Source organism: Anolis sagrei, chromosome 5, assembly GCF_037176765.1.
Source record: "Anolis sagrei isolate rAnoSag1 chromosome 5, rAnoSag1.mat, whole genome shotgun sequence".
In the NCBI taxonomy this organism is placed as follows: domain Eukaryota; kingdom Metazoa; phylum Chordata; class Lepidosauria; order Squamata; family Dactyloidae; genus Anolis; species Anolis sagrei.
Genome location: NC_090025.1, coordinates 100066232 through 100210410, shown reverse-complemented (window position 1 = coordinate 100210410; position 144179 = coordinate 100066232). Strand labels below are relative to the sequence as shown.

General features: G+C 40.9%; 2 protein-coding genes across 2 annotated transcripts; one reads left to right on the top strand and one right to left on the bottom strand.

Moving 5' to 3' along the window:
• Positions 1-7309: 7309 nt before the first annotated feature.
• On the bottom strand, positions 7310-26604 carry LOC132775422 (uroplakin-3a). The gene is made up of 6 exons (XM_060776163.2): positions 26320-26604; positions 21262-21417; positions 16680-16959; positions 11128-11210; positions 10840-10975; positions 7310-7592 (listed from the first exon to the last, which is right to left on the bottom strand). Exons 1-6 carry the CDS (start codon positions 26375-26377, stop codon positions 7496-7498), a joined length of 810 nt encoding a protein of 269 aa, XP_060632146.2. The 5' UTR covers positions 26378-26604; the 3' UTR covers positions 7310-7495.
• A 35094-nt stretch (positions 26605-61698) lies between these two features.
• Positions 61699-130323, top strand: KIAA0930 (KIAA0930 ortholog). The gene is made up of 10 exons (XM_060778137.2): positions 61699-62074; positions 103537-103685; positions 118007-118114; positions 118742-118819; positions 119308-119409; positions 123777-123917; positions 124045-124239; positions 125486-125648; positions 127740-127895; positions 129683-130323. The coding sequence occupies exons 1-10, from the start codon at positions 61918-61920 to the stop codon at positions 129721-129723; spliced, it is 1290 nt and encodes a 429-aa protein (XP_060634120.1). The 5' UTR covers positions 61699-61917; the 3' UTR covers positions 129724-130323.
• The last annotated feature ends 13856 nt before the right edge of the window (positions 130324-144179 follow it).

The window sequence follows — 144179 nt, the reverse complement described above, 5'->3', positions numbered from 1 at the left end:
GTCAGCTCCCAACCCAACACTTAGCATGCTTGACCTTCTCAAAGCCCAGATAAAGGATACATGACTACCATCTAATAGTTTTATTATTCCTCTCACATAGGCAGAGGCCTTCAAGCAAGTATCTTAAAGGTCAGGCGATTTCTTGTCCAGTTAATGTCAATAGTTGGACTGAAAAATGTGGAATGCAAGTATTGTTTCTGGAATGACTCTCATTTTATGCCATATTCAATCCATACATTATGTAAGCATGACACAGCCTTCTGTGCGCCATGCTCGAAATCTTCTGTCTTAGTGCTCCACTTCAAATGGCTTTGAGAACATAATATGAGTCCCTTAGAGGGAAGATTAGGATATGAAACTGAAGTGGAATAAAAAGTTGTATATAGTTCAGTTCATGAACCATCAAGATTATTAAGATTGTCTGGAGAGGCCCTGCTCTCGGTCCCACCGGCCTCGCGAGTGCGTCTGGTGGGGACGAGGGACAGGGCCTTCTCGGTGGTGGCACCTCGACTCTGGAACTCTCTCCCACTGGAGATCAGAACCGCCCCGTCTATCCTGACATTTAGGAAACAGGTGAAGTCTTGGTTATGGAGACAGGCATTCAATGAGTGAGCCAACACCCTGAGATATGGATGGAGGATGATGAGCAACGATTTTAGTGTGACGACTGACTATTATAGTTATTGATTGTAATTGCTGTTTTAATGTTTTACTGTAATATGTATTATGTTTTATTGATTGTATGTGATATTATGGTTGGAAATCGGTCTGAGTCCCTCAAGAGAGGTGAGAAGGCCGGTATACAAAACTTTTAAATAAATAAAATAAATAAATGTTGCTTTCTAAAACGGGTAAATTAGTGCAAGCATAAAGCACACAGGGTGTCTTGGCCTAAATATCTTCTTCTTTGAAGCCTTTTTAATATATGTGTACTTATACAAGTACACATATATTCGTATTGCTTGACCTGGCAAATCTATATAAATAAAAATGTAATGTTCGTTTGTGGGATTAACATAACTCAAAAACCACTGGGTGAACTAACACCAAATTTGGACACAATACACCTATCAGGCCAACAAGTGACCATCACTCATAAAAATATTGAAAAACACAGAGAAAGAAACATAAAAAGCCAAAAAAAATTAAATATACATTAGAACACATGTGCAAAACCACATATATACACATATACACAAATATATATACACACAAAACACATATACACAGACTGGGACACAGCAACCCGTGGCAAGGGATGGCTAGTCTATCTATATAAATAAAAACGTAATGTTACTTTGTGGGATTAACATAACTCAAAACCCACTGGACAAATTGCCGCCAAATTTGGCCACAAGATACCTACTGATCTAAGGAATGACCATCACTAAAAAATTTGACTTTGTCATTTGAGAGTTGTAGCTGCTGGGATTTATAGTTAACCTACAAGCAAAGGGCATTCTGAACTCCACCAGTGATGGAATTGAACCAAATGTGGCACACAGGACTCCCATGACCAACAGAAAGCACTAGAAGAGTTTGGTGGGCACTGACCTTGAGTTTGGGAGTTGTAGTTCACCCACATCCAGAGAGCACTGTGGACCAAACTTGGCACGGATATTCCATATGCCCAAATATGAACACGGAGTTTGGGGAAAATTGACATTTGGGACATTTGGGAGTTGGAGTTACTGAGATTTATAGTTCACCCACAATCAAAGAGCATTCTGAACCCCACCAATGACAGAATTGGGGCAAACTTACCACACAGAACGCCCATGACTAAAAGAAAATACTTAAGGCCATCCAGTCCAACTCTCTTTACCAGGGCAAGAAAATGTAATCAAAGCCCTCCTGACAAAGAGCCATCCAACCATAGATATAGATCAGGGGTCCTCAAACTAAGGCCCGGGGTCTGGATGTGGCCCTCCAAGGTCAATTACCTGGCCCTCGCTCAGGGTCAACCTAAGTCTAAAACGACTTGAAAGCACACAACAACAATAACAATCCTATCTCATTAGCCAAAAGCAGGCCCACAATTCCCATTGAAATACTAATAATTTTGTATTTGTTAGAATTGTTCTTCATTTTAATTATTATATTGTTTTAAAGTGTTTTTTGCACTACCAATAAGATATGTGCAGTGTGCATAGGAATTAATTATTATTTTTTTCAAATTATAATCCGGCCCTCCAACAGTTTGAGAGACTGTGACCTGGCCCTCTGTTTGAAAAGTTTGAGGACCCCTGATATAGATAGATATATATGACTCACACACAGAGAGATATAGTATTATAGATTTGAATGGGACCCCTAAAGAAGGACAATTATATGTTGCATGTTCCAGAGTAGGCAAACCAGACAATCTCTACAAAGCAAAGAAACAGCAAAAAATACTATTTACCCACAAGCATAAATTACATATATTAGAAATCAACACTTTCTCATTACTTTATTTTCCAGATCACCAGATTGGGCCACAGCATGGCTAGTCTAGTATAAAAGGAACCAGGAACCTTTTAACTCTGTTATCCAATCAAAGTTTTTTCCAGGTGCGGGTGAAGCTTGCACAGTCCCGTCACTCCACCACTGACCCCATCATTCATGCCATTTTCAGAACTGATAAGCACCAAATACAAGTTAGGCTGCATGCTTTGATGACAAATCGCCCTTAAGTACATCATACTGGGTGTTTCCTGTTCTGATCCTTGACCATATTTCATCACATTCTCATGTGAACCAGATGAGGACGATGTTGTGGACTGATAAGAAAGCAGGTGGAATTTAGCTGGAATTCACCCATTTTCTAACACAAGAGACTCTTGAACATATGAAATAGTATTCACATTTGTTGGAAGTTTAGGTTAGTAACATGTCTTGCATTCTTTGGGGCAGGTTTTTTTTATGTGTGGTCCATTTCTTACTCAGTTCGGTTTAGTTTGTTGAAGGCATGCTCACTCAAAAGTATTTACAAGAATACAATGTAAGGACACAAGTGATTCCAGTTAAGATAAGCCTTCCAAGTCCTATTCTAGCATCAGATGAAACTCATCTATTGAAATAAGCAAGCGCGTTTACATTGAGATTCACTCCATAGAAACCCCAGGGTTTGGGACATAGCTTGTATCAAGTCAAGTACACTTTTCATCCAGTGTTTCTCAACCTGGGGGTCGGGACCCCTGGAGGGGTCGTGACAGGGTGTCAGAGAGGTCACCAAAAAACACCAGAAAACACAGTATTTTCTGTTGGTCATGGAGGTTCTGTGTGGGAAGTTTGGCCCATTTCAATCGTTGATAGGGTTCAGAATGCTCTTTGATTGTAGGTGAACTATAAATCGCAGCAACTACAACTCCCAAATGTCAAGGTCTATTTTCTGCAAACTCCACTAGTGTTTGCATTTGGGCATATTAAGAATTCGTGCCAAGTTGGACCAGATCCATCATTGTTTTGAGTCCACAGTGCTCTCTGAACTACAACTCCCAAAACTATAGGTCAATGCCCACCAAACCTTTCCAGTATTTTCTGTTGGTCATGGGAGTTCTGTGAGCCAAGTTTGATTCAATTCCATCGTTGGTGGAGTTTGGAATGCTCTTTTATTGTAGGTGAACTATAAATCCCAGCAACTACAACTCGCAAATGTCAAGGTCAATTTTCCCCAAACTCCACTAGAGTTTACATTTGGGCATATTGAGAATTCGTGCCAGGTTTGGTCCAGATCCACCATTGTTTGAGTCCAAAGTGATCTCTGGATGGAGGTGAACTACAACTCCAAAACTCAAGATCAATGCTCACCAAACCCTTCCAGTATTTTCTGTTGCTCATGGGAGTTTTGAGTGCCAAATTTGGTTCAATTCCATCATTGGTGGAGTTCAGGATGCTCTTTGATTGTAGCTGAACTATAAATCCAAGCAACTACAACTCCCAAATGACAAAATCAATCCCCCCCAATCCCACCAGTATTCAAATTTGGGTGTATTGGGTATTTGTGCCAAATTTGGTCCAGTGTATGAAAATACATCCTGCATATCAGATATATACATTACTATTCATAACATCAGCAAAATGACAGTTATGAAGTAGCAATAGAACTAATTTTATGGTTGGGGGTCAACATAACATGAGGAAGCTTATTAAGGAGTTGTGGCTTTAGGAAGGTTGAGAACCACTGTTCTAAACAGAAACCAGGTAATTCCATGGTACGAGAGCCATAAAGCAGGAGTGAAGGTACAATCTTATTGAAAAGATTCTCTACTAATCTTATGAAATGGAACATAAAAAAAGATAAAGGAATGTATGACTAAATAGGCACAAAATGTCAGACACACAATAGATCAATGGGGAAATGTGGACTATCGGCTTAAAGAAAATATTGTGTTATGACCTCAGAGAACATTTTTACTAGATGAGTAACAGGTAGTGTCTAACCATAGCAAATGTTGCTAAAATATATAAGGGAAGCAACAGTAAGTGTTGGAAATGTAAGGAACAAGTAGGAACTTCCTACCTTACATGGTAGTCATGTAAAAAAGCAGAGAAATTCTGAGTTAAGGTACAAAAACCATTGCAAGGAATTTTCAGATCAAAGATGCAATTAGAACCTGCTTCTCCTTTATCTCACCTGAGTTTTTAATTAGTTTTTAATTAGTTTTTAATTAGTTTTTAATTAGTTTTTCTTTTAATCGTTACATGTAACCCGCCCATTGTCACTGTGATTGTGTTTATTGTAATTTTATATTGTTATGCATTCACATGCTTTGTGTAATTATGATGTTGTTGTTTAATGTCTGCATTTTCGGTTTGCATTTTCCATTTTATTCTGCTGTAATTTGTTGTTTGGGTTTGGCCTCATGTAACCCGCTCCGAGTCCCCATTGGGGAGGTGGTGGCGGGTATAAATAAAGTTTATTATTATTTATTAGAACCTGAACTATTTTTATTGAGAATGCCAAACAAATAAAATCAATAAACTCCAAAAAGTATTTTATTACATAATTATTGGAGCATATATAAATGCACAAGAATAAATGTGCAACATTGGAAGAAGTTGGACCTTCAAAACAGAACCGAAAGAACACAATCGTGGGCTAGCTGTTGTTGTTTCTGGTTTTATTATAGCCAGAGGCGGCCCTAGGTAATTTTCAACGGTAAGCAAACAGTATTTTGGCGCCCCCCCCCCAAAAAAAACAACCAATCAACGATATATATTTTCTGTTCGTCATCGGAGTTCTGTGTGCCATATTTGATTCAATTCCATCATTGGCGGAGTTCAGAATGCTCTTTGATTGTAGGTGAACTATACATCCCAGTAACTACAATTCGCATATGTCAAGGTCTATTTTCCCCCAAGAGCGCCCCTGGGCAAAATCAACTATACCACGAATGCTTACTTTGCGTAATGGGTTGAGCCGCCCCTGATTATAGCGCTGTTTAAGCTAGATGTTAATATCTTGTACAAGTTCTTTTTTTCCTGCGCTCAACTAACAAAATGAATCTCAGTAAGGAGAAATGTAAGATACTATATTCAGCTCTAGTTAGACCTCACCTGGAATACTGTTTCCAATTTTGGGCACCAAAATTCAAGAGGGATATTGTCAATCTAGAATGTGTCCAGAGGAGGGCGTCTAAAATGATCAAAAGTCTGGAAACTTTTGACTTAAAGAACTGGGTATGTTTAGCCTGCAGATGAAAAGCTCGAGAAGAGACATAATCACCATGTTTAAATTTTTGAAAGGCTGTCATAAGGAGGAGGAAGCAGGCTTGTTTTTTGCTGCCCTGGAGATTAGGACTCGGAGTAATGGGTTCAAATTACAGGAAAGGAGATTCCACCTGAACACTAGAAAGAAATTCCTGACTAAAAGAGGCGTTAAAAGTGGAACTCACTGCCTCGGAGTTTGGTAGAGACTCCTGCTCTGGAGGTTTTTAAGAAGAGGCTGGATGGCCATCTATTAGGGGTGTTTTTCCTTATGGCAGGGGGGTTGTACTGAATGATCCTTGTGCTCTCTTGCAACTCTGTGATAGATCGTAAAAGCTCTGTTGGTTTTCCAAAATGTGTACATGCAGATATATGGTGGGATATACAGTCTTAGAACTGGAAAGTGGAGACTTTGGCTGGAAGAGATTATCTATATATATATAAATGCTCTGTGCGTAATGAGTACCTTAAAAACAAAAGAACCAATGAACGAAATCACACCAAATTTGGCAACAAAATGTCTCACAACTAAAGGAGTGACTGTCACTCAAAAATTATGATTTTGTCCCATGACCAACAGAAAATACTGGAAGGGTTTGGTGAGCACTGACCTTGAGTTTTGGGAGTTGTAGTTCAGAGAGCACTGTGGACTCAAACAATGATGGATCTGGACCAACTTGGCATGAATTCTCAATATGCCCAAATGTAAACACTAGTGGAGTTTGGGGGAAATAGACCTTGACATTTGGGAGTTGTAGTTGCTGGGATTTATAGTTCACCTACAATCCAAGAGCATTCTGAACCCTACCAATGATTGAAATGGACCAAACTTCCCACACAGAACCTCCATGACCAACAGAAAATACTGTGTTTTCTGGTGGTCTTTGGTGACCCCTCTGACACCCCCTCGTGACCCCTCCAGGGGTCCCGACCCCCAGGTTGAGAAACACTGATTTAAAAGGAGTAAACCATAAATAAGGAAGAAATAGAGGGGAAGCAGATATATTGTGAAACACATAAAACTCTGGAAAAATAAAAAAAAGACTTTAAAGACCACCAAAGACTAGATGGAAGTCAACAACATTTTTATTTTTATTTTTCTCTTTTTTTTCTCTTTTTAATTTTTTCCCTCTATCCCCCCACCCTCCATATTGGGTTCTTACTACTATTATTTTTCCTCCTTTTCTATCCAAATTCAATATGTTCTCCCACTTTCGATGCTATGCTTTTTAATCTTCCTAATAAAATATTTTTTTAAAAACCCTGAAAATACAATATATCCCCACAGAACCTAGAAGCATTTTAACCAACTAAACACATTAACTTCGTGTTTAAGTAGCTTATTCTGGCACCATCTTCAGAAAGCCAAAGTCTGGCTCCTTCTCATTAAACACAACTATTTCTTTGAAATCTTTTGGGAAAATAAATTGTGGGGATCATGGTTTTGTGTTGCATTTCAAATGGACCATAAACAGAAGTGAATGAAGATAATGTATTGTCGAAGGCTTTCATGGCTGGAATCACTAGGTTCTTGTAGGTTTTTTCGGGCTATAGGGCCATGTTCTAGAACATGGCTCTATAGCCCGAAAAAACCTACAAGAACCTACTGAATGAAGATAGTTTTGTTCCATTATTCGAAATATGATACAAGACAGTGAAAGACAGCTAGGCAAGTTGCAATGGAAGTACTTCATAATGTGTTTTGTTCACTCTTCAGCTACCAACTTCATGGTAGTATGCACATACGCCAGCATTCTGCAATAAAATGTAATCTTTCAGACACGAGGACTGGCAAAGGATGCAGTTAGGTTTCTGGCTCAATAGTTTCTTGTGGTCTTGGGATAGACTGATGAGTTGTTTGGGACACATATCTGGTCTCAGTGGCCGTTTCGTCTGAGATCCTGGGCATGGAGAAGAAGCAGCAGAAAGAAAGGTTAAGGGATGTGTTATGCATGCACACCATTGATTATTTTGCTCAAAGCTGGAATAATCAACCAGCTTCACTGAAAACCACTGCTTGAAGAATATTTGAAGCAGTCTTCTTCCCAATGTTGAACAAGAACTCTAGTGCACATATTCCTAAAGCCATCTTGTATCCCAATTGGCAAATATGCCATTGTCTTAGGTCACACATAATGCCTTCTTTAAGAGGCATAGAGAATGAATAAATATGTGGCTACTAGAAGAAAAAGATAAATACTAGGGCTGGGCGGTTTCATTTCGTAATTTCGTAATTCATTAAAAATTCATTATTTTTTTTTTGATAACGAAGCGATATTGAACCATTCAGGAGCATCTAAAAAACGAAACAAATTTTTCAATTCGTTTCGTAATTGCTTCGTATTCGTTTCGTATTCGTTTCGAAATCGTTTCGTTATTATTTCCGCATGTCTGGGGCAAGTTTTATAGCTGTTGTTTGTTTAATCAGTGAAAAAAAAATATAAATATCACACCAACAGTCAACAACAGAGGGAGAGGGAAGCTTCAGAAGTTCCCCCTGTCCCATATGGAGGTTTTTTAGTGTATTGCGCGGTCGCGTCCGCCATTAACGAATCGATTCGTATTCGTTTCGTATTCGTTTCGTAATTTTACGAAATTTCGTAAATATCGAACTTTTTTAAAGAAAAAATTTGGAATTCTTTTAAATATCGAAACGCAAAAAACCCCAAAAAACGAATCGAGTTTAGAAACAATTTTTTCCGTGGTTGCCCAGCCCTAATAAATACATGTTCCAGAGCCTCACATTTCAGAGTGAATGTGACGGCGCGAGTGGCGCCACCTATGTGTAGAACTGTTAGCTGCAAGATTTAAACTGTTGTATCATGCTTAATCCTGCCTTTTTACCCTGCTTATGTATATTTGGATTGATTGGTTATTTATAGCTGTCCATCAGTGTTGTTTGCACCAGTTGAATTGCTTTTTGAGCTCAATTGTTTGGCTCCACCTCTTCCTGGAGGAAGGGAGTGCTTCCCTTTTTCATTCTGCCATCAGAGTTTCTATCAGATGGATGTGAGTAAGAGACTTGGCTCTAAAAGCCCCTGATTAAATTACCTCTCAACCACAATTCTGAGGTTCTTACCCCTGAGACTTATGCTTCATGTTCAGATCAACCTGAACGATGTTGGGAAGTCTCAGGCCCCTTCAAACCAGTTTCTTTGGCACCAGAGGAAGGCCTTGTCCGTTCAGATATAGGCCATTTGGCCTGGGGTTGTGGATTGCTCCAGCATTCACAGCCATTGAGGAAAGAGGAAACTTGGAAAGTTTTCTCAGCTGCAAACTCCTTGGACTCAAGACAACCAGAGACTGTAATGTACATTTTCCTTCACCCCTTTGAAACTTCCACCTTATTGCCTTAAAGGGATAACTCTTTGTGAACAATAAAACTTATTTTGATTTATGTACAGTGTTTTGGGTCTTTGAGAGTTCCAGTTTCCTAAAGGAGTGCAAGAAGCAATCCCCTGGGGAAAGATGTCACGTCAATACCTCTTTCACCAAGAGCTATAGCCCCCAGGCGCGATGGCACAGTGGATCAATTGTGTAAGACATTATTGTTGCAGATTGGCTCTTTTCCATGGGAAGGGGAACCTGATAAGCCTCTGTTTGCATCATAAAGGTGAAAGTTTCCCCTTGACATTAAGTCTAGTTGAGTCCAACTCTGGGTGGTGGTGCTCTTCTCCATTTCTAAGCTGAAGAACCAGCGTTGTCCATAGACGTATCCTAGGACGTGTGGATAGCATGACTTCATGGAGCACCATTACCTTCCCATCAAAGCAGTACCTATTGATCTACTCACTTTTGCATATTTTTGAACTGCTAGGTTGGCAGAAGCTGTAGCTAACAACGAGAGCTCACCCTGTCCCGCAGATTTGAACCGCCAATCTTCTGATCAGCAAGTTCTGCAGCTTAGCGATTTAACCTGCTGCACCACTGTAGCCTTATAGTTACTATCAAATTAAAAGTTTGATAAAGAAAACAAACAGCTCATTCTTCCTCAGCAGCTTTGGCAATTTAAAAAAATATTTGCTTCCTCTAAATCAGAAGTTCTTAAAGCATACTGAGGTACTCCGTGCATTCCTCTCCTTTCCCCAAGCTTACCAATTTCAATGGTAGAGTCAGTAGAAATCAGAAGGGATGTCTCAGGCATCCAGGAGCTACTACACACTATTTTCAGTCAAAAAAAGATTGCATTTTGTCTTTTTTTAAAAAACAAAAACAAAAAAACAAAAACAAAACATTAGGCTTAGGGAAAGCTGGGATCCCCACGGGCCAGCCATGTCCCACCAGCTACATAGTTCACAACTCTGCTTTGGAGTTTAGGACATTGATGCAATGGGTTGAACCCTTGTGCTGCTGAACTGCTGTCCTGAAGGTTGGCAGTTCTAATCCTGTGGGACGGGGTGAGCTCCCACTATTAGCCCTAGCTACTGGCAACCTAACAGTTCAAAAACATGCAAATGTGAGTAGATTAATAGGTACCGCCTCGACAGGAAAAGGCAAAAGGATGCTTCGTACCATTATGCTGGCCACACAACCAGGAGGTGTCTATGGACAAACAGTCTCCTCAGCTTGGAAATGGAAATGAACACCTCTTCTAGAGCCAGAGATGAGTACCATCTCCAGAGCTGGAAATGAAAGGAAAGCTGGGATCATCAGAGGGAGTGACACCTAAATGACTTTCCTACCTAGAGAAGGCATAATCACTGGCCTTTGCCTATGTTATTTGTGTCACTGTAACAAGGAATTGCCAGAATATATTGCACTCAGTGAGTTTGTATTCCAGCTATGTTCTTTTTTCTCAGCCATATTGATTTGATGTTGTTTATAATTGTGAGTGTTTTCATTTTATCTGATGTTTTTAATCTGCTGTGTTTTACTTGTAATTTTGGGCTTGTCCCGTGTAAGCCACCCTGAGTCCCTTTGAGGAGATGGTTGGCGAGGTATAAAAATAGAGTTATTATTATTATTATTATTATTATTATTATTATTATTGCATATTTACCTGTGTCTGTTTATATGCTGTAATCTACTCTGAGTCTCCTCAGGGAGAAGGGCAGAATATAGAGTATTATTATTATTATTATTATTATTATTGCAAAGTGTTTATTGATACTTAATACCGAAGAGACAACGATGACAGAAACAACTCACATGACAGCAGCCAGAATCACAGCAACAAGAAATCCAGCCACTACAATAAACATTAGGACACTCAGGATGGAGGTGATAACTATCATTCCACCACTCCTCCGACCTGGCCAGGTATCAATGGTAGAGGGATGCATCACTAGGGAAAAGGAAAGGAAATTGGGTTTTATGTGCATTCCAGTTATTTCAATGGCACAATGAAGTATCATAGAACTGCAAGTGGATTCCTTTCTGAAGTGGAGCTACAAATGGACTGGCAAAAAGCTACAAAAGCTACTCTTAGGTACTTACATTTCCTGGTTTTGATTGGGTGAGACCAAAGAGTTTGATCTTTTACAACACCTGTTGCTTGGTCAACAAGGACGTATTTAAATCTGGAAGAAAAAGGTAGAGTTAACATGTCAAGAGTATGCCAGGATTAAGATTTCCACGCCTAAACTTAAGGAAAGGCACTTAAGGAAAGTCTGGGTGATGATACGGCGGCAGATCCTGTCATGTCATTAAACATGATAGGTCAAACATCAATCACAATTACTCAAAGAGTGTCAATCAAAAACCAAGTTTCACAAATGAGAAAATAGTTCTCATTTTTCCAAGTTCTGCACTGCATTTTCCAGGTCTGTTTAATACACTTGCAAATATTGCTTTCAGCAACACATGAGAAATGGGATCTAAACAAAGAAAAAATTCAATTGAGTTCTTATGTGGTTTCCAGGCTATATGGCCGTGTTCTAGCAGTATTTTCTCTTGATGTTTCACCTGCATCTATGGTTGCTAGAACACGGCCATACAGCCCAGAAACCACACAACTCTCCATTGATTCTGGTTGTAAAAGCCTTTGAAAAAATTTACAATTTTTTTTCATTGCCGTTAATGAGGAGCTGCCAAGACTGAACACTTTCTCCATTGGCTGCCATTCATTTTCTGGTCCCAATTCAAGGTGCAGGTTATCACCTATAAAGCCCTGAACGGTTTGGGATCCACCTACCCCGTGACCATATCTCCTGCATGGTCTCTTCAATCTTCTGGGGAAGCCCTCTTTTGCCTCTTCCTCTATCACAGGTACAACTTATGGGAACGAGGGAGAGAGCCTTCTCCGCTGTGGCCCCTCAGCTTTGGAACTCACCACCTGGTGAGGTTAGGCAAGCCCTCACCCTGGCAGCTTTTAAGAAAGATCTAAAGACTTGGTTCTTCCAACGTGCCTTTGGAGACTGATCATATATTCCATTTCTGTCTGTTGGATCTATAGTATTGTCCTCATGATGCACTTTCCCCCCATCCTTAATTGAAGGCCTAACCCCACTGTCCATCCCTTATGAGCTCCTCCCTCAAAAAGTACACTTTTTCTCTATTATCTCATCTAGGGTTTTATCATTTTTATCATGTATTGTATTTGGTCTGCCTATTGCATTTAATCTTTTCATTATGTTACTTTGAAACTGTTTATTTTATTTTGTTATTTCATGCATTTTATTTTGATGTAAATTTTGTTGCTTTGTATTTTATTTGCTGTATTGTTTTTTGGGCTTGGCCTCATGTTAGCCACCCCGAGCCCCTTTGGGGAGATGGTGATGGGGTATAAATAAAGATTATTATAATTGTTGTTGTTGTTGTTGTTATTATTATTATTATTATTATTATTTTCCCTCACTACTAAAATGACTAATATAAACAACAATACTACCAGTAATAATTACATTGATGATAATGGACCATCAAGGCAAAGGAGACTAACGAAACAATTCTATCTGTGAATGTTGATGCAGAAGCAAGCCTTACTGAGTATAATGACACATACAATTTTAAAAGGCTAACAAATCCCAGCCATCATCAGGATTCTTTGGAAAGGAGAAAAAAATCAGAGAGAAAGAAGTGGAGTAGAAGGACTAGAAGATGGTAGCTGTAGCTAGGAATCAATGTAGAAAAATCAGGAAAGCAAGAAAGAAAAATAGGAGAGATATAACTAGGAGAACATGAATGAGAGTAAAGGGACCAGGGAAGGAAGAATATGAGCACAAGTCGTGAGTGGTGAGAAGGGTCAGCAGCATATAGTTTATTTATATTTTCAAGACAGTGCTCTCTCCATAAGATTCCGCCCTTCATCCTCCTGCTTATAGGAGAAAATACAAAATGTGAGACCCACACCTAGGCCTTGGGCTGATAACTCTGCTAACATCGACTATGCTAGCTCAAGCTGCTTGAAGTTGCAGTTCCACAACATGTGGAGGAAGACTCGATTCTTGTCCCTATGCTATGATATTCTGTTTAAATCTTAACTATTGCTCCTGTTATTATTTTGCTTTTGTGCCATACTTTGAATATAAGTTAAAAGCACTGTGCATATAGTTTTATGCACAGCAAAGCCTAGAGGAGACAATTATGCTGGGGAAAGTGGAAGGTAAAAGGAAGAGGGGCCGACCAAGGGCAAGATGGATGGATGGCATCCTTGAAGTGACTGGACTGACCTTGAAGGAGCGGGGGGGGGGGGGGGTGACATCTGACAGGGAGCTCTGGCGTGGGCTGGTCCATGAGGTCATGAAGAGTCGGAGACAACTGAACGAATGAACAACAACATATAGTTTTATTAAGATTTTAACTGCAGTGCTGTCTAGATGTGGCTGTAGCAGGTTCAAAGAAAATCTAACTAGCTCTAGGCATGGATGCCTAGCCCCTTATGCTACTTCTACTCCAGTTCAAGAGTTTTTCCTGCCTGTTCTGAAACCTGAAAATGGTCTCTTAGCAATCCAATCAATTTATTTTGAAATTTTCTTGTAGAGTAGCAAACTTTATATTTGAACAGTAACTCCAAAATGACGTGGCTAAGAATGTTTCTTGCTACATAGAGTAGAGAAACTCTATTTTAGTGTTTTGCTTTGTATTATTTTTTGTGAAGAGTCAGGACGGCTCCTTTACAAATGCAGATAAAATAGACATGGTAAAATGGGCAAAAGATATCGGCCGCCCTATCAGCTTCAAGGAATGGGAGGGGATCTGGAAAAAAAATTGAAGTATACATATTCCAACGACTACAGGGAGAACTGGTACAAATTATTTTTTAGATGGTACCTGACCCCAAAACAACTGGCCAGATTCAGTAAAGGGAAACTGGAACAAAAATGTTGGAAATGTAAAAAAAATACTGGATCCTTCATACACATGTGGTGGGGGTGTAAAAAGGTGAGAGCATACTGGAGAACAATACATAGAGAGATAGAGAAAATTCTGAAAAAGAAATTCCCCCTAAAGCCCAAATACTATCTTTTGGGCATAACGGACTGTGAGTTTGACATAAATAGTAACGAAAGTAAGACGTTTTTCCACTTCTCGACAGCGGCCAGAATCCAATTGGCACGACTCTGGAAATCCGGAGAGGTCCCAACAACAGAACAATGGACCTTAAAAGTTTACGATGTGATGAATATGGACCTCCTTACTCAAAGACTAAGAATCAACAGTGATAAAAAGAAGAATACAGATTGGAGCGACTTTCTGGAATATCTTGAAAAGAGGAAATAAAAATCCATGAAGATGTAGTGAGACCGAGACCAATAGAGTAAGAAGGCTGTTGTATTACTAGTCAGTAGTACTGTATAAAAGAAACAATTTTCTGTCTATTCAACCTGGAAGTCACGATGTTTTTACTCCCTTCCCTACATGTATCCTTCCTTCCCTTCTCCCATATCCATCCCCACTTTACCCCAATTGTGCACCATACCCAGTTTCCCGACCCCCAACCCATACCCAGTTACCAATCCCACCTCATCACTACCCTCCCCCACCTCACCGATTGCTGTTTTAATGTATGTATCTGGAAAATTTTGCAATAAAGATAATTAAAAAAAATAGACATGGAAGGAGATCAAGCAGAAGAAAAGAAGGAGAATGCTTAAGCAATATCTCAAATCAACTCTTCTTCCCTGCAACCATGCTTATCCAGTAAGGATTCTAGACTTCTTTGGACAGAAGAAGTAGTCAATAGGTTGCAGGGGAAAAGAATGAGGCAGCCTTTAGATCTTAATTTTTGGCATGGAAATTCCAAGAAGCTCTAAATGTTGAGAAATTGTTAGAGCTGTACTTCAACAATGTTTGGAAAGCCAAATGTAACAAAATAGCTAATTATACTATATATTGTAAATGTGTTTATTGATGTTGTGATATGATAGGCGCAGGCCAACATTTGCTGTGGTTGCCATAGTGACGTAGGCCTCCAGGCAGAAGCAAAAGGAGCGGAGTTAACTGTCACTGAGGGTGAGAGAGTCAGTCTTGGGTCAGAAAACCAAAGAGGAAAGGTGGTTCTGATGTGTTGAAAAACCAAACCAAGGGATTTAAGTTTTCAGCCTGTGTGTTTAGAGAGTAAATTGGACCTGTTTAAATTAGCAATTAGCTCGTGAGCTAAGGGAAAAAGAAACCCCAGTAGTAATCCATAACTTAAGTGGGGATAGCTGAAGGGAGAAAAAGGCAAGCTAGTGCCTTGAATTCTCAGTTAAGGAAGTTACTTTGCAGTAACTACTACTGCTGTGGCCCATTCTGGTGATCTGGAAAATAAAGTGACGAGGAAGTGTTGGTTTCTAATATATGTAATTTCTTTATGCTTGTGGGTAAACAGTATTTCTTGCTGTTTCTTTGTAAGTGTTGATGTGGAGAGTGTCTGGTTTGCCCACCCTGGAACATGCAAGATATCATTGTCCTTCCTTAAGGGTCCCTTTCAAATATATGATACTATATCTCTGTGTGTGAATCATATCTATCTATCTATCTATCTATCTATCTATCTATCTATCTATATCTATGGATGTATGGCTCTTTGTCAGGAGGGCTATGACTACATTTTCTTGCCCTTGTGATGGGAGTTGGACTCAATGGCCTTAAGTATTTTCTGTTGGTCATGGGGGTTCTGTGTGGGAAGTTTGCCCCAATTCTGTCGTTCGTGGGGTTCGGAACACTCTTTGATTGTAGGTGAACTGTGAATCCCAGTGGCTACAACTACCAATTGTCAAGGTCGATTTCCCTCAAACTCCATCTGTGTTCATATTTGGGCGTATTGAGTACTTGTGCCAAGTTTGGTCCAGATCCATCATTGTTCGAGTCCACAGTGCTCTCAGGATGTAGGTGAACTACAACTCCCAAACTCAAGGTCAATGCCCACCAAACCCTTCTAGTGTTTTCTGTTGGTCATGTGAGTTCTGTGTGCCAAGTTTGGTTCAATTCCATCGTTGATGGAGTTCAGAATGCTCTTTGATTGTAGGTGAAATATAAATCCCAGCAGCTACAACTCCCAAATGACAAAATCATAATTTTTTGAGTGATGGTCACTCCTTGTGTTGTGAGACATTTTGTTGCCAAATTTGGTGGGATTTTGTTCATTGATTCTTTTGTTTTTTAGATACTCATTATGCACAGAGCACTTATTTATATAGATATAGATAGATAGGTAGATAGAGTAATTTGTTCATTTTCTTTTACACCAAATGATACTAAATCTCAACAAAATATAGATTTACAAAGTCACGGACATAAGGTAACTGTAAAAAAAAATCCTCTTAATTGCCTTGGAAAATAAAGTAAACATATTTTATCATGCTTCTGGAAATACAAGTCTGTGGCCCTTCTTTACTTATCAAAATATGAATTTAACATCTTGCACCACCACCAACAAGATTCCACTGACATTACTAACCTATGGATAATAACCTTCGACATAGATCTAATTTTAAACAACTTTATTCTCATGTCACTACTACATTGGAGGATGCCCTGTCTTTTACATATGCATATATGAGTTTGTACACATGTATAGCTGCATTTGAAATACTATCGTGAAAGGTGTTCAAAGAATTTCAAACCTGTAGGCTGTGTCTTCAGAAAGAGGAGGATTGCAAGCTTCTAGGCGATTTGGGTCATACAGGCAATATGTATCATCTCCAACTCTGATCAAGTACTGGGCTAGGACAGCAGGCACCTTGCTTGCATCCGTAGCATCGGATAATATGGGAAGAGATGCACAGTTTGGAACACTAATTGCAATAGCTTTGTAAGACCCATTTTGTCCTCCATTGGTTTCTTGGAAAGTAGCATTAAGAGCTTTACTACTATTGTCTGTTATATAAAGTCTTGAAGGTCTTGCTGCAACAGAAACATAACATGTTCATATGAGTGTACAGCTTGAGCCAGTATGAAATTGCTAGACAAGGAGTGTTTACCAAGTTTGTAGAGAGCCACACACCCATTGCATTGTTTGGGTGATCCCTGGGTTACTAATGGTGCAACCAGAACAGATGATCCAGGTACACCGGGGTGGTGGTGGTGTTCCTGGAGTCACAGAGAGAGAGAGAGAGTTGGTGTATTGTGAGACCGTCAAGGAGAAATGCTTTTGGAGAGAAGAGGACCGAAAATCTCTCTCTCCTTCCGCCCTCATAAAAGTTTTGTAGTATGTACCAGCTACCCTGAAACCATTTTTCGGTTCAGGGCAAAGTAAAACCACAGATTGTGCTTCTGAGACCCCACTTTTTAGTTACACCGGCTGGGCACAAAGCATTCCTGTTTTATGGAACTAGTTGAGTGCTCCAATTTCCTTAATCCACTTTTGTCATCTAGAAAAAGGGCTTGTTTCAGTGGGAAATGAATCAGTTGTTTCTTTCTGAGGCAGATTATGCGTCATAAGGGAAAAATCATAGAATCATAGGATTGAAATAGAGAGACCATGGTATGGTCCAACTCCCTGCCATGCAGGAAAAGCACAAACAAAGTACTCCTGACAGATGACCATCCAGCTTTTGTTTTAAAGCCTTCAAATAAGGAGCCGCCTGCCACTACACTCCAAGGCAGAGAGTTGCACTGCTAAACAGTTATTACGGTCAGGAATTTCTTCTAATGTTCAGAGGGAATCTCCTTTTCTGTTATTTGAACCCATGGCTCTATTGAGGCCTAGTCTCCAGGGCAGCAGAAAATAAGCCTGCTCTCTACTGACAGCTTTTCAAATATTTAAACATGGCTAACACTGTTGCCCAGCTGGCTGGGAGTCAGCTGCATTAAGATCACTCTGACCAAAAGGTTGTGAGTTCGAAGCCAGCCCGGGTTGGAGTGGGTTTCCAACCAATTGTGTAGCCTGTTGTCAACCTTTGCAACCCGAAAGACAGTTGCATCTGTCAAGTAGGAAAATTGGGTACCACTTTAAAGTGTGGGGAGGCTAAATTAACTAATTTATTAGGCCATAAAAAAGACTCCAGCAAAAGCATGCGGGGAATGCGGAAGTACTTCATCAGTGTCGCAGATGGACGATGAAAACGACAGCTCCCCTGGCGGCCAGAAAAGTTAAATAGCCTCTGTGTATGTCTGTATACGTTGTATGTCAAAATTGGCATTGAATGTTTGCCATATATGTGTACACTGTAATCCACCGTGAGTCCCCTGCGGGGTGAGAAGGGCGGAATATAAATGCTGTAAATAAATAAATAAATTTCCCTTCCCTCTCTTCCCTTCCTCCTTTTCTTTCCTTCCTTTTTCTCCTTCCCTCGCCAGCTTCATCCTCCTTTATTAAATCTACAGTGTAGATGCAGTTCGAAGCCAGCCTGGGTCGGAGTGAGCTCCCAACCAAAATTGTGTAGCTTGTTGTCGACCTTTGCAACCCGAAAGACAGTTGAAATTTAGGTGCCACTTATGTGGGGAGGCTAATTTAACAGATTTACGGGGCCATAAAAATCTCCAGGAAGTATGCAAAGAATGAGGAAAGTACTTCATCAGTGTCACAAATGGATAGTGAAGTGACAGCTCCCCTGGTGGCCAGAAGCTGGAAAGTTAAATAGCCTCTGAGTGTCTGTCTATATATGTTGTGTGTCTATGGCATTGAATGTTTGCCATGTATATGTACATTGTAATCTGCCCTGAGTCCCCTGTAGGATGAGAAGGTTATGGAAGGTTATGGAAACATTCTTCCAAAAGGTTATGATCTAAAAAGTCATGCCTGTGATGTCACACCCAGATCCTATAAAAATAAAACTATGATGTGCTTCTCTCTTTGTCTGGGGATCTTTCTTTAAAACAATAACTCAATACTTTTAGCAACTGATGCCAGTCAAGGTATGAAAATCAACAAAATATTTATTTCCAAAGTCCTTGCAGACTTGGCACAGCTTGTCAAAGTTACAAACAAAACAGTCAATTGGTGAAACCATAGAGATGATCTTTCTTTCTTTTTTCTTCAGTTACTGAGGTTACTCTTCCCCCAAAAGGTAGAAAATATCCTGGGATCCTTTCACCCTAACCCTGAGCTGCTATGGTTGGAAAAACAGGTTTTTCCCTATCTATAGCTCAAGGTTAGCTTTGGAGATGAAGTACTGCTCAATAATATTCAATAAAGTTTCTATATCTCAATTGGTATCTATAACTCAATTGCTATCTATAACTCAATTGCTATCTATTTCAATTAGCTTCTTTATCTATATGATTCAATCACTCAATCAACTCAATCGTACTTACAATGATTTTTTCAGAGCTACCTAGCTGATCAACAGCACATCTGAAGCTTTCTTTCTCTACACTGAAGGAGGCAGGGAAGACACAAAATTTGCACAAACAGTGCACCTTCTGGAAAAAGTACGTGTGGAAGCAACAAGAACCATCAAAACCCAAAATGTATCACTAACACCTCATGCTTCTTGAGACTAATAAAAAAGAGCTCATAGTGTCTTTAATAGCTCTCCTTCTATCCTATATTTGGAAGCCTTGTGTGAATGTGGACCATCGCTTTCTAAACCTAGTTTCCTGGCTGCTATGAGGAAGAGCATGGGTGTTTATCATTCAAATGACTAATGCTTCCACACATCATAGCAGGACAAAAATGGAACTGGCAGTGGGTGGAAACAAGAGATAATCATCATGACCACAAGCCTGTTTACCAGCAATATCTCAAAGTAGTCAGTGTATCTTTTTTAAAAAATCATCTGGATGACAATTACTCTGGGAGAGGGGTTCTGACTTCTTTGAGAAATCTTTTACACTGCAGGGTATTAAGCAACACATTTCACAAAAGTATTTATGAGGAATTGCAGGTATTCCACAATACTCCAAATCTAGCACGTTTACACGAGGTAGACCGTGCAAAAAGAATCTGCGAACCCCACCTCCTCCAAGATGAACTGAACCACCTCAACTGGGCTCTCCAGGCCAATGGATCCTCCACCTCAGACATCAGAAGAGCTGCAAGACCAAGAACAAGCCACGAGAGTAAAGATGAAGATCCACCCAGAGGAAAAGTGTTCCTGCCATACATCAAGGGAACCACTGACCGCATAGGGAAGCTGATGAGGAAACACAACATACAAACAATCTACAAACCCACCAAGAAAATCCAACAAATGCTACGTTCAGCAAAGGACAAGAGGGATCCTCTCACCTCTGCAGGAGTCTACCGTATACCATGCAGCTGTGGACAAGTCTACATAGGGACCACCAAACGCAGCATTGCCCAAACACGAATCAAGGAACATGAAAGGCACTGCAGACTACTTCAACCAGAGAAGTCAGCCATAGCAGAGCACCTGATGAACCAGCCTGGACACAGCATATTATTTGAGAACACAGAAATGCTGGACCACTCCAACAACCACCATGTCAGACTACACAGAGAAGCCATTGAAATCCACAAGCATGTGGACAATTTCAACAGAAAGGAGGAGACCATGAAAATGAACAAGCTACCAGTATTAAAAAACTCTAAAATTACTACAGCAAAACAGCAGAGAGGAAACAACCAGGCACATCTTAACACCTCTCAACAGAACATTTTCCCAGGCTCAGCCAGGCCTTCAAATGCTAATGAAGGTGGTCAGCTGAAACATTCACACATAGCTTCAGCAGCGAGCTCTTTGCCCCACCCCAGTCATTCCACAGATATATAAACCCTTTTTCCAACAGACCTCACTACCTCTGAGGATGCTTGCCATAGATGCAGGAGAAACGTCAGGAGAAATGCCTCTAGAACATGGCCCTATAGCCCGAAAAAACCTACAAGAACCTAGTGATTCCAGCCATGAAAGCCTTCGACAATACATGGAGGTAGAAGGTTGTTTTTGAGAAACTGTCAGCTTTACAAAAATGAAACCCACGTAAGTGCAATGGATTTGTCAGTTAAGAAAAAAAATTGTATGGCATTTGGTTGTAATTTGGGGACACTGTTGACAACTCTTCCTGTGACATTGATACGAAATGCCCACTTTCTGAAATAAAATGTGTAAACATGCCCTATCTGCCAGACTGAATCTTAAATAAGCAAATGTAGCACGTTCTTAGGACTCAATTCAAGGAGAGCTTGGAAAAGCATGTTTGTGTCATCAACTTACACATCTCAGAAATATATGGCTATATACCATATGGATCATTACATAGTGAAGAAAGATATATTAAGTAATGGGAAGAGCAGCTACTCACCAGAGTCAACTGTCACATAGAGGTAGATTTCATACGATGCTCCTTTGGACATCAAGTCATCAAAAACACAGAAAGGTTTCTCTAAAGCAATTGTTGTCAGGGTGGGGTTGTTTGTGGCAAATTTTGGGTTTGCAATTTTTGGTCTGTAAGTTTGGGCTACTGGAGAAAAAGCAGAGATCAATCACCATCATCTTTATTTAGGGACTCAGGGCAGCTTGCAACAAGCAATAATACATAAATATAAGCAATAAATGGTAAACAATAATAAAAATGATTATGATTTAGTACAATTTAAAATACCATAAGTATTAATATATAACAATTTAAAAGCTATTCGTTTTGTAAAAACAATCTAAGTATATATCACCATATATATGTGTGTGTGTGTGTATAAGTATATATCACCATATATATAGTATATATCACCATATTATTTATTTATTTATTTATTTATTTATATACCGCTTTTCTCAGCCCTCAGGCGACTCAAAGCAGTGAACAACATAGATACAAAACATCACGAGAGAAGTATAGGGCAATTAAAAACAATTGTAATATAAATCATTAAACATCCGTATAACAATCATTAGCGCCTCAACAGTAAAATCAGAATCCAGTCTCATCATCCATTATTCCGTATTCCTATGTTCAATTACACTGTTTAATCAAATGCTTGTTCGAACAGCCAGGTCTTCACTTTCCTCTGAAACGCCAGCAGGGAGGGGGCCAATCTGATATCTGCAGGCAGGGCGTTCCACAGCCGAGGGGCCACCACTGAGAAGGCCCTGTCTCTCGTCCCCGCCAAGCGTGCCTGTGATGCAGGCGGGACAGAGAGCAGGGCCTCCCCAGATGATCTTAGTGTCCTAGCCGGTTCATATATATATATATGTATATATATATATAGAGAGAGAGAGAGAGAGAGTGAGTATATATAAGTATATATTACTGTAATTTGCTCATAATTTTACAACCATCAAACAATAGAGACTCATCCAGCTAAGTGACATGAAGGCATACTCATAATTTACGGAGACAACTGATGTCAAGCCATGATCCCCCTTCCTGTGGAAAATTATGAACTGACAGAAGACTGGGAAAAGACCTGTAGCAGAGTCAGCTCCAGGGGATACATTGTTTTGCAATCCTTTTCTCCCTCAAATTGTGAAACTATCCCCCAATAGAAAGCATCATTTTAACCTATGCTTTCCTCTCTGTTTCCTTCTTCACATGCTTTTTCCTTTCTCTTCGCCACCATGGCTGGCTTCTGCCTTTACAGACCTCATCATCTCTGAACTAGGGCATCCTGACCCCATCATCCCTGGCTGAGGCTTCCTACCTAAACAAGCCTCTTGCATGCATCCCCAACCTCTGGGTCAACTCCAAACCCCGAAGTCACAGGCAATTGCTGCCCCCAGTATCCGCTGATCACAGATACCAGGACCCTTATGTGTGTGTTTAATATTTTTGTGTTTTATAATTTTATACAAAGAACTCTTTGGAGTATGAAGCCACCTTGGTAGTCTTTCACCAACACACCATGATCCAGATTTCCTCTTCTCTCCTCTGGGTCATCACTTCCAACAACGGAATCAACAACCAGCATCTCTAGGATCAATAGAACTGGCTGGGCAAGGGATTACCAGACCCTGAATTGGGCCAACCCTCATTTGTGTGAGCCACATGGACAACGGATTTACACAAAGGCATCTTTCCCGGAATTTGGGGAAGCTCTGCTACTGCAACAATTCGATGCCTCCAATGTACACATAATAAAATCTATATATATATAAATGCTCTGTGCATAATGAGTACCTTAAAAACAAAAGAACCAATGAACGAAATCACACCAAATTTGGCAACAAAACGTCTCACAACACAAGGAGTGACCATCACTCAAAAAATTATGATTTTGTCATTTGGGAGTTGTAGTTGCTGGGATTTATAGTTCACCTATAATCAAAGAGCATTCTGAACTCCACCAATGATGGAATTGAACCAAAGGTGACACACAGAACTCCCATGACCAACAGAAAATACTGGAAGTGTTTGGTGGGCATGGACCTTGAGTTTGAGAGTTGTAGTTCACCTACATCCAGAGAGCACTATGGACTCAAACAATGATGGATCTGGACCAAACTTGGCACAAGCACTCAATACTCCCAAATATGAATACAGATGGCATTTGGGGGAAATAGACCTTGACATTTGGGAGTTGTAGTCACTGGGATTCACAGTTCACCTACGATCAAAGTGCATTCTGAACCCCACAAACGACAGAATCAGGGCAAACTTCCCACACAGAAGCCCCATGACCAACAGAAAATACTTATCCAACTCCCTTCATCAGGGCAAGAAAACATAATCAAAGTCCTCCTGACAAAGAGCCACCCAGCCATAGATATAGACAGATAGATATGATTCACACACAGAGAGAGATAGTATTATATATTTGAAAGGGACCCTTAAAGAAGGACAATGATATGTTGCATGTTCCAGGGTGGACAAACCAGACACTCTCCACATCAACACTGACTGTTTACCCACAAGCATCAAGACATTACATATATTAGAAACCAACACTTTCTCATTACTTTATTTTCCAGATCACTAGGTTAGGCCACAGCAACGCGTGGCATGGGACAGCTAGTACATAATAAAATCCAATAATTACATCCATTTGAAACATTAAATCACATTAATTAATTAATATTAATAACAAAAAATCCTATTATACTTCTTTAGACAAATGAAACAATCCAATTTTCAATTCTCCTTCCTCTTCTGTATTGGACATACACAAAAAACAACTCTCCTCCTGAACTATATCCATTCCTTAGTCGTCTATGCTACTGAGCACTATCGATTATCCCTTATCCAAAAGGGTTGAGTATCTGTATTTTGATTTTTTTTAAAAAAAGGATTTTGGAATACTTGCATGCATAATGAGGTATCTTAGGCGACCCAAACCCAAAATTTATGTACATTTTGTTTAACTGTTTTAATTATTTTTAATGCTTTTAATGGTATTGTTGAATGTTCATAATTATGACAGCACCAAATGGTGCTTGCTCTGAAGCTGCCCTGAGTCCCCCTCGGGGGTGAGAAGGGTGGGTTACAAATACGGAAAATAAATAAACAAAATAAATAAATAAAATCTGTTTCTGTTTCAATAACAGCCTGGTGGCCTTATCTGAGCCAAATTCTGTAGTTAGAGACTCCATAATTGAATAGCCCTGTTTGATCTTGGATGCTAAGCAGGGTTAGTTATGGTTAGTCCTTCAATGGGAGACAGCCAATTAGTCCCTGGTGCTGTAGGCCATTTCTCATTATTAATTGCTCCCTATGTTAATATTTATTACAATATAATTAGAGCGGCCACATCCATATTGATTTTTCCAATGCCTGTGTATAAGACAGTTTGGTAATCAGAACATTTTCTCAATAGGAAAATGTGCAAATACAATTATTGAAGTAGAATCATAGAATTGGAGAAGTATATTCTCTTGAATGAAATACATTAAAAGCAATGAAAAAAAAATCCACAAAGCAACCAGATATGAATGAAATGCTAGACACCCAGCTATACAATGAAATATTAAGGTTAACACCAACCTAGAGTGCAATCGCATTATAGAATTAATGCAACAAAACCACTTTCATTGTTATGGCTCAGTGCGATGGAATCATGAGAGTTGTAGTTTTACAAGGTCTTTAGTTTTCTCTGTCAAAGAATGCTGGAACCTCACCAAACTCCCAGAATTTCATAGCATTGAGATATAGCAGAGGTGTCAAACTGTTAATTATTCATTGTAGATGCACCCCAAGTCTATGTTCTTGTAACATATAGTGAATATTGCTACAGGAGGTGGAAAGAATGTACTCGTTAGTTCTGTGGCATATTTATATCTATATAAATTAAAATGTCGTGTTCGTTTGTGGAATTAACATAACTCAAAAACCACTGGACAAATTGCCGCCAATTTTGGCCACAAGAAGCCTACTAACCCAAGGAGTGACCATCACTCAAAAATTGATTTTGTCATTTGGGAGTTGTAGTTGCTGGGATTTATACTTCACCTACAATCAAAGAGCATTCTGAACTCGACCAATGATGGAATTGAACCAAACGTGGCACACAGGATTCCCATGACCAACATGGGCATTGATGGGCATTGACCTTGAGTTTGGGAGTTGTAATTCACCTACCTCTAAGGAGCACTGGGGACTCAAACAATGATGGGTCTGGGCCAAACTTGGCACGAATACTCCATATGTCCAAATATGAACACAGATGGAGTTTGGGGAAAAATAGACCTTGACATTTTGGAGTTGTAGTTCCTTGGATTTATAGTTCAACTACAATCAATGAGCATTCTGAATCCCACCAACGGCGGAATTGGGGCAAACTTCCCACACAGAAGCCCCATGACCAACAGAAAATACTTAAGGCCATCCAGTCCAACTCCCTTCACTGGGACAAGGAAACGTAATCAAAGCCTTCCTGACAAAGAGCCATCCAGCCATAGATATAGATAGATGGATAGATAGATAGATAGATATGATTCACACACATAGATATAGTATCCTAGATTAGAAAGGGACCCTAAAGAAGGACAATTACATGTTGCATGTTCCAGAGTAGGCAAACCAGACAATCTCCACATCAACACTGACAAAGAAACAGCAAGAAATACTGTTTACCCTAAAGCATAAAGAAATTACATATATTAGAAACCAATACTTTCTAATTACTTCATTTTCCAGATTCCCAAACTGGGCCACAGCAATGCTTGGCAGGGGACAGCTAGTGAAACTATATTGCGTTAAAGTTTTAAAACATATACATTTAGCTTTGCACCAAAGATATGCCATTTGTGAAATTATGCACCAAAGATATGCCATTTGTGAAATTATGCACCAAAGATATGCCATTTGTGAAATTATGCACCAAAGATATGCCATTTGTGAACAGCTTTCAAGACTGTTCTTTTCAGAAGACTGTTAAAACAATTGTGTAGTGTAAGTGGTAGTAAGAAATGACAAACAAAACCAGCTTACCCACACATAGCTGGTAGAAACAGCAAAAACTTAGCACAATCCAAGGACCTTCCATCATCAGGCAAAATGGGAAGCCCCTCCTGAAGCTCTCATAAAGTCCAACATGCTAGGTTTGCAGCTATCACCTTTTATTTCCACCTATTCCTAGCTAATACAGTATTTGCTCCATTCCCTTAACTACTGCTATTCTACTCCCTTTTCAAATCTCCTTGCACAGGACCTTTCTTCTCCCTTATCATCTGTATCTAATTTGTTGAGTGGAGGCAATCACTGTCCCTGCCCAACCCAAGCAGATACTCCCAAAGGCTACTGAGAAGCATTTACTCATATGTAGGGCTGTTGATTTTCCCATAGGGAAAGGCAATTTAAAGTTTTTAAAGAATGAAAGCATGCATAATAAATCAGAAAGGATGACAACTCCGTGAATTCCTTGGAGGTGGGGGTGGGATTTATAAAGGAAATCTAATCAAACACACAGTGGTTTTTTTTTTAACATGACCCCAAGTATATAAAATAGGTATAAAAATCGGATATTTTTCTGAAAATATGTCAGCATTTGCAAGGTCTGCTAAATAATCTGATTTTCCTTTTTGTCGAGTACAGCTGGAGCATTTTTTTTTTGCAGAGTCCACAGTAAACATTGCTCCTTGTTGCTAACAGATTTGTTAAAACAGGTGGCATTGAGAAACTTTTATTGGAAATGCAAATCTCATGAAGGGTCATTATTACCAGATGTGGTGGTCTTGTGACAAAAGAGCTGAATATTGGAGAATGATACACGCAGAATGTAAAAAATAAAAAAAAATGATTTCCCAAGTCAGGAATCCCAAGTCTATAACACTTTTCCCTATATAAACATGTGGGGTGTGTCTTCGAATTGCAGGGATATCTTATGTATTTTTATTGGTAGTGGTGGTACTAAAATTAAGGTGCATCTTACAATTGATCTTACAATCTTAAAGTTGAAGATCTATGGGAATTATCTTTTATAGGTAGGTTAAGCAAGCACTAACTGAATTCATGTAAATCATGTAATTATGCTCAAGTTCTTAATGTGATAAAAGGTTAAAGGTTGTCCCCTGACATTAAGTCCAGTCATGTCTGTCTCTGGGATGTGGTGCTCATCTCCATTTCTAAGCCGAAAAGCCGGAGTTGTCCATAGACACCTCCAAGGTCATGTGGCCGGCATGACTGCATGGAGCACCGTTACCTTCCTGCCAGAGTGGTACCTATTGATCTACTCACATTTGCATGTTTTCGAACTGCTAGGTTAGCAGAAGTTGGGGCTGACAGCGGAAGCTCCCCTCGCTCCCCGGAATCGAACCTGCAACCTTTCGGTGAACAAGCTCAGCAGCTCAGCGCTTTAACCCACTGCGCCACGGGGGGCTCCTTCTTAATGTGATAGTGTTTGCTAATTTCATAATGAATCTTATTAAACATCATGGCATACATGTTACTGTAGTCAAATGTAGTAGGCTCCTTTGCAATAGCTGTATTAGATTGGCTACTCGACCCTGTTTATGGGATAGAAAGTTATTTTTCCCATTCCTATATTTGATGACATTTGTCTTGGCCCAATGAATTTTATGAAGCTCTCTTGTAGAATACAGAATATAATTGCTTTGGTATAGACACCCACCAAACATTTATACACTAAGTAACAGACTTTTAATCTACAAAAGTTATCAGAGTGTGTCCTCATTTCTCCATGGCTGCCTTTTTAAAAAGAGTCTCCAAAGAAGATGCATATCTTCACCGAGGGCCATAGCAAGACATGTCTAAATAATTAATGAAAGTCAAGAAAAGCCGAAACTCAATTTAAGAGAAGGCTAAAGAAAAGGCAGGGATGATGTAATACCAAAAACGGAGAAGAGTTATTTGCTATTTCTTCAAATTATTTCCTTGGGAATTAGAATTCTTGTCTTCTCCTGGGAATATATATACATTCTGGCACACAATGACAGTAAGCATGTTCTTGACTTCTGAAATAGTAGAAGTTGTGCAAGACAAAATTTCTACACATTTTGGAAGCAGCAGAATGTGTTCCTGTCTCCCAGATTGCTCCTGGAAGCTTTCAGGAATGGGAAGTGACCTTATATATATGTTTCAGACCCCCGACTCTGCACTGGTTCACATTAAATCTTGCATATTCTTTTTGCAAAAACTACATTTATATTTAAATGTTTTTGACATTAATGTCCATCCAAGCAACTCTAAGAAAATTCTAGGGGGCAGAAATTGAGCCCTTCCTTGTCTGTACTCTCCCCCCCCCCCCATCCAATCATCATCATCATCTTTATTATCTTTATTTATACCCTGCCACTATCTCCCCAGTGTGGACTCAGAGCGGCTTACATGAGGCCAAGCCCAAATAACAATTACAATAAAGAAAAACCAAAATACAAACCAAAAACACAAACAATAAACAATAACATAATAGTTACATAAAAACATATACATCACAATATAAAAATTACAATATGCACAGGCACAGATCCAAGGGTGCATCTACACTGTAGATTTAGTGAAGTTTGACAACACTTTAACTACAATGGCTACATGCTATGGAAACACGGGAGCTGTAGTTTAGAAAGGCCCCAGCACTCTTTGGCAGAGCAGGTTAACACTAAATAGTCCGAAGTCTGAATAGCTGACAAAGGTGAATAAAATGTTCTGTATTTTTCTATGAAGTTATGCTTGTACATTTTGAGGGTCAGCTTGGTACTAACATCCCTTTTGGCCAAACTTTAATAAACCTCTATAGTTTCCCTTAAACCCAAAGTGATTATTCTTTGTCTTGACTGATCTGGTTTAGCAAAAGCTCACCAGGCAAGGACCTTCTTATCAGCAGTCCTAGCTAAAAATCACTACAGGATGACTTGAGGGGCACTAGTGTGCGCACGAATCTTCTGAGGCCCCTTCCACATAGCTGAATAAAATCCCACGTTTTCTGCTTTGAATTGGATTATATGGCAGTGTGGACTCAGATAACCCACTTCAAAGCAGATATTGTGGGATTTTCTGCCTTGATATTCTGGGTTATATATATGGCTTTGATTGTCACCATTCATCCCAGTTCACTTGTTATCTTCACTTGTTCACTTGTCATCACTCGACTAACTGCTGCCATCTTGTGATTCAAGTTGGTATCTTGGACCTTTTCTGAAAAACTTTGGTTCACCTGGTTGTCTTTCACCAAATACCAAACTAGTGCTGTTTTCTATCTTACTGCACCATGCTAGTTTAATCCCTACATGCCCCACTGAAACATATGATAGAGGCCCTGTCTCAGTTTAACTATTCCATCATTGGTGGTTTCTATACTGCATTAGCTCCACCTTTGTTGTACCTTTCCTTCAAAGAGTACAAGGCAGCATATGGGGTGTTGTGCCAGTTTGTAATCACAGCAGTTTTATAAGGTAGATAGGAAAATGTATCCTTCCATAAGGAAGGCTAAATGTTTTTAAACTGTGGTGCTGGAGGAAAATTCTGAGAGTGCTTTGGACCGCAAGAAGATCCAACCAGTCCATACTTCAGGAAATGAAGCCCGACTGCTCACTGGAGGGAAGGATATTAGGCAAAGATGAAGTACTTTGGTCACATCATGAGAAGAAAGGAAAGCTTAGAAAAGACAATGATGCTGGGGAAAATGGAAGGAAAAAGGAAGAGGGGCCGACCAAGGGCAAGATGGATGGATGGTATCCTTGGAGTGGCTGGCTTTTAAAAATAATAATAATAATTTTTATTAATAATTGCACAGAAAATTATAAAATGACACATGAAAAAAAGGGGAAAAAGGATTAACTACAACAATAAAGACAAACTACAATGTAAAACATGACTTCCGTTCTTTTTACTTAACCTTTTCTCTAATTTTACATGTTCCCCTTTCCCTCTCCACAAACAAATGTTAGGAGAGGGGATTCGGGAAATATTAGCAAATATTTTTCCCTCCAACTTTCTAGCTCTCTAATCCAGCTTATGTTTTCCAGCGTTTTTCTTCCATATATTCTTCTAGAATTTTCCAGTCTGTCCGTTCCATTCCTCATCCATTATTTTGCCTAAGCCAATAAGTCAGTTCATCCACACCCTTAATATTCATTATTTTCTCTATCCAATCCATCTTTGAGGGGGTCGTATCTTGTTTCCAAGGTTTAGCAAAGACCATTCTGGTTGCCGTCACAAAAAAAGTAAATAATTTTTCAGTATTATTGTCCCTAAATGTCTCTGACTCAAACATTCCTAATAGCTCTGGTTGCATGGGAAATTCAATATTTATATTTAAAAAATTACATTCGGCATGTATGCTTTAATGTTTATTGGTTTGCTTTTTTGAGTTTTATTGTTGTATTTGTTATGCTGTTGCTTTATTGAGGGCCTTGGCCTTTGTAAGCCGCACTGAGTCCTTCGGGAGATGTTAGTGGGGTACAAATAAAGTTAATAATAATATCATTCTCCAATATTCATTTGATTTCTCACAAGTCTGACATCGAGCCCCCCCCCCCCCATGGGGCCTCGGGGAGAAGCCAGAGCAGGAACCCCAGCCCTGGGAAAGGAGTTATAGTTCCCCAAGGACCAAACTGTGGATTTGTAGCAGATCAACTCGGAGCCCATCTGTTGACTTTCACAGGACCAAGGAACTTTCTATTGTCCGTCCTGGGCTCCAGGACAGCTCTGTTTCTCATGGATTTTCTCAAGATACCTCGAACTCAGAGTCTTCAAATAATAAAAAATATCAATTCTTTTATTAAATATATTTGGGATGTGGGATGGGGATGGGATCTTTTTGTAAGGTTTATGTATTGATTGTATATGTATGAAATATCATTTGCCCTTCTGCCTTTCCCCTTGCTCTTTGCCCCAGAAAATATGCGACCAGGGACTGCTTAGCGCCTGAGGGAGGGCCATAGCCCCCCCTCGAAACCAACCTGATCATCCAACATTTTGCATGGACAATAACAAGTTGAAAAATCCTTTGTTTGTTTTCTGAGTTTGTCTGACAGACAAGGAAGTTTCTTTGGACATTTTGATTAAATTACAGGGGTCTCCTCGCCCCGGCTCTGTTTACTTCTTTCACAAGACCCATCAAAAGACACACCTTATCAGATCCAGGACAGGAAAACCTTTCTTAATGAAAGCTTTGCCGGCCAAAACAATGCCTCAAAGTTCCAGCTGGCCGGCAAAGGGATAATCCCATCTCCTTCCCATTGTCCGCGCTTGTCCCGCCTCCTCTCTCCTGATTCGTCCATCCTTGGAAGTGAGAGGGCAGGGCGGGGAAGGGCGGGCGGGGAATTTGAAATGTTTTTCTGTATTTTGCCTATAAAAATGCCTGTAAACTCTGTGTTGGTATGCTTGTGGTGGAAAAATTCCCACAACTGCATCCGATCTCAGCTGAATCGCTAATAAAGTGCCTCGGTCGCCATCTTCTTCCGCTTTGGTGGAATTAATGTTATTTTTAATATTTTTATCGCTGGAATTCGACTTCCCTGTTCTCACCAAGGTTTAGGGACCCTCTTTGGTGCGGTCCTCGGGGTCTCTCTTACTGGGGAGACCCTTTCAAAATCAACCTCGTTTACAAGTCCACCACATGTGGTAGAAGGACCTTTCATGAATTTTACATTTCCAACATTACGACGACAATTGTCCATATTTTTATACATTATGCCCAATTTTTGTGGTGTCATATACCAACGATGTGAAGTGACTGGCTTGACTTTGAAGGAGCTGGGGATGGACACAGCCAACAGGGAGCTCTGGGGTGGGCTGGCTCATGAGGTCACAAAGAGTCAGAAGCAACTGAACAAATAAATAAAGGAAAATATAAGTTAAAATAGAAAAATGATAAATATTATGAAAAGCATCCCCAGTCAAATGAACAGCTAACTGCATTTGACTAGTAATATCTTTTCAGTAATACACAAGCGTCTCCACATAGCTTGCTGACTGAAAAGATAGAAACCAAGAAGTCTACTGACATATTGGTTCCTGCTGGACACATTTTGGGAATTGGTTTAGCAGTGTTGGAGACCCAGGCTATTGTGAACATGTATTTTGAGAGTCATGCATTTGAAACCATTACTTCTTCTGTCTTTAACATTTTCAAAGGGCTTAATAAATCTTCTTTTAAGTATTAACCAATTTCAGTACTGTCTAATCTAATGGGCACCTCTGTAATGGAACATCTCAGGTCTTTCACTTCTCATTAGGCTAGTAATATATCCTTGCTGTGGTGGTATGATAGAGCCGTTGTTTAAACCTTCATTCTAAGAAGAATCTCATCAGCTGATTTGCAGTTACGGTTATAATAGAGCCTAACTATCTATTTACAGTAAAGTTTTGATCTGCCCTCCCTTCATATACACAGTAATGTATAGCAGGATGACGGGAATATAAAGGTTTTATGTTCTGCTCAGACCATTTCCCCACGTGAAGACGAATTGAGTAGCGTTTTCATAATAAGGTCACATTACCATGATGTTGCTTTGTATTGTTGTGAGGCAGGATGGTCTGAATGAGTAGCTTGGGGCCATTAATGTTTCTTGATGGCTGTGAATGGTTTTCTGAATGAACAATTCACCTGCAGGGTGGGAAAGAGAGTGCACAAGAGAAACAGCCTGTCTGGGCATTTTAAAAATTAACTTAAGGCTGACACAACTAAGAATTTGTAGCTATCATAGGCTATGGATTTCACTATATATTTATTGTACACGGGAATCACAAAATCTAGCAGGGATGGAAATGCCTGGCTCTTTAGATTTGTGTATTACTAGCTGTACCCAAGGAGCCCCCGGTGGCACCGTGGGTTAAAGCACTGAGCTGCTGAGCTTGTTGATCGAAAGGTCGCAGGTTTGATTCCGGGGAGCGGCGTGAGCTTCCGCTGTCAGCCCTAGCTTCTGCCAACCAGCAGTTCGAAAACATGCAAATGTGAGTAGATCTATAGGTATCGCTCCGGCGGGAAGGTAACGGCGCTACATGCAGTCATGCCGGCCACATGACCTTGGAGGTGTCTACGGACAACGCTGGCTCTTCGGCTTAGAAATGGAGATAAGCACCACACCCCAGAGTCAGACATGACCGGACTTAATGTCAGGGGACTACCTTTACCTTTACCTTTAGCTGTACCCACCACACATTGCTGTGAACAACCTTCCCTTCCTCTTTCTCTCCTTCTTTCTCTCCTTCTTTCCTTCCTTCGCTCCCTCCTCCCTCCCTCCCTTCCCCTTTCTTCTTTCCTTCTCTCCTCCCTTCCTTCTCTACCTCTTTCCTTCCTTCTTTTTCTTTCCCTTCCTCTTTCTCTCCTTTCTTCCTTCTCTACCTCTTTCCTTCCTTCCTTCACTTTTGGCTTCCATCCTTCCTTCTCTTTCCTTCTTTCCTTCCCTCCCGCTTTCTCTCCTTCCTTCGCTCCCTCTTTCCTTCCTTTCCTTTTTTTGTTTCCTTCTCTCCTTCCTTCTCTACCTCTTCCTTTCCTTCCCCTTTTTTCTTTCCTTCCCCTTTCTCTCCTTTCTTCCTACTCTATATCTATCTATACCTATGGCTGGAAGGCTCTTTGTCAGGAGGGCTATGATTTTCTTGCCCTGGTGAAGGGAGTTGGACTCGATGGTCTTAAGTATTTTCTGTTGGTCATGGAGGTTCTGTGTAGGAAGTTTACCCCAATTCTCTCGTTCGTGGGGTTCAGAATGCTCTTTGATTGTAGGTGAACTATAAATCCCAGTAACTACAACTCCCAAATGTCAAGGTCTGTTTCCCCCAAACTCCATCTGTGTTCATATTTGGGCATATGGAGTATTTGGGCCAAGTTTGATCGAGATCCATCATTGTTTGAGTCCACAGTGCTCTCTGGATGTAGGGGAACTACAACTCCCAAACTCAAGGTCAATGCCCACCAAACCCTTCCAGTATTCTCGGTTTGTCAAGGGGGGTTCTGTGTGCCAAGATTGATTCAATTCCATCATTGGTGGAGTTCAGAATGCTCTTTGATTGTAGGTTAACTATAAATCCCAGCAACTACAACTCCCAAATGACAAAATTAATTTTTTTTAGTGATGGTCGCTCGTTGGGTTAGTATGTATCTTGTTTCCAAATTTGGCAGCCATCCATCCAGTGGTTTTTGTTAATCCCACAAACGAACGTCTATATATATATAAATGCTCTGTGCATAATGAGTACCTAAAAAACAAAAGAACCAATGAATGAAATCACACCAAATTTGGCAACAAAATGTCTCACAACACAAGGAGTGACCATCACTCAAAAAATTATGATTTTGTCATTTGGGAGTTGGAGCTGCTGGGATTTATAGTTCACCTACAATCAAAGAGCATTCTTAACTCCATCATTGATGGAATTGAACCAAACTTGGCACACAGAACTCACATGATCAACAGAAAACACTAGAAGGGTTTGGTGGGCATTAACCTTGAGTTTGGGAGTTGTAGTTCACCTACATCCAGAGAGCACTGTGGAGTCAAACAATGATGGATCTGGACCAAACTTGGCACAAGTACTCAATACACCCAAATATGAACACAGATGGAGTTTGAGGGAAATAGACCTTGACATTTGGGAGTTGTAGTCACTGGGATTCACAGGTCACCTACAATCAAAGAGCGTTCCGAACCCCACAAACGACAGAACCCACCTACTGTGAGTGAGTCCATCAAGGAATGATAATGGCATCTGGAAAAGCCAAATCCTATCAACCGAAGCTTCAATCTCCTGCAGGAATCTGGAGATGAGATGCTGCCAGATACCAACAGCATACAGATAAAATCTGTATGCTTTTCATTGAACTAATCACATCTACATAATAGCCCCATGGTGTTTTTGAGGCTCACCCTTTGTATAAACTTGACTTGGTCAATAATCCCATCATGAACTCTTTTACATAGTGACTCAACAACACATGTTTGCCTGTCTGCCCCCTTTCCAAGTAGGCCTTTCGAAATGACTCAAAGTTGTCCAATGACAGCTATTTATTTTTCCTGTCACGGAGGAGATTTATTCCTCTCAATTCAGTACAATGTTCCATTTATTTAGGTTTCAAAAATGAATTTGCTTTCTTTTTTTACTGCTTTGCCAGCACAAAAGTGGGACATAAAATAAGTAAGTAAATAAAATCAATAGATGTGTGTTGTTGAGTCTGCTATCCTGGAGCAAAGTATTGATAGGCATCTTTCAGACCTCTGTAGTCCCTTCTCTTTGAACAGGACAACTTCAAGTAACAGACTGTCTTCCTTAAAGGGGGACATAGGGTCATCCTATCCAGCAGTGCGGGTGAAGGTTGCACAAAAAGGCATCAGAAGGAGGAAAGTACGAGGAATCATAGCAGCACCTTATATTGTTTCTCTTCAAACTTTGGCAAATGTTTAAGACTATAATTCACATTTTTTTGGTCGTGTCAGGAGCGACACGAGAAACTGCAAGTCGCTTCTGGTGTGAGAGAATTTGCCATCTGCAAGGACGTTGCCCAGGGGATGTCCGTATGATTTTTTAAAATATTTTTTATTGAGAAAATTTTTTAATAACTTACAGTACAAAAACACTAGGGGGGGGGGGGAAGGGAGTGGGTATATACAAATTACTTAAAAGAAAGGGGATTTGGGGTTGGGAAGGGGAGGGGAGGTAGAGAGGGGTAGGGGACAGGGAGGTTTTTAATAAGGGGGGGTGGTACAGGAGGGGGGTGGTGGGGGGGTGGACTTCCTCGTCCGCCTTCTCCGCGTACGATGTTGTGTTTGTTTTATGTATTTTCCTGTTTTGTAGTCTGTCTCTTTGTGTTCTTGGTTGTTTCTTATTTAGATAGTCCTCTCTTCTCATTGGTTTCTTTATCTGGGCCTCCTTCTAATATGGGAGGAGGTCATTTAGAAGGTTCCAATCTGTCCTCTTCAGAGGACGACCATTCGATTCCTTCAATGCGTATGTCAGTCTATCCATTTCCCTAATATCCGTTATCTTATCTATCCAATCTTGTTCAGATGGAATTTCTTTGGATTTCCATTTTCTGGCGTAAACTAATCTAGCCGCCGTAGTTAAATAGGTAAGTAATTTGTCTTCGTTTGTGCCCAGTTCCCATTCTTCTTTGAAGATACCCAATAGGTAGCATTCTGCTCTATCTTTGATCTTAATTTTGAAGATCTTTTCACAGATTTTGTTAATCCTTCTCCAGTATTTTTGCGCCAGGGGGCACGACCACCATTGGTGGAAGAAGGTGCCCACCTGGTTTGCACATTTCCAACATTTGTTGTTGGCTGTTTTGTACATTTGGCCTATTCTTTGGGGCGTCATATACCAACGGTGGAACATTTTGTACCAGTTCTCCTTTAGTACAATAGCGTAGGTATATTTGGTCTTTTTCTTCCATATTTGTTCCCACTCTTCTAATCTTATTGGCTTCTGGATGTTTCTCGCCCATTTTATCATACATTCTTTCACCTGTTCTTGTTCTGTTTCTCTTTCCAGTAGAATGTTATATATCGATGTTATATTTTTTTTCTCTTTCCTCAGAACTTTTTCCCAGAAACAATCTTTTTCCATGAAGCCATCTTTTTGATCTTTATTAAAATGTTCCCTTAGCTGAAAGTAATGGAGCCACGAGAACGGTGGAAACTCTTTAGCCAACTCTTCTTTGGATTTTAGTTGGAGGGAGCCTCTTTCTTCTTTGTTGAATTTTTATAAGTAGGCCAGATTCTCCAGCCCAACAGCCTTCTTTGCTCCCCTTCTAGTGGCGAGAGCCACATTGGTGTTTGTCTTGGGTATAATTTTCTTTTGTATTTGTTCCACGTTCTCATTAGAGGTCTTCTTAGTGCGTGATTGTTAAAAAAAAATTCCTTCCGGCTTTGATCTTGCCAAAGGTAGGCATGCCAGCCTTTCCGTAGGTTGAACCCTTCTAGCGTTAGTATTTTATTCTTCTCTAGGAGGATCCAATCCTTGATCCAGGTCAAGGCACAGGCATCATGGTAGAGGGCCAAGTCCGGTAGACCCAGGCCTCCTCTCCTCGTTGCATCCACCATATGTATGTGCTTGATCCTGGGTTTCTTCCCACTCCAGATAAATGTTCTTATTATTTTGTTCCAGTTCTTAAATGGAGTTTTATTTTGTACAATCGGAAGATTTTGGAAGAGAAAGAGAGCTCGAGGTAGGATATTCATTTTAATTATTGCTATTTTTCCCAGAAGAGATGTTTTTAATTTGGACCAGTTATTCAGATCTTCTTTGATCTTTTTCCAGACAGGCTCGTAATTATTCTTGAAGAGCTGGGAGTTGTTGGCCAAGATGTTTATACCTAGATATCTTAATTTTGAGGTTATGGGCATGCCCGTCAGAAGTCGGAGTTTTTCCTGGTTTTCTTTTGTTATATTTTTTGGTAAGATTTTGGACTTCTCCTTGTTGATCTTAAAGCCTGCTAGGGAACCATACGCCTCTAATTTTGAGAGCCATTTATGAGCCTGTTTTCTTGGATCTTCTATGACGCATATCAAGTCGTCTGCAAAGGCTCGGAATTTCAGTGCATCTTTACTGACGCTTAATGGTGGAATGGATTTATCGGATCTGAGGTCTCTTAATAAAATTTCTAGCGATAAGATGAAAATGAGAGGGGAAAGTGGGCAGCCCTGTCTGGTGCCTTTCTTTATGTTTATTCTTTTAGATGGGCAGCCGTTTATCCATAGGGTGGCATGTTGTTCCTTGTAGATTGCTTTCATGGCGTTGATGAAATTATGCCCAAAATCCATTTCTTCTAAGATCGATAAGAAGAATTCCCATCTCGTGTTGTCGAACGCCTTCTCGGCGTCAACCGCTACAAATGCTACCTCGCTCTGATGATGGTAATCATAATATTCAATTAGATCCAAGATGTTTCTTATATTTTCATTCATTAATCTCCCTGGGAGGAAACCTGTTTGTTCTTCGCCTATCCATTTAGATAGATAGGACTTCAATCTCTCACTTAATATTGATGTAAATATTTTGTAATCTTGGTTAAGTAGGGAGATTGGTCTGTAGTTTTTCACTCCCGCTGCGTCAGTATTTTCTTTATGTATGACCGTTATCATGGCTTCTTTCCAAGAATCTGGGATCTACTTTCCTGATAGAGCTTCATTCATGGTTCTCTTCAAGTAGGGGATGATTATCTCACCGAAGGTTTTATAATAGGTGGCCGTATATCCGTCTGGGCCTGGAGCTTTTGATGGCTTTTGTTTTTTGATCGCTTTTCTTATCTCTACCTCCATGATCTCCTTGTTTAGGTGGTCTCTATCTTGGTCTGAAATCTTCCCAAGTTTCTGGTTCCCGAGGTAGGTCATGATCTCCTCTTTCTTATTTTGCTTCTCGGCATATAGTTCTTCATAATAGTTGCTGAATTCTTGTAAGATGTCGTTATCGGTAGTTACGTCTTTCTTGCTGGAGGATATTTTCACGATGTGGCTACCTTGTTTTTTCTTCCTTATCTTTCGTGCCAGCCATCTTCCAGGCTTGTTGGCCTGTTGGAATTCTTTCTGTCTTATATATTTTAGTTGTTTCTCCATCTCTTCGGTTTCTAGGGTGTTTCTCTGTTTCCGTAGTATATATAGTTCCTTTTTTATCTTCTTATTTTCGACATTTCTTTTGAATTTTAGTTCTGTTGTTTCAAGTGCTTTCTTCAGGACCTCAAGCTTTTGTTTTTTCAGTTTGTTCTTTTTAGCTTTTTGTTTTATGAAGTGGCCCCTCATGACTGCTTTGCCTGCAGGGGATGTCCGTATGATTTGATGTTTTTATCATCCTTGTGGGAGGCTTCTCTCATGTCCCCACATGAGGAGCTGGAGTTGACAGAGGGAGCTCATCCACCTCTCCCTGGATTCGAACCTGTGACCTGTCGGTCTTCAGTACTGCCGGCACAGAGGTTTAACCCACTGCACCACTGGGGGCTCCTATAATTCATATAATCCCTTAGTATTGGCCATGTTAGCATAAATTTCTACATAACTGGAGGGTCAATGTTCCTTAAAGAGAACTGGCAATGATCAATACCTCTAATGCAGCGTTTCTCAACCTGGAGGTCAGAACCCCGGGAGGGGGGGGGGGTCGCGAGGGAGTGTCGGAGCAGTCGCCAAAAACCATCATAACACAGAGTATTTTCTGTTGGTCATGGGGGGTTCTGTGTGGGAAGTTTGCCCCATTTCCGTTGTTGGTGGGGTTCAGCATGCTCTTTGATTGTAGGTGAAATATAAATCCCAGTAACGACAACTCCCAGATGTCAAGGTCTATTTTCCCCAAACTCCATCTGTGCTCATATTTGGGCATATGGAATATTTGTGCCAAATTTAGTCCAGATCCATCATTGTTTGAGTCCATAGTGCTCTCTGAATGTGGGTGAACAACAACTCCCAAACTCAAGGTCAATGCCAATGTCCAGATCCATCATTGCTTGAGTCCATAGTGCTCTCTGAATGTAGGTGAACAACAACTCCCAAACTCAAGGTCAATGCCAATGTCCAGATCCATCATTGTTTGAGTCCATAGTGCTCTCTGAATGTAGGTGAACAACAACTCCCAAACTCAAGGTCAATGCCAATGTCCAGATCCATCATTGTTTGAGTCCATAGTGCTCTCTGAATGTAGGTGAACTACAACTCCCAAACTCAAGGTCAATGCCAATGTCCAGATCCATCATTGTTTGAGTCCACAGTGCTCTCTGAACATAGGTGAACAACAACTCCCAAACTCAAGGTCATTGCCAATGTCCAGATCCATCATTGTTTGAGTCCATAGTGCTCTCTGAATGTAGGTGAACTACATCTCCTAAACGCAAGGTCAATTCCAGTATTTTCTGTTGATCATGGAAGTTCTGTGTGTCAAGTTTGGTTCAATTCCATCGTTGGTTGAGTTCAGAATGCTCTTTGATTGTAGCTGAACTATAAATTCCAGCAACTACAACTCCCAAATGACGAAAGCAATCCTCTCCCCAAATCCCACCAGTATTCATATTTGGGCATATTGGGTATTTGTGCCAAATTTGATCCCGTGAGTGAAAATACATCCTATTGCTATTGTTTATTGCTTATTGTGTATTTTTTGTTTTTGAGTTTTATTTCAACTGTTTGTATTGATTATTTGTTATCGCTTTTGTTTATTGATGTGTTGTGGGCTTAGCCTCATGTAAGCCACACCGAGTCCCTTGGGGAGATGGTAGCGGGGTACAAATAAAGTTTTATTATTATTTATTATCTTGCATATCAGAGATATACATTACGATTCAGAACAGTACAAAATTACAGTTATGAAGCAGCAACGGAAATAATGTTATGTTTGGGGGTCACCACAACATGAGGAACTGTATTAAGAAGTCACGGCATTAGGAAGGTTGAGAAACACTGCTCTAATGCATCAGTGAAAAACGATCAAGCAATATTGCCAGTTATCAGGTGTTGTGAAATAGTAGATCTATATAAATAAAAATGTAATGTTCGTTTATGGGATTAACAGAACTCAAAAACTCCAAATTTGTCCAATTTGTCCAAGACACCTAACAACTCAATGTATGTCCTTCACTAAAAAAATTGATTTTGTCATTTTGGAGTTGTAGTTGCTGGGATTTATAGTTTAACCTACAATCACAGAGCATTCTGAACCCCACCAACGATGGAATTGAACCAAAATTGGCACACAGTTCTCCCATGACCAACAGAAAATACTGGAAGGGTTTGGTGGGCAGTGTCCTTTGGTTTTGGAGTTGTAGTTCACCTGCATCCAGAGATCACTGTGGACTCAAGCAATGATGGATCTGGATCAAACTATACACGGATACTCAATATGCCCAAATATGAACACTGGTGGAGTTTGGGGAAGATAGAATCTTGACATTTGGGAGTTGTAGTTGCTGGGATTTATAGTTCACCTACAATCATAGAGCATTCTGAACCCCACCAACGATAGAATTGGGCCAAACCTCCCACACAGAACACCCATGACCACCTGAGTGGGCCACAGAAACGCGTGGCAGGGGACGGCTATTATTAAAAAAGAATATTATGTGGCAAGTTTAAAATGCATTTTTAAAATTCAAAATGTGTAATACATGACCCTCCAGTCATGTTGTAGGACTTTGGCTCCCATTACTCTTCACTAATGACTGTCCTTGTCAGGACCGATAAGAGCTGAAGCCCAGCAACATCTGGAAGACCACCAGCCAGCCACCTGTCTTCAAAAATGATGTTATACTTAAGACATGTACAATCAGTTAAGCAATAATTCTCACAGTTTCTAGTTGTTTAGTTTGGAGCCATCATTTAATGTTATGGATTGAAATGTGTCTTTAAGGAAAAGAATGACACATTACTGAGCAAGAGTGATGAGATCACTATGTGTCTGTGGCCGATTCAAGGTCACCTTCAAAAGTGACACAGCACAACTGAATGATATTATTATCTTGCTGCAGGATGGTGATAAAGCACTTTGTGGGGTTTCCACAGCAGTAGTTGGCTGCTTTTCCAGGTGACCATGCTGGAATATGAATCAGCGTCTTGGGATGAAGACGGCAGTCACTGTGAAATTGAGCAGAGCAGGAGCCGGTGCGATCTGATCCATGGAGCACCATCTATGAGGAAATTATTCCAGGCATAGCAAGCTAAGGACCCTTCTACACTGCCCCAAAAACCCACGATGAACTGGGTTATTTTAACCCAGTTTCTCCAGGGTTTCTGTCTCCACCCCCAACCCAACCCCAGAGTTTTCCTCATGGCGAGGGGGGCTAGATGCCACCCTAAGTTAACCAAAGATCCATACCCCCTCCAGCCCCTCCTCCATTTCCCCCTCAAAAACATACCCAGAGGCTCACCAAGCGGAACCACTTGGCACATATGCCCAACCTTTTGTTGTGTTTCTGGTTCCTTACAGTCTGGGAAGATTAGGTGGGTGACTAGGATCAAGGACTGATTAAAATAGCAAATCCATGTCTTGGCTTTACCATTGCTGATGGAGCCCCCGGTGGCGCAGTAGGTTAAACCCCTGTGCCGGCAGGACTGAATTCAAAGTGCTGGTGTTAACCTATAAAGCCCTAAACGACTCTGGCCCGGTTTACCTCTCCGAACGTATTCTCCCCTACAAACCATCAAGATTACTAAGATCGTCTGGAGGGGCCCTGCTCTCGGTGCCGCCGGCCTCACAAGCACGGCTGGTGGGGACGAGGGACAGGGCCTTCTCAGCAGTGGCCCCGCGACTCTGGAACTCTCTCCCGCCAGAGGTTAGAACTGCCCCAACAATACTGACATTCAGGAAACAGGTGAAGTTGTGGTTATGGAGACAGGCTTTCGAAGAATGAGACAATGATCTGGGTGGAAGACGGTGTATATTCGATTTTAGTATGATGACTGACTACTGTAGTTTTAAATATATGTGCTTTTTTAATGTTTTATTGTAATGTGTATTTTGATATTTTACCAATTGTATGTGTTTTTATGGTTGGAAACCAGGCTGAGTCCCTCTTATGAAGTGAGAAGCTCGGTATATAAAACTTTGAAATAAATAAATAAAGGTCGCAGGTTCAAATCCGGGGAGAGGCGGATGAGCTCCCTCTAGCAGCTCCAGCTCCCCATGTGGGGACATGAGAGAAGCCTCCCACAAGGATGATAAAACATCAAAATCATCCGGGCGTCCCCTGGGCAGCATCTTTGCAGATGGCCAAATCTCTCACACCAGAAGCGACTTGCAGTTTCTCAGGTTGCTCCTGACACGACAAAAAAAACAAAACCCATTGCTGATTTCAATGACAGCTTATGATTAAATTCTACTCCAGTAAAAAAAAAAGTCCTAGTTTTCTACATGCAAGGGTTTGGCCAGTGTATGTCCTCACATATATTGCAGGAGTACAGCTTTCTTCATCCCCCATTCATATTTGCTGACTGTGGGTAGTCAGAACGGAAGTCCAGTAACAGCTGGAGTTCCTGACATTACTCCCTGATGTGGTAATTGTTTTGGGTCCAGGTTATCTAAAAGATTGCATTCTCATGTACAATCTCCACCAAACACTTAGGTCCTCTAGGGAGCAGTTACTCTAACCAGCCAGAACCTGACTGGCAACCACCACCCAGAGGACCTTTTCATCAGCCGCCCCAAGACTGTGGAATGACTCGCCAGAAGATCTCCTATGGTTAAATGAGCTATCGAAATTGAAGAACCATCTAAAGACCTATCTCTTCCGGGAGGCCTACCCAGCCAGTTTTAAGCATGTTCTGTCTTCCAGGAACTTGGTTTGTATTGCCCTTTAGTTGCTTGAGATAGCACCCCTTTGCATTTTCTCCCAGGGTTGCTACAGTCCTAGCAGCACCCTGAAAGTTAATTACACTGTTCTACAAATTTTCAGTTTTTCTCAGTTACGGAAACGAAATGTGCCGTTTCTTAATAAATTTAACATCCTGAATTCAAATATAATAATTAAATGTGTTAATTGACTCTGGTTTTTATGCAACAACTATTTCAATTTTCTCCACAATAGGTAATTCGTTAATATTATGATAATGCGCCTAACCTTACTGCATGTATATAAACCGTGAATATTTACTAAATTTCAGTCAAATTATATTGCCAATAGTTTATACATGAGAAATATTTATTTAATTAGTCTATTGTTTACGTTTGTGCAGCAAGAAAATATATTAGTAGGCCTAATGCAGTTGAAAAGTCTGAAAGTTTAAATGTCGCTTTAATTGTGACTTTAGTTTATATCCTGTTTGCTTCTCTTGACTTTTCTTTTGTATTCAAGGAAGGGATTGTCTCTTACAATGCTCCAGCAGGAGTCTGACAGCATTGACGGAGTCCATTTACCTTGATATCTTTTTTCCATAGTGCTTTATTTACACACGTGCGAGGCATAACTACAGTAAAAAGAACAATGTAAAACGATGTTTAACGATACTGTCTCAGTCTTCAACTGACTGACCCTCACCGATCAAAAGTCTGGCCTTATATAGGGCTTTCTGGCTTTTGCACACGGCACTAATACTGCGTCATCAAACTTTCTAGAGTATTCTAGAATCTTCCATAGTGTAAGTCGCAACATGCATTTTTTCAACCATACGTGATCACGTGATTGCTTATATCATAAAAACTAGAGCCAATATACATTTTTAAATGTCATTTTCGTTTTCAGCACCCCAAAATCATAAAAGAACAGCTATTTTCAGGCCCGCAACTTTCTAGAATCTTCCATAGTGTAAGTCGCAACATGCATTTTTTCAACCATACATGATCACGTGATTGCTTATATCATAAAAACTAGAGCCAATATACATTTTTAAATGTCATTTTCGTTTTCAGCACCCCAAAATCATAAAAGAACAGCTATTTTCAGGCCCAAAACTTTTTCTCCATTGAACAGTGTTATTAACAGAGGCTGGAAGCCAGTCTGCAAGCCTTTTGCAGCTATTGGTTTAAATAGTATCTCTTTAGGTCTAGAGACGGCCCTTTTTCCTGGGGATGAGATCTCCATTTTGGAAAGTCTCTCCTGCTTTCTATAGTTCACTTACAATCAAAGAGTATTCTGAACTCCACCAACGATAGAATTGGGGCAAACTTGGCACACAGAATCCCCATGAACAACAGAAAACACTGTGTTTTCTGATCGTCTTTGGTGACCCCTCTGACGCCCCCTCGTAACCCCCCCAGGGGTCCCGACCTCCAGGTTGAGAAACGCTGCACTAGATTGAAGAAGCCTGTTCTTGTGACTTCTGAAAATAACTTGCATGCTCTTGAAAGCCAAATCCAAACATAAGTTAAGTTATACCAGTACTTTATTTCTAGAAAAAGATGGCTTATCAGGAACTCAGTGATGAAGAATCAGTTCCGGAGTATCTTCCACTGTCACACACATGTCTTTCCCAGCAAATAATATTCAGACAGCCTAAGGTTTGATGTATAATCTTGAGAAAAATGGTAATCTTCATTCGCTATCATAACAACAAAAGAGAGAGCTTTGGGGCATTGATAGTTTGCTTTGTGGCTAGTAGATTTGACAGAAAGTTTCTTAGGCTAAATATTCCTCGTGTGAAGAAGGGTTCCCTTCAGTTGGGGAAGAGACACATGCTTTCCACTCAAGACAATAAAATGGTGCTGCACAGGACAGAAAAAAAAATCTCATGGTCTTTCCACACTAATATGAGTGTATAATTGTATACATTTCTGTCAAATATTGCCTTGATTGCAAAGGTGTCCTAGTCTTTACATAATCCCCCCCTTTTATTTTACTGCTAATGGATAAACTAGTCCATCCTGCCTATAAACCTCAGGGAATGGGATACTGTAGGTAATTTCATACTGGACAAACAGGTTACTCCTGTAACTACCCAAAAACTTTCGAAGGGAAAGAGCACCAGTGCTTCTTTCTATCATCTTTCCATTGTTTGATAAACACATTTCTTATCAGCATCTTCTAAAGCAGCTCAGGTATTTCCTAATCTACAATTCTACTCATTGCTGCTTCTCTTGTCTTCTACTTGCTACAATGCTTTCTTTGTTCTTATCAGTTCAAACACCGAAAATGGCTGATATGGATTTAGGACATTTCCAAAGAACGGGTATATTGCCTAACCTTTGTACTACTGGGTTTGGTCCCATGTAAGCCACCCCGAGTCCCCTCGGGGAGATGGAGGCAGGGTAGAAAAATAAAGTTCTTCTTCTACTGCCAATATATTCTTAATACCACCTCCTGTTTAAAATATGCTATTACTTCTACAAATTAAGAAAGTTCATTAATAAATGGATAAAGGCTTTAGCTCATCAATCTATTAAACAAACTTGTGCAACAGTTGCGCCCATACCTTGGGAAGTCTGACTTGGCCACGGTAGTCCATGCCCTGGTTACATCTCGTATAGACTACTGCAACGCTCTCTATGTGGGGTTGCCTCCAGAAGCTTCAAATAGTCCAACGTTTGGCAGCCAGGTTACTAACGGGCAGCGCTCAGGGAGCATACCACTCCTCTGCTGTGCCAGCTCCACTGGCTGTCAATTTGCTACCGGGCACAATTCAAAGTGCTGGCTTTAGCCTATAAAGCCCTAAACAGTTCTGGCCCAACTTACCTGTCCGAACGCATCTCCTCCTATGAACCAGCTAGAATGTTAAGATCTTCTGGGAAGGCCCTGCTCTCGGTCCCGCCTGCATCAGAAGTACGTCTGGCGGGGACGAGAAACAGGGCCTTCTCAGTGGTGGCCTCTCGGTTGTGGAACACCTTCCTACAGAAATTAGATTGGCCCCCTCCCTGTTAGCATTTCAGAGGAAAGTGAAGACCTGGTTGTTCGAGTGGGCATTTGAATAGGCAGTGTAACAAATATAGGAATATGGAACAATTGGATGATAAGACTGGATCTTGATTTTAACTATGAGACGATAATGAGATGTTATGATGTTTAATGGATTGTTATAATGTTATTGTTTTAATTGTTTTTAACTGTTTTATGATGTTTTAAGCATTGAATTTTGCTATTGTGAACCGCTCTGAGTCGCCTGAGGGCTGAGAAGAGCGGTATACAAATACAGTAAATAAATAAATAAATAAATAAGTATTCACCTGATTTTATTGACAACTATTTTAGGTAACCAGGGATGCCTAGATAAGGTAATTTGTAATGCTATATTAGACAAAGTAATTCTAATAAAGGTGCATGTTCTGACCTACAAAGCTCTGAACGGTTTGGGACCTGACTACCTTTGTGACAGCATCTCCTATTACAAACCTACACAACCTCTTCGATCTTCCGGAGAGGCCTTCTCTTGCTCCCGCCCCCATCGCAAGTGCAACTTGTGGGGAAGAGAGATAGGGCCTTCTCCGTGGTGGCCCCATGGCTCTGGAACTCGCTCCTCAGAGAAATTAGGCCAGCCGCCACCCTGGCAGTCTTTAGGAAGAGTCTGAAAACTTGGCTATTCCAATGTGCCTTCAATTAATGAACAATAATCCCTGATCTTGACCAAACCCTGCATAAAATTTCCTCGGAAGTACTTTACCCTAACTTCTAGTGCAATTAAACCTCACTCTCGTCCCTCTGATCCTCTGTCTAGATACACGACATGGCCTGCTTACCCTGTGTTCTAAACTTTTAATCCTTGCAACCCGCCCTGCCCAATTGCTGTGACCTTATACTGGTTGGTGTGTTTATTTATACTGTTTTTGTATTATTATTTGAAGCACAACAAGATGAGTCCACAGCAGACACTCCGCTGGCTGTTGAATTGGATCACACGTTGGACACTTCCCAAGTGTCTAGGACTGTGTGATGTATCGGCGAATAATGCACAATTGTATAAAATCCCACATTATCCGCTTCTAACGGAATTATATGGCAGTGTGGACTCAGATAACCCAGTTCAAAACGGATACCATGGATTATCTGCCTTGATATTCTGGATTATATATATAGCTTTCCAATGTTGTCATCAACTCCTCCCTGCTTCAGCTAGCATGACCAACAGTGAGGGATTGTTGAGATTCAATTCAAAATATCAGGGGGCCAAATGTCCCCCAGTAGGCCTGGGTAACAACGCAAAAATTTGTTTCTAAAATCGATTTGTAATTGGGGTTTTTTTTTGTTTCGATATTTAAAATAATTACAAAATTTTCCAAAAAAAAGTTCGGTATTTACGAAATTTCGTAAATATTTACAAAACATTTTGTAAAGATGGCGCCCTTTTTTTTCAATATTTTTAAAATATTTTTTAAATTTAATTATTAATTTAGTAGAATAGGGAGGAGAAATTAAAATTATTATTAAGGAGGGAAGGCAGGCACTCACTCTGGCGGGCCCTCTCGCTCGCCGCTCACTCGCCGCTCGCTCGCCGCTCGCTCGCCATAGATGCAGGCGAAAAGTCAGGAGAAAATGCCTCTAGGCCATGGCCATATAGCCTGAAAAAACCTACAACAACTCAATCAGGGACATCTAATCACCTCTCAACAAAAGATTGCTCCAGGCACTGCCAAGCCATCAAATGCTAATCAAGGTGGTCAGTTGAAACATTCACACCTCGCTCCAGCAGACAAGAGTCCTTTGTCCCACCCTGGTCATTATTCCACATAAATATAAACCCTTTTTCCTACTTCCAACAGACCTCACTACCTCTGAGGATGCTTGCCATAGATGCAGGCAAAACGTCAGGAGAGAATGCCTCGCTCGCCCCTCTCGCTCGCCGCTCGCTCGCCCCTCTCGCTCGCCCTCTCGCTCGCTTGCTCAGCCGGCGCCGAGAGAGGAGAGCTCCCAGCAAGCATCGGCAGGCGGCCATCTTACGTATTTCCGAAATGGACGGAAATACAAAATTTTTTGGCGCCTGCCGTTTCGATATTTAAAAACACTTCCAGGTTAAAAAAAAAGTTTTGTAATCGTTTCGTAATTCAAAAATTAACGAATTTTTTAACGAATTACGAATTAACGAAACGAATTGACCAGCCCTATCCCCCAGCTGTGCTCCAGCAACCAAGCTAACCAGATAATTCTAGAAAATGTCATTCAAGATAAGTTTCTAAGCTCCGCCCCACTCTAGAGCATATACAGAAAATTCAGAAAGCTATTAATCATTTGAAAAATGTTCCCATTAAGTTCTTGCAACAATTTTCTGGAGATGTGCCCTTCATTTCTACAGCTTTCAGGGGTATCATGTTTGTCTGGGAATGTTTGAATCAATTCAGAGTACATTAACTGTATTAGACTATGTTAAATTATATTTGTTTCAAACTGTTAAATGCTCATTTTGCTGGCTGTACAATTCCCTTACCAGATATTGTAAATATTTTAAGATTTATGCTATTATATATGCGGCAGCAAATATCCTTGTAATAATATATGTAGTATGCCATGAAATCTTTGTGCCAAAAAGCTCTCTAGACTTCCTTTGTAATTTGCTTGTTCAAAGACTGTGGAAGAAAGGAATTACAAATGAAGACTAGAAAGAGAAACTGCTGAATTGAATTATATTCACAAATTCCAATCCATTAACAGTGATATGAACAAAGACAACAGCTTCATGGCACACTTCATATGTTAATACCAGAGTCCTCACGACTGCTCTTATAACAAAAGGAAGGGTCTGAACTCAAAGAAACTGAATTTGGTAAGCAAATTTATTGCTTTCTCGCATAAGGACTGACTACTATAAAGTATACTCTCACCCAATCTACTCAACTTGTATGCAGAACACATCATGTGATATGCAGAGCTTGACGAATGCAAGGCTGGGGTGAAAATTGCTGGAAGAAACGTTAAGAACCTTAGATATGCAGATAACACCACTTTGATGGCCGAGAGCGAGGAGGAGCTGAGGAGCCTTCTAATCAAGGTGAAAGAAGAAAGTGCAAAAGCTGGCTTGCAGTTAAACATTAAAAAAAAGCAAGATTATGGCAACAAGAATGATTGACAACTGGGAAATAGAGGGAGAAAACGTGGAGGCAGTGACAGACTTTGTATTTCTAGGTGCAAAGATTACTGCAGACACAGACTGCAGCCAGGAAATCAGGAGGTGCTTACTTCTTGGGAGGAAAGCAATGTCCAATCTCGATAAAATACTGAAGAGTAGAGACATCACACTGGCAACGAAGATCCTCGTAGTTAAAGCAATGGTATTCCCTGTAGTAATCTATGGATGTGAGAGCTGGACCATAAGGAAGACTGAGCGAAGGAAGAAAGATGCTTTTGAATTGTGGTGTTGGAGGAAAATTCTGAGAGTGTCTTGGACAGCAAGAAGATCCAACCTGTCCGTACTTCAGGAAATAAAGCCCAACTGCTCATTGGAGGGAAGGATATTAGAGGCAAAGATGAAGTACTTTGGTCACAGGAAAGCCTAGAGAAGACAATTATGCTTGGGAAAATGGAAGGAAAAAGGAAGAGGGGCTGACCAAGGGCAAGATGGATGGAAGGCATCCTTGAAGTGACTGGCTTGACTCTGAAGGGGCTGGGGGTGGTGACGGCCAACAGGGTGCTCTGGTGCGGGCCGGTCCATAAGGTCTCGAAGAGTTGGAAGCGACTGAGTGAATAAACAACAACAACTATAAAGATCCCCTTTTTGGTCCCCTTTGAAAATTTAGGGCAAGGGGCATGATTTGCACCCTTTTGAATCCTGTTACACTCAACCCCACTCTCACAACTGTATCAGTATTTTTTATGCCTGTGTCCTTAATATCACGTGCTTAGAGAAGACAATGATGCTGGGGAAAATGGAAGGAAAAAGGAAGAGGGGCTGACCAAGGGCAAGATGGAGGGGTGGCATCCTTGAAGTGACTGGATTGACCTTGAAGGAGCTGGGTATGGTGACGGCTGACAGGGAGCTCTGGCGTGGGCTGGTCCATGAGGTCACGAAGAGTCGGAAACAACTGAACGAATGAACAATAACAACAGTGATGTAGGGGGTGTTTTGAATGGATTGGGAGGAGCCAGCCTTCCATGGTGTGATGAGTCAAAGCACAGTATTTTCAAATCATAAGAATCATAATAATCAGGTGTAATGAGGAAAATATGCATGATGTTTCAGTACAGTATTCATCCAGTCTTTTAAAAAAAGGGGGGGGGGAAGCATACTGATATAAACAGATTATATCCAGAGGCGGCCCTAGGTAATTTTCAACGGTAAGCAAACAGTATTTTGGCGGGCCCCCCCCCCACCAATCATTGATATATATTTTCTGTTTCTCGTGGGAGTTCTGTGTGCCATATTTGGTTCAATTCCATCATTGGTGGAGTTCAGAATGCTCTTTGATTGTAGGTGAACTATACATCCCAGTAACTACACTTGCCGCACTTGCTCCCCTTGCCTGGCCCGCTTTGGGTCCGGAGGTGTGCCTGAAGACCCCGGTGTGTACACCAAAAGTCACCTCTTCTCCTGACTTTCTCCTCAGCCATTGGGACCAAGAGAGAGAGAGAGAGAGAGAGAGAGAGAGAGAGAGAGAGGTGGAGATGCCCACCTTTCCTGAAGGTAGGCACAAAAACAAAGGAGGGAGCGGAGGTGGGAGATACCTCCAGCCGGAGGGTCTCTCTCTCTCTCTCTCTCTCTCTCTCTTGGTCCCAATGGCTGAAGAGAAAGTCAGGAGAAGAGGCGACTTTTGGTGCACACGCTGGGGTCTTCAGACACGCCTCCGGACCCGAAGCGGGCCAGGCGCGGCGGCTCTGCCCCTTGGCCCACCTGTGGATTGGGGAGAGGAGAAGAGGCAGGTGGAGCGCCAGGGGATCAGGAAAGGGAGCCGGTCATGGGGAAGGGATCGAACACGGAGAACGATTGAGCGCCGGCTCGCGCACCTGGTGGCCGGGTGGAGCAGGAACGAGAGGGGCTAGTTGAGGCTCAAGGGCCCGGCCCCTTTGGGAAGAGGATCGCCCGGCAGCGAGGCAAGAAAGCTGAGGCTCCCCCCGGACTGCTAGGGCTGTTGTGAGCTGAGGGGGCGCTCCTCAAGTGGCAGTCGAGGGGCATTTACAGAGGCGCCTCTGTGCCCCTGGCAAAAAAAAAAAGTGTTCTGCGACCGCTTACTTCGCGTAATGGACGAGCCGCCCCTGATTATATCCCAATGTGATAAAGTCCCCAGTTTTGCCACATGGAACTAATGCAACAGAACTTCTTAACACTCATCGTAAAATAACAGGTGCCAGGTATTGCTGAATTGCAGCTCTGCAATGAAATAGCCTGCTTGTAACACTACTTGGTGGCTAGGAGTTCAAAGGAAGAACTAATACAAATTGTTGTATGACTATTTTTAAAAATGTGGTCGCTGTGAAGCATTTCGGTTTGGAAAGAAGGAGGTTAAGTGGAGCAGAATTACTGATGAATGGACCCTAGAGTCAGTGAGCAAATGTAACAGCAGCATCTTTTGTCAAAACCGTGGCAGTTAAATGGCCCCAAACAGTTGGAGAAAAGTATCTGTGACTGAAAGGGAAAAAAGACACTGATTTTCTGAACTTGATAAGATAGAGGAAGGAGCTATCTTTCAGCCTCGAAAGGCTCATCTTGAACTTTAGGCTGTCTTTAAATATTTATTTACGATTGGGGGAAAGAGAGAAATGAGTAAAAGGCAAAGCAAAGCTCAGAAAAGTGAAATTTCTGGACTTATATAGCATCCCCCAAGTCAGTTGTGTTGGAAGATAATGGGAAATGTGTGCAGAGAAATGTTGGCATAGTGACAGCCCGGCAAATAATTGGGGTGGAGAGAGAGGGAGAAAATGAGAGAGTTTTACACATGTGCAATATAACCACTTTCTCTTTGCTGCCTGCCTCTCTATATTAGTTTCCTATAGAATAAAAGTCTGGCTGGCTTCCGTTCTACCCTCCAATTCCCATTTAAATTGTAAAAGCTCATAACGTTTCTTAAATCTTTAAGGATCCCCTGTGAGGGCATATTTTCAAGGGAGAAGCAGCACCTTTGGATTATGTGAGTTAATGTTTATATTAGAATAATTTTATTTATTACTAGCTGTCCCCTGCCATGTGTTGCTGTGGCCCAGTCTGTGTATATGTGTTTTGTGTGTGTATATATATTTGTGTATATGTGTAAATATGTGTGCTTGTGTAATATATATGTGGGTTTGCACATGCGGTGTAATGTTGTGTGTATATATTTGTGTATATGTGTATATATGTGTGTTTGTGTGTATGTATATGTGTGTATACATATGTATATATTTGTGTATTTTTGTGTATATGTATATTGTGTATATGTGTATATGTGTATAGGTGTGTGCTTGTGTATATGCATATATGTGTGTATTTATGTGTGTATATGTATATGTATATGCGTGTAGGTGTATATGTATGTGTGTGTATGTGTATATGTATGTGTGTGCTTGTGTATACACAACAACAACAACAACTTTATATCCCACCACCATCTCTCCAAGGGGATTCAGGATGACTTACATGAGGTCAAACCCAACAATACAGCAATACAATTATACACATAGGAATACAACAGTAAATATAAAGAAAAAATTAATAAAATACAAGAAACAATATAAATAAGCACAACAAACAATATAAAATTGCAATAATTGAACACAAAAAATTAATCACAGTGGGCAGGGCCGGTTGCAAAGATTAAAAATTGTGTATATGTATATTTCTGTGTTTATATGTGTATATGTATATTGTGTATATGTGTGTGCTTGTGTATATGGATATATGTGTATTTTTATGTGTATATGTATGTAAGTGTATATGTAGGTGTGTATATGTGTATATTTGTGTGTGCTTACGAATATATGTGTGTGTCTGTATGCAATGTATGCTTGTGTATATGTGTATGAACGTATGTGTATATGTATATATGGTTTTTTTTTGGGGGGGGGGTTTAAAGTCCGTTGTGTGTTTTTAGGGGTGATGGTCACTCGTTGGCCTGATATGTGTCTTGTGTCCAAATTTGGTGTCAATTCGCCCAGTGGTTTTTGAGTTATGTTAATCCCACAAACGAACATTACATTTTTATTTATATAGATTTATCCTGCTTTTTCACTTTCCAGAGTAGTTCTCAAAGGGCTGGCAACACTAAAAGAGCAATCCATTATTAAGCGGTTATAACAATTAAATACCAAAAAGCGGCAACGGCATGGGAGATAATTAAAATGCCACCCAGAAGAATTCTTTGGAAAAGAGCTCCATTACTGTGCTGTGCTCTTTCCATTAGAAATGAGAGTAGGGACCGGATGTCTGGGAGGAAGTGATCCCAGGTATGAACTACATACATCCTTATATAGCAATAGACAGCACTTTGAATGGTGCATGACAACCAGCACATAACATGCTCATATAGCCACCCTGGGTACTATGTTCTGAACCAAGTTTAATTCCTGAAGAGTTTTTGAAGAGATGCATAAAAAATATAAGATAGTACAGTGGTTCTCAACCTTCCTAATGCCGTGACCCCCTCATACAGTCCCTCATGTTGTGATGACCCCCAACCATAATATTGTTTTCGTTGCTACTTCATAACAGTCATTTTACTACTGTTATAAATCATAATGTAAATATCTGATATGCAGGATGCATTTTCATTCACTGGACCAAACTGGGCATAAATACCCAATACACCCAAATGTGAATGCTAGTAGGGTTGGGGGAGGATTGATTTTGTAATTTGGGAGTTGTAGTTGCCGGGATTTATAATTCACTTATAATCAAAGAGCATTCTGAACTCCACCAGCGATGGATTTGAACCAAACTTGGCTCTCATGACCAATGGAAAACACTGGAAGGGTTTGATAGGCATTGACCTTGAGTTTGGGAGTTGTAGTTCACCTATATCCAGAGAGCACTGTGAACTCATGCAATGGTGGATCTGGACCAAACTTGGCACAAATACTCAATATGCCCAAATGTGAACACTGGTGGAGTCTGGGGAAAACAGATCTTGACATTTGGGAGTTGTAGTTGCTGGGATTTATAGTTCATTACAATCAAAGATTGTACTCCACCAATGACAGAATTGGCTCAAACTTCCAACATGGAATCCCCATGACCATCAGAAAATACTGTGTTTTCTTATGGTCTTTGGTGACCCCTCTGACACCCCCTCGCGACCCCCTCAGGAGTCTCGACCCCCAGGTTGAGAAACACTGAGATAGTAGGACCAGTCTTGATGCAACAAAGGTATATGTCACAAGGCTATGGCTAACTTCCTCAGATATTAATCAGGAAAATGGCATAAGGAGGTGGAAAAACCTTCTTGTCACATTAAAATCTAGCTCTACTATACTCTGGCCCTGGTTCTGTTTCTCTCCCCTATTTTTAACTGCTTTTTAAGCACCCTGAAGAAAATGCTCCATACATTTCTAACCATTTCTTCTAGTTGTGCCCACCTTAAAGATACTATGCTGAACTTTTCTGTTTAAATATAGTCTTGTCACAAGACATTTCGAGACAGTCATGTCAGTCATGAAATTAAAAAAAAAAACAAATAACAAAAAAATAATAATCCAAAACCCACCTGGAAGTAATACCTTTATTCAATCAATCCAAAAGCACATTGTGCTAGTTTTTGAAGTTACAAAGATCTGGAAGGTGCAAGATCTGGAAAACAAAAGGTGACAATCCTGAATAACCAGACGCCTGGCTGCCTGTTCATATCCAATGTTTTCATATCTGTTTTAGTTTTCTTTTCCATGAGAATGGTAAGCTTCCAGTCATAGTTAAACAAGTAAACATCCGAAACCCATCTTGGTGAAAAGATCATCTTTCTTACACACATACACAAAGGGCCCGATAGTATCTGGCTTGAGAGATTGCTGGAGGGACCTCTCTTAATCATTAAGCAATCTCCGTTCTCAGGAGCTTATGTAAACAGGGGGCACTGGGGAAGCAGATGACTTCAGGATATAAATGATACTGTTCTATACATTTAGAAACTGATACAGTACACAAACAGCAGGGTTGGGAGGAGCTATTGTCCTCCCAACCCTGCTATACGCCTGTGAGACGTGGACTGTCTACAGACGTCACATGCAACTCCTAGAACGATTCCATCAGTGTTGCCTCCAGAAAATCCTGCAAATCTCTTGGGTAGAGAAGCGGACAAATGTCAGTGTGTTGGAAGAAGCAAAGACCACCAGCACTGAAGTGATGGTCTTCCGCCATCAACTCTGCTGGACTGGCTATGTTGTCCGGATGCCTGACCACCGTCTCTCAAAGCAGTTGCTCTACTCCGAACTCAAGAATGGAAAACGGAATGTTGGTGGGCAGGAAAAGAGATTTAAAGATGGGCTCAAAGCCAACCTTAAAAACTCTGGCATAGACACTGAGAACTGGGAAGCCCAGGCCCTTGAGTGCTCCAGTTGGAGGTCAGCTGTGACCAGCAGTGCTGTAGAATTTGAAGAGGTACAAATGGAGGGCGAAAGAGAGAAACATGCCAAGAGGAAGGCGCGTTAAGCCAACCCCGACCAGGAATGCCTCCCACCTGGAAATCAATGCCCCCACTGTGGGTGAACATGCAGATCAAGAATAGGGCTCCACAGTCACCTACGGACCCACCGCCAGTACACTGATCTTGGAAGACTATCCTACTCGTACTACGAGGGATCGCCTAAGTAAGTAACACAAAACAATAGAAGTTACACAAGAAATATCATTTAACACATTGATTCAATAGTTTAGTTATGATATAGTTTGGGGTACAGTTGCCCCTGGGATCTTCCTGAGCCTCCAGCAGCTTCGACATAGTGGAACATTAAAAGATTGTGGACTTCAGGCCGTATGTTGTAGAGGCCTACATTTGACCATCTCTATGTAGTTCCCAGATCATTTGAAAGTTACTGACTCCAGCAAATCTGGCACGATCTGGGCATTACACACATACAGAAGATTATTTTTTTGTCGTGTCAGGAGCGACCTGAGAAACTGTAAGTCGCTTCTGGTGTGAGAGAATTGGCCATCTGCAAGGACATTGCCCAGGGGATGCCTTGATGATTTGATGTTTTTATCATCCTTGTGGGAGGCTTCTCTCATGTCCCCGCATGAGGAGTTGGAGTTGATAGAGGGAGCTCATCTGCCTCTCACCAGATTCGAACCTGCGACCTGTCGGTCTTCAGTCCTGCCGGTACAGGGGTTTAACCCACTGCGCCAGATGAGATGTTTTTATGTATGCACTTAAGCTGCATTCTAACATCTCCTTAAATGTGCTCTTCTAACAGAGAGCACACAGATCAAACAGACCTTTAGAAATCTGCCCACTCCTTCCTCCTGAACAGTTCCAGGTGCTGGATTTTTGTTTGGAAACCTGCTATGATTCACTTGTTGGAAACGATCTCTTTCTAGAAGCCCTGTTGGGTAATTTCCACTGATCAAGAGCAATCGTACCTACACAAACACAGACCAGCATGAAGTACAAAGGCATACAGGACAAAAGGGAAGGTTTGCCACATGCTGCCCCTTTCCATTTCTGCTTAGAAGTTAACTACATTCAGTTCCTTAAAGGTTTATGGTACATTGAAAAAGACATGGTTTTCTCTTACCAGAAAACAAAACAACCCCCTGCCAAGAGTTCAAAGTGCCTTCCTATAAATAAAATAAAGTATGGCTAGAAGCTGTTATTCAAGGTAGGATCCCTTGCGTCTACAACTTTGACCTCTAGAGTTAACTAAAACAAAAGCCCACCTTTCTTCTCCATCTCTCCCCAGAATATAGCTGCGGCAAAGGCCTAACAACCTAAGCCAAAGCACTTAATGCTGTCCCACCAGCTCAGTGGTCAGAGCAAGGGACAAGCTACTCTTCAAACCCTGCAAAAATGCCCTTGGAAGCACTTTATTTTACCTGCTAGTGCAATTAAACCCTATTTTCGTCCCCTGGATCCCCTGTCCAGATATATTACATTGGTCTATCCCCCAGTGTTTTTAAACTGTGATCAATTTTTTTTGTGTTCAATTATTGCAATTTTATATTGTTTGTTGTGCTTATTAATATTGTTTCTTGTATTTTATTATTATTTTTCTTTATATTTTACTGTTGTATCCTATGTGTATAATTGTATTGCTATATTGTTGGGCTTGGCCTCATGTAAGCCGCCCCGAGTCCCCTTGGGGAGATGGTGGCGGGGTATAACTAACATTATTATTATTATTATTATTATTATTATTATTATTATTATTAATGAGAGTAACCTCCCTCCGCAATAAACGGGCAAAACAATTTACCTTTAAAAAGACACATCATGTGTGTGTGCTTTATCGTGAGGCTCATGCTTTGATCTTTGTTGCACACAGACAGAAACAAACAAAAATTCCTATTCCATATAACCTGTTGAAAACTGCTGTTTAATCTCTGTTTATTATTCCCATTATACTCAAAGCAGCTATATAGTTATATCTTTCACTTCTTCCTTTTGCTGTTGTCTGTGTTGGACAGGGCACCTGCCTCCCAGTCTTAGTAATGTTGCATAATTTTGCCATGTTTGTTTTAATCCCATTTGCAAAGATCACATCTCCCATGAAGCAAATTGCTAGAGGGACACAAAACTGCCTGATGCTGGTCTATCATGTCATTGGTTCTCAATTCTGGGTCCCCAAATGTTGTCCTTCAATTCCCAAATGTGTGTTGGACCTGCTTGAGTTGGAAAAGGCCACAAAAGCCATCAAGTCTAACCTGCTGCCATGCAGGAATATATATTTTTTTCTCGTGTCAGAAGTGAATTGAGAATATACTGCAAGTCGCTTCTGGTGTGAGAGAATTGACTGTCTATAGAGACGTTGCCCAGGGGATACCTGGATGTGTTATCATCCTATGGAAGGCTTATCTATCTGAATGCATCTTCTCCTATGAACCTTCTAGACATTTAAGATTGTCTGGGGAGGTCCTGCTCTCGATCCCGCCTGCCTCACAGGCGAGTTTAGCAGGGACGAGAAACAGGGCCTTCTCAGTGGTGGCCCTTTGGCTGTGGAACTCCCTGCCCAGAGATATTAGATCGGGGAGGCCCTGCTCTCGATCCCGCCTGCCTCACAGGCATATGTAGCAGGGATGAGAGACAGGGCCTTCTCAGTAGTGGCCCCTCATCTGTGGAACTCCCTGCCCAGGGATATTAGATTGGCTCCCTCCCTCCTGAATTTTTGAAAAAAAGTGAAAACATGGCTCTTTGAGCAGGCGTTTGAAACTTCAGCATGATCAAATAAATACAACTGGAATATGGATTCGGAACGGCTAAAGATGATATAAACGGATGAGGAATTTGATTGGAAAACACTGAGGGTTTTTTTTAGACCTTTATAGTTTTTATGGTTTTTATATGTATTAGGATGTGATTTAATTGTTTTTACCAACATATGTATGGAGCCCCCGGTGGCGCAGTGGGTTAAACCCCTGTGCCGGCAGGACTGAAGACCAATAGGTCGCAGGTTCAAATCCGGGGAGAGGAGGATGAGCTCCCTCTATTAGCTCCAGCTCCTCATGTGGTGACATGAGAGAAGCCTCCCACAAGGATGATAAAAACATCAGATCATCTGGGCGTCCCCTGGGCAATGTCCTTGCAGACGGACATTTTGTCATGTCGCTCCTGACATGACAAAAACAACAACAAACCAACATATGTATGTTTAAATATACGGCATCTAATTGTTGCCGGTCTGTACACTGCCCTGAGTCACCTTTGGGTTGAAACGGACAGGATAAAAATGACATGTCTCTGCATGGGAAGCTGGGGTGACAGACGGGAGCTCATACTGTCTTGCTGATTCAAACCATTGACCTTCAGGTCTTTAGATCAGCAGTTCAGCTGGCACAAGGATTTAACTCATTGTGCCACCACAACTCCTACAGGAATACATAATCCAAGCACTCCCGACAGATGGCCATCCACCCTCTGCTTAAAAATCTCCAGAGAATGAGACTCCACCATATGCTTTTTTATCAGGCCTGCAGTCCCCCAACTCGTGGGAACCAGAGATGGGAAATCACTCATCTCAGACCACTGTAGTCTATTATTTGTTGTTGGTTGATCATAGCTTGGAATTCTTTGATACCAGGGGATTGAATCTGAGACCATGCTGTGGTCCTCTTGACTTCTCTGTATTAGAAAGACATGGTACATGGAACACAGCTAAAGAGATTTAGCTTAAGAACCAATAAATCCCTTGTTAATATCTCATTTCTATAATAAGCAAGCTTAGAATGGAAAATCATCTCAGACACTCTCTTCCACCCCAAAATGCTGGTGTTCATTTCCGTGTTGCTGAAAGAATTACCAAGGCAATGGGTCAGGAAGCACTTTTAAACTCTGTGCGTAGTTTTTAATTATTATCACCATGTATTCTACAAAACTATGCTGCCTACATTTGGAAATATTATCTTTTCTAGACAGGAAATTAAATTCTATTCCTCATTTTTTGTGTAACAAGCTAACCAGATGCACCTGGTGTACTTTGATGCATATAGATCTGACAGTTGCTTCTAAACAATAGTGAAGATTAGATTAAACACAGAGCAGAAGCCAATATCTTTTGAGGTACTTGCCATAGAAACACATTGGGAAAGGCCAGAAATATTATATTTATATGTTTATTTATTTAGAATATTTATACCCCATCCTTTAGCTGCAAAGGATCTCAGAGTGACTTACAAATTGTTAATATGACAGCCCTTTGCCCTCAGCCTTATAAGGAAAAGTGGGGAAGGAGATTGGCAGCCATTGTAACAGAAAAGGGGTCTTTCATCTGCTCTGGGCCTAAGGTAATAATAATTAAGGTTATAATTATTTCTAGGCAGAAACAATAAATGGGCCAATTTAATTAGTGTAATATGGTCTGAAAATTCACATGGAAGAGAAGAAAAAAGAGGTGAAAATGTGACTGCAGCTTTAAAACTAGCTGGTTATTTTCACTTGAACTTTCAGGGATGTAAATCATGTGGGTCTCATTGTTGCTTTGCTTAGCTATCAGAAGATCTGTGCACGATGGGTACCCAGGATGCTGACGATTGAAATGAAAGCACACAGACTTGAAACTTCAGAGACTAGACCTCACCACCATACAACATACAACATCCTCCATACAATCCAGATTAAGCGCTGTCTCACCACCATACAACATCCTCCATACAATCCAGATTAAGCGCTGTCTGTTCCCAATAATGAAAGAAGATCTGTGGGGACATCATTATGCTTCTGATGAAGACGTTGAGAGAATTATGAGACGCTGGTTGCGGAAACAGTGTCGACTTCTTTCATGACGGCTTCAGAAAACTTGTTCATCGTTGGCAGAAATGTATCCAATTGTCTGTTGATTATGTGGAAAAGTGAATAGTGGTAGTTAAGTAGCACAATCTAAGGATTATTTCTGCGTTTGATTTATTAAAATATTCCCATCCAAACCCAAGTAACGAAGGTGGAGGCATTACTTTTCATTAATGTATACACATAGACTTAGCATGAGGATTTGGTTAACCAGTTAAAATTCATGAGTAAACCAGGTTTTTTAAAAAAATCTGAATCATTTGGGGGGGGGGTTGAACCCCTAAAACCACCCCCTCGCTACAGGCCTGTTGACAAGTAATCGGATTTGATGGAAATACCAAATTACATCATATACACTGTATATCAAAGATGATACAGTTATGGCATTTTGGAGAATCAGTTCCTTTAAAAAACTACAAATCACAGGTATCAATACCAAAGCCCTGCCTTTCTCCATTATCCAGCGGATATTGGCAATTTGGACTCTCCTTCCTCTGCCTTTTCTGAACCCAGCTTGTACATCTGACAACTCTCTCTCCTACTGCTTTGTAGGAGGCTCTTTATTTGAGGTTTGGAAGGGGGAACCACATTCAGGAAGGCGTCTCAAGAGGCATCTTTCCCTAGTGGCAAGACCTCGAGGCAACCTCGCGGGGCGGGGCGAAGGGGCGGCGCGAGCGCGCACCCAGTGAGCCAAGCCCCGCCCCTGCCTGTTGGGCGCGAGCGCGGCTCCCGATTGGCCGGCCCGCGCGCGCTCGCCCTTAGGGAGCCAAGCCTTGTTCCTGCCTGTTGGGCGCGAGCGCGGCTCCCGATTGGCCGGCGCGCGGAGGCCGGTTGTCTCTTTAAGGCGCCTCTCTCTCCCAGCTGTGTTGCAGGAAGTGCCAGGAGGAGGAGGGCGCAGGAGCCGGAGCCTGTCTCCCGGGGAGGGGATTCCTGCAGCGCCGGCTCTGAGATGAGACCATCCTCGGCGGGGTGGGCATGGCATCCTTCCGGACTTTCGCCCAGGCGGGGCCCAGGGACGGCGAGGAGGACGGCATTGGCGTCGGGGACCTGGATCGCTCGCTCCAGCAGATGCTGCGGGCCATAGCCGAGGAGAGGAGCCGCCTCAGCATCCGCCACGAGATCAGCGGCCTCGGTGAGGGGATGGGGAAGGGGAAGGGGCTGAGGGAGCAGCAGCAGCAGCAGCCTGGGCGGCCTCGGCGCCTCTGCCTGGGCCCTCAGATGGGTTGCATGGCGGGCCTGAGCTCGCCCCCCAGAATACCAAAAGCCACTTCCAAGCCACTTCCTCTATTCCCTGCCACAGGCCCTCTGCACTTCCTCAAGGGCACACGCTTGTGCCCAGCACCCACTTCCTGGGCTCCTTTACAAAGAAAAGAGGGGCCTTTTATGGCCTGCTTCCCCTCCTCACCTCCCAAAGAACCAGGCATCCTTCTACTAATAATATTATTTGAATATTATATATTACTTGTAAAAATACTAATAATATTGTAGTATAGTACAATATAGTAATATAGAATACTAATACTGTGCTCGCTCTCTCTCTCTCTCTCTCTCTCTCTCTATATATATATATATATATATATATATATTACTAGCCGTCCCCTGCCACGCGTTGCTGTGGCCCACATGGGGATTCTGTGTGGGAGGTTTAGCCCAATTCTGTCGTTGGTGGAGTTCAGAATGCTCTTTGATTGTAGGTGAACTATACATCCCAGCTACTACAACTCCCAAATGTCATGATTCTATTCCCTCCAAACTCCACCAGTGTTCATATTTGGGCATATTGAGTATTCTTGTAGAGTTTTCTTCCAGATCCATCAATGTTTGAGTCCACAGTCATCTTTGGATGTAGGTGAACTACAACTCCAAAACCAAAGGACAGTGCCCACCAAACCCTTCCAGTATTTTCTGTGTGCCAAGTTTGGTTCAATTCCATCATTGGTGGGGTTCGGAATGTTCTTTGATTGTAGGTGAACTATAAATCCCAGCAACTACAACTCCCAAATGACAAAATCAATTTTTTTTTAGTGAAGGACATATATTGGGTTGTTAGGTGTCTCGTGTCCAAATTTGGTGTCAGTTCGTCCGGGTTTTTTAGTTCTGTTAATCCCACAAAGGCACATTACATTTTTATTTATATAGATTATAATGTAATACAATATAATACTAATACTAATAATACAATAATAATAAATTTATTTATATCCTGCCCCCTCTCCCAATATAATACTACTACTAGTGTGTGTGTGTATATATATATATAGATAGTCGTGTCAGGAGCAACTTGAGAAACTGCAAGTCGCTTCTGGTGTGAGAGAACTGGCCGTCTGCAAGGACGTTGCCCAGGGGGCGCCCGGATGTTTTGATGTTTTTATCATCCTTGTGGGAGGCTTCTCTCATGTCCCTGCATGAGGAGCTGGAGCTGACAGAGGGAGCTCATCCACACTCTCCCCGGATTCGAACCTGCAACCTGTTGGTCTTCAGTCCTGCCGGCACAGGGGTTTAACCCACTGTACCACCGGGGGCTCCAATACTAATACTAATAATATAATAATAATAAATTTATTTATATCCTGCTCCTTCTCCCAATATAATACTACTACAGGAGTCCCCGGTGGTGCAGTGGGTTAAACCCCTGTGCTGGCAGGACTGAAGACCGACAGGTCGCAGGTTCGAATCCGGGGAGAGGCGGATGAGCTCCCTCTATCAACTCCAGCTCCTCATGTGGGGACATGAGAGAAGCCTCCCACAAGGATGATAAAAAAATCAAATCATCCAGGCGTCCCCTGGGCAACATCCTTACAGACGGCCAATTCTCTCACACCAGAAGTGACTTGCAGTTTCTCAAGTCGCTCCTGACATGACCAAAAAATACTACTACTACTGCTATTAATATTGTAATATTAAATGTATTTATTTATTTGCTACATTTATATACTGCCCCTCTCAGCCCAAAGGCGACTTAGAGCGGTTAACAATAGGCAACAATTCGATGCCAGAGCAGATACAACAAAGTAAAACAGTCATTAATACTATAAAATACTAACTGCACTATAAAAACACAAAAGTCTTATTTATTTATTTACACCATTTCTACCCTGCCCTTCTCACCCCCCAAGGGGGACTCAGGGCGGCTAATACAGGCAGCAATTAGACGCTACAATATCAGTAACACAATGTAAAAATCATAATGTATAGCAAATTAAAGCAATTACAATAAATTAAAATCACATGATCACATAGTCACATAATCACAATAGTCACAAAGCCGTTTCCAATTGTCGTAACAGTTCTATAGTCCGGGTTCAGTGTCTAAAGTGCTGCTGTGCCCACTAGCCAAAGGCCTGGCTCCAAAACTACGCTTTTAGTTTTTTCCTAAAAGAAAGGAAGGAAAATGCTGATCTGATTTTGCTGGGGAGCGAATTCCACAAGCGGGGGGCCACCGCTGAGAAGGCCCTGTCCCTCGTCCCCACCAGACGTGTTTGCGAGGCTGTTGGGACTGAGAGCAGGGCCTCCCCAGTAGATTTTAAATTTTGAGGTTGCAACGTAGAGGGAGATACACAACATTTAAAACATTATCAAAGCGTCTCCGTCTCAAATCATTATCCAGTTGCGTCGTCAGTTGTCCATAATATCATATATCTATGCCATATTCAGGAAGGCCTGTTTGAAAAGCCAGGTTTTCACAATTTTTTGGAAGGACAGGAGGGAAGGGAGCAATCTTATCTCTCTAGGCAAGGCGTTTATATCCTGCCCCCACTCCCTAAAAGGATTTGGGGTGGCTTACAAGGCAGCAGTAGTGCAACACAGAACACATAAAATACAGCAAAAATTAGCCGAAATCAATAAACAACACCAAATAACATAAAATAACATAAATTAACTTAAAACACCTGAATCAAAACAAAATCTATATAAATAAAAATATAATGTTCATTTGTGGGATAAACATAACTCAAAAACCACTGGATGAATTGACAGCAAATTTGGACACAAAACATATCAGGCCAACGAGTGACCATCACTCATAAAACACCGGAAAACATAGCAGAAGAGACTTAAAAAGCAAAAATAAAATAAAATACAATGCATATATACGAACCACATATATACACAAACACACATATATACACTTATACACAAATATACACACACATATATATGCATATAGACACACAAAACACATATACACAGACTGGGCCACAGCAGTGTGTGGCAGGTGACGGCTAGTAACCAATAAAAACACAACAATAAATTGCAGTTTAAAAGTGTGCTGTACAAGCCAAGTTTAGCATCCCAGCCACAAAACAGATAAAAGTTCTAGCATTAAAATGTCAGGGTAAAACTTCCTTCTCTTTAGTTCATCCTATTTAGATGATACATTAGCCATTATCAAAGGCCTGCTTGAATAGCTATGCCTTCAGCTCCTTCCGAAAGGATTGAATTGTTGAGGCTTGCCTGATCTCCCTCAGGAGGGCATTCCAAAGCCAGGGGGCCACAACTGAAAAGGCCCTCTCCCTCGTTCCCACCAGCCGTGCTTGAGATGCGTGTGGGACCAAGAACCTCCTCAGCAGATCTAATATATTAAATATAATTGCTGCTGATAATCTATAATAACATATAATGATATACTGTATTATTATTGTATATTTTAAGCTGTAATGTGTTTTGATGTGTAGGCCCCCTGGTGGCACAGCTCGTTGAACCACTGAGCTGCTGATCTTGCTGACTGAAAGGTTGGCAGTTTGAATTCCCAGCTTCTGATCTTGCTGACTGAAAGGTTGGCAGTTTGAATTCCCAGCTTCTGGCTAGTAGTTCGAAAACAGGCAAATGTGAGTAGATCAATAGGTACTGATTTTGCGGGAAGTTAACGGTGCTCCATGCAGTCATGCTGGCCACATGACCTTGGAGACGTCTATGGACAACACCGACTCTTCGGCTTATAGAGATAAGCACCACCCCCCAGAGTCGGACATGACTAGACTTAATGTCAAGGAGAAACCTTTACCTATAATGTTCTTGATTGTGACCTACTTTGAGTCTCCGTATAAAGATAAAGCAGGATACACACATACACACAATAATAATAATATCCTACTTTATCTCTCCCAAAGGGGACTCAAAGCGGCTTGATGTAAAAAGGTTGGTACAGCATCACAAAAATACAAATATTAAAACAGAATTAAATGTAAACTGTGTTAAAAGATTCACAGTTAAAACCATTCAAACGTATCTGATGCGTGTTCAAAGCTAAAAATCACAGCACCCCCTGAATTGGTCTTAAAAACAAATGTCAGCAGTTACTATTGACATTTGGTACTCAGGCTAGGTTTGAATCAGCTGTATCCAGTACGACTGCTTGCTAAAGTTTAAATGGTGCATTTAAATGGTTCATTTAAGTAATAATAATAATAATAATAATTATTATTATTATTATTTTATTACTTCTCCTCATGGTGGGTTACAGCATAATTTAAAGTTGTAAACATTGTAAAAATTTGAGGAACACATATCATTATTATTATGATTACTTATATCCCACATTTTCTCTCCATACGGAGACTGAGGACCCTTCTAGACCCCTTCCACACAGCTGAATAAAATCCCACATTATCTGCTTTGAACTGCAATATATGGCAGTGTGGACTCAGATATCCCAGTTCAAAGCAGAGATTATGAGATTTTTCTCCCTTGATGTTATGGTTTATATGGCTGTGTGGAAGGGCTCTATATGCCAGGTTTTCTGTTTATTCAGATCCTGGGATATGGGGCCTGTCTGGAGGGGCCCTTAAAGCAGCTCACAACTAAAAGCATTGCAATACAATTTAAAAATACTATTATATTTATTTATTATTATATTTATTCAGACCCAACTGAATAAATATAATAATAAATAAATATAAGAGTGTTTTTAATACTATTATATTTTATCTCCCCAAAGAGGACACAAAGCAGCTTGACATCAAGGCATTAATATACAATTTAAAATATACAGAAATGCAAACATGAAAATAGAATTAAACACAAGCAACATCAAAAATGTATACAAATATACAAGTGTTAAAACGGTATTGAACATCATTAAAAACATATAAAATCACAGCAGCCCCCGATGATCTTAAAAACCTTCTTTAAAAGCCTGTCAGAATAAAATAAATAAATTGTAGATATATTAAAATGTATTTCTATAAAAATACAGAATAAAACATATTTATATAAAATATATTCCAAAATACATGGAAAATTCCCTTTGATCTTCTGGACTAAGTCATAATAGCTGTTATCCCTTTGTTTTTAACTTGCAATCTTCCGTCTCTTCATAAAGGTGTATTGGCCTGGCAAGTGCCCGGCATTATGCTTCAGGGCTAGCTAAGCCAGGCTCCATCCTTTTGAGCGGGTTACCTGAGGTTGCTGGGCTGTGAGTTGCTCTTAGGCCTGATGTCAAAATAATCACACAATTCTAGGCTCATTCTGTCCTATGGCTGATCTATTCGTATTCTTTCTCTGTATGTAGATGACCCCATAGGCTTGGGAATGGCAGAGTTTCATGTTAATATTTAGGCTTTCCCCTGGAAAGAGGGAGAGATAGATTGTAATCTTCCTAGCTCCAGGACGCCTTTAAACATAGCCAGGGTGGTGATAGTTTTGTTTCCTTCTGGTCTGTCTTTGTCTCAGGAAGGGTTCGTGTAGGTGTGTCTGATCTGCTCAACATTTCATTGAGATGGAAGGAGATTGTCACGTTACAGGAAGTGCTCTGTTGGATGGCTTATTAAAAAGTGCTGCAGCATTTCACTTGAATCCATACAGACTGATTATTAGTCTTTTCCCTATATTGCTTTTCCTTACGCTCACTCAGATTGCAAGGTTTTCCATTCAGATTCTTTTTTCTTCATTGCCCATCTGCCTTGTTTTGACTGGAGGCCGTAATATGCGGCGCATGGACCCTATTGTTAGAGTCACCCAAGCGCATAGGACAGTTTGTGTGTTGGGCCTGCTTGACAGCTCATGTCACATAGGCACAACCCATTGCCAGCTGTGAAGGAGTGTGAGAATGCAGTATTGGACTTTTTTCTCAGAGAGAAACAAAAACAAAGCCATACCTTCATGCAGAATGAACAATAAAGGCTGGTGTGCATTTTAGAGTCAGGGAAGACAATGTAAACAAAAGGTTGCTGTCTTCCATCCCATTCCCACCTCAAAAAGACAGCATGCCTCTTTGTTCAGCAAACTGGACTCTGTTGTTTTGTCATGATGTTGGCCCAAGACCTGTTGCACATGCTGAGGGTTTATGGTCTAATCTCAAGGTAAATCATTTAAGATCTTAAAATCTTAATCTCTTTCCTGTTGCTTCCAGTGTCCCTTAAAGAAATAACTCATAATCTCATACAGAAATACTTTTCCAATTCCTGCAAATAATTTATTTTTAAAAAATATTTTATTTTCACTTGAAGGATCATCATGGAAATTGGGGATGGGATGGTGGGGTTGTTTTGTAACTGGGGTTAAATGTTTGTAATTTTTAGATTTATATGGCAATTGGGTAGCATTGTATAAAAGATAGGTAAAGAACTGGAAGAAAAGATAGGAAGAACACTGGACAGTATGGGAAGACATGACTGCCAGCTCTTTTGTCAGATGATGAGAGTGGGTTCTTTTCTGTTACAGAGAATATATGGAATTTTTGAAACTTTGGACGAAGTGTATAATAATATTTGAGATGAAAATATGGATGTAATAATCTATATAAATAAAAATGTAATGTTCATTTTTGGGATTAATATAACTCAAAAACCACTGGGCGAATTGACACCAAATTTGGCCACAAGACACCAATCACACCAATGAGTGTCCATCACCCCTAAACACACACACACACACACGCACACACAAACAGCAGAACGGACTTTAAAACCCCTGCAAAATAAACCATATATACATATACACATACGTTCATACACATATACACAAGCGCACACACATACAGACACACATATACGCAAGCACACACAAATATACCCACCTACATATACACCTACACACATATACATATATACACAAGCACACACATGTACACATATAAACACAGAAATATACATATACACATGCACACATACCTACAGACATGCATATACATACACAAGCACACACGTATATACATATATACATACATATACACCTACATGCATATACATATACATACACACATGTATATACATATATGCATATGCCCAAGCACACACATACACAATAAACATATACACATATAAATACAAATACACAAATGTATACACACATGAAAAGACACACAAACACATATATACACAAATATATACACAGACATAAACACATATATATACACACACAAAACACATATACACTGGGCCATAGCAACGGATGGCAGGGTATGGCTAGTTATATAAATAACAATGTAATGTTTGTGGGATTAACGTAACCCATAAACCACTGGATGAATTGACACCAAATTTGGACACAAAATACGTATCAGTCAGTTTACCAGCTGTCAGGATTTCTGGTAGCTGAAGGCCAAAACATCTGGGGACCCACAGGTTGAGAACCTTATTTACTTAGGCGATCCCACATTGGACAAGTAGGATAGTCTTTCATGATCGGTATTCTTGTGGATCTGTAGGTGACTGTGGAGCCCTATTCTTGACCTGCATCTTCTCCCACAGTGAGGGCATTCGTTTCCAGGTGGAAGGCGTTCTCGGTCGGGGTTGGCTTGATGTGCCTTCCTCTTGGCACGTTTCTTTATTTCACCCTCCATTCATTCCTATTCGAATTCTGCAGCACTGCTGGTCACAGCTGACCTCCAGCGGGAGCACTCAAGGGCCAGGGCTTCCCAGTTCTCAGTGTCTATGCCAGAGTTTTTAAGGTTGGCTTTGAGCCCATCTTTAAATCTCTTTTCCTGTCCACCAACATTCCGTTTTCTGTTCTTGAGTTCAGAGTGGAGCAACTGCTTTGGGAGACAGTTGTTGGGCATCCGGACAATGTGGCCAATCCAGCGGAGTTGATGGCGGAGGACCATCGCTTCAATGCTAGTGGTCTTTGCTTCTTCCAGCACGCTGACATTTGTCTGCTTGTCTTCCCAAGAGATTTGCAGGATTTTCCGGAGGCAGCGCTGATGGTATCGTTCCAGGAGTTGCATGTGACGTCTGTAGACAGTCCACGTTTTGCAGGCATACAGCAGGCTTGGGAGGACAATAGCTTTATAAACAAGCACCTTGGTATCCCTACGGATGTCCCAGTCCTCAAACACTCTGCTTCATTCGGAAAAATGCTGCACTCGCAGAGCTCAGGCGGTGTTGTATTTCGGTGTCGATGTTGACTTTGGTGGAGAGGTGGCTGCCAAGGTAGCGGAAATGGTCAACATTTTCTAATGTTACACCATTAAGCTGGCATTGGAGAGGGGTTGGCTGGTGACTGCTGGAACAGCACTTTGGTTTTCTCGATGTTCAATGACAGGCCGAGCTTTTCGTATTCTTCTGCGAAGGTGTTTAGAGTGGCTTGTAGATCTTCTGAATGCGCGCAGATGACATTGTCATCAGCATACTGGAGTTCTATAACAGATGTTGTAACCTTGGTTTTGGCTTTCAGTTGAGAACCACTGTACTAAGGTCTGCCGAGTGCATTGCAAAGCTGCCTTTGTTAGATGTATCCTGAAGATATGCTATTCCTTTTTCAAACTGTTGCGCATTTTAGGAACTCCTTTCAGAAATAGTAAAACTAATAAGCTTCTCCAAATGAGTATGGCTTCATCCATTTCTCAAGAAACATGTTGTGAAATAACTGCCAAGGAAGCCAGTAAGAATAACTGGGATTCTAAATGCAATATTAGTTCCTGTTGAAATGACTCAGCTTAGATACTCCTTTTCCCTCTAGTTTCAGGATGGTAATTTTCCATTTCAAGAATGTATGAATCTGCATGTGACTACTTCTGTAAAATATTTGTAGATACTTGTTTAATGTTTAATGTTAATCTTAATCTTCAAGTCCTTTCTTGTGTATGGTGACTCTAAGGTGACCTTGTCATGGGACTTGGCAAGATTTGTCGTTGGGGGTTGACTTCCTTTGTGGCTGAGAAAGTGTGACTTGCCGATGGTCTCTCAGTGGGTTTTCATAGCCAAGCAGAGATTTGAAGCCACAGTTATAGTCCAAGACTCAGTATAGTCAATTGAAATGAAACAACCAAGTCATGTAAATCATGCAAAGTAAACAAGGACATTGAGCCTGGTAGAGACCACTTAAGAGCCTTAGAAGAGTGACCATCCAACCCATTTTTGTTAGTTTCCATCTACAGTTTGTTTACACAATGCACTTTCCCATACCCCTAATGAAGCCCAAACCCCAGTGCTCCCTGTCTCCTCCTTTACAAATATACTTTTTCTATTTCCCATCTCACCCAGGGTTTTAACATTTTATCTTGCACATTTGGCCCTTTGTGATTGTGATTGATTTTATTATGTTATTTTGCATTGTCTATTTTATTTTGTTGTGTTTAATTTTCTGTTGTTTTGCATATTATTTTGTTGTATTATTTTTGGGCTCGGCCTCATGTTAGCCACTCTGAGTCCCCATTGGGGAGATGATGGCGGGGTATAAATAAAGATTAATATTATTATTATTATTATTACTATTATTATTATTCCAAAAGATATTCAGGAATGTTTTTTTCTTTTTATTAATTTCCACTTTTCATATGGTTTCCTATCCGTTTTTCCTTTCCCTTGTGATTCTGCTCATGTACACTCAGTAAGGGATTCACGAGGCAGCTGCTGTTTACTTTGTTGAAGGTAGGCATGCATACAACTACTATAGATTCAACTGAAGTAGAATCCTACCCTTTCCCAGCTGATGCTTTATGGCATGGTTTACTGTGGATAGGGTGCTTGTTTTCAATACTGAAAGACTTGGGTTTCATCAGCCCTCTTTCAGCCTTTGTCTATCCTGGTAAAAGAAGAAAAGAAATACTAGACAGAGGACAAGGAGCAAAGTGAAGAGTGGGCAGGCAGAAATAGTAAGTGTAAAATGTAACTTCTTTGTTAGAAGCTTTCTTTTTTTTTCCATGGAAACTAGACATCTTTTATTGGGAAATGTTGGAATGTTTGCGGCGAACGTCTGGTGATGGTTTCTAGGGTCTGGTGGAGGTTGTGACGTGGCGATGGCAGGCTTCAGCGATACCCCCAATCTGGTTCAAGAACTCTGAAAATTTTTTCCATCATTGTTCATGTCGATTTTCTTCCCTATATGATCCATGATGGTAGGGTCTTTTTTTATCAAAGAGCCCAACTCTGTGTTCATGAACGTCTTGATTTCCTCTTTGGAGAGGGAGGTCGCATCCCTGTCATGTCCGGCATGCTTCTGGAAGACGCCGAGAAGTGACTTGATGCAGCGCTCGATCTCCGTGGGGCCTCCGGCGTACCTCGACAACATGGTTTCGGAAATGCAGAGGCAAGGAGAGAAATGTGGTGGCTTCACCGAAGCTGATGGCCTGTTGCTGTCAGAAGCTTTCTAACTGACATGCCTACACTTTTTGTATACATTGTGATGATACCGTCATTTGGCCAACCAAAAAGTCACTAAATTCTCACTCTAATCTTTCAAAACTACATGTTTCTCATTAAAAAGGTGTTCTTTTAAAAAGCATGGAACCTTGACATTTAAAGCGTTTATAGAATCCGGTAACTCTAGTGTAGGAACATGTCTCTATAATGTCAGGACTGAGGATAGAATGGACATCTGTCATTTTTTAGATTAGACTGAATCAAGCTCCCAACCTCTCAAGAAACTTAGATGAGAGGAAATATGATATATCAACACTTTCCACAATTTTTGTTCTCAGTGCAAAATAAACTGGACAGTTTTGAGAAACTTCGAAGCTTTGCAGTCGGTATCTACAATCTCAACACGCCCCATCCCCTTACTTTCCTTTCTATATTCTTAGAAAAAGTGCAGAAAGTGAAAAAAGTTACTCTAGGCAATTCTATGGTGTGCTTCTGTGTCCTCCAGGGTGACCGTATGGTAACTTATAATGGCAGTTATTCATTTCAGTACTGTTATCTGAGGTTTCCTTTTAAGTTCAGGAACGTATGGGGTTGCACTACAAATTAAGAATTGTATTTTGTGAAGAACATAAGCCAAACAATAGGGTGTTACTCTAGTAAGGAGGGATAGATGAGAAAGACATGTTTGTTTGTCTTCTGTAATTGTATCAAATAATATCATTATCGGGTTGCTGTAGGTTTTTCAGGCTATATGGCCATGTTCTAGAATATCATTATCCATTAGAGCTAATAAATTATTTCTTGTCTAATTTGTGTTGTGGGCCAATTTGTGTATGCATGTATAAAATGCTAGCAAATTTATTATGACAAGTCCAAGTCCCACAATTTATTTATTTATTTACAACATTTTTACCCTGCCTTTCTCCACCCTGGAGGGGACCCAAGGTGGCTTACACATAGGCAACTCTTCGATGCCACAAAACAATGTACAATTAAAATAAAATTTTAAATAGAATTATAAAATACATTAAAACAATTTTTAAAATTTAAGATAATATCTTCACAATTAACCATGTAATCAAGTATAATCCGGGCAATTCCAATAGTCATTGCATATCAATCTATTACACAAGTTCTCCAAAGTCCTGGTCACGTTTTCACTCTCTTACGCAAGGTCAGGAGGGACGGGGCTGATCTAATATCCCCGGAGACAGAATTCCACAGGCAATGGCCACCACTGAGAAGGCCCTGTGTCTTGTCCCCACCAATTGTGCCTGCAAAGGAGGTGGGACTGAGAGCAGGGCCTCCCCTGATGATCTTAAACTGTGAGATGGTTCATAGGGAGAGATCCATTCGGATAGGTAAGCTCGGTCGGATCTGTTTAGGGCTTTATAGGCTAAAGTAAAGACTTTCTGTATATATTTCAGATTTCAATATTAATGTCAAAAATACGTAGTATGATTTTACATAGGATTTGTGCTACATTAGAACAGTCAATATCACTTAAGTAAAATAAACATTAAATATTAAATAACCAGAAAAATAAAATAAGGTGTAAAAACTAAACTGAATTGTGCTCAGTAGCAAACTGACAGCTAGTGGAGCTGATGTAACAGGAGGGTTGTATGCTCCCTGTACGCCACTCTGGTGAGCAATTTGCCGCCTGTTGGACCATTTGATGCTTCCGAACAGTCTTCAATGGCAACTCCACGTAGAGAGCATTACAGTAGTCTATACCAGAGCGTAGATTATAGTAGCCAGATAACAACAGTCTAAATTTGTTGTTATTATAAAATTTGAGTGTTACAATCTAAGAACTATGGTAACCTCAAATTGTGGCTGTTGGGGTTCAGTCTTAGGATAACATGGACTGAACAAAGGGTGCCATTAGGGTAGAGGGACTTCTTAGGTCTGATTGATCATAGATGTAGATTTAGTTCCAGAGCCACAGAGCCACCACTGAGAAGGCCCTCTCCCTCATTCCCACCAACCGCATTTGTGATGGAGGTGGAAACGAGAGAAGAGCCTCCTCAGCATATCTTAGAGCTCATTTAGATTCATGGGGGAAGATGCGATCACGAAGTTAAGCTGGACCTGAACTGTTAAGAGCTTTGTAGGTGATAACCTGCACCTTGAATTGGGACCGGAACTTATCAGCCAGTGAAGCTGTTTTAACAGGGGGTTGTCTGCTCCCTATAACTTGCTCCAGTTCACAGCCTGGCTGCCAACCTTTGTGCCAGTTTTAATTTCCGGGCCATCTTCAAATGCATAGAGTGCATTTCAGTAATCCAGTCTGGAGGTAACTAAGGTGTGAACCATTGTGGCCAAGTCAGACTTTCCGAGATACAGTTGCAGCTGGCGCACAAACTTTAACTGTGCAAAGGCCCTCCCGGCCACCACCAACACCTGAACATCAAATGTCAGTGCTGCGTCCAGAGGACCCCCAGACAAAGACCTGTGTCCTCAGAGGGAGTGTAACCCCATCAAGCACAGGTTGCCACCCTATACCCTGATCGGTCACACAACTGACCAGGAGGACCTCTGTCTTGTCAGGATTAAGCTCCAGTTAACTAGTGTAAAAGGGCCCCAAGAGTGCCTTTAATTTCTAACCATCTGTCATTATTATTGTACAAGGCTGATTCATTTCCAAGAAGTTAATTTACAAAAGTTTCATCTAAACACTCTACAGCCTATACATGACTTCACTTAATTTATAGGCCCAAGGGACAGCGTTGAAGTAAGAGAAGAAAAGTACTGAATAGTCTTAAAAATACCGTTACCCCTGCTTCTCAGTTTCAGTGAAAAGAAGAGTGAAAATCTAGGAAATTGTTCTGTTTTGGACTATAGGGCCCATGCTTGCTGGGGGATTTAGGGAGCTTTATTCTAACAAAGTAACATCTCCTAGAGCAGTGGTTCTCAACCTGGGGTCCTCAGATGTTTTTGGCCTTCAACTCCCAGAAATCCTAACAGCTGGTAAACTGGCTGGGATTTCTGGGTGTTGTAGGCCAAAAACATCTGGGGACCCCAGTTTGAGAACAACTGTCCTAGAGTTTATGACTGATCAGCTGGCTTCTCCTCTAGAGAGCTAGGTCTCATATGAATGCAACTAGGATTGTGTTCTTCCTTTGTGATTCAATTGTGTTAATTGCATCACAAAGTGGTGCAGAAACAATTTGGAACAAATGGATGATGTCAGTTTAATTTTTATGCTCTACTAGCAGTACCCACCACACGTTGCTGTGGCCAACCTTCCCTCCCTCTTTTTCTCTTCCTTTCTCTTCTTCCTTCCCTTTTTTCTTTCCTTCTCTCCTTCCATCCTTCTTTTCTTCTCCCTCTTCCCTTCCTCCTTTTCTTTCCCTTCCTCTTTCTCCCCTTTCTCCCTTCTCTACCTATTCTTGGACTGCAACTCCCAGCAGTCCTCCTGATCCATCTACCTTCCTATCTCTATCTAATATATCTATCTAGAGGATTGCTGGGAGTTGTAGTCCAGGAATAGGAAATTGGAAATATGCAGGGATTGGGATGCTCTCAAAGAAATCCAAGGAGAAGAAAGCTTGCATCTTGGAAGCAGTGCATTTGGATCATCGTCCTCTCCTAAACGACCTGGTCTAGGGGATGCTGGGTGCTGTAGTCTGGAGGAGAGTGTGGATATGCTATTATGTGTTTTGTTTGTTGGGGGAGTTGTTTTTGCTCATGCACTGTAGCGTCTTCTTGCTTTTTTGGCTTTTTCAGTCCCTTCTGCTGTGTTTTTCGGTGTTTTTATGAGTGATTGTCACTCATTGGCCTGACAGCTGTATTGTGTCCAAATTTGGTGTCAATTTGCCCAGTGGTTTTTGAGTTCTGTTAATTCCACAAACGAACATTATATTTTTATTTATATAGATGCAGTATTGGGATTTTCTTTTAGAGAGAGCAATGCTATATTCCTTAACGCTACATTGGCAGAGATAAGAGCAGGCATTTTGAGATTTGAGATTTTAATAATATACATCTTCCTTTAAATGTAATTGATTTTAATTGTTTAAAAGGCAACATAATAATAAAATTATTTGGGCCTTAATTAATATGCCACACAGATTTTTAATTAATGTACAATTGACTATTTGATTCATTACAGCAATGTTTGAATTCCTCTGACCAGCCAAACTATACAAAGGAAGTTTTCATCTCACCTAAAGGAAAGATGGGGATCAAAAAGCTTTTCTGTGTAGTTTTGATGATGCAAAATTGAGGGGAGGAGTTGGGAAGGGAGGAAAAGAAAAGATTCCCATCTTGCCTCTAGTGGCTTTGAGTCCTTTTATTGTAAGAGGAATGTGAGCAGGATGTTAATAGTGGTTTCTCCTGGCATGTTGATAGATTTCTGTCTAAAAGCCCCTGGTGGCAGAATGGTGGCATAAAAGCATGCTGTGTCTCCTTCCACAGTCTGGAGCAAGTGACATGCTTTTAAATCACGTTGCTCCGCAGACACAATGATGTCACTCGAGGTCTGGGCTGCACGCTGGGCGCTGGCTTTGTCGTGGGTATTCAGATTCTGCCTAGAACTGTAATGAGACATTTCCAGATCTCAGATCCCCTCCCCCCTTGCTCCCTTTCTTGTTTGCTCAGATAATATCAGAACCATTGGTGATAGATTTAGCGTTCTCTTTTTTGTTTTTGATCAACTCTTGGGAATATGCACAATTAGCCTTTTTTGTTCTCTGGTACCTGTAAAAACAGGAGTGCACCAGCTAGTCACATGGATCAGCCTTTAGATGTTCTCAGAACACTAATATCAAAAAAGCATATTTATCACTTGATACAAGCATAATAAATGAGAATGCTTTTTTCTTTACTCATTCATATTGTCTTCCCTCACTCCTCCCTTTTCTCTATGAGGTTTACTAATGTCATGTTGTTTCATCCTCATGACTCTTCCATGAGGTCTTCTAGGTGATAATAAAATAATAATAATAATAATAATAATAATAATAATAAAACTTTATTTATACCCCACCACCATCTCCCCAAGGAACTCGGAACGGCTTACGTGAGGCCAAGCCCAACAGACACTCTTCCATGAGGTCTTCTAGGTGATAATAATAAGAATATAATAATAAAACTTTATTTATACCCCGCCACCATCTCCCCGAGGAACTCGGAATGGCTTACGTGAGGCCAAGCCCAACAGTACATCAATAAACAACAGCAAAAACAATAAATACAATACAATTAATATAAATCACATATCTATCTATATATAAATGCTCTGTGCGTAATGAGTACCTTAAAAACAAAATAACCAATGAACGAAATCACACCAAATTTGACAACAAAACATCTCACAACACAAGGAGTGACCATCACTCAAAAATTGTGATTTTGTCATTTGGGAGTTGTAGTTGCTGGTATTGATAGTTCACCTATAATCAAAGGGCATTCTGAAGTCCACCAACGATCGAATTGAACCAAACTTGGCACACAGAACTCCCATGATCAACAGAAAACACTAGAAGGGTTTGGTGGGCATTGACCTTGAGTTTTGGAGTTGTAGTTCACCTACATCTAGAGAGCACTGTGGACTCAAACAATGATGGATCTGGACCAAACTTGGCATAAATACTCAATATGTCCAAATATAAACATAGATGGATTTTGGGGGAAATAGATCTTGACATTTGGGAGTTGTAGTTACTGGGATTTATAGTTCACCTACAATCAAAGAGCATTCCGAACCCCACCAGCGATGGAATTGGGCCAAACTTCCCACACAGAACCCTCATGACCAACAGAAAATACTGTGTTTTCTGGTGGTCTTTGGTGAACCTTCATACACCCCCCTGGTGACCCCCCCCCCCCCCGGTCTTGACTTTCCAGGTTGAGAAATGCTGCTTTAAGGCCAGGCAGTCCAACTCCCTTCACCAGGGCAAGAAAACATAATCAAAGCCCTCCTGACAAAGGGCCATCCATCCATTCACGCACACACATATATGTATATGACAGATGCAGTAAGATTTGAAAGGGATCCCTAAAGAAGGACAGTGGTATGTTGCATGTTCCAGAGTAGGCAAACCAGACAATCAACACATCAACACTGACAAAGAAACAACAAGAAATACTGTTTAACCACAAGCATAAAGACATTACATATATTTGAAACCAACACTTTCTCATTACTTTATTTTCCAGATCACTGGGCCACAGCAACTGGGCCACAGCAACGCGTGGCAGGGGACCGCGAGTAAACAATAAACAGTAAACAGTAACACACAAGGGTTTAAAAACCTATGGCTGGGCCAAATGTAATAGTTTAAAAAATTAAAAAATAAACGCTGGGCATGAACAAGGTAGGATATAACTGGTATAGAGTTTTTAAAGAGAGATGAGGGGACGCAGTCAGTCCTAAACCAGTAGTAAAGTGTATTCTGAGGGCATATTGCTGGGAATTTTCCTTATTTTGGGAAGGCACACTGGAACAACTACGTTTTTAGGCTCCTCCTAAAAACTGCCAGATGTCCTTGGGAAGTGAGTTCCAGAGTTGGGGGGCCACCACCGAGAAGGCCCTCTCCCTTGTCCTCACCAATCGCGCCTGTGAAGGAGGTGGGAGCGCGAGCAGGGCCTCTCCAGATGATTGAAGAGATCGTGTGGGTTTGTACACAGAAATGTGGTCACACAGGTAGGCAGGTCCCAAACCATTCAGGACTTTGATCTCATGGGTTTATCTCATGGGTTCAGTTTATGACCTCCATGGCTGAGCAGAAATTCAAATCCAGTGGTTGTTTCACATTTCCATACAGTGATACTTTGTCAAAGGCTTTCATGGTCGGAATCACTGGGTTATTGTAAGTTTTTTCAGGCTATACGGCCATGTTCTAGAGCAGGGGTCCTAAAACTAAGGCCCAAGGGCTGGATACGGCCCTCCAAGGTCATTTACCCGGCCCTCACTCAGGATCAACCTAAATCTGAAATGACTTGAAAGCACACAACAACAACAACAACAATCCTATTTCATCAACCAAAAGCAGGCCCACACTTCCCATTGAAATACTAATAAGTTTATATTTGTTAAAATTGTTCTTCATTTTAATTCTTGTATTGTTTTAAAGTGTTTTTTGCACTACAAATTAGATATGTGCCATGTGCATAGGAATTCATTCATGTTTTTTCAAATTATAATCTGGCCCTCCAACAGTTTGAGGGACTGTGACCTGGCCCTCTGTTTAAAACGTTTGTGGATCCCTGGTGTAGAGGCATTCTCTCCTGATGTTGGGATGGGACAGGAGTGGGCATGGCGGCATAGTCTACCTCCATTGCTCTTCTTTGTTGTGTATTTACCCTCTTTCACTTGGCTTGCATCTAACTGGCCTCATTGTGAGGCATATAATTGATTATTGGGTTAAAACTAAACTAGACATGCACCTTGGAATATCCACCCTTAAACAAATTGTGTGTGCACGTGATTTTTTCCTTTAAAAAGCAGTATGCTATTCATTTCTTCCTTTTTAATTCAAAAAATTAAAGATGGTTTGCAATAGCAACAGTGAAAAAGAAGTCTTCAAAAATAAATGCATGAAGCAAAACCATAACCAGCTATTATTCGCCAACCTGCTCAAAAAGCAAATGCTCCATATCTGCTTAAATATCTGCTTAAAAAGCAAATGCTCCATTGGAGAACAAAGTACAATGTGAATGCCCTGAGGGAGGGTTCACATGAAGGAGCAAACAGGGGGAGAAGTGAAAGGTGTGGTTCTCCAGCTCATGTTGCAGTAGCTTTAATCGGGACTGCCTTTGAAGGATGTTTGGAAACTTCCGCTGACCCAAATAGCTGTGGCCAGATTGTTAACAGGGAGAACACAACTCCCTTGTTGCACAATTCAAAGCAGGCATGTAGCCGGGGCGAAATTCTCAGGGTGGTCCACAAGAAGGCCTTACTGGTACATTATTTAAACTGTTATGTTTATTCATATCATGATCTGATCACCATGCTCAATATATCCCATATACATGGGGAAATTGGGATAACAATATAAAAAGTTTGCTAGGGTAGATCCTCAGCCCCCCTCGATTCAAACTCAGCCCCCCCCCCCCAATCAAAATCCTAGCTATGGGTCTGATTCAAAGTAATGGTTATTCCCTGTACAACCCTCTATAAATCGGTTCCAAGCTACTTGGCAGATTGTATCTCCTGGTATGAACCTATCCAGGCCCCGAGATCATCAGGAGAGGTTCTTCTCTCAGTCCCACCTCCATCACAAGCATGGTTTATGGGGATACCAGAGAAGGCTTTCTCAGCAGTTGCCTCTAAACTTGACCTCTCTTCCTAGGAAGGCCAGAATGGTCTCCACTTTGTTATCCTTTTGCTGTGGCAACTTTTAAAAACGTGTGTGTACTGGTATAGTCAACTATTTTAAACAGTTTAGTTATTTTAAATTTTCATTGCATTTAACTGAATTGTTATAATAATTCTGCAAGTTTGACATACATATTGATTTCATGTATAAGTTAAAGTCAAGTTTTAGGACCAGAATTGGATTTAGATATGATCTATGGGTAAGTCAAGGATCATTCTGTAAAGAGGGGAAAGTACCTGTAACAGGGCCACAGACCCTGCTCACCACTATAGTTATACTTATGTATATACAGTAATTTCATTTTGATATTTACCTCTATACGTTTTTAATCCTATTGATTTTTTAGTTGTTAATTGCTTTGTGTTCAAATCTTGGGAGGAAAGCAGGGCATAAATATAACAGTAACAGTCAGTGACAACCTTCAGAAGTTGATCTGACGGGATAGAAGATTGCAACAGGCTACTTTTAAAAATCAAAATGACAAGAAAGAAGTAAATACATAAAAAAAATCCCAAAGCTTCTGGTAGAAAGTATATAGCTGGTGGGATATTTGAATCAGAAATGTCTCAACTCTCAATCTTACTTTAGCTCAGGTGTATTTTGGTCCAATATATGCCAAATAGCTTCATAGTGGCACCACCGCTTTTTGGCAGAGATGTTGAAAGACCTTGTGAAACTATTCCTCCCATAATTCAATAGCATTGAGCCAAAGCAGTTAAAGGAGTGTCAGGCTGCATTCATTCTACAGCAGTGGTTCCCAACCTGGACCACCAGTGGTCCCCAAGAACTAAAATATGGTCCACACTGTTGCAATGAAAGCGACTGGTCTCATGAAACCCCCTTATCGTGCCAAGGCAATGGGGATGTTGAGAAGAAGAAGTTGACTTCTCCTCCTCCCTCCCCCTGAGCGGAGCTGTTCTGTGAGGCACTTGGAAGCAGGGGTGCCTTGGTGTCTTCATTTTTAGGTCTGTTCCTGGGGTTATTTGGGGTGCTGATTCAGAATATGGCATTGAATAGACAACATCAGCTCTAGATTATTAAATATGGATTTTGGTGGGTGAGCAAATGGCGACTACTGGATGGCATATGTTCTGTATCAGAAACTAGAGCCGATGTGGTTTGTCTATTGCAATTTTCTGAATCAGCACCCCAAATAACCAAACTGAATCTAAAGTTGACCAAAAACAGATTTGTAACCCTTTTGCTACTTATGTTGGAGAGTGGTCCCTGGTCGAAGTGATCCTGAAAGTTCAATCCCTAGTCAAAAAAAAATTGGGAACCACTGTCTACAGTATTGATGCGCTCTATGCTACTTGGTCATTAAAGTACATACATACATAAAATATATTTGTTGTCAACTGATATCAGGTCGACTTCAAATTATGGCCACCTTGTGAATGAGAGACCTTCAAGTAACCCTATCATTAACTACCAGATCCTACAGACTCAGGACCTTGGCTTCCTTGATTAAATCTGTCCATACATAAATAAATACAATTATTGTACTCTATTATGTGCATTATCTACATCTCATTCCTAGGGTCACCATATGTCAAAGCTTATTTATTTATTTATTTATTTATCGTGTCAGGAGCAAACCAAAACAGTTGCATTGCATTAAAAAACAGACAAACAAACAAAACACAAAGTTTGCAGACTTGGTATTCTATTAAATGTCCTTTGATCAGTAGCTGGCCACTTGGAGTGCCTCTGGTGTTGCTATAAGAAGGTCCTCCATTGTGCATGTAGCAGGGCTCAGGTTGCATTGCAGCAGGTGGTCTGTGGTTTGCTCTTCTTCACTCTCGCATGTTGTGGATTCCACTTTGTAGCCCCATTTCTTAAGGTTGGCTCTGCATCTCGTGGTGTCAGAGCGCAGTCTGTTCGGTGCCTTCCAAGTTGCCCAGTTTTCTGTCTGCCCAGGGGAGAGTCTCTCATTTGGTATCAGCCATTGATTGAGGTTCTGGGTTTTAGCCTGCCACTTTTGGACTCTCACTTGCTGAGGTGTTCCAGCAAGTGTCTCTGTAGATCTTAGAAAACTATTTCTTGATTTAAGTCATTGGCGTGCTGGCTGATACCCAAATAGAGGATGGGCTGGAGATGTCACTGCCTTGGTCCTTTCACTATTGGTTGCTACTTCCCGGTGGATGTCAGGTGGTCCAATACCAGCTAAACAGTGTATTTTCTCCAGTGGTGTAGGGTGCAGACACCCCGTGATAATGCAGCATGTCTCATTAAGAGCCACATCCACTGTTTTAGCATGGTGAGATGTGTTCCACACTGGGCATGCATACTCAGCAGCAGAGTAGCATGTCAAAGCTGACTGGATGGCAATTATCAAGAACACCCTATATAGAGTATATTACTTCTCCCCCCCCCCCCCCCCAAGTGTGTAAGGAGTAGGAAGAGCTTCAAGAAGGAAGAGAGTCAGGTCTCTTCCATTTCTGTATATGGAGTTCTCAAGGATTCTCCAGGTTATCTGTAATAATTGTACTTGCAATATTATTATATACATTGGTTAAAATTTCCATCCAAGAACATTTGTGTTGTGAAAGGAATTAAGAGAACACTTTGACCAGGATGCTATGTAGTTGAGTGAAGAAGTGACAGATCTATTCATGAGACTGCTCAGTTTTCTACTCTAAACAAACCATTTTTGTTTCCCCTGCTAGATGGGAGCAAAGCTTGCTTCACAATTGATTTGGTAGCTTGTTGTCTAGCTTGGAGACAGTTGCAAATATTTCTCCTGAAGTTCCTTCAACATTAATTTAACCTGACTGTGAAATTTTATACTGGCAGTGTGTTTGCTTGGTTGGAGGGGAATGATCATTAGCTCCATTCCTCCTTGCAGGACTTCTCATATGAGGCGAGCATTCTTCATGAATGTGTGTCTTTGTGAAAGGAGTCTTGTGCATTTACATTCATAAAAGTTCAAACAATTATTATTTGCCTAGGGGTGGGAATTATAGGGGTGGGCTGAGATTGTTTCCCCAGCATATAAAGACTTTGTTGTACTTTCCCAGTATGTATATCTTGTAGGCCTCTGAGTTCTCTGTTATCATAGGAACAAAGGGAACTGCATTACATTGAGTTACACCATTAGTTTACTTAAGTCATGATTGCCAATTCTGCCTGGTATTGCTCTCCAGTGTTTGAGATATTATTCTTACACAGACTCTATCTAAAGATCCATGGCATTTCCTTGTTATCTCTTATCCCAAGTACTAACTATTCTTTACTCTGCTTAGCTTCAAAAACCAGATGGGATTGAATGGGTTCAAAGTGATATGATAGTATCATAATAGAAAGTGGACTAGAATGAAGTATGTTGCCAGTGTGCAGTTATATCACACGCAAAGGACAACAGAATTTTGCTATTGCCTATTGAATTCAGGATTCTAAAGAAATAAATTAGCATTATTGGAATTTGGTTCTGTATCTGTAAACAATGGTGTTTTTTTTTAGTTAGAAAAAACAAGATTACTGTATAGACAAACCTTAGAGTTTGTTGTTGTTTCTTGCTGTCCAGTTGATTTCAATTTAGGGTGATCCTATGAATGTGAGACCTCCAAGTCTTTAATTCAGTATCATCAACAGTATTATCAGGTCTTACAGATAAAGTGTGTTTTCCTTGATTGTGTTTTCCTTGATTGAATCTATCTATCTGGAATGTGATCTTCCTCTTTTCCTCCTGCCTTTTATCTTTCCCATTATTTTCTCTGTGGTGGCCCCTCAGCTCTGGAACTCATTCCCCAGAGAAATAAGGTAAGCCCCCACCCTGGCAGTCTTCAGGAAAAGCCTGAAAACTTAGCTGTTCCAGTGTGCCTTCAATGAATGAATGAACAATAACCCCTGACCTGACCAAACCCTGCATAAAATGCCCTCAGAAGCACTTTATTTTACCTGTTAGTGCAATTAAACCCTACTTGTCCCTTGGATCCTCTGTCTAGATACTTTACATTGCTCTCTCAGTTTTTAAACTTTTAATCCCTACAAGTGGCCCTACCCACTGTGATCACCCTTCTGTGTTCAAATATTGTGATTTTATATTGTCTGATATGTTTATTTATTCTGCTTTTCATTTTATTTTATTTTGTTGTTTTCTTATGTGTATATTTGTATTGTATTGCTGGGCTTGGCCTCATGTAAGCCACCCCTTGGGAAGATGGTGGCAGGTTATAAATAAAATTTAATATTATTATTATTATTATTATCATTATTATTTCTTCCTAAGAGTCAGGACTTCTCATGCTATGTACAAAGCTGGACCATAAGGAAAGCTGAGTGAAGGAATATAGATGCTTTTGAACTGTGGTGTTGGAGGAAAGTTCTGAGAATGCCTTGGACAGCGAGAAGATCCAACCAGTCCATACTTCAGGAAATAAAGCCCGACTGCTCATTGGAGGGAAGGATAGTAGAGGCAAAGATTAAGTACTTTGGCTCCATAATGAGAAGACAGGAAAGCTTAGAGAAGACAATGATACTGGGGAAAATGGAAGGAAAAAGAAAGAGGGGCTGACCAAGGGCAAGATGGATGGATGGTATCCTTGAAGTCACTGGCTTGACCTTGAAGGAGCTGGGGGTGGTGATGGCTGACAGGGAGCCCTGGTGTGGGCTGATCCATGAGGTCATGGAAAGTCGGAAGCGACTGAACAAATAAGCATCAACAACAATAAAGTATAACAGTCTTAGTTTAGCCATCTTGGCTTCTATGGAGAGTCCAGGCATTATTTATTGCTTTTCTATTTTTCAATTTCTTGTTGTTTATTTATTTTAGCACAATGTCTATAGAACTCTTCTCAAGTACTCTTCTCAAGTTTATTTTCTTCCTATCAGCTTTGTTCGCTGTCAAGCTTTCACAACCACATAGATAAATTGGAAATATGGTATAATAGTATGGATTGGACAGTACTACCTTTAGTATTCAGAGATACACTGTATCTTGACATTTTGGCATCTTGTCAATTTTCTTCATAGCTGGCCTTCCAAATCCCAGTCTTCTGATTTTTTTGCAACCTTCCTCAGTCTCCATTCTGATAGATGAATTGTGCCTAGGTACATAAAGTTGTACACTATTTCAGTGTCTCTATCGCCTTCTTCATGTTCAACTCTAAACTTGTACCTGAACTTTCCAACTTAATTTTCTTTGGCCTTCATTGTTTTCATGTTAGCATAAGAAGTAATGTTCATTTGGAGAACAGGATCAGAAGGCTGGGATGAATTCATGTGTCTTGTAGGTGAACACAGTGTCTTAGGGAATTATAGTTACTTAGCCGATCCCTCATTGTCTGAGTAAGATAGTCTTCTGAGTGCGTTGTCCTGGCGGTGGGTACATAGGTAACTGTGTAGCCATATTCTTGACTTGCATGTTCTCCTGCAGTGAGGACATCGGTTTCCAGGTGGAAAGTAGTCCTGGTTGGGGTTAGCTTGACATGCCTTCCTCTTGTCACGTTCCTCCTTTTCGCCCTCCGTTCATGCCTCTTCAAATTCCACAGCACTGCTGGTCACAGCTGACCTTCAGCTGGAGCGCTCAAGGGCCAAGGCTTCCCAGTTCTCTGTGTCTATGCCACAGTTTTTAAGGTTGGCTTTGAGCTCATCTTTAAATCTCTTTTCCTGTCCTGCAACATTCTGTTTTCTGTTCTTGAGTTGGGAGTAACTGTTTTGGGAGACGGTGATCGGGCATTTGAACAATGTGGTTAGTCCAGCGGAGTTGATAGCATAGGAGCATTGCTTCAATGCTAGTGGTCTTTGCTTCTTTCAGCACGCTGACGTTTGTCCGCCTGTCTTCCCAAGAGATTTGCAGGATTTTTCAGAGGCAACGCTGATGGAATCATTCCAGGAGTTGAGTGTGACATCTGTAGACAGTCCACGTTTCATAGGCATATAACAGTGTTGGGAGGACAATAGCTTTATAAACAAGCACCTTGGTCTCAAACACTCCCTGCTTCATTCAGAAAAATGCTGCACTCACAGAGCTCAGGCAGTGTTGCATTTCAATGTCGATGTTGACTTTTATGGAGAGGTGGGTGCCAAGGTAGCGGGAATGGTCAACATTTTCTAATGTTACACCATTAAGCTGTATTTCTGGCATTGGAGAGGGATTGGCTGGTGACTGCTGGAAGAGCACTTTGATTTTCTCGATGTTCAATAAGAGGCCAAGCTTCTTGTATGCTTCTGCAAATGTGTTTAGAATTATAGTTATTAGGTTTGGAACAAGCCAGGCTTTGTTTCCTAGCTTGTTCTGAAATGGTTACCTTAAATATTTTTTCATTCACATGAAATGGGGAACTGTAGTTAATTTGAGGGCTTCCTGAACTATTTCCTCTTTTTCTTTTAAGAGTTAAAGGGAGACGTAAGCATCCCAAAGCTTGACTTTTTTATGATTTCCCCATGTGACAAGACATATTTGCTGACTGTCCATTTTGAGGATATGTTCCTCTTAGTAGAGATGTAGATTTTTCCAGGACATTTTCCACTTCCTTAGCTAGACTTTTTATAAGTAGTAAAAAGAATGGGCAGGTTTTGAATGGAAACATTTGATTATATCAAACAAGATACACTAAGTATTTTCAGAAGGCACATTTATCATACCATTGTCTTGGCTCGTTCACAGAATATTATCACTTTGCATAATATTGTTCCCAACTCATTACTCTCCCTATTTTCCCACTGCTTCTTTTGTTTCTGTCCATACTGCAGAAATCCTCATTTGCAATAAAAAGAATATATGCCCATGCATGCTTTCAGACAAATCGTATAAGAGACCTCCTCTGTCTAGAAATGCAAGTATTGTGGTTTAACAACAACTTTTCTTTAAAAAAAAACATGTCTTAGACCAGGGGTCCTCAAACTTTTTAAACAGAGGACCAGATCATAGTCCCTCAAACTGTTGGAGGGCTGGATTATAATTTGGAAAAAAAGCATGAATGAATTCCTATGCACACTGCACATATCTTATTTGTATTTCAAAAAACACTTAAAAACAATACAATAATTAAAATGAAGAACAATTTTAACAAATATAAACTTATTAGTATTTCAATGGGAAGTGTGGGCCTGCTTTTGGCTGATGAGATAGGATTGTTGTTGTTGTTGTTGTTGTGTGCTTTCAAGTAGTTTCTGACTTAGGTTGACCCTGAGCGAGGGCCGGGTAAATGAGCTTGGAGGGCCGTATCCGGCCCCCGGGCCATAGTTTGAGGACCCCTGTCTTAGACATATGTACAAATGCACCCATATACAATACAATTGGTGGATTGCCTGACTGGATTTACGTTGTATCCCGCTCTTGAACCAGGGTATAGTTCTTTCTACACTTCCCTTTTGTTTCAACTTATTTTTCTCCTACCTTGACAATATGTGATCCTACAGTATGGGAGGTCAGATTTGAATTGGCCAAGTGAAAATTGGAGAAAGAACAATATGGCATCTTGCAACTGTTGATTTTCAGATTATTTTTATTTATTTATTTCCTATATTTATACCCGTCCTTCTCACCCCTGAGGGGAGACTCAGGGTGGCCTCACAAAGCGCCAAAGTGATGTCAACATAATAAAATTAACTAATAATTTAACTAATTGATAATTTAATAATAATAAATAATATTAAATAATAATTAATATTAATATTAATATTAATATTATTTATTAAATAATAAATAATTTAACTAATTTACGAGGCCTTAACAAAGACTCCAGCAAAGCACTCTAGCAAAAGCATGCGGGGGATGCGGAAGTACTTCATCAGTGTCGCAGATGGACGATGAAAGCGACAGCTCCCCTGGCGGCCAGAAAACTTAAATAGCCTCTGACTGTCTGTCTATACCTGTTGTGTGTCTTTGGCATTGAATGTTTGCCATATATGTGTACATTGTAATCCGCCCTGAGTCCCCTGCGGGGTGAGAAGGGTGGAATATAAATACTGTAAATAAATAAATAAATAAAGCAGTACATTAAAAAAAATTACAATAATAGTTAAACAATTGATTAACATGAATCTATTAAAAATCGGAGTCCAGAATCCAGTCCGGGTCAAATCATTGACATAAGTGTTAAAATCTTCTTTCAGTTATTTATTTATTTATTTCGGTTGCTTCTACCCCGCCCTTCTCACCCCGAAGGGGACTCAGGGCGGCTTGCAAAAGCAAGGCACAATTCGATGCCCGCATCACTTAACAGCAATAAAAACCATAACATCAATTAACAATTAAACAACAATTCTTGCATTATAACCATAAAACCAATACAAACCAATTTCTCCACATTGACGGTCAGCGTTCGCTATCTCATAGTTCAATTTCCAATTCCACAATTGTCAGTCCTGTCAGTCCTATTCGTCTGGTTGTCCTTATCTAGTTGTCAAATTGCCCAAAGGCCTGGCCTCACGTCTTTACCTTCCTCCTGAAGGAGAGGAGGGATGTTGATGCCGTAATTTCCCCGGGGAGTGAGTTCCACAGGTGAGGGGCCACCACTGAAAAGGCCCTGCTCCTCGTTCCCACCAACCTCACTTGTGATAGCGGTGGGGTCGAGAGCAGGCCCCCCCCCCCAGATGATCTCAAATTCCAGGGTGGGACATAGAGGGAGATACGTTCGGACAGATACTCTGGACCGGAACCGTACAGGGTTTTGTAGGTCAAAACCAGCACCTTGAATTGTGCTCGGAACTGAACCGTCAGCCTGTAGGGCTGACACAACAGGGGGGTGGTGTGCTCCCTGTATGTCGCTCTGGTGAGCAATCTGGCTGCCACTCGCTGGACCATTTGAAGTTTCCGAACAGTCTTCAAGGGCAACCCCACGTAGAGTGCGTTGCAGTAGTCTATCCGGGATGTAACAAGAGCGTGGAGCACTGTGGCCAGATCAGACTTCCCAAGGTACGGGCGCAACAGGTACACAAGTTTTAGTTGCCGCTCACTGATCGAACGCTTGGTTCCACAGCCAGGTCTTAATTTTCCTTCTAAAAGACAGGAGGGAGGTGGCCACCCTGATGTCTCTGGGGAGAGCGTTCCACAGGCGCGGGGGGGGGGGGGGGGACTGATGAGAAGGCCCTGTCCCCACCACTCGCATTTGCAATGTCAGTGAGATCGAGAGCAGTGCCTCCCCAGATGATCTTAAGTTTCATGATGGTTCGTTCCAGGAGATACGTTCGGACAGGTAGTCTGGACCAGAGCCATTTAGGGCTTTAAAGGTTAAAACCAGCACTTTGAATTGTGCTCGGAAACTGATCAGCAGCCAGTGGAGCTGGCGTAACAGAGGAGTTGTATGCTCCCTGTATGCCACTCCGGTGAGCAACCTGGTTGCTAATCAGATTATGGAACTTCTGCTAAATTTGCAAGGAACCCCTAGGATCCTGCAATTTGTATACCACTAATCCAGATAACATGTTAGGGACTAAGATGTTAGTGTGTCCTTAGTGGTTGAGAGAAGGTTGAATTTATACAACAGATGTGAGCTTTTCTTCTCTTTCAGCCTATACATCTTGACTAGGATATTCAAATCAGTAAAAGTCTAAGGCTACTCTTCTGTCACAGTGTTTTGTAAATTATAGCTTGAGGTGTTTGTCTTTTTCCTGCTGGAGCACCTGTGTGGCTTAACTCGTGGTCATGTTTCCTGGTCGCTTTGAGAGTTATTAACTCTGTGCTAAGAACTTTAGACTATTTGGGGAAAGTCTTGCATATCTTTTAACATCCCCCCAAGTCTGTCTTGGATTTTGTTATTTAAATCCTTATCAGTTTGGTATAGCAGCCAGCAAAAGAAATGTTGAAATGGAGCTGCAGGAGTGGAGATCCATCAGCAGCTCAGTTTTTACAGAAGAAGGCGGCAAGGGATAACATGGGAGCTCTGTGCTAGTGGAATAAAATGAACAAGGGAGGCCTGGAGACAAATTCCTGCTCACTTCTGAAGCTTAGCTCTTTGTGCTATCCTCCCTCCCTTGTTTCCTGAGACATAGCTCACAAAATAGCTCTGAAGGTAAAATTAGGTAACATCTTCCATACATGGCCTAGGAGTCCTTGGAAGATGGGCACGATACATATGTAGACTCACAACTTGATAGATCACTAATAGCACAAATAAATCTGGTTTGGGATAGAGGTAAAATAAAAAAAAAATCAAAATTCCACAGCACCACTTACAATTCTAGTTATCTCTTTTAAATTCTCTGGGAGGCTTTGTTCAGTATGTAATCTTTTTTTATTTGGCACTAGCTATCCCCTGCCACACATTGCTGTGGCCCAGTCTGTGTATATCTGTTTTGTGTGTGTATATATTTGTGTATATGTGTACATATGTGTGCTTGATTATATATTTATGAGGTTTTGCGCATGCGTTGTAATGTCTTTTTTTGTTTTTTGACTTTTTAAGTCTCTTTTGTCGTGTTTACCAGCGTTTTTATGAGTGATGGTCTCTTGTTGGCCTGATAGGTGTATTGTGTCCAAATTTGGTGTCAATTCATCCAGTGGTTTTTGAGTTATGTTAATCCCACAAACGAATATTACATTTTTATTTATATAAGATAAGGTTTTCTGGCCATCCACCTATTTCAATAGATGCTATGGACTGTTGCAGTGATCGGTAGTTATTTGTATATGCATGCTAGGCAGTGGGAGAGAAATTAGGATCAAGAGAAATAAAAATAAAAATCTGTCAACCTTTTGCTTGTGAAACTCAGTGGTTGCTGTCACAGTACGTCCAACTCTTTGTCATGCAAGTCTGATGTTCCACCTCAACATCTTTAAACTTACTCACCCAACGATGCACAGTACTCACATCAACACAATCACCATAAACAGCTTGCATTCTCTGATGTATCTCCTTTGGTGACACCTTCTGCCATCAAGAATTCAATGACTGCATGTTGCTTAAATCGTATTGACCGACCATCTGTGCAGGCTTCCATGCTTCACATTTTACCAACAAAACCGTTCAATGCTAAGGCTTCCTGCCAAAATGGAACTGTAGGGGAGAGTGTACTGAACAACCAGTACCTGTCATCTGTTGAGGAGTTACAAAGGTGGAGGCATTACTTTTCATTCAACCCTTATGTGTGTTTATTTATATCAACATTTATGTGTTTGGAATTGTTTGGTTTTAATTCCTGTTTGTTGTTACTCCTATTGAACCCACCCCTTAGCAAGGCCGTCTAAGAATCATGGGTACTTCAGGTGAAAGGATAGCTGTCAAAAGATTTAGTTCTCTAGTCCTTCTCTGAAGCATTTTAATCATAATTTCTGACTTTACCATTCCTCTTTCTGCTTGATGAGTCCTTAGTTTATGAGTAACAAGCATGGGGGGAGGTGTGGGAGTGTGTTTGCCCATGACTCATTACTACAGATGGTGGAAATTGTGCTGGCGTACTAAAACATGAAGAAGTAGAGCAGGTCAGTTTATTAAAGGACAATGGAATTATAAATTGGCATGTTGTCAAATGGGCACATTTTCAAGAGACAGGCAGTGTGGGAACCTCTTCCAAATCAAAAGGCAGACACAGCTTTGGTTGGAGCAGTGGCTATCCATGATTGCAGGGAGTGTTACTTAAGAAGATCGTGAGATTCTGTGCTGCTATCCTTTTGAAAATACATATGTGTTTTACACTGGGATAAGTAGTGATTCACAACTTGCGATTTGTATCCATTGCTCCGTTGTGTCCTAGACTCCGGAGCAGCAGAAAAGAAGCTTACTTAGGCGATCCGTCGTTGTCTGAGTAGGATAGTCTTCCAAGATCAGTGTACTGGCAGTGGGTCCGTAGGTGACTGTGGAGCCCTATTCTTGATCTGCATGTTCTCCTGTAGTGAGGGCATTTGTTTCCAGGTGGAAGGCGGTCCCATTCGGGGTTGGCTTGACGTGCCTTCCTCTTGGCTTGTTTCTCTCTTTCTCCCTCCATTCGTGCCTCTTCAAATTCTACAGCACTGCTGGGTCACAGCTGGCCTCCAGCTGGAGCGCTCAAGGGCCAGGGCTTCCCAGTTCTCAGTGTCTATGCCAGAGTTTTTAAGGTTGACTTTGATCCCATCTTTGAATCTCTTTTCCTGCCCACCAACACTCGGTTCTCATTCTTGAGTTCGGAGTAGAGCAACTGTTTTGGGAGACAGTGGTCAGGCATCCGGACAACGTGACCGGTCCAGCGGAGCTGATGGGGGAAGACCATCGCTTCAATGCTGGTGGTCTTTGCTTCTTCCAGCACACTGACATTTGTCCACTTGTCTTCCCAAGTTTTGCAGAATTTTTCAGAGGCAACGCTGATGGAATCGTTCTAGGAGTTGCATGTGACGCCTGTAGATAGTCCACGTCTTGCAGGTGTATAGCAGGGTTGGGAGGACAATAGCTTTATAAACAAGAAAAGAAGCTTTATAAACAAGAAAAGACGCTTGCCCCTTCTTCAATATGACATCCTTTCAAATATTTAAGCATGGCCATTATGTCTCCTCTCCATCTAGTCCTCCTATTCTAATTACTTGTCCTGTCCCCTCTTATTTTAGGCAATCAGATAAGTGATCCCTGCCATTTAGGAACAATATAAAGAATGATATGAGATTGTGATAATACTTAGCTATGATTACGTTGCTGAGGCCAAAGTGGCAGTGGTGGACGTTTTATGGAGAATAGGGAAATGTAAGTGCCCTTAGACTTTGTAGGTAGTTTTCCAGATTGTTGGAAGAGTGATTGTTGGAAGAGAGGTGATATTTTTAACTCTGCAAACTGTCTTTTATATGTATTTTATAACTTATTGATTATGTATGTTGTTTTTAAAATGTTATTTATTGTGTAGCATTGAATTTTTACTGTTGTTATCCGTTCTGAGTCCCTCCACGGAGGTAGAGAAGAACGGGGTATAAAAGTTCTTAAAAAAAAAAGAAGAGTGGAATTAACTTTTACTCTCAAAATACAACGAATGTTTTATTTTTATTTATTTACAGTATTTATATACCGCGTTTCTCACCCCTGGGGGGACTCAAAGCGGTTTACATATAGATGGCAAAATTCAACGCCTTACAATGGGCACTGGCACGATACCAATACGTAACAGTTACAATAATAAAAACCACAATTAACATAAATCATTATTTTAAAAATACATCAACAGGATTAAAACAATCAAACAATAAAACAGTCTCTCCAGTTGTATTGTCATTCCAGTCTATGTTCCTCTAAAACTCTACATACATCTATTGTCTGAAGGCCTGGTCCCAAAACCATGATTTTAATTTCTTTCTAAAAGCCAGGAGGGAGGAAGCAGATCTTACCTCATTTGGGAGTGTGTTCCACAGGTGAGGGGCCACCACCGAGAAGGCCCTGTCTCTCATCCCCACCAGACGCATTTGGGCTGTTGATGGGAGCGAGAGCAGGGCCTCCTCGGATGATCTTAGATTACGAGATGGGACATAGGGGTGGATGCGTTTGGACAAGTAAACTGGGCCAGAACCGTATAGAGCTTTATAGGTCAAAACCAGCACTTTGAATTATGTTCCCAGAATAGTTGAGTTGCAAGAGTAAACTCTGCAGAGCTGGCTTATATTCTTTGGTTATGTAAAGTACTGAGAACTTTGGTCTGATATCATGGAACTATTTGCTACCGATGTGATTTTTTAAAAAATTAATTAATTTAACACAATCTAATTGGCAATCAAAGTAATAAACATAATCATAATACTGATAATTAACAGCAATTTATTATTATTGTTCAGGAAGTCTGGTGTGCATATGTGTTCAGATGGGTATCTGATGTTCAAAAAGTAACGCTGTTATATTCACAAGACTTAACCCTCTTTTTGTGGGCATACCATTGAAGGGCATGGTACAAGGTGAATGTATTTAACTCTTGTCTTTTCTGACATACATATCAATAGTTCTGCTTGCTATGCTGTCTAATTCACTGAGCCAGTCTAATACTGCCCTGAAGCTGATATGAATGTACAGAATAATTGCTTGCCATGGTTCATGAAATATCACAGTTATGCCCCCAGGAGTTAAACTGGGAATTCAACTGAGAAGCTAAACCCACAGTAATAATTGCTATTGATTCTTTCCATTCTTGCCTCTGTCCATATATAGCATCTTTCTTCCTTATTTTAAAATAGACTGACAGCCTGGATAAATAAAGCATGCACGTGTATTTTCTGTTCATGTGTTATTTTATTTATTTATTTATTTGCTGCATTTGTTAACCGCCGCTCTCAGCCCTAGAGCGACTCGCGGCGGTGTACAACGTATAAAACCACATTTTACAATAAACTACAACAACAAAAAACCAACATATCACTAATACACAATAATCTAATTACACTAAAATAATCCGCTCCATCTTATCATAGAATCATAACCAAGCTCGTAGTCCATATTCCGTTCCAGTTGTCATTTCCAGTTACTGTAGCATTCAGTTAAATGCCTTCTCGAACAGCCATGTCTTCAGGCTTTTACGGAAGGACATAAGGGAGGGCGCCTGTCTGATGTCTACAGGGAGGGCGTTCCACAGCCGGGGGGCCACCACCGAGAAGGCCCTATCCCTCGTCCCCGCCAGACGTGCCTGTGAAGCAGGCGGGATCGAGAGAAGGGCCTCCCCAGACGATCTCAAGGTCCACGTGGGCTCATAGGCCGAGATGCGGTCCGAAAGGTATTTTGGGCCGGAACCGTTTAGGGCTTTGTAGGATAACACCAGCACCTTAAATTGGGCCCGGTAGCAGATCGGCAGCCAGTGGAGCTGGAACAACAAGGGCGTTGTATGTTCCCTGCATCCTGCTCCTGTTAGTAACATGGCTGCCACGCGCTGGACTAGCTGAAGCTTCCGGGCCGTCTTCAAGGGCAGCCCCACGTAGAGAGCGTTGCAGTAGTCAAGGCGGGATGTGACCAGAGCGTGTACCACCGTAGCCAAGTCAGACTTCCCAAGGTACGGGCGCAGCTGGCGCACGAGCCTAAGCTGTGCAAATGCTCCCCTGGTCACCGCTGAAACCTGGGGATCCAGGCTCAACGATGAATCCAGGATCACACCCAAGCTGCGAACCTGCGCCTTCAAGGGGAGTGCGACCCCATCCAGCACAGGCTGTAACCCTATACCCTGCTCGGCCTTGCGACTGACCAGGAGTACCTCTGTCTTGTCTGGATTTAATTTCAGTTTGTTCGCCCTCATCCAGACCATTACAGCGGCCAGGCACCGGTTCAGGACCTCGACAGCCTCCTTAGTAGCAGGTGGAAAGGAGTGACAGAGTTGGACATCATCTGCGTACAGATGACACCGCACCCCAAAACTCCGGATGATCTCACCCAGCGGCTTCATGTAGATGTTAAACAGCATGGGGGACAATATAGAGCCCTTTTTCTTTAGGGAAAAAGCAATGTTTTTTTTGGATGACATAAACTTTCTTAAGTAGAGGAACATAGTGTGAAGCTTTAAAAAAGATTCTTTCCTCACCATAAGCAGAAATAGAGACACAAGTGAAGTGTGATATCAGACTATTGAGACTTGAACATGGTTTGTGTAAAGAGGGCACTAATTTGTAAAAGATGCCACCAATTTGTAACGGTTTGTAAAGGAGCCACCACTTTGTAAGGACTTATTAAATTGATAACACAACTAATAGTTTGAATGTTGATTTATGCTTTCTTCAATGTGTGGCGTGACTTAACTTGAAAGTATTTGTAACAGAGACTTGGCTTTAGAAGAAACTGTAACAAGTTTATTGAAGTATAGCAGAAGCTTGATGGTTTCAATGTTTCTTAACTCTTAGAGGCACATATCTTCAGAGGTTACATTTATAACATTTCATAAACCAACTCTTAAGAGGACTATTCCTTTCACTAAACAAGTTTCAAACTTATTTTCCTTCAAAATGTGTTTCTTTCTTTAACAGATTACTTCAGGTACAAGCTTATCTTTCCTTGTGTTATTTCTGTTGCAATAAAGATTCTTATTAGGGTTCTCTTCCCCTTTTGCTCTTACACTGACTAATGATATAAATAAGTCAACTCGACCTTTCTAAACTACACAGGCTAAAAGCCAAAACCTTCCTGATTCTCAACACAGTAGAATCGGCTTTTCCCTGTAGTTCTTCGACTACAGACTACTTACTGGTTGTCAACACACAACAGAACCAGCCTTCCCTGTAGTTCGCTGACTACAGACTGACAGTTTTAAAATGGCTGTCCTGCCAAGTGGCAGTTGGCTCCACCCCTTTTTCCATGGCAACTCAGCTCAAAGTGAGTTGAGCTGGTTACCATCCCCCAATTATGCTATTCTATATACTTACCCTTTTAAACACCTATCTATAATTACACATAACTGTAGATTAAAATTAACACTTCACCACAGTATGTTTTCTGTCTCCTGATATAATCTTTACAGTATTCTTGAATGGTAGGTAACATATAGAGCGAGAGAATGAGAGAAAGTGGACGAGACTAGTTCAAGGTCAGTGCCCTGGCTGAGCAGGGATTTGTCGCTAAATAGGCGTGATCTAAATCCAGTGATCTGTTATTTATGGCACATTGGCTTGAACTATTGAAGACATTTTCTAGTGAACCCTCCTTAATGTATGAGACATTGGCTGTAATCCAGAACATATATTAAAGAGAGAGAGGTGGGAATGGTGGGGTCCTTAAGAAACTGCTAGCCATTTTAGACTGCACGTATAACTGGCTTAATTGAGTAGTCATCTCTTCTGGTAGGCCTACCTGGTCAATTTTAAGTTGTGAATTTTAATTTTTTAAATGTATGTTTTTATTGGCGACACAGGTAGAATAATATCACAATCCATCACCATTTCCAAATACATATCAAATATTGTTTTCATAGTGTTCTTATCCTTACCTATTCCACTTTTATCTCCCATTTGTGTCTAGAGATTTTTGTGGATTTTAATCTGCATTTTATCAGTGGATTTTTAACTCCGTGTATTTTGTTGTATGTCTTTTAATGGTGCTTTATAATAATAATAATAATAATAATAATAATAATAATAAATAATAAACTTTATTTATACCTCACCACCATCTTCCTGATGGGGACTCGGGGCGGCTTACCTGAGGCCAAGCCCAAACAACAAGCCCAAACAACAAATTACAGCAGAATAAAACCGAAAACGAAGACAGTAAACAACAACATCATAATTACATAAAACATGTGGATGCATAACGATATAAAATTACAATAAATACAATCACAGTGACAATGGGCGGGCTACATGCAATGATTAAAAGAAAAACTAATTTAAAAACTAATTAAAAACTTTATCTCTTGTTTTAATGATGTTTATCCCACCTCAAGCTGCAGTGAGAGGCGGATAATAAATTAATCATCATCATCATCATTAAGGGGGTACATGATACCATTTTGGGGTTTTGGATTCGGCTGCCAAATCCCTAGAAATGAGCCTGGCAGAGAACCACCGAAGCCTTAGCCGATACGGATCGCATCAGCTGTATCTTTTTGTCTAATGGGGGATAATGGGGCTGAGCAGCTGTCTACCTGAGATGGAGGCGGCGTATAGGTAAATATAATAATATAATAAATAAAAATTTATTTGTATTCCGCCCTATCTCCCCGAGGAGATTAAGGGCAGATTCTAACATAACAATGGCATTAAGGGCAGATTCCAACATAACAATGACAAACATTCAATGCCTACATAAAACACATGATCCTAACATAAAATCCCAGAAAAATCCCACATATAAAAGTAACATTAAAACCTAACATCAAATTAAAAACCTTGCAAATCAGGCAAGCTGTGACTTCTCTTTTTCTTTCCTCCCTGGAAGCTTCCTCTATCCCTTCCTGAAGCGCCCCCGCCCCCGGGTTCCCCTGTTGAGATGAATGGGAACTTGCTCTCCCAGCAGCACTTTCTGCAGTACACTTTGGAGGAGCCTTTGTGCTCCTTCCTGGGGCATAATGGGAGTTGAAGTTTCTCTCTGTGTGTGTTTCTCACTTTCTTTCTCAGCCAATCGGAGGTCTGGTTGACGAGTCCATTTTCTTCCCCTCTTGTGGTGTGCACTTGGGACTTCAATTCTCAGTACCCCCTCTTGTGTTTTTTTTAATGTTATAGTAAAAAGTTTAACAATTTATAAAAAAAATCAGTATATTGGTGAAATGTTCTGAAATTTGGCAGGCTTGCAGTTGTAAATGTGGCCTACAAGTGAGACAAGTTTCATGCTGATAGGTCTAAAAACGGAGAAATGAGTTTCAGTTTTTCCACTGGCGCCAATGGACCAAACCGTACCGAAATGAAAATGGCACCCCCTTCTGATTTTGGAAACTTCTGGGTGAACTGAATGGGGGGAGGGAGCTAAAAACAGGACAAAAATTGCATGGGTTTTTGCAGAGTCGTACCCTTCTCCTTCTCCTCCTTCTCCTCCTCCTCCTTCTTCTCCGTCGCCTCCTCCTCCTCCTCCTCCTCTTCATACTCCTATTTATACTTATATTAATTGTAAAGCATGGTTGTGACTTCTGTGTCTCATACTTATGCATCTGTACCAAGCAACTCATAGGTGTGAGTTCACAGATGTCCACTTGAAGAACCACAGTTGTAGATAAGCAACATGTTGTTTTGTTTAGCATTATGGAAACAAGGTATAGCCAACGGGATTCGCACACAGGAGCAGAAGGAAAAAAAAGACAAATTTAAATAAATTATAAAATAAACTCTTATATTCTGTTACGAACTAAAATTGGGGAAAACAGTAGTTATTTCTGGTTTGAAATTTTTCTTTGCTAACACTTTTGTGACTTAACATAGTTTCTATTCATAATTCTAAACAGTGGTGTAGTGTTTTGTTTCAGTTGAATTTGAGCTATGACTCTCAGATTCCCCATTCCTTAGTTTACTATGTATATATATTTCTTTTATATGCCGTAATTTCAGCAAGGTTTCTTTCAGTTGCATTCTTTTAAAGAGCAATCGAAAGAGCAAAGTGATGTAGCTTTCACTCTTCCTGGTCTGTTTTGACAGCCAGTGCTTGAGGAAATGTTGTGTCTGAAAGTATATATGACACAAGTTCAGAATCCACAAAGTAATAAAGTACATACGAAAGGAGCAAAAAAGCTACTATTTAAATTATAAAGTGGAAGGAATGAAAGCCAGCCTAAGACAGCCAATCCCACAGGCATATATGGAAAAGAAAACCTTATTAAATTCTGGGGAACTTTGAGCCTGGCCTGGTCCATTAAACTGAAGCAAATTATGCAATCTTTTTTCAATCATTTTTTGATTATGAAAAATGATCTACCATATATTATTATTATTAATAATAATTTTTTTTATTTTTTTTATTTTTTTGGAAAAGTGATCTACCATGTCTATCTCAATCTCATCTCTCAAGATCATTGAAATTTCTGCCCATATAAGTACACAGGCAGTCGCCGAGTTACAAACATCTGACTTACAAACAACTCACAGTTAAAACAGGGGTGAGACAAACCTAGAGAATCTTGTTTGTATCCTAGGAACTGCCTGTATTGCTAGAGGACACAAGAGAGCAGAAGTTGGGAATGTGCAGCCCATTTGCTTCATGTTCCCCAAGATTATTTTGTGTCCACGAGAGTGGAATAAAAATGCTTTTTGTTAAATACTCTCAATACTGTCATAGGCTTTAAAAGCAGATAAAAGAAAATTACCCTCTTCTTCTTTCTTGATATTTCCAGAAAAAAATGGCTAGAGAATTAATGTAAATTAGACAAGACTTTAATCCTATATGAAAGGCTGTTCTTAAGCCAAGATGGGGGTCATTAGGAAGAACTTCCTGACTGTGAGAGCTGTTCAGCAGTGGAACTCTCTGCCCCGGACTATGGCTTTTAAACAGGCATCTGTTGGGGGTGCTTTGAACGCAATTTTCCTGCTTCTTGGAAGGGGGTTGGACTGGATGGCCCACAAGGTCTCTTCCAATTCTATGATTCTAGGTAAGGAAGTGATGCCTTACAGCAGGTTTGAAGACTTGTTTTGGGTGGAGGAAACTTTCATGTTACAATAAGCAATCTGTAAATGAATCCCTTACCTTAGCTGGCTGACTGAAGCCTAAGGGAGTGGGCCAGGCGAAGCCACGACGTCCATTTTAGAAGAGGGAGCCGGGTGGAAGCCATTTTAGTTAGGGTTTCCCTGAGGGGGCGTGTTCAAGTCTTAGAGGGAAAATAAGGAGGCTAGGATTGGCTAGAAAGATGGAGGCGGAGCCTAAGTGGTTTAGAGGGAAAAAGTGTCCTTTTAAAACAGAGGCTTGAAGTCCCAGTTAGTCAGTTGTCGGTTGGAGTTGTTAGAGAGTAGTTGAAGAGTTGGTGTTAGTTCAGTGCGAGTTTGGGTTTAGAGGAGAAGATTGGGGTAATCTTTTGTGAGGTATTCAGAGTGGCTAATAGTGATAGCTAGAATACTGTGGTGGAGCAGTGCCCAGTTAGTGGACTGTTCAATTCCTAGGGAAGTCTAGTTCAGTGTATTTTTGGCTAGATTCCTAAGGGGCATTTTGGGGAGTTACTTTCAGAGATTAATTTCCTGAAGTAATTTTCTGTGGTAGAACTTTGAAAAACCCAGAAGAGTTTAAGATTTTACTCTAACACAACCACAAGCTTTTATTGCCAGTATTTTCTGAAACCATTAAGCATTTGTACCTAGATTATTTCAAGCTTGTTCAATAAACATTCTTGTTCTTTTATTAACTTATACCAGCCTCAGTGTGTGTACCATTGTGGTCAAAGTATTTCTAAAGTCAGCTTCACAGCAGCCACTAAGAGACTATAGTGGCGCACTGTGTGTTACAGAACAAACTCCCAATATTGCCTCAGCCTGATTAATATTGGAATGGTGGCAGCGGAATTCATTTGAAGAAGCATTTTAAGTCTCTCAGTTCTAGTGTTTCCTAGTTCTTACCTTTTAAAAGGCAAAGTGTCTCTCCTCTTTCTCTGTTCTAATCTTCCCTGATATTGGTATAGTCAGTGGGATATTTTTTGACAAATAAAATAAAGAGAACTTTAAATATACAGCTGTTTCAACAACCATACTCCCTCTTTCTTTTGACGGCATTATACTTTTGGTGAACACCGCGTTCGTATTTTAGGTGGTGCCTGTGTGTTATACAATCCAACTCAAATTACAGATCTTACACAAAATGAATCAGCATTTTTCCAGAACATATCCAGAAATGGTTGCATGGATGGGCAACTTCTGTTAGCATCAGGAGTATAAATGTAAGCTGTACTAGTATATATCCAACATGAATATTACTGTCAGTCTGCTTCCAGTTTGTTTATGTTTATTAGAGTTGGAGTAGTCCCTGACAAGGCCTAAAGGCCCCCAAGCTGTAATAAGTTGCTGGTGTTATTGAAATTTGTTGTGTTTCATGAAGGGTATTTTTTTCAGGATAACTTTTGAGAAGTTAAAAGAATGCTTTCTGGGCCATTTTGGTCTATTGCTGCAAGGCTGAAGCAGCTCATGCCTTTTGCCATACTTGGCTTTGACATGCCAGCTGAATTCGTCCTAGATACAGCTCAGTTCCTTGATGTTGTGAAGCAGCTTGTGTTCTGAGTTTTAAGAATACTTCAAGAAAAATATTGAAAATATCTTTCCAGTTTGATCTTACTGGAATAAGATACAACTAATTGGCTTTATTTCCCAATGTATGGATTTGTTTCCATTCATCTGTATTCTGATTTACATGTCCTTTCCATTAATGGACAGAAACTCTATTTCCTTTAAAAAAATAGATTTATTTCCAACAAGTCTCGATAAAGCTCTGTAATATTTATTTATTTGTTTGTTTACAGTATTTATATTCCGCCCTTTTCACCCCACAGGGGATCCTGGATGGATTACAATGTACATATACATGGCAAACATTCAGTGCCATAGACACACAACATATATAGACAGACACACAGAGGCCATTTAACATTCCAGCTTCATGAGGGTATTCTGGCCACCAGGGGAGCTGTTGCAACACCGTCAACTTGTGACACTGATGGATTACTTCCTCATTATAACAACAACAACAACAACTTTATTTTTATACTCCATCTCCCCGAAAGGACTCGTGGCAGCTTACAAGCCCAAGAATTACAGGTTAAAACAAGCACAATCAACAAAAACAAATCAATTAAAAAAAATCACAATCAGGCAACATCGTAAAAACAGTATCATGGCTGAACAAAAATTGATGTCGGGTTCGAGGGGCTCAGAGTAAGTGCAGTGATTCCTAAATAGTTGCTCCTGAATTCCCTGCTATGGATTCACTGAATGATCTTGGACTAGTCGGTACTGTTGTCTGTCAATGAATAGGATCAATGTTTTCCAAATGAGTGCTTCTCAGGATATCTGATGTAGAGATTTGGCATTATGTGCCGGGGTTGGTATTATATTTATATCCATTGGCAATAAGATTTTTTTCTTTCCTTCCTGGAAACTTGCTGCAGACTGACAGCTGAGGGTTCATGGACCAACACTGGTCCCTGACACCCCTTTGAGTGGTAATGTTCTAAGTGATATAACTGTCAAACAGTGTGGGAAACAGAGTGTGACTTTCATGGATTTGATTGGATTTGACTTGCCTGCAGTAGCTTACTCCACTGCTACATACAGCGGAGTTGTGATGCATTTTGGCTCTCTTCCATACTAAAGGGCATGTTATTCACCTTTCATTCACATCATAGCAAGCATCTGAATAATAATGATTTCATCCAACTGCTTTGACTAAACAGGATCAGATTTGGAAATGAATCAGAAGAGACTGCAATTTAATGTACTGAGACGGAAACAAAACAAATGAAGTAGTGCCTAATTTGCATTTTTTTCCTTTTAGGATGTTTCAAAGATGACCGCATTGTATTTTGGACATGGATGTTTTCCACCTACTTTATGGAGAAATTGGCCTCCCGGCAGGATGATATGCTTTTCTATGTCCGGAGGAAACTCTCCTATGTTGGTGAGGATAATGGAGATGGGAAGAAGGTATGTTGACTCCAGAGATGGGGAAAGGGTTACCATCATGAGCTAATCGTTGGGCTAAATAATCTGATTCAGTAGCATTTACACTACAAGAAAGACATTTTAAACAATTTAATTTTAGTTAACACTAGCCACCCCCTGCCATGTGTTGCTGTGGCCCTGTCTGTGTATATGTGTTTTGTGTGTGTATATGTGTGTAAAATAATAATAATAATAATACTTTATTTGTACCCCGCTACCATCTCCCCAAGGGACTCGGTGCGGCTTACATGAGGCCAAGCCCAAATACAACAATACAAGCAATAAACAACAATACAAGCAATTAAAATAAAAAACATAGACAATAAAATATACAACATTATCAATAAGACAACACACAATTAAAAACAGTGGAAAGGCCAAATGTAAAATTAAAATTGGAAGTAATGCTGGGACATGAACGAAAAGGTGATAGTGGTGTTTGTGGAAGGGCATACGAGCAGACCTAAAGAAATGTAAAGTGCTTGGAGGACAAAGTGCTATGGGATCATTATTCCAGGAAGGCACACTGGAACAGCCACGTCTTCAAGCTCCTCCTGAAGACTGCCAGAGTTGGGGCCTGTCTGATGTCTTTAGGGAGTGAGTTCCAGAGTCGAGGGGTCACCACCGAAAAGGCCCTCTCTCTCATCCCCATCAATCGCACCTGCGATGCTGGTGGGATCGAGAGCAGGGCCTCTCCGGATGATCAAAGGGATCGTGTGGGTTCGTATATGGAGATACGGTCACGCAGGTAGGCGGGTCCTAAACGGTTCAGGGCTTTGTAGGTAAGAACCTGCACCTTGATTTGGTGTGTGTGTGTGTGTGTGTGTGTGTGTATGTATGTGTGTGTGTGTGTGTATATATATATATATATATATATATATTCACACACACACACCAATTATAGAAGTATATATAATTATAAGTATATAATTATATGTATATAATAATAAGTATATATATTTGTGTATATATGTATATGTTTATTTGCATATATCTATATGGTTTTGTGCATGCATTGTAATGCATTTTTTGTTTTTTGGCCTTTTTGCTGTGTTTTTCAGTGTTTTATTGAGTGATGGTCACTCATTGGCCTGACAGGTATATTGTGTCCAAATTTGGTGTCAGTTCACCCAGTGGTTTTTGAGTTATGCTAATCCCACAAACTAACATTACATTTTTATTTATATAGATAAACATTTTAAAGCCATCTTTATTTATTTATTTATACCCCACCTTTTTCTACCCTGAAGGGGACTCAAGGTGGCTTACATAGAGAAAAGTTATGTCTACAACACACCCTCACCACCGTGTGGCTTTATCAAGTATTGCAGAAGTAGTAGTAGTTACTTATAGCATCAGTGTCAACACTAGAATGCAGCACTTTTAGGAGCCAGTTCACAGGTTTCCCTGTTGAATTAAAAAGTATGGCAAACAAAGGGAGTGACCCGGAAATGGCACTCGTGCAATGACGTTGTCTAATAAGTAGCACAATAACACACTGTTAAACAGTCGCAAATGCACACCCCCAACCCTCATGTGAGAATGGCATGTGACATGTGCTACTACAGACTGCTGACTTGAAGGATCACCCTAGATTCTAGTATCAATGAGAGAAGCAGAAAAGTTTCTTCTTCCCTCTACTTATATCTGCTTGTTGTTTCTCTTGCAGCAGATTGGGAACTGAGGAATTTAGCTTTGCAAAATGCATGATCGAGAATAAGGGTAGGATTCCTGCCTAATGTTCCTTGGTTCTAGACTGTTATGAACAAGGCTGTACATCTGCCATCCTCAGTCAACCTCTCTTTAGTTTTCTTGTGTTTTCACCCTAGATTCTAGCATTAAAGAAATAAGGAGAAATGTTTATTCCTCCCTGTTTTCTCTACCCATTTAATCATTTAATATGCCTATTTTCTCATCGACTAGTAGTTTTCCAGCTTTTCTACAAAACAGGTGACTGTATAGTGCTGTCCCAAATGATCTTGTTGCCATGAGGTGCTGGCCCCCAGCCGGCAACATAGTTATTTTGGTATCTGAGTCCTTTTCCTTCATTCTCGTGGTTGAGCCCCCAGTGGCGCAGTGGGTTAAACCCCTGTCCCGGCAGGACTGAAGACCGACAGGTTGCAGGTTCGAATCCGGGGAGAGCGTGGATGAAATCCCTCTATCAGCTCCACCTCCACATTGCAGGAACATGAGAGAAGCCTCTCACAAGGATGGTAAAACATCAAAATACCCGGGCGTCCCCTGGGCAACATCCTTGCAGATGGCCAATTCTCTCACACTAGAAGTGACTTGCAGTTTCTCAAGTCGCTCCTGACACGACAAAAAAAAAATTTCTCGTGGTAGAAGAAGCACACTAATAGGCCCAGTATGCATGATTTTTGTATCCATATTTTTGTAAGCTCTGTAATATTCTTTTAAAGGTGTGGTAATTAATCTCAGTCTAGACAATGCTCCAGTTGTGAGTACACCTTAGATTTAATAAATAGCACCAACCATTTTATTTTCAATTTCTTATGCCTGCCTCGCTATCTGTATTGATTAATTTCAACAAGTTGCTTGGAATGCCTGTTCTGGGGTGTTTTTGAAATATCTAGCTACCCTACAATGTGCAGTTGATAGTTTGAAATAAATCACACCCAATGTGGTTTGCATCTTAATATCCATGTCCCTGCATTTACAAAGTTTTTTTTTTTTTACTTTACCCTACCAAAAATCTAGCTCTCCCTGTCTGAGGTTCTTGTGATCATGAGAAGGCGAACCCTGAAAAATTGCACCTCCGAAGCATGACATCTCTCCATTCTTTTCCATTTTCAAAATAGGAATAGTAATGTAATGGTGACCAGTACTCTTTTGCTTTGTCTGTCCCTACTAAATAAGGTACTTTGTGTATCTTAGTAATAGATATCTGTGCTATATATAGTCCTACTAAATAAGGGCCATTGGAGCACATGTATAAAATCAGTGTTGGCTGTTTTCATTACATACAGTAAGAAAACCAACATGTCTTTCCCGTGAAAAACACAATAGAGTGTAATGAATAATTGAATACTGCATTTATGAATCATACAGGCATTGATTACAGAGTACAATTGTCTGTATTGTATGAAACCTACCAGTTGCTGAGAGGGAAGGAACTGAATTAGGCTATAGCTGGCTATTAATAAGGCTGTGTCTTTGTGCATTTGGTCTTTGATACAGGTTTCTAAATAGCTATTTACCTGAGTGGTGAGAAATATATGCCTCCAGCTGACAAAGGTGGGAAAAGATTTAACATTGGTTCATGACATCTTTAATTCATGAATGTTCCACCCTCCTCTGTTGACATTGCCTCCATATAATGAATTCTTGTCCCAGCATTGAATGTTTGCCATATATATGCTGTGCTCAGCCCTGAGTCCCCTTCGGGGTGAGAAGGGCGGAATATAAATGTTTTAAATAAATAAATAAAGATTAACTGTCAAGGCAAGACAGAACCTCCCTAAGTCCTCTTGGGGTGATAGGGCAGGTTATAAATACATTTTAAAAATTATTATTATTATTACTACTACTACTGCTTTGGCTATTATTATTATTATGGCTGTCGTAGCTGAATGTGTTAGCCTACTGCTTCCTTGACCAGACAAAGTAGGTGGTATTTAATTAGAGGTATATTTTGTGTGTTTTTGGACCTTCTATGAACACAAATTCAAAAACTAGCAGTGGCATCATCATGCCTACCAATTGTTGGATTTTTGTTAATTATAGCAATTGGGACATATACCGTATATCTTGCTACAAGGAATTGTTAGATTTCCTGTTTGGAAGTTGGTGCAGTTGGATTAAGAGCTTCTATAGTTCTTCTAATAGTGAAAATCATGGTACCAGAAGCGACTTGCAGTTTCTCAAGTTGCTCCTGACACGATAATAATAATAATAATAATAATAATAATAATAATAATAATAATAATAATGATGGTGGAATCTAATTGTTTCCTTAGAAGAACAATTATGCCTAAAGACTCTTAAACACACCAGATCCCATCTGAACTTGGAAATGAAACAGGGTTAGCCCTGGTTAATATTTGAATGGAAGACCATCAACAAATATTTTGTAAGGGTATTTTTATTTTCATTCATTCATTCATTCATTCATATATATATATATATGTGTGTGTGTGTGTGTGTGTGTGTGTGTGTGTATATATATTTTCCCTGCGTGGTCACTGCAATTTACACACATATGGTAATATCCGGCGCTCGCGCCGGCAGCAACGGAAAGTTCACGAGCTTAAAAGTCCGTTGGAGCAGCCCCTCCCGCCCCCCCTCTCCTCTATAAATAGCCCTCCCGAGAGGCTGCGTCAGTTCTTTTTAAATCCGCGCTAAAAACGGCAGCATTAAGGAAAGTGAAGAACTTTGAAATGAGTACAACCTCTTTTAAGAAATGTGCATTGTGTCCGAATAAGTATCCGGACAACGATGCTCATCAACATTGCCTTGTTTGTTTGGGAGAGGGACATCTTTCCCAACCATGTGAAATTTGCAAGGCATTTACGCCGCAAACAAGGAAAAATAGGGAATTACGATTAAAAGCGGCGTTATATGAACAGGCTTTGCTTCCCCCATTAGAAGGGAACTCAGATAAAGCCGATCCAGTTATTAAGAAGAAAATAATAAAATTAAACAAAATTAAGGCCAATAAGCCCTCTGAGAGAGGTGAAGTGGCTATGAACTCTCAGCCGAAAAAACATCAGAACCTCTCTAAGGAGGGGGATGTGGCTTTGCAGGGCCAACCGCCCAGTAAGATGGCGTTAACGGCCCATGAGGGGGAGAAGATTGAAGGAGTAATCCTTCAGCTACCTGTTGAGGCGATCCCAAAAGCCGCTGCGCCTCCATCGGCTTCGGCATCGACGCCAATCCTGGCTCAGGGCCCCAATGATACCGTAGCTTCGGTATCGAGGCCCCTTTCTTCGCCAACTGAAGCTATCCAGATGACTCCTCGACGCGCTCGAGGCCGTGCTCCTTCGCGTACCGCCTCTAAAGATGGCGGACGCCGGCGTCGGAGCCGCTCGGCGCCGAGGCCAACAAGCTCCTCCTCTGACTCCACCTCAAGCTCTAGCTCCTCCCCTGTAAGGAAGAGGGGCAGGAAAAGGAGGACTCATAACAGCCCAGGGAAAGATTCCCACATGAATGGAATAGAGAAAACTTGTCAGTCCTTGTCTAATGGGACTAATCAAGGAAGCCAGGACTGGAGGACAGGGAGTCAGAGTAGCCATGGCCAGCCACTGCCTCCTATAATGTCCTATGGGGGAGTCATCCAAGGAGGTCAACCCCAATCTATCCATCCCTTTATGGGTCAAAGTGGAATGGTACAAGGTAACCAGTGCCAGCCATCCCAGATGTTTTCAAACCAGGTGGGCATGATGCAAGGCATACAGTTTCAACCCCCTAATCCCTTTATGTGCCAAGGGGGTTTCTGGCAGATGGCTCCGAATGGTCAAATGCTTTATTGCGGGGCTCCATTGCTTACGCAGTGGCCTCCATCTAGCAATAATATGCACACTGTGTCCTCTTCTAGTCAAACTCAAAAAGTGAAAAAACATACTACCAAATCGAAGAAAGGACACACCCTTACTTCTGAACCAACAGCTTTGCAAGACCAACTGACACCTCCTATACAATCGGAGGTGCAACAGATGGACGAATGCCTGTCCTCGGAGGAGGATGTGATTATTCAGGATACTTATGAGGACATGGAGCAAGATGCTCCCAATGAAGAATACTTGAAGTTCGCATCACTTATAAATAGAATGGTTCGAGCACTTGACCTTCCAACTCCAAAACAACCAGAGTCAGTGGAAGACCCGATGTTCCCTGCGGAGCAACAGGCACCTGTAACTTCAACGGCTCTTCCAGCTCTACCCTACCTGTTAAAGCTTACTAAGACAGTTGAGGGCTCACCTTCATTGGCTCCAGCTATCCCAAGGAAGGTGGACAGTCTTTATAGGATTGATGTATCATCAGCAAGCTGGATTGCAAGACCACCTATCCCAAATACGGTCATAGCAGAGGTAGTGAATGGTCAAAAAGGCAAGAAGTTAAATCCTACTCCTTCTGATAAGGAAGGAAGGAAAGTAGACGCTATGGGTAAGAAGGCCCATATGACTGCTGGACTCTTTACCAGGATGGCTCATTTTGCAACTTACATGAGCGCTTATCAGACTCACTTATGGAATAAAGTGATCCCATACATAGACCTCATTCCAGAAAACGAACAACGTTTTCCAAGGGCATTCCACTCAGAAGCTTTGCTGTTAGCGAAGTTCCAAAAGGACTTCGCCAAGCATATGGCTGAAACTGCTGGGAAACTTTTCAGTAATGCTACTTCTATAAGAAGACATGCTTGGCTACGTGCATCAGCTCTGTCCGAGGAAGGGCGCTCTTTAGCAGAACACCTACCTCTCCATGAAGACGGCCTTTTTCATCCAACAACGGATGAGAGACTAAAACATAATCAAGAAATGAAAAAAACTATGCAGATATATGGCTTCCCAAAACAGGGATACTTTCAACAAAAACCACGATGGCAGTCATCTCCGTCATACTACAGAAGGAATTCTGGTAGTTTTTATGGAGGCCAGCAACGTCAACGTGCGCTTCCGAATTCTAAGCCTTATGTTCCACGAAAACAAACCTATGGGCAAAGAAACAAGTTCCAGCCTTACCAGAATAAGCCTAACCGCCAAGGGGGAGGCAAGCAGCGTTTTTGACATTCCCACAGTAGACGATGGGGAGTTTAGCTTACCTGATTTAGTACCTTCTGTTTTGTTACAAAGTTGTAACTTTGCTGTTTGTGAGAATTTGGAAACTGTTAATTCAGATTTACCTTATTTACCATATTTTGGGGCACGTTTAGCCCCTTTTTATGATGCATGGTCAGGTATAACTACTGACTCCTGGGTACTTCAGATTGTTAGGTTTGGTTATTTGATTGAATTTGAAGATTTGCCACCTGTAGGTCTGATTAAGACTACGCCTCCCTCTCCTGCACTTTTAGAGGAGATTGAGACTTTACTATCTAAAGGAGCAATAAGTCCAATATCTCCATCAGAATATGGACAATGTTTTTTCTCCCGTTATTTTTTGATATCTAAAAAAGGAGGTGGTTTACGGCCGATACTTGATTTACGAGGGGTGAACAATTTTATAAATACTAGAAAGTTTCGTATGGTTACGTTGAAGATGATCCTCCCGTTGTTAAATAAAGATGTTTGGTTTGCATCGGTAGACTTAAAAGATGCTTATTTCCATATTTCCATTAATCAGCAACACCGTAGATACCTAGCTTTTAAGGTCGGTAACCGAGCCTTCCATTTTAACGTATTGCCTTTCGGCTTGGCTACTGCACCAAGGGTCTTTACAAAATGTATGGCCACAGTAGCAGCGTACCTCCGCACATCAGGAATAACGGTTTTTCCATACATTGATGATTGGCTGATTGTGTCGAATTCGAGAAAGAGACTCCTATTGCATATCGACAAAACGTTGTTTCTCCTCCAGTCCTTAGGTCTAATAGTGAACTGGGAGAAATCCAACCTCGTCCCATCAAGACGAATGCAATTCATCGGAGCACTCTTGGATTCGGAGACTCAGAAGGCGTACTTACCCGAAGACCGCTTCAAAAAACTGCAGAGTCTTATACTCAAGATTGTAAAAAGAAACTTCTTTGATACTGGATTTTTTGGCCCATTTAGTTGATTTGGGTTTATCCTGGTCATCTTTAAAATGCTACTTAGCAGCATTATCCTGGTTTAGGAGAAAGGCAGGTTTGCCTTCATGTTTTAGCGACCCGTTGGTGACCCAATTTATGAAAGGACTGAAGAATCTGAGGCCTCCAGTAGCACCAATTGCTCCTTCATGGAGTTTGGAGGTAGTGCTCTCGGCTTTGATCAAAGCCCCATTTGAACCATTAGCGACGGTAGATATAGCGTATTTGACATGGAAAACAGCATTTTTAGTTGCTGTAACGTCAGCACGTAGGGCGGGAGAACTGTGTGCCCTTAGGTGCGACGAACCCTACATGAGAATTCATAGAGATAAGGTGATTCTGAGACCTGATATATCCTTCCTTCCGAAGGCAACAAGTAAGTTCCATTTGAACTTGCATATGTTAGATGTACGTAGGGCTCTTATGTATTATATAGACAGAACAAAGGGTTGCAGAAAGACAACCAGGTTATTTTTGAAATACAGAGAGGATTCTGTAGGACTTCCTGTTTCCTCGCAAAGATTTTCATCCTGGATTGTTTCCACTATTAAACTTGCTTATCAGTTGTGTAGGAAAGACTTACCTTTACAGGTTAAGGCGCATTCCACGAGGGCAGTGGCCACTTCGACGGCGTTTTTGAAGGGCGTTCCACTTGATACTATCTGCAGAGCAGCCACTTGGTCCAGACCTACGACTTTTGTGAAACATTACAAGCTGGATGTGCAGTCGAAAGCGGATGCAGCATTTGGTAGAGCGGTACTTTTTTCAGCTGTGGCATGACGCCCTCCGTCCGGGTTGCAGGTTAGCAGCTCGCTAGTCTACCATATGTGTGTAAATTGCAGTGACCACGCAGGGAAAATATGGGTTGCTTACCTGTAAACATAGTTTCCCTAGTGGTCACCTGCAAATTTACACAACCCGCCCTTCCTCCCCTCCTGTTAGAGTGTCATGCCCCAGCTCTTCTGTTGCGATTTTAGCGGCGGAAGAACTGACGCAGCCTCTCGGGAGGGCTATTTATAGAGGAGAGGGGGGGCGGGAGGGGCTGCTCCAACGGACTTTTAAGCTCGTGAACTTTCCGTTGCTGCCGGCGCGAGCGCCGGATATTACCATATGTGTGTAAATTTGCAGGTGACCACTAGGGAAACTATGTTTACAGGTAAGCAACCCATATATATATGCGCTCTCTCTCTCTCTCTCTCTATATATATATACACACGTACACTTTTTTTCTTTTTTCCCCTTTTTTCTTAGGGTAGGTTCTGTTGTGTGTCCATAAACGAATATACGTGGAAATATATACGTATGTGTATGTATGGTTCAACACACACACACACACATATATATATATATGGATGTATATTTCTCACTCTATTGTCGATGTTTGTCTATATGTATGTCATGTCCAGTCTTTCACTGATAAAAATGAATTGGCAAAACAAATACCAGGTACTGTAGGCTATGTTTTAAAGGGAGAAACGGGTAAGGAACTGAGTGTCCCTTACCTAAGAAAACCCTCAGAAATTCACAGGAGTCTCCATAAGTGGACAGACAACTTTAAGACACATACATCTACATACCACCCAAACAGATCCTCAAGATCTTTCTCCCCTAACAAAAGAATCCAAAAAACTTGAAGGTGGCTAAACCTCCAGCCTTCTAATGAGATCTAAGCATGTACCATTTGGTCCTGATCCAACACACTACAAAATAAGGTATTGTGAGCGATAAGGAATTTTACCACTAACAGCATTCTTAACAGCGCAAGGGAACATGGGGACAGCAGTAGAGGGAAAACAATGGAAAAATGTGGAATTTGTCAAAAAGAGCTTAAAATAAATAGTATGAATCTTGAGCAAGTATTGTGGAGGGGGAATGGCAGTGTGCCACACTGGAAATTATTAAGCATTCTCTTTATACAAGGGTTGAATGAAAAGTAATGCCTCCACCTTCGTAACTCCTCAACAGTATGCAACAGTAGACTCTCCTCTAGAGTTCCATTTTGGTGGGAAGCCTAAGCATTGAATAGTTGTGTTGTTAAAGTACGAAGTATGGAACCCTGTGCAGACGGTCGGTCAGTGCGACTTAAGCAACGTGTAGTCATTCAATTTTTGACAGCAGAATGTGTCACCCCAAAGGAGATTCATCAGAGAATGCAAGCTGTTTATGGTGATTGTGTTGGTGTGAGTACTGTGCGTCGTTGGGTGAGAAAGTTTAAAGATGTTGAGGTGGGAACATCTGACTTGCGTGACAAACAAAGAGTTGGATGTCCTATGACAGCAACCACCGAGTTTCACAAGCAAAAAGTTGACAGATTGATTCAGGATGATCGTCGTATCACTCAGAGAGAAATTTCAAGCATAATTGGCATTTCACAAGAATGTGTGGGTCGCATTATTGCTTTGCTTGGCTATTGGAAGATCTGTGCACAATGGGTACCCAGGATGCTGACACCTGAAACTCGCCCAACGATGCACAGTACTCACATTAACACAATCACCATAATTATTTATCATGTCATCAGCAACCAGATCATTGTACAGGGTTAGTCAAAATGCATAGGCCAATAAGCCATTCAATTTTGACTAACCCTGTATTACATTTCTAACAGAACAAAACAATCAGATAAAAAAACACAAATTTTGCAAACTTGGTAGTTGATTAAATGTCCTTTGACCAGTATCTGGCCACTTGAAGTGCCTCTGGTGTTGCCACAAGAAGGTCCTCCATTGTGCATGTAGCAGGGCTCAGGTTGCATTGCAGCAGGTGGTCTGTTGTTTGCTCTTCTCCGCACTCGCATGTGGTGGATTCGACTTTGTAGCCCCATTTCTTAAGATTGGCTCTGCATCTTGTGGTGCCAGAGTGCAGTCTGTTCAGTGCCTTCCAAGTCGCCCAGTCTTCTGTGTGCTTAGGAGGGAGTCTCTCATCTGATATCACCCACGGATTGAGGTGCTGGGTTTGAGCCTGCCACTTTTGAACTCTCGCTTGCTGAGGTGTTCCAGCGAGTGTCTCTGTAGATCTAAGAAAACTATTTCTTGATTTAAGTCATTGACATGCTGGCTGATACCCAAACAAGGGATGAGCTGGAGATGTCACTCCCTTGGTTATTTCACTATTGGCTGCTACTTCCCGGCGGATGTCAGGTGGTGCAATACCGGCTAAGCAGTGTAATTTCTCCAGTGGTGTAGGGCGCAGACACCCTGTGATAATGCAGCATGTCTCATTAAGAGCCACATCCATTGTTTTAGTGTGGTGAGATGTGTTCCACACTGGGCATGCATACTCAGCAGCAGAGTTGCATAGCGCAAGGGCAGATGTCTTCACTGTGTCTGGTTGTGATCCCCAGGTTGTGCCAGTCAGCTTTCGTATGATATTGTTTCTAGCGCCCACTTTTTGCTTGATGTTCAGGCATAAATCACCATAAACAGCTTGCATTCTCAAGATGGATCTCCTTTGAGGTGACACCTTCTGCTGTCAAGAATTCAATGACTGCATGTTGCTTAAGTCGCATTGACCGACCATCTGTGCAGGGTTCCATACTTTGAACAACAGAACCGTTCAATGCTAATGTTTCCCGCCAAAATGGAACTGTGGAGAAGAGTCTACTGAACAAGCCAGTACCTGCTGCATACCAGTACTGCAATCTGTTGAAGAGTTATGGAGGTGGAGACATTACTTTTCATTCAGCTCTCATATTGGTCATCATCTGGGAAGATCACTGGCCTGCACATAGGTCCTCTAGCAAGTTAATGACTCAAGTACAAATCAAAACAAGTTCTTCCTTGCTCAGCCCTGGGGCAGCCCTGAGTTCTTAAATGGTAGCCTCATTCCTATCTTCTCATCTACTCTCATGGGTATATGTCTCTCTCTGTGTGTGTGCATATATAAGAAAGAGAGAATGAGCGGATCTGTTAGACTTAAATACAGATTGTTTGGGAACCTGTTCACAATACTCCCCTCTGCCACCAACTGTCCAGTTGTTTCTTGGTTTGACAACAAAATGTTCACTGAAAATTTTCACAGAGTAGCTTCTAATTCCTTCCAGTCTATAAATGTTTTATATTGCTTAACATTTATCTCTTGCCCCTCTCCTGCTATTATTCACTCTCTTAGCTGAAATAATGGCTTTGTATATATTTCCATTACTGCCTTTTTAGTCATGTAACTGCAAATGGTCTTATAAATCATCTACAAATACTAGGGCACATTAATAACAAATCCTTTTTTCCCTCCGGTGAATCATTTCTTCAACTTCTAAGCACTAGTGAACTTGCCTATACACACACTATTCATCTGTGGCTGTTACAGGGACACTTTTTGGTTTCTTTGGGGGGGGGGGGCTGTCAGGAAATCTGTTATAAGGACGTGCAAAGTACTTTGACAAAATTTTTGCTCAACGTTTCTTATATTCTTGTGCATTTTTTAATCAAACAAGCCTAGTAAATAGCAACTGCTAAGAGTAAATGAGAAAGTCTTGGCAAGGTGTCTCATGTTCATTGATGGAAAACAATGGACCATCTTGTGCCTGCACTTGGGGGGGGGGGGGACATCTGCAGGTGTATGGGAGCTCTAGCTGCACACCTCTGGTTAGAAATTGCTGCTGCTTTGTTACTTTGGGCTCTGCAACCATCCATGAAGGCTGCATATGTTCTTTCCATCTGTCTAGGCTTTGGCTCATCCTGAAATCCTGCTGTGCAGATTGACGTCGGTTCAACTTGATAGGCATCTTTAAATCAACTTATAAGCACCATCATAGTATCTATGACAAATAATAAGGCAGGGATGCTTTTGCCACCTTTTCCAATTTTGGGTTGGACCCTCCCCCCCTTTGAAAGCAGCAGTGTGTGTTAAAAATGGTTCTACATATTGCAATGTGTTGACAGTCTTGTCAGCTAAGACTGATTTTGATCTCTCTTCTCAAGACATGGATGAATCCCTTGCATAGGGATGGCTTAGAAATAGATTGAACTACAATATCAAAACATTGATCAGGAGTAGCAAGGTCACCAAACAGAAGGAGAAAATGGGACCACCCCCCCCCCTCCCCAGTTCTTCTCTCCTCCAATTCTACCAGTCCAGCCAGTTTTATTCATGACTTTTAAACTCATGTCTTGTGTTTTAATCTCTGTCCTGTGTATTTAATATGTATTTTATATAAATAAGTTTTAATATGTATATTTTATAGAGCTGCATTTTAATATGTACGTTTATAGAATTTTTGCAATGTTTGTGTGATTGGCTGTGCTGTGACCCACTACAAAGTGAGGTGGGTAAGAAATAAAATAATAATAATAATAAAATAATAATAATAATAATAATAATAATAATAAGATCACAATAGATCACATCCTCAGCTGCTGCAAGAAGATTGTGCAGACAGACTACAAGCAGAGGCATAACACCGTTGCTCAGATGATTCATTGGAACTTGTACCACAAATATAATCTGCCTGCGACAAAGAACTGGTGGGATCACAAGCCCGAAAAAGTTACAGAGAATGAACATGTCAAGCTACTTTGGGACTTCCGAATTCAGGCAGACAGAGTTCTAGAGCACAATATTCCTGACCTCATGATCATGTTACAAAACAAAGTATGGATTGTTGATGTTGAAATCCTAGGTGACAGCAGGATTGCAGAGAAACAACTGGAAAAGCTGACATGATATTAGGATTTAAAGATCAAACTGCAAAGACTCTGGCACAAGCCAGTCAAGGTGGTCCCAGTGGTGATCAGCACACTGAGTGCACTGCCTAAAGACCTTGACCTGCACTTAAACACAATCGGCGCTGACAAAATTACCATCTGCAAGCTGCAGAAGGCCACCTTACTGGGATCTGCACACATTATTAGCTGATACATCACACAGTCCTAGACACTTGGGAAGTGTCCGACGTGTGATCCAATACAACAGCCAGCAGAGTGTCTGCTGTGGACTCATCTTCTTGTGTTTCAAATTATTATTATTATTATTATTATTGTTGTTGTTGTTGTTGTTGTTGTTGTTGTTGTTGACACAAAAGCACCGTATGTCACAGCAAATGAGATTTATGTGTGATCCAATACAACAGCCAGCAGAGTGTCTGCTGTGGACTCATCTTCTTGTGTTTCAAATTATTATTATTGTTGTTGTTGTTGTTGTTGACACAAAAGCACCGTATGTCACAGCAAATGAGATTTATATGCTGGATTTCCTATCACAAAATAATAATAATAGTAATAATAATAATTATTATTTTGTTATACGAAATCCAGCATTATTATTATTATTAACCAGCACTTGAACTGTCTCCTTTCCCCCCTATACCATAACTTTGCTGTTGTGGATGAGTTACACTCCAGGCATTGCTTTTTCTGTAGGTAGCCTTGGGAAATGTTGCTCTCAGCAAGGTTACTTTAAACAAAATAATATGTTTTGGACTTCTTCAGCTTGATTTAATGTGCTGCTACATGACACATAAGCAGTGGGAGAAGTAAGCTATTGTTCCCACCTTAATAGACACATACCGGCTAGAAATTTCTTTCCTGTTGTTGATCAATGTTTTTCATTTGGATTTTCTCAGCAGGTTGAAGTTGAAGTGTATCGCAGGGATTCTAAGAAGCTGCCTGGTTTGGGAGACCCAGATATTGACTGGGAGGAAAGTGTCTGCCTGAATCTCATTCTGCAAAAGGTGACCAAAAGCATTTTCTTCTTTCAGAGTTTTCTTGTATTCATAGGAGTCCTGGACAGTGATTGGACTTTTTAGGAAAAGGAAGCTAGCATACCATTTTGGTAGGTGATGCAACTGAAAGTTGTAGTCCCCAATGCTTTGGGCATTGTGCATTTGGCTACAGTGCTATCTGTTTTGCAGCGGGGCCTGGACTGTTATTTGTTGATTTAATGTTGTCTTGTTTGCAGCTTTTGCATGTACTTGCACTGGAATGGATTTTGAGAGATCAGGCAAAAGCCAATAGTGTATAGTCACAATAGTGTATAGAAGAGCAATCCATCATATACATGACATAATAAAATGGTGTCCCTTATATGAAATGCAAAATAAAGGTTTGCTTTTTGGATTAAAAAAAACAACAACTTTCAAGCTGTACATGGCCGAATCTGTGTATGCAGAATCTGGTATATCTTGTAATGTCTAAAATATATAGATTGATACAAGCACTTTTACCTTTTTGTCTCTCTTGCAATAGATTAATATTCAACTGAGGAGGATTGACTGTTTTAAAATTACATTTTCTGCAATGTTTTGCTTTGTTTATGTGTGATCAATGTATCTTTCTCAAAATGCTTGGTTTTGTTTCAGCTGGATTACATAGTGACGTGTGCGGTTTGCACCCGTTCCGATGGAGGGGATATTCACATTCATAGGAAGAAATCCCAGGTAAGATGCATGCCACACAACAAGTGGCTCGAAGAACAAATTCCTTTGCTTCAGATGTTCCCCCTTTCCTTTCACTCAAAATAACTTTGCAAAAAACCAATGATATTCCTATCAACCTTAAAGACACTTCATCACCTGCATTTCATCAAGAAGATGTAAATTTTGAACCAGTTATAACTAGTGATGGCAAATCTTGGTTGAAGGATGCATGAATCCAGACGAGTTTGTGGAGCTTGCCCTAAAATAAAGCTCATGCTGTATCACTAAGTTTGGATTCAAATCTAAGAAGAGCAGAAGCCTTTACTGTGTCCTTGCCTTCCACCCATCCACACATTTGCTTCTTTGCTGCTCCACCATTAGAAGAAAGGGAGCGCTCTCCCTCCCCCCTCCCACAATGGTTGACCACGCATCCTAATGTCTCTCTTTTGCTGGCATTCAAAGCTGTATATGTTGAAAGACCCATAATAAATTGTAATGATTTCTTCCAGCAAGTTTTTGCCTCTCCAAGTAAACATCCTATGGACAGCAAAGGGGAAGAATCAAAGATCAGCTATCCAAACATATTTTTTATGATTGACAACTTTGAAGAGGTAAGTCCAAGGAGGTGTCATTTCTTGTGTGTCTCTATAGTTGCAGTTGTTATGGAGCTTATACATTCAGCTGAGTTCCAGCATACAATCCTCTTTCTTTAAATTGTATAACATTCTAGCATTCCAGCATCTGTAAATCTTTCTTCATATATTAAATGCTTGTATTCCACCTTCCTTTGGAAAACTCAGAATAGTTAGTGCAGGATTCCCTGATGTTTTCCACTCCATGTTCCCTTAGCTGAAGTACCTCTGTATTAAAAGATTTGCTAATATTTCATAGATGCTTGTTATAACGACGCAGCCAAGTAGTAAAGAGATTGTAAATTGATTTATCAGATGGGGAAATATAGAAAAATAATCCCAACGTTGCTCAACCAAATTATAACTATATACACCACTACAACAGACTAGCTCACCAAAATATAGAGCTCACAAAAGGTAGAGGGAGTATGGTGGTTGAAACCAACTGTATACTTAAAAATTAGGAACTGGGAACCACTGGAACTGAGAGATTTAAAATGATTCTTCAAAAGATTTCCGCTGCCACCATATTAATAATAAACAGGCTGAGGTATTAGTGAGAGGTTGTTCAGTAACACACTCTGTGTCACTATAGTTTTCTTAGAGGCTGTTAAAAGCTGACTTGAATAATGCTCTGACCATAAAGGTATTCACACAGAGGCTGGTTTAAGTTGATAAAGTAACAAGAATGTTTATTGAACAGGCTTGAAATATTCAGGTACAAATGCTTAATGGTTTCAGTAAAATACTGGCATAAAAAGTTGTGGTTGCGTAGAGTAAAGATCTTAAAAACTTCTGGGTTACAAGTCTTAAAAGTTTCAACACAGTAAATTACTTCAGGAAATAAATCTCTGAAAGTAACTCCCAAAAAGCCCCTTAGGAATCTAGCCAAAACCCTGAACTAGCCTTCCTTAGGAATTAAACAGACCACTAACGAGGTTCTGCTCCACACAGTATTCTAGCTATATTCTCAATAGCTATTCTGAATACTACTCAAAAAACTGACCCAAACTACTTCTTCAAAACCCCAAACTGCTCTCATTAACACCCACGCTTCTTCTCTCTACCCGTTCCAAATTCCAATTTGCCAACTGGGATCTCAAACCTCAGTTTAAAAGACACTTTTTCCTTCAGACCACTTAGTCTCCGCCCCCATCTTCCTAACCAATCCTAGCCTTCTAACTTTTCCTCCAAGACTGGAACACCCCACCTCAAGGCAAACCAAACCTAACATGGCTTCTCCCTGTTTCCCTACTCCAAAATGGATGCCGTGGCTTCGTAAGGCCCACTTCCTTAGGCCTAAGCTAGCCTGCTAAGGTAAGGGATTCATTATACTTGTCCTTAAGGCAGTTTTTTAAGCAACCCTCCTCCCTGCCCCCCCCCCCCCCAAAACCCTAGATCAGTTTATCTATGGGTCGGTGCTAAAAACAAATGATATGACAATAGCTCCATGAGCTCTGTGTCCTCTGCTATTATGTGTGGTTGAGATGGTGTGCAGTGGTGGCAGTAATTTTTGTTAGGAGATTACTGTATAAGCATCGTAGGGCTGGCAGCCATTTTTAATGGAAGCTTACTATAAAAGCCTTGAAAGACTTACACAGTCGGCCCTTATTCAAAATGGCACAGGGCAGCAGCAATCTTTGACCATCAGACATGCCACATTCTTTGGGCTCCCCTGTGTTGCTGCTGAATGCCACTTGGGCCAAGGTGAGGAAGGTCGGAGGGTTGCCTTTCTCACAAGCAGTGTTTGTCCCTGACAGTTACAGGCACTTAAGCAGCAACGTTAGTCAAGATCGCATAACAACACCTCACATACATGATCCTGTTTGTGTGTCTCTTAGGTGTAATACTAAATATTATCCTCTCTAGCTATGCACCTTAATTTTATCCATAGGTTATAGTAAAATCTATCATTTTGATGGCACATCCTGTCTGTGATTTATGCACGAGTTCACTTTATATACAAATATATATGTTATGTTAATCACTGGGATTGTACATGCAGAATGCTGGGAGGCAAATTCAACACCTCAAAATCCAATTCTTGCTTTATGTGGCTAAATAAACTCTGTGAACTAAATTCTTCCGTATAATATTAAAGATCATTGGTTTGGACACTTATTGTTCAATACGCCTTGCCCAGTAACAATCTTGTTGATTTGAACTTTCTTTCCTCTCTTTCACAAATGACCTTCGTTGTTATTTTATCTTTTAGTAAGCCTCATTATATAGGGCAGGGGGTGGACAACTGTGGAAGGCTAGGGGACCATACTTTGTGCAAAAAACATTTTATCCCTGATCAGTCACCTTCCAGAGCAGTGGTTCTCAACCTGGGGTCTTCAGATGTTTTTGGCCTACAACTCCCAGAAATCCCAGCCAGTTAACCAACTGTTAGGATTTCTGGGAGTTGAAGGCCAAAAACATCTGGGGACCCCAGGTTGAGAACCACTGTTCCAGAGGGTATGGTGGGAATTTTCATGATGTTTGCTTAAGGGAGAGCAAAAACATGACAAAAAATGCCTGTCTTGTCCCAGTAGGGTATTTGGAGGGTGGAAATGACCCCTGTGAGAACATAAAACGGTTCTGGCCCAGATTACTGTCCGAACTGTCACTGGCCCAGAATATGTCCTGTTACAAACTGTCACGAAGTTTAAGATCATCTGGAGAGGCCCTGCTCTCGATCCCACCGCTGTCACAAACACAATTGGTGGGGATGAGGGACAGGGCCTTCTCAGCAGTGCCCCCCCCCCCCCCGCCTGTGGAATTCCCTCCCCAGAGACATCAGATTGGCCACCTCCCTCCTGTTCTTTAGAAGGAAACTCAAGACTTGGTTGGCTCCCTCAATCATTTGATCATTAAATAGCGGCAAGTGAGAAGAAGCCATAAGCAATTTGAAGTGACAGTTAACTGACCCGGACTTTGGTTTTAACTGGCGTGTTTTTAACAACTGTTTATTTAATGTTGTTGTAATGAATTTTTTGAATGTTTTTATGACTATGATGGCACCAAATGGTGCTTGCTGTGAGGCCGCCCTGGGTCCCTCTTTGGGGAGTGAGAAGGGCGGGGTACAAGTGTGTGAAATAAATAAATAAATAATAAATTACTCTGGAACCCCTTTTACACTGCCATATAATCCAGTTCAAAGCAGATAATCTGGATTTTATAAGGGCCCTGGGTCTGCACCTTGTCCACCCTGGTGTAGGATATTTTGAGACGAATGTACTTTGGTTGTTTTTCCCCCCTCTTTATTTTAATGTCTGCTCTATCAAGCATTCTTAACTTTTGGCTCTCCAGAAGTATTCAATGCCTAGGCACTTTTACCATTGGCTGCAGTTCCCGAGAATTGAAGTCTACAACATCCAGATGGCCAATGGTTAAGAAGTACCATGTATTCCGGCATATAAAATGATTGGGCATATAAGATGACCCCCCAACTTTTCCAGTTAAAATATAGAATTTGGGATACACTCGCTGTGTAAGACTACCCCTCTTCCAACACACAGCAAATAATTTTTTAAAAGCATCAGATTTGATTTCAATATGGTAATTTTCCTATTACTATACCGCCTTCTCTGCCTCTCAGATCTCGCACATGTGCGCCTGCACCGCTTCACTGCAGTCTTCAGGAGTGAGATCTGAGAGGCAGAGGAGGAGGTATGGTAATAGGATACAAGGGCGGGCCAGACAGGTAAAAGAGTTGTGTTTTTCTGGGCCCAGAGCCACTCTATCTCTTTTTTCCATACCCCGGGTGCACCGGACGCCTGCAGCTTGATCCGCTCTTCACTTACACCTTCCCGGTGAGGCGCCCCTTCACCTCACCATCGGGACTGCATTAAGTCCACGAATCCTGATTTTCTTCTACCATACTTGTACAGCGTCACCCTTAATGCTTTCATACAGTTACTGCATTTGGCAGGGACGCAATCACTGCCATTTTTGAGCTCCCCCCACAATATCCAGCAACCACAGATTCTCCAACCCGGATTGGAAGTTTCAGCACTCGCTCTATAAGACGACTCCTGGCATATAAGACTACTCCCACATATAAGACGACTCCCATGCATAAGGCTACTCCTGCGTATAAGACGACCCCTGACTTTTGAGAAGATTTTCTTGGGTTAAAAAGTAGTCTTATACGCCAGAATATACGGTACTTTGCTGTAGGATTTAGTGCTCCCAGCCTAATGTTTTGGAGTTTGTTTTGCTAGATTGAAATCCTGTATCATTTGCCTGGAAAACTCAATTTGCATTTTACTCTGGATAGCTCACAGAGTAAAATTTTGTGGTCTGCAACTACTATTTTTCTTCTTCTTATAAATGTTCACTTTGTTTGGTCGTCACATTAGGTATTCAGTGACATGACTGTAGGGGAAGGCGAGATGGTCTGTGTGGAGCTGGTGGCCAGTGACAAAAGTAACACCTTCCAAGGTGTCATCTTTCAGGGATCCATCCGCTATGAGGCCTTGAAGAAGGTCTATGATAATAGGGTAAGAATTAGTTGTTGTTATCTGCCTTTTTTAACATCACATGTTGAGGTTGTGGAGAGAAAAAGCATTTGTTTGTTGTTTACACATATGCCTTATAAGTGGCTAACAATTTTTTTGTCCATCATAGGTCAGTGTTGCAGCAAAAATGGCACAGAGAATGTCCTTTGGCTTTTATAAATACAACAATATGGAGTTTGTGCGAATGAAGGGGCCACAGGGAAAAGGGCATGCAGAAATGGCAGTGAGCCGTGTGTCAACGGGTGACACTTCTCCCTATGGTACAGAGGATGGTTCAAACCCAAATTCCCCTCTGCATGAAAGAGTAAGTTAATGATACATGAGAAAGTTTATTTTTTCTCTCCAGAGTACTCCCTCAAGTCAAAGTCCCTGCGATTGCAGTGCAACGTGGGCACCGAAAAGTGGACTTTACAGTACAAATTGACCTCTTTGCACTTTGTAGTTGATTTTACTGTTGGGCATTACCAAAGGCATTACATCAACACAGTTGCAGGGGGAAAGAATTGAAAAATTAAAGTAACATGGAACTTTGGAAGTTGCTTGATTTTATGATTGAAGCTGTCAACAGTCTTTTAACTTGCCTTCATTACTATTACATCCCCGCAGGGTTGTTTGCAATCAGATAAAAAAGTTTTAGATATAGCGCATGGACAATCCTACATTAAAATATTTCACATCTGTTATTGTTATCTTTAAATATGTGTGGTTTCCCAATGCTTCTACAGACTGCAAGTATGTATGGTTTTTAAAATACACTTTTCACGTTCTACTAGACCAGGGGTCATCAAACTATGGCCCGAGGGCCAGATATGGCCCTCCAAGGTCATTTGCCCGGCCCTCGCTCAGGGTCTGCCTAAGTCTGAAACTACTTGAAAGCACACAACAACAACAACAGCAACAGCAACAGCAATCCTATCTCATCAGCCAAAATGAGCCCCCGGTGGTGCAGTGGGTTAAATCCCTGTGCCGGCAGGACTGAAGACCAACAGGTCACAGGTTCGAATCCGGCGAGAGCGCGGATGAGCTCCTTCTGTCAGTTCCAGCTCCTCATGTGGGGACTTGAGAAAAGCCTCCCACAAGGATGGTAAAACATCAAAACATCCTGGCGTCCCCTGCGCAACGTTGTTGCAGTCGGCCAATTCTCTCACACCAGAAGCGACTTGCAGTTTCTGACACGACAAAAAATTCAGCCAAAAGCAGGCCCATACTTCCCATTAAAATACTAATAAGTATTTGTTAAAATTGTTCTTCATTTTAATTATTGTATTTTTTTAGTGTCTTTTGCACTACAAATAAGACATGTGCAGTGTGCATAGGAATTCATTCATTTTTTTTTTTCAAATTATAATCCAGCCCTCCAACAGTTTGAGGGACTGTTATGTGGCCCTCTGTTTAAAAAGTTTGAGGACCCCTGTACTACATTGTAGGTTAGATCAGATCTCTAGTGAATGATATTCAAGACAATAAAATGTTACTCATATAGACAGTCATCCCTTACAATACACATTCTTTTCTTTTCTTTTCTTTTCTTTCTTTCTTTTTGCCTTCAGGTCACGTCTTTCAGTACTCCTCCGACTCCAGAGCGCAACAACCGCCCTTCCTTTTTCTCCCCATCCCTCAAAAGGAAAGTGCCCCGGAATAGAATTGCTGAAATGAAGAAATCCCATTCTGCCAATGATAGTGAAGAGTTCTTCAGGGATGACGATGATGGAGGTGAGGGAAGAGATCAAACAAATTAGCTTATTTTTAAAATGTTTTTAAACAAATGCTACTGAAGTTATCCTGTGTGAAAGACCAGCAGGTCCCCCCTTGGTGGGCCTGAGACCAATACCAGATTTCTGTTCATTGTTTAATAATAATAATAATAATAATAATAATCTTTATTTATACCCCACCGCCATCTCCCCGAAGGGGACTCGGCGACTAACATGAGGCCAAGCCCAAAGATACAATACAGCTGAATAAAATACCAATGCAGACAACAAAAAATACATCAGAATAAAAATACATACAAAAGCAAAATAAAATAAAGCAAATGGACATAATATAAAATCGAACACATTGGGCACAGAAGAAAACAGTTGTTTACAGTTTTCTTCCTCTCCTGGAAACTGCTGCAGACAGACAACCCACAGTTCATGGATTGAGGGCCCTTCCATACAGGTTTATCTGAGTCCACAGTGCCATATATTCCAGTTCAAAGCAGATATTGTGGGATTTTCTGCCTTGATATTTTGGGTTATATGACTGTGTGGGAGGGCCCTGATTCTGGTCCATGGACCACCACTTTGGGTAGCAGTTTTAAAGCACTCTTCGTGTCAAGGACAGATTAAATGTCCTTTATATAAAAATCCAAAATGCTTGTAAAATCCGCCCCCCCAACCCCCCCCCCCAAAAAAACAAAAACCCAGTTCACATGGCTAGCAGAGATTGTGATATCTTTGCTTTCTGATGGTTCAATACCACCAACTTTGTTTCATGTAGAAGATTGTTAAATTTATTTATTTAGTTATTTACCATTTTATATACCGCCTCTTTCAGCCCGAAGGCGACTTGAGGCGGTTTACAATTGGCAATCAATGCCACCAACAACATAAAATATAATTAAAAACATTAAGATATAATATAGAGCATATAAAAACAGTAGAAACAATAAAAGCCATAAAACACAGGTCCACAGTGTCTCATTGCCAAAATCATTTTTCCGTTGCATCGTTCAATTGTTCTGTAGATCTAGATTAGTCTGTTACACTGCATTTGCAAATGCTTGCTCAAAGAGCCAGGTTTTAACTCTTTTTCGAAATGTTAGGAGGGAGGGTGCCAATCTGATATCCCTAGGGAGGGCATTTCATAGTGGAGGGGCCACCGCTGAGAAGGCCTGCCTCTCATCAGGAGAGGCCCTGCTCTCGGTCCCACCAATTGCATCTGCGAAGGAGGCGGGACCGAGAGCAGGGCCTCCCCAGATGATCTTAAGCTCCTAGCTGGTTCATAGGGAGAGATACGTTCGGACAGGTAAGCTGTATTAAGATTACTTTCAGGTGAATAAGGTACATATGAAACATCATAAATTTTATGTTGAGACTTGGGTCCCATCTCCAAGATGTCACATTATGTATATGCAAATATTCCAATTTTTTTTCCAAAAAATCCAAAATCTAAAGCATCTCTGGTCCCAAGCATTTTGTATAAAGGATACTCAACTTGTATCACACTGTGTAAAAAGTATTAGTCACCACATGCAGAAATATTTGCTCATTTTTTCTCTAAATGTTCAATTTGCCACAAAAATGGAAGTGAGGTTAGTGCTGGTTGCAGCCTTTTCAGGAACGTTTTCTGCTATCAAGGTAACCCCCCCTCCCCCAGACAAGAACCTCTCAGCATAATATATGGTAATGGGAGAAGAATGTCCTCTGGACATCTTAATACTTTTTTGACAGGATGGATATGGAAGAATTTGGAAAATAACTTGTGTGCTAACATACATTGGGGTGTGTGTGTGTGTGTGTGTATGAGAGAGAGAGAGAGAGAGAGAGAATACTCACTTGGATTCTCTCCACACTTCTCCCAGTCACAAAAACATGGGTGTGGGATAATAGTCATCTTGTGACCGTGTGTTCATGTCTCCTGATGGTGACAAAGAGATCCTGGAGAAAACTTCCATATCTTGCCTGTATGTTTCCAGAAGTAGTTGGCTTGCCTGTTGGGGAAAACTGCCTTCTAGACTCATTCAGGGAGTCTGCAATCATTTGTATGGATAATAATCTTATATCCCCCCCCCCCCCCATGTTTGTTTTGCTGTGACAGATTTGCACAATGCAAGCAACCTCCGGTCACGGTCTCTGTCTGGAACAGGAAGGTCTCTTGTGGGCTCATGGCTGAAGCTGAACAGGACGGACGAAAACTTCCTACTCTATGCACACTTAACTTATGTCACGTTGCCAATGCATCGAATCTTATCAGGTGAACTCTCGTCTGTATTTTGAAATTGGAGAAATTGGACGTTAATGCTCATATCTCACTGAAATGAATGGCGAGTGTATAAAGGGGACTCATGCAGAAGACATTTCCAGTGAAGTCTGCCACTGATTGTTATCCAAAAGCCAACTAGGTTCAATGTTTCAGCATTTTTTAAAAGCACAGAAAAGGGAGCATAGGCAAGTTTGCAGTGAATACTTACTGTACTTTAAGTGTCTACATCCTCAATGTGGTATGATACATGGAGGACGTGTGATGTAGCCTTTTTCATGCCCCCCCCCCAGCCCATTGTTAGAAAGGAGTGAAGTTAGACTTATTTTTCCTTCATATAGATCACTGTTTCTTAAATTGTGGGACCTGACCCCAGATGAGATCCTCTTAGCTCAATGTCGGGGTATCTCAATTTTTTTTCTGAATATATCATCTAGTTTTAGACATTTACATGAATCTGGTGTGCAGTATTTACCGTGGACTCTGCAGAAGATGCTTCAGCTATACTTCATAAAAAGGAAAATCAGCCTGGGTAGCAAATTTTGCAAATGCTGATTTTTGTTATCAGTAAATGTTTGATTTTTAGATCTATTTATCCTATATAACAGGTGTAAACATTTCTCAAGCAGAATATGGTCCCAAGTGGAAAAGTTTAACAAGCCTTGCTCAAAGCCACTGTTTCTTAAACTGCTCAGTGTTGGAGTCACGAAAATTTGGTAACAGAAAAATGTTTTCCGAAGCCCACTCATTTACAGAAATCTTTAGCAACAATGTGTGGTGTTTACAGTGGAAATCTACAGAAAATGCTTCAGCTGTACTCCCTCAAAAGGAAAAAATGAACCTGTTTTGCAAGATTTGCAAATACTGGGTTGTAGTTTTTCCGGGCTATATGGCCATGTTCTAGAGGCATTTTCTCCTGACGTTTCGCCTGCATCTATGGCAAGCATCCTCATAGGTAGTGAGGTCTGTTGGAAGTAGGAAAAAGGGTTTATATATCTGTGGAATGACCAGGGTGGGACAAAGGACTTTTGTCTGCTGGAGCTAGGTGTGAATGTTTCAACTGACCATCTTGATTAGCATTTAATGGCTTGGAAGTACCTGGGGGGAATCTTTTGTTGGGAGTGATTTGATGTGCCTGATTGTTTACTCTCTGTTGTTTTGCTGTTGTAATTTTTGAGTTTTTTAATACTAGTAGCCAGTATTAAAAAACCGCAAAAAAAACCCTTAAAAAAACCCTCAAAAATTACAACAGCAAAACAACAGAGAGTAAGCAATCAGGCACATCAAATCACTCTCAACAAAAGATTCCCCCCAGGCACTTCCAAGCCATTAAATGCTAATCAAGGTGGTCAGTTGAAACATTCACACCTAGCTCCAGCAGACAAGAGTTCTTTGTCCCACCCTGGTCATTCCACAGATATATAAACCCATTTTCCTAGTTCCAACAGACCTCACTACCTCCGAGGATGCTTGCCATAGATTTTTGTTTGATTTTTATAATGTTTGATTTTTATAATTTCTCGGGACCTCTAAAATTGCACTAGTCCCGGCCCGGCCTTTTAAATTGCTTTTAACAGGCAGGTTTATTTTAAATATATATGTGCTATTGTGGGTTTTAATGCTTATATTGTTTTGTTAGTTTTATGTTTATGATGTTTTCCTTGTATGTATTGCTTATGTTACTTGGAAACCGCTCTGAGTTAGAGATAGAGCGGTATATAAATAAAGTTTTGTTGTTGTCGTTCCTGACCATTATGCTTTCCCATTTTTTTCCCATTTAGATATTCTGGAGATGCGGCAGAAACCAATTTTGATGACATAACAGAGAACTGGGCACTGCCTTGGAAAATGTGCAGCCAAGTGCCTAAAAAAATAACCCTCACTACAGTGATCTTCAGTTGCAGCACCGCCATCTAGTGTTGGAGATATAACATTACACTGAAAAAAGGGATGTCTAGGATTACCAGCCAGCCAATCAAAAGTGCCTCTTCCTTCCTTTGCTAGAATACTGTGTGCTCAATTCAAACTAAAGACACCACCTCTTTATAGAGATGACTGGCAGAAGACTTCCAAAATAGACACACACACATCACCACGAAAGTAGGGCCTGTGTTTTAAAACAAACAAACAATGCTTTATGAACAATTTGTTACAGTGTTTACTTCGTAACTGGAAATCAACCAACCTGTACAGAATGTATTAATCTTTATATACTTTGAGAGAAAAGTCCATAGGATTTCTTACTGATGTACCAATGAACTTTGTTTAATAGACTGTTGACATCCTCCTCCTTGTTGCATTAAAAACAACTTTATGACTATGGTTTAAACTGGATAGGAAAGCAGTATAGTGTAACAGCAAAGGGAAGTTACAGATTAAAACTGAATTAATTTCAAGCTACAATGTAGTAGCCCAACTGCAATGAGTTGCTTGGTCCCCAGTTTTGTCGATGCAGGGGCGGCTCAACCCATTACGCAAAGTAAGCATTTGCAGTATACTTGATTTTGGCCAGGGGCGCTCTTGAGGCGCTCTTGGGGGAAAATAGACCTTAACATATGCGAGTTGTAGTTACTGGGATGTATAGTTCACCTAAAATCAAAGAGCATTCTGAACTCCACCAATGATGGAATTGAACCAAATATGGCACACAAAACTCCCACGACGAACAGAAAATATATATCAGTGATTGATTTGGGGTGGGGTGGGGGGCAAAATACTGTTTGCTTACTGTCGAAAATTACCTGGGGCCGCCTCTGTGTCGATGGTATAATTGCTGCAGAAACTTGAGCCTACAATTATATTTTCTTCATCTACCAAAGATTAGCGAAATACCCAGCGATATATGTCCGAAAGTGCGAATTCAATGTACAAAGAAATGTACTTGCTGGGTTTGTGGTTGATTTGGATCCAGTATGGAGAGTCAAATTGTTAGGTATCTCTGATAATAAGAACTGGGAGAATATTAACATAAAGACAATTATAAAGAAGCAAAACAACCCCAGCAGGCCTCAAATAGCCACATTATCCTAACTATAGAAAACACTGACCCACTGACATAGGCTATTGAAAAGCATTATACTTTAATTTTTTTTTAAATAGGCAAACTTAACTGGTTCCCGTAGATCTGTGCAGTATTTGTTCTGCAATTTGCTGCACATTGGTGTACAGAAGCCTAACTGCTAGGTTCTCCAAAACACTACAGTGATAATTAAAACGAAAACAAATAAACAAACAAAAACCTTGGTGGATATTGGGTTGTTGTAGGTTTTTCTGGGCTATATGGCCATGTTCTGGGGCAATTTTTCTCCTGACATTTCGCCTGCATCTATGGCAAGCATCCTCAGAGGTAGTGAGGTCTGTTGGAAGTAGGAAAAATGGGTTTATATATCTGTGGAATGACCAGGGTGAGAGAAAGGACTCTTGTCTGCTGGAGCTAGGTGTGAATGTTTCAGCTGACCATCTTGATTTGCATTCACCCAGATCCACCCAGAGGAAAAGTGTTCCTGCCATACATCAAGAGAACCACTAACCGCATAGGGAAACTGATGAGGAAACACAACATACAAACCACTTACAGACCCACCAAGAAAATCCAACAAATGCTACGTTCAGCAAAGGACAAGAGGGATCCTCTCACCTCTGCAGGAGTCTACCGTATACCATGCAGCTGTGGACAAATCTACATAGGGACCACCAAACGCAGCGCCCAGACACGCATCAAGGAACATGAAAGGCACTGCAAACTACTCCAACCAGAGAAATCAGCCATAGCAGAGCACCTGATGAACCAACCTGGACACAGCATATTATTTGAGAACACAGAAGTGCTGGACCACTCTCACAACCACCATGTCAGACTACACAGAGAAGCCATTGAAATCCACAGGCATGTGGACAATTTCAACAGAAAGGAGGACACCATGAAGATGAACAAAATCTGGCTACCAGTATTAAAAAACTCAAAAATTACAACAGCAAAACAACAGAGGGGAAACAAACAGGCACATAAAATCACTCTCAACAAGAGATTCCCCCCAGGCACTTCCAGGTCATTGAATGCAAATCAAGGTGATCAGCTGAAACATTCACAGCTAGCCCCAGCAGACAGGGGTCCTTTGTCTCACCCTGGTCATTCCACAGATATATAAACCCATTTTTCCTACTTCCAACAGACCTCACTACCTCTGAGGATGCTTGCCATAGATGCAGGCGAAACGTCAGGAGAAAAATTGCCTCCAGAACATGGCCATATAGTCCAGAAAAACCTACAACAACCCAGTGATCCCGGCCATGAAAGCCTTCGACAATACATTGGTGGATATTTGTTTGTGGCATTTGGACTGTAGCTCAAGGCTGCTGTATTTATAACAGGACGATGCATACAAGTGCAATTTGGAGTGTAGTAAAGATAGTTTTGTGAACATGTCACCTATTAGGTGCGCGCTTTTAAAACAATATAAGATTTGGATTTGGCTATAGCCAATTGGTGCTTGCAGTGTTACAAATTCCCTTCCCTGTCTTCAGCAATTTTGCATCTGTACGTTAAATATCCCCTTTTTTTGCTTTTATGTAAAGTAAGACAGAGCCTGGGGATTTTCCTTTCTTCCAGCCTTTTTTTCTCATTGAGTTCTCATTGAAAAAAGGAACTTCGTTCGAGTTCTAGAAATGCATATGCACTGCTTTTGAAAGGGGTTGATCAACAGGGTTTCCTGCTCTCTGTTATCCAGCCACTGTGGCCAAGACACGCTTTCTCCACAGTTGAAGACAACCTGTTCAGTGATGGCGTTCCTCTTGAAATTCCTCCTTGAATTGTACATCTCATTCTGTCTTCGTGGCACGAACCTGGTTGAACAGATTTTGTTCACAACTTAAAATGGGAAAACATGTACGTTATGTGTTTGTGTGTGGGTTCTTCCTATTTAAAAAGAGAAGTGGGTTCTGTTTCTATTCTATGAACAAAATATTTGAAGAGTATACTTTGGCAGAAAGATTGCATGCAGAGAACAGGAACAGAAACAAGCAAGTGCTCCTCCAGTTCTTTGGAATTTGCACTCTGTACGTACTAAGATTACCAGCACGACACACAATTAAAACGTCCCTTTCTTTCTTTCGTTGTTCTGTTACAAATGATGTTATTAATGAATGTTAAAGTAAAGGTTTCCCATTGACATTAAGTCTAGTCGATTCCAACTTTGGGGCGTGGTGCTCATTTCTAAGCCGAAGAGCTGGCGTTGTCCATAGACGCCTCCTAGGTCAATATGGCATGACTGCATGGAGCGCCGTTACCTTCCCACCCAAAGCGATACCTATTTTTTTTTCTGTTCCATGCCTTTTTTTATTATATATATTTATTTTAATACATACACAACATTTATAGTTCCCACCACCATGAGGATTGTTTTCTTTTACATATTAATCCTTTTTGAGATGAACCTTATAGATTAACATTCAAAATAAAATGTGTCTCCTATTTCTTTTTTTTCTTAAATGTTTTTTTAATTAATTATTTGACACAATCTCATATAATCTCAAAGTGGTACCTATTGATCTACTCACTTTCTATATTTTCGGACTACTAGGTTGGCAGAAGCTGAGGCTAACAACGGGAGTTCACCCTATCCCATGGATTTGAACCACTGACCTTCCGGTCAGCAAGTTCTGCAGCTTAGTGGTTTAACCCGCTGCACCACCATTATGCCATTTGATTTCGTTGTGCATGAATAACTATGACAAGAGTCACAAGTTCATGTTTAAGGTTCCAAATAGAGGGGTGCAAAATGGCAGAATTCCATTCTGTTTTCATTTCAAATTTTGGGTGCATTCTGTTTTTGGGAGGATTCTTGGAGATTAGGAGCGAGGCTGTTTGGATTTGTAATTCGGGATTCGGAGTTCGGATTGTTTTGGGAAAAATGCTCCCAAAAACAAGGCGGGGGGGGGGGGGGGGGGGGAGAGATGGCAAAACCAGAACAGAAACAGAATGGATTTGTGCTGTTTCACACATTCCTAACTTCCAAACAAACCCTAGACTGGGCTAAGAATTATGTTGCCCTCCGGATGTTCTTGGGTTGCATGTCCCACAGTTCCAGCCAGCATAGCCCATGGTGAAGAATGTTGGAAGCTGTAGTTAAAGAATGTCTGGTGGGTCAGATGATTTACTCAGATCTTTTTTTTTCCTCAAGAGAAGCTGCATTTCCTCTTTATCCCATACTTGTTCTACGAGGGATGGATGAAAAGTAATGCCTCCACCTTTGTTACCTGGGTTTGGATGGGGATATTTTAATAAATCAAACACAGAAATAATCCTTAGAATGTGCTCTTTAACTACCACTATTCACTTTTCCACATAATCACCAGACAATTGGATACATTTCTGCCAATGATGAACAAGTTTTCTGAAGCCATCACGGAAGAAGTTGACACTTAGTTTCTGCAACCAGCGTCTCACAGTTCTCCCATCCTGGGTACCCATTGTGCACAGATCTGGGTACCCATTGTGACCCACATGTTCTTGTGAAATGCCAATTATGCTTGAAATTTCTGAGTGATACAACAATCATCCTGAATCAATCTGTCAACCTTTTGCTTGTGAAACCCGGTGGTTGCTGTCAAAGGACGACCAACTCTTCGCTTGTCACGCAAGTCAAATGTTCCCACCTCAACATCTTTAAACTTACTCACCCAACGACGCACAATACTCACATCAACACAATTGCTGTAAACAGCTTGCATTTTCTGATGAATCTCCTTTGGGGTGACACCTTCTGCCATCAAGAATTCAATGACTGCACCTTGCTTAAGTCGCATTGACCGCCCATCTGCGCAGGGTTCTGTACTTCACATTTTAACAACACAACCGTTCAATACCAAGGTTTCCTGCCAAAATAGAACTGAAGAGGAGAGTCTACTGAACAGGCCAGTACCTGCCATCTGTTGAGTTATGAAGGTGGAGGCATTACTTTTCATTCAAACAGCGTAGTTAGAGAGTGGAGCACATTAACATTCTCACTGAGGGTTAGTCTTACTTTGGAGCAGACCCATTAAAATGAAAGGATACTGTTAATCTCAGCTATCAATTTCAACTATAGGGAGAGAGAATGTTGTGTTTATTGTGTAACTGACTAGATTACTATAGGTGAAGCACTGAGTGTTTGAAATGTCTATTCTTTAAAGATAATGAAACCATCCCTTCACAAAAAGTAGTGTGCTGTACAGAAGGCCAGGCCTTCTTTCTAGCAAATTTATTTTGTATATACGGGGGAAATGCACTTTTCTAGACGTAGAAGAATTGGCAATCTGGTGGTATTCAGTTCTCAATCTGCTGCCTCTACATTTAACATTGTGGAATACAACTCTAATATGTGCAACATCAGATGAGGGACTGCTGCCAGGACTTTCTAACCAGTGTCACATTTTCTCTGCAATATGTTGTTTCACTTGCCCATAGCGTGACACTGCTATGTTATACAGTTGCATGTCCCTCATCGAGTGGCCATCAGTAAGTGAAATTTTATATGCGAGGGAACAAACATGAACCGGAAAGCTAATTTTATTGTCTAATGCCTCAGGCCAATATTGGCAAATAATATGAGGATGAAACCGTAGGTTTGGCTCTACACATAATGCTGAGCCCAAAGTGAAGTATGTATGCAACCCCAAAGATTAGCCGCACTATGTTCAGTGGGGCCTGATCCTAATCTAGTATGGATGTATTCTGGAAACACATTTTTTTTCAATGCAGGTGCCAGTGAACACATTTGAAGGGACTAAAGAAGCACTCTTGACAAAATGTTTTCAGTGCAATCTTAATATTAATATTCGTTTTGTTAGTATTCCTTATTAAACTGTGAACATATTCAATCAGTGTGCTTTTAAAAGGCTGGTAATACTCATATGTTTTTGTAAGGATGGACATGTTTCTTTTATTGCATATTTAAGCCACGTAAAGAATGAAAAGGGGAAGAGATGTCACAACTAGAGTCAGCAGTTTACATTTTCCAAATCTGGTGTGTTAATCAGTGTCAAACCAACGTGTTTCTCTTGATTACTTGGGTTAACTCTTATGTTTTCTTTATTTTTTCTGCTCACTGCTTTGGAATGTTTAAACTGGGTCCTTGCATATTGGGGACACCTACATAATTTTCAAACATGTTAATGGTGTAAAGAATTGCATATGAACGTCCTGTAGAAAAGTAAAGAATTTTCTGAGATAAGCGTAAGCTATTGTTTGCACTGTGTGCTTAAATGCCCTGGCTTTCTCAGACACCTTGTGGAATTCCTCTGTGAATGTGTCAGTAAAGGGGGGCAGACGTGGAATCAGCAGAGGTCCAAAGTCACCCTTTGAGTTCATAGGGTTTAATGAGAAATGCAGCAGGTTTGCCAAAAGTGTCTTTCTGAACTAAATGGGCACTATGGAATTCCCTCAAATCCTTCTCAGTTCAGTTTTCTATGGAAGCCACGTACACCTTTCTGTAGGATCAGTCTGTTTGGTGATTCAGGTGCTATAAAAACACTCCAACTTGAGTAGTACTCTTAGATTTTTTTAAGGTCAAGAGACATACATTTTTAAAAGACTGCCTTTTCAAACTCAGCCCTTAATGGTAAACTATACCAGTCAATTTGAGAGCAGTACCTTTAACTGCACAAAGAGCTGGGATGTTGCCCACACAGCCAGATGTATGAATCTGTCTGAGAAATGTGCATCCATCTGGACTGGTGTATTCAGTGGATGAAGATTTTAGGGAAAGATTTTGGCCTTACTTTTAATTGTTGCTTCCCAAAGCAATGTTTTGACTCTTTTCGAGAATACATTGGTTTACTTCTAGGATAAAGCTATAGGTATCACTGTCTACATCAGGTGTCCTCAAACTTTTTAAACAGAGGGCCAAGTCACAGTCCCTCTTTTTTATATATATAATTTGAAAAAAACATGAATGAATTCCTATGCACACGGCACATATCTTATTTGTAGTGCAAAAGACACTTAAAACCAATACAACAATACTTAAAATGAAGAACAATTTTAACAAATATAAACGTATTAGTATTTCAATGGGAAGTGTGGGCCAACTTTTGGCTGATGAGATAGGATTGTTGTTGTGTGCTTTCAAGCCGTTTCAGACTTAGGTTGACCCTGAGCGAGGGCCGGGTAAACGACCTTGGATTGCCGCATCCGGCCCCTGAGCCTTAGTTTGAGGACCCCTGGTCTACATCCTGTCTTCCAGCCAGTGAAAACTAACCTTCCAACTATAAACATAGCTGCAGCTACAATGCAGTTCCCAATATTCTCTTTAAAGCATGAGAAGATGTTAAGTAAATCTGGTTCTCACAGTAGATCACTAGGTGATTTTGAAAAGCAATATGTCTGCTGACTTTGTGCAAGACACTTCTCTAAGGCCTCTTCTACACTACCATATATATAATCCAGATTATGAAAGTAGACAACCACATTATCTGCTTTGAACGGGATTATCTGTTTACACTGCCTTTTAATCAAATTCTAAACAGATAATCTGGATTTTATATGGTGGTGTAGAAGGGGCCTAAGATAGGGTGTGGAAACTTTCTGCAGGAATCTTTATGTACGCACATCACTGATTGGGATCATATGAATTTCACAATGTCATTCGACTACAATTCCCAACAATCGTAGTGATGAGAGACAAAGTCTAGCAATCAGAGGTCCTAAATTACTCTTCTTGTTCTTAAATGAACATTTCGAAAGGAATATTTAAAAATGAAACTTGACTTTAATCACCTTTTCACCAACGCTTTGTTCCAAGGCACTTTACTCTGTGTATCTGATGGAATCAGTTGAAGTCTGTGAAAGCCTGTTACCTATCTCTTTCAGACTCAAAGGTGCTACAACATCCCTTGGTACAGCTCTGCCTTTGAATTAAATGAACAGTGTAACTGTTTATGTTCACTACTGTCCAACGAAGTTGGCTGGAGTTTTCTTTCTTTTGTTATGTATAAATTTATCTTGCGATATATGAGAAAAAGAACAACAACATACAATATTCAGGATTCAACAGTCAAAATACAAGTATTGTTTCCCCAGTCCCACCACGTCCACACTCCCACTCGTCAACCACCACCCGTGACTTCCAACACCACCCCATATGGAACTAGTGCCAAACAAAAATCTGTCCTTGTCGTTACACTAATAACATTCAGCTATTTCAAAATCGATTTTGTCTACTTTTTTTAAAGGCCAGTCTCATCTTCTAACAAATTCTTCTTTGTTTCCACCCCTTAAGCCAGTGGTGCTCAACTTGTGGGTCCCCAGGTGTTTTGGCCTACAACTCCCAGAAATTCCCACTAGTTTACCCACTAGTTTAGTTTACCAGCTGTTAGGATTTCTGGAAGCTGAAGGCCAAAACACCTGGGGACCCACAGGTTGAGAACCACTGCCTTAAGCAATTGGAGATCTTGGCCATTTGGATATACTCTATTTTTCTTCTCCAGTTCTTAATAAGCTGCGAATTTCTCTGAAAAAGGGAGAGAAGAAACTAGACTCTTCCGTTCCCACTATTTTCTATAAGAGCACTAAAGTTTCTGAATCATTAGAAGATTACCTCCCACCCCCCTCTCTCACATCTTTAATTCCATTCTTTTGTTCTGCTGGTTACTACATTACCTCTGTTTCTGTGGTTAATGACCGCGACATCTATGTGAGCAACACATTGAATAAATAAAACTATGGCTTGTATCTTGTTAGTGACATATATCGGCACATCTGCCTTTGGCCTTTTCATGAGTTCAACACTTTCAACACATGTCCTTTCTATGGTGTAAATACAGTCTCTTGATAATCATGAATCTTATTCACCACTACTACTGACCAGTGGGCACATTTGGAAGTGCAGTTTCAATTGCAACTTTAATAGCATTTCTGCTCAGTGCAAACATAAGTGCTTTCCAAGAATAGTATCTCATAGGGCCACTGTTAAAATCAGGGAGCCGCAGTGGTGCAATGGGTTAAACTCTTGTGTCGGCTGAACTGCTGACCTGAAGGTCCGTGGTTCGAATCCGCATGATAGGGTGAGCTCCTGTCTGTCAGCCCCAGCTTCCCATGAGGGGACACGAGAGAAGACCCCAAAAGGATGGTAACACATCCATGAGTCACCTGGGCAATGTCCCTGCAGACAGCCAGTTCTCACACTAGAAGTGACTTGCAGTTTCTCAAGTTGCTTCTGACATGATAAAAACACCTGTTAACTGTAATTAGTTGTATAGAAAGTGAAATACAACTCATTACATTGCTCTCACACTTTTCCACTTTCTGCCATTTCAATTAGTGTAACATCCAACCTGAAATCAACTGCATAAAGATTGGTTGGTCCCCCTCGATGGACTATCACCTGGTTGTGGTGAGGGTTGGTGCTAATCACAAAACAGTTTACAATATCCAAAACAAAATGTGCATTTAGACTAACATACACTGAAAGCTAAGAAACAGTAAGTTTTGCTGTTGTTTCCAGTCCTAGTCAACATTTCGCAGTATCTTCAGCAGTCACAGTTCCGCGTAATTATATAGTAAGATATTTCAGTTTCATCCATCTGGTTCTTGTATCCTGGGATGCAATCCTAATTCAGAGTACAATCCTAAATGAGGGTGGGAATCATTCAGTTCTTCTGATGTAGGAATACAATTCCTATCAGTCCCAATGACAAAAATACTGAAGTCCAATATAATTTTGATAGTTCTTTGATTCCCATCCCTCTACAAGAGAATAAGCACACCCAAATACAGTTCAAACTAACTCAAAACCCACAATCCTATTTTCATTTGCTATACATTTTTAGAACGAGAGCTGAAGATACTACTCCAGCAAACAGTGGAGGAAACCTACTGAATCAGCTGGCTGTTCTGTTGAGCCTTAGTGCATACTTCACTTGTTTAGGTTGTTCATGACTAAACCAATCGGCAAACTTCAGAAGTAAGACTTAGGCTTAATCTAATTAGTTCTGTTTTTTCATAGTGCCATTAAATATAGAAACTGGCTTTTCCGTCATGCTCATCACAGAGTATTGGGCTTGTTCTAAGTCTTAATGGTATTCTCAAGTACCTGGTTTTTCTTGGCCATACAGAATGTATGATGCCTTATGAAGTGAAGTTTGGATGCAACTTTGGGACCACATGCATATATCCTGGAAGTTACCCATAATTACTACTTATCTTTCAATTTAACCCCCCACCCCCACCCCCCACCCCCAAATAAGCCAGTACAGCAGTAGCTGGATATGTATGTATAGAAGAGTGAAGTGGCCTGTATCCAAATCTTGAAAAGTTATTTATACAGTGTTATGATGTTAAAGGGCCAAGCTAAAGACACTAGTATAAGCACTGTGGTCCTCATGCTGCGCATACCTGTGCGTGCTTTGTACTGTATCTGTATTGCTTGGTTTTTCCTCAGCCTACTTTGTCCTACTATGGTTTGCTTACAGTTGTATAGCTGAACCCACTGAAAAAAGAAAATGCAACAGGGACATTTTGTACATGGTCTTTTTAAAAAGTGCCCTAATCTTACATAAGGCCATGATGAACAGTAGGTTCTACTTCCAATAAAGGATTCTTAAGTCTTGTGCGTTCTGTTTGTGCATGTTTACTTATTTGAGAAGCATCATTAGCCCCTATTCTTTTTTGTTTTGTGTTTTGAAACAGTGACACTGCTTTTTTATTATTTGTACTGATGGATCATAAGATGGAGGAAGGAGGGGGAGGAAGGAAGGAGAGGAGGGGTCTTTATATAAAATTACAAACTGCTGTCCAAGCATCACGCCTTGGTGTTTCAAAGCCCATCATCCCCTTAAAGAGAGGAGTTTGGATGTGATTGGGAGGACAACAACTCCCAATTGCAGCCTCCTCCTCCTCCATTCCCTCACCCCCTCCACCCCTCCCCAAAATGTAGGTGATTGTCACAAGTTGGTTGGTTTAATTCGAGGATCTGGGGCAGTGCTCTCCCCTGATTGTGACCCAAAAAAGGCCCACCTAGCATCAGTAGGGATGAAAGCTCTGGACATTATGGTTGGGACCGCGGCTGAGAGTGCTGCCTCCGGCTGGAGGGCCTCCAGACGGAGGGACCGAGGGGCCTCCATAGGATGAGGGCTGTGGCTGTCCTTGCTGCTGCTGCAGAGGCTGCTGGGCGAAGCCGCTCAAGTCTTGCCCATATTAGCCCCTATTCTAAAGTCTTACGTTTTGTTACTTTTTAAAGTTAGGATATAGACCATGAAGGCCTCGGTGGCTCACTCTTTCCTGTACTATGATTGTGAGAGGACTTGTGTCTCACCCAGCAGCCGATGAAAGCCCATCCCATCACCTTCAACTGACATTCCACTAACCATTGAGAGGAGGAGGCAGTCCAGCAAAACACAGCTATATTGTTTTGTGTATATTATAACAAGAATGATCTGAGGCAGTCCTTAATGGCAAAACAGGCAGATAATCAAATGGTACATGTCATAATGGTAGGGAAGGTGGATGATGTCCACAACAGATAGAGGCCACCCATCACTATAGTATCCATGCTATTGGATTAGATTCTCTTACTGTGAAGATTGCATGTTGGTCACTGTGCACCAATCTTCACACATAAAACAAACTCGCGCACAGGTATCTCCCAAGCAAACCAAAACCAACAAAAGTCCCATGGCAAATGGGAAGTGATGACGGGTGCTGGTTTGTGAAATCTGGAAGCCCTTAGCTCTGGACTGGCCCATGGGTATGGACATGGATTCTGTGATTCTAACCCACAACCAAGACTCAACCCATGACCAAGACAATTGTACTCCACCACAAGTGATCACCTATGATGTGGGAGGACTTTAAACATTCTGAACTTATGCTAGAATGTAAATATTTTTCTGCTACAATAAAAACTAGAAGTCATTGAGGACAGTACCAGCATACTATTAAATAGATATAATTAGAAAATTGCCCTGCTCAAAGAGGAGAAAAGACTTTTTAAAGTAAGAGTGGACCAATTATAAATACTTAACTTTCTGCTTAAACTCTGGACTTAATGGAGGACCTCCTGAAGGCAAAACAAGTATTATTCTGCCACTGAGTTTGCGAGCGCACTGTATTTGTCCTTACTGACCCCATACTCTTCCCATCCAACCACACCAAGGCAGGTAGGATGCAAAAATGCACAAATCAAAGTGAATGTCTCCCATTTTTTATTCACATTTCCATGGATTTTTGTACATTTCTTAAGAAAGCACAACTAGCAAATTACATATGAAAAAATGTTAGGCAGGCTCACTTCTTACGATGGTGCTTATCATGGTGGCAACAAAAACAAAGCTTATTTTGATAATAAGAGGACAGAAAGATTCAAATTGATTGTTCAGACAACTGCTCATTAAGCATTTATTTCCATGCACTCTGCTTTTAAGGTACACAATTTAGCAACTTTTGCTAAAGATAACTTAAGGCTTTAGAACAGAACAGTCTTTAGTGTTTCTAAATAGGCTACACAATGTTGCACAGGATGTTGGAATAAAACCTTACTATTAATTATAGGTAACTGTTTTTTTAGACTTTTGGTACAGATTGAAAATAAAGCAAAAGTAGCTGCATTTTTCCTCACATCCCCCATTTTCTGTTTCATGGAAAGACTTATAAGAACTCATCAGATGACAAACTTGTTAAATATTTTTTTGGGAGGAAAAACACGCCATGGTTTTGTTACCTGAATGAAGAAGCTACAGCAATACAGTGATGTCAGTGAAAGCCATTTCTGTCAGGGGAGGAAGCTGTCCTGCAGATGCTCAAGAGCCGGCAGTGCAACTTTCTCAGCTAATGAAGACAGCTTTCTCTGACTGCCATTACAATGCTCCTCTATGTGACTTACTAAGTGCTACTCCAATGTAAGGCACTAAGAGGATTCTGCCGTCATAGCCCTGTACTCAAACATGTAGTTGTGCCCTACTTCTGAGTGATGTGATAAGCTTGCATCCTGGCTAGTCTGCGAGCATCTCCCTACATGTCTGTAACATTACTGGAAGACAGTCAAGTCAAACACCATTCTAATTAAGACATATTCAACTGTCCAACTCTACTTAGCTTAAATTCAATATCCAGCTGGGAGCAGCCTTCCCAAAACAGATGTCCACCAGAGATATTGGGACAGCAACTTCCATTATCCCCAACTAGCATCACCCAATTGGCACACTTAACAAACAGGAGTAGACAACATTAACTCCATAAGGGAACACTTGGGGAGGGGGCTGACAATTGGCCCTGGGTCCTCTGGAGCAGTGGTTCCCAACCTTTGGTCCTCCAGCTGTTTTGGACTTCAACTCTGAGAAATTCAAGCCAGCTTACCTGCAGTTAGGAATCATGAGAGTTGAAGTCCAAAACACCTGGAGGACCAAAGGTTGGGAACCACTGCTCTGGAGAGTGCTTACCTCTTGCCAGAAGTGATGCACACCTGAGACACAGCTTTTACAGGAGCCCCCGGTGGCGCAGTGGGTTAAACCCCTGAGCTGGCAGGACTAAAGACCGACAGGTCGCAGGTTCGAATCCGGGGAGAGGCGGATGAACTCCCTTTATCAGCTCCAGCTCCTCATGCGGGGACATGAGAGAAGCCTCCCACAAGGATGATAAAAACATCAAATCATCCAGGCATCCCCTGGGCAACGTCCTTGCAGATGGTCAATTCTCTCACACCAGAAGCGACTTACAGTTCCTCAAGTCGCTCCTGACACGACAAAAAACAAACAAACAAACAAACAAACAAAATAGCTTTTACACTTCAGTGAGAACCAGACTTTAATCCTGATGTTTCAAGAGAGAACTCTGCATGTATAAAACAGCAACATTTAGCAAATCTGAGGGTTGAACTTTAGGCTCACTACTGTTATCATAAAACAAAAAATCGCTTTGTAAGTGGAGTTGGAAATCTTGCAAACAGACAAAAGGACAAATAAACCCCACCGAAAAAGACTACAAACACTCTCTACAAGGCAACAATTGCAACTTAAGAAAATGTCCTCTCATTAGGTAGCACTTATCAATAAGCTTGTTGTAACTGTTTTGTTTTTTTAAATCATTTAAAGCAGCATTTCTCAACCTGGGGGTCGGGACCCCTGGAGGGGTCGTGAGGGGGTGTTAGAGGGGTCGCCAAAGACCATCAGAAAATACAATATTTTCTGTTGATCACAGGGGTTCTATGTGCCAAGTTCAATTCCATCGTTGGTAGAGTTCAGAATGCTCTTTGATTGTAGGTGAACTATAAATCCCAGCAACTACAACTCCCAAATATCAAACTCTAT

Bases quoted from the DNA above. Each gene is read 5' to 3' on its own strand.
- LOC132775422 (XM_060776163.2), bottom strand. From the start codon at position 26,377: ATGATGGAAGGTCCTTGGATTGTGCTAAGTTTTTGCTGTTTCTACCAG. The intron at 11,211-16,679 runs GTTTGAAATTCT...TTTTTCTTCCAG, and splicing joins TCTGAAGACACAGCCTACAG to ATTTAAATACGTCCTTGTTG. The intron at 7,593-10,839 runs GTGAGTTGTTTC...CTCCATGCCCAG, and splicing joins GTGATTCTGGCTGCTGTCAT to GATCTCAGACGAAACGGCCA.
- KIAA0930 (XM_060778137.2), top strand. From the start codon at position 61,918: ATGGCATCCTTCCGGACTTTCGCCCAGGCGGGGCCCAGGGACGGCGAG. The intron at 118,115-118,741 runs GTGACCAAAAGC...GTTTTGTTTCAG, and splicing joins TGAATCTCATTCTGCAAAAG to CTGGATTACATAGTGACGTG. The intron at 125,649-127,739 runs GTGAGGGAAGAG...TTGCTGTGACAG, and splicing joins CAGGGATGACGATGATGGAG to ATTTGCACAATGCAAGCAAC.